The 141,654-nt window shown below is 52.3% G+C and overlaps 4 protein-coding genes and 1 pseudogene across 4 annotated transcripts in view; all 5 read left to right on the top strand.

The window, feature by feature from the left end:
• The window catches only part of LOC128826807 (sialic acid-binding Ig-like lectin 16), a 16,010-nt gene extending 11,600 nt beyond the window's left edge, over window positions 1-4,410 (top strand). The window contains exons 8-12 of the mRNA XM_054010294.1: window positions 1-63; window positions 578-883; window positions 1,132-1,225; window positions 2,137-2,260; window positions 3,409-4,410. The exon at window positions 1-63 is cut by the window's left edge and continues 204 nt beyond it. Of these exons, the coding sequence (XP_053866269.1) occupies window positions 1-63; window positions 578-883; window positions 1,132-1,225; window positions 2,137-2,260; window positions 3,409-3,600 (779 nt within the window). The 3' untranslated portion in view covers window positions 3,601-4,410. The remainder of the gene's footprint in view (window positions 64-577; window positions 884-1,131; window positions 1,226-2,136; window positions 2,261-3,408) is intronic.
• A 7,925-nt stretch (window positions 4,411-12,335) lies between these two features.
• LOC128826809 (sialic acid-binding Ig-like lectin 13) lies at window positions 12,336-25,611 on the top strand (annotated as a pseudogene).
• Window positions 25,612-64,180: 38,569 nt separating this feature from the next.
• LOC128827371 (sialic acid-binding Ig-like lectin 14) lies at window positions 64,181-65,402 on the top strand. The gene is made up of 3 exons (XM_054011225.1): window positions 64,181-64,250; window positions 64,534-64,935; window positions 65,074-65,402. The coding sequence occupies exons 1-3, from the start codon at window positions 64,214-64,216 to the stop codon at window positions 65,400-65,402; spliced, it is 768 nt and encodes a 255-aa protein (XP_053867200.1). The 5' UTR covers window positions 64,181-64,213.
• A 530-nt stretch (window positions 65,403-65,932) lies between these two features.
• On the top strand, window positions 65,933-96,334 carry LOC128827370 (sialic acid-binding Ig-like lectin 11). Its single transcript, XM_054011224.1, has 11 exons — window positions 65,933-66,179; window positions 87,841-87,990; window positions 88,325-88,729; window positions 90,710-90,763; window positions 92,587-92,850; window positions 93,124-93,189; window positions 93,318-93,584; window positions 94,107-94,412; window positions 94,666-94,759; window positions 95,007-95,130; window positions 96,143-96,334. The coding sequence occupies exons 1-11, from the start codon at window positions 65,933-65,935 to the stop codon at window positions 96,332-96,334; spliced, it is 2,169 nt and encodes a 722-aa protein (XP_053867199.1).
• Window positions 80,032-117,919, top strand: LOC128826808 (sialic acid-binding Ig-like lectin 16). Its single transcript, XM_054010295.1, has 12 exons — window positions 80,032-80,242; window positions 111,373-111,522; window positions 111,869-112,270; window positions 112,398-112,718; window positions 114,009-114,062; window positions 114,495-114,758; window positions 115,027-115,092; window positions 115,221-115,487; window positions 115,648-115,953; window positions 116,087-116,180; window positions 116,437-116,560; window positions 117,728-117,919. The coding sequence occupies exons 2-12, from the start codon at window positions 111,399-111,401 to the stop codon at window positions 117,917-117,919; spliced, it is 2,214 nt and encodes a 737-aa protein (XP_053866270.1). The 5' UTR covers window positions 80,032-80,242; window positions 111,373-111,398.
• The last annotated feature ends 23,735 nt before the right edge of the window (window positions 117,920-141,654 follow it).

The raw sequence follows: 141,654 nt of genomic DNA, 5'->3' as shown, positions 1-141,654 counted from the left end.
ATGGCTGCTGGGCCAAGAACAAGGAGAGCTCCGCCCAGGGGACGTTCCAGCTGCTCGTCGAGTGTGAGTGGGGTTAACCCCTGGGACGCTGACACTGGAGAGTAGCAGTGTTAATCCATGAGACTCCTCGCTGCTGAGTTCTAGCAGGTGTCACAGGTGCCTGGCCCCTTTAAACGGAGACAGTGCAACCCCACCCCTTGCCCCATGCCATAGTTAGCTCCAAGGGGGGCAGCTGAGGCTTGACTGTACTCCTGGGGCGTCTACAAGGGCCGTGAGCGCCCAGGCTGAGGGCGGAGAAGCAGGTGGGTTGGTGTGAAGCGCAGCTGGCTGAGGATGGGGCCAGATCAGCGCCCAGGGGCCGGCTGAAGATACACCCCAGGGCAGAAGGACCCCAGGACTCCCTGACACTGGATATTAGCAGGTTAATCTATGGCACTCGCTTCCCCTGGGTATTAGTAGGGTTAACCTGCAGGACTCCCGGCCACTGGATGTGAGTGGGGTTAAGCTGTGGGACTCCCTGCCCCAGGGTTTCTCTCTCTGACTATTAATTTGTCGCTGTGTCTCCTGCTCTCCCCAGACAGCCCCCGGCCGGGGACCAGGCTGAACTCGTCCTGCCAGCACCAGGGGCCCAGAATCAGCTGCAGCTGCTGCCTGCGCTCCCACCCCCCACCCCAGCTTCAGTGGCAAGTGGACGGGGAGTCCATGGCTGGGAATGGCTCATGGGGGGCCCTGCAGGTCAGCTCCTGGGCTCAGGGGGATGAGGCTGTCAGCACCCTAAGCTGGACGGGGAGCAGGAACAGAGGCCCCCAGATCTTCTGCCTCGGTTTCAACCCCCACGGGACCTATGGTGCCCTGCATTTTGACTTCAGCCCCCCATGGAGAGGTGAGATACTTGGACTCCTGGGTTCTGTCCCCAGGTCAGGGAGGGAGCCAGGACTCCTGGGTTCTCTCCCCAGCCCTGGAAGAAGAGTGGAGTCTGGGAGTTGAAGGCAGGGGAGTTTGGAGCCAGGATTCCTAGATTCTATTCCCAGTTCTGGGAGGGGAGTGGGTTCTAATGGTTAGAGCAGGGGGCTGGAAGCCGAGACTCCTGGGTTCTCTCCCAGCCATGCCCTGTGCTGTGTGTTTTTGCAGGTGCAGAGGAGCCTGGCAAGCTGCTGGGCGTTGGGGTGGCCTGTGGGCTGGGGATCGCCGTCGGCTTCTTCCTTCTCGGGCTCTGTGTGCACAAGTGAGTCTGATGCCTCCCGCCCTGACACCCAGCTGCCCCCACCCCCGATATCCCATTGAGATCCCCTTAGGGTTACCATATTTTAATATCACAAAAAGAGGACACTCCATGGGCCCCGGCCCCACCCCAACTCCACCCTTCCCCGCCCCCACCCCACTCCAATTCCGCCCCTTCCCCAAAGTCCCCGCCCCAACTCCATCCCCTCCTCTGAACACTCCGCCCCCCTGTTCTTCCCCCTCCCCTGCTTCCCGCGAATCAAATGTTCGTGGGAAGCCTGAAACAGGCAGGCAGCAGGTAAGCTGGGGCTGGGGTGGTGGCGGTGGTCGGGGGGCCCGAGGAGGCGCGGCCGAGTCTGGTCCCCCCGGCTCCCTCCGGTGGCCAGCCCCGGCCAAGAAGCTCTGGCCCTAGTGTCTCCGGCCCGGCTCGGCTCGGGCCCTGGGGCGCCGGTCCCGGTTCCGGCCAAGCACGCCGGCCCAGGTTCCAGCCGAGCAGCTCCGGCCCACCCCCGGTCCCAGCAGCTCCAACCGGAGCCCGAGCACCCCCAGCCCCGGTCCCAGCGGCTTCAGCTTTGGCCCCAGCGGCTCCAGCCTGGACCCAAGCCCCACGACCCCTCCCTATTTTCCCGGACGTGTCGGGCTTTTTGGAATTTCCTCCTGGATGGGGATTTGAGGACCAAAAAGCCAGACATGTCCAGGAAAATCCGGAAGTATGGTATCCCTAGATCCCCTGCCTTCTCCCCTGGGCTATTCCCGCTCCCGCCCCGAGATCCTCTCCAACCCCTCTCCCTGGCCTATCCTAGTCCCCTGCACTCTAGTCTCCCATAATAGTGTCCACCTTTTCTCTCTCCCCATGGGGCTATTCTACACCCCTGTCCCAGTCTCATGAGTCCATCCTGATCCGTCTCCACACAGGCTGCGAGGCCGGGAGCCGTCACCCCCCAGCAGTGAGCTCAGGGAGATGGCTAACGAGAGCCAGGCCGAGCACACAGCCGATGAGGCCAGCCTGATCTACAGTAACGTCCCCACAATCCCCATGGTATGTACCTAGTCCTCCTGGGGGACGAGGCCCACCTGCACTTCCAACCCCATCCCATCTCTGCCCCCCTCCATTTCTTCTCCTCCCTCTCCCCGCCCTGCTTTCCCACCCCCTTAATGAATGCAGGACTATAAGTCAGGCTTTCAGCAGGGCACCGAACCCCCCGCATGTGTGCCCGGTGCAAGAAATGCAGCCCTGTCACCAACCTGGGCTCTCTGAATGGCATGGGATCGGCTCCTGCATGCAGAAAATGCACCTCATCCCTCAGGTCTCACTCAGAGGGGAGGACATGCAGCGAATGCATTCATGTGCATTCACAAAGTGCACAGGACTAGATTGGAGCTGGAATGCTGCCAACCCCTGGGTGTCTCCCGAATGCACCAGCTGGGCAAGAAATGCATTTCTGCGGTTGCTGCTATGGTATTAGGTGCATATGCTCCAAAAATGCATGCAGAAGGCACGGTGTCTGTTGCAAATATATGCACCCTGCAGAAAATGCAATGAATGTATCAGCATAGTCTATGCAACCACAAGATCCATGGGATCAAATCATGCATGCACGGTGCATAAAATGCACACAGCCCCATTCATCTTGCTAATGCATTGCCGGCGCAGGTAATGCAGAGAATACATTAACTTAACTGGTGCTTTTGATGCATGAGATCAGTGCATGCATGCACAGTGTGTAAAATGCACACTACCCCATGTATCCTGCCAGTGCAGGCAATGCAATTAATGTATTAACTTCACCGGGGCTGCCCCAAGCTGCATGGGAGCTGTTCATGCATGCCCGGTGCATGAAATCCAGTCTATACATTTGCTGAACCTGTTCTGTGATGAGATGCATGAGATGAAATCCTGCATGCGTGGTGCATGAAATGCGCACACCCCCATGCATCTTGCTAATGCGTGGCCTGTGCAGCTGAGGCAGTGAATGCATTAACCGAGCTGGTGTTGACATGGGATCGGCTCATGCGTGCAGCGAATGTGAAACACCCAATCCCACCTCTCTTGCTAGTGCACGCCCGATGCAGGAAATACATTTGCATAGAGGGTGGGGGAAAGGAGGCCTGGGGCAGCCCATGCAATCAGCTCAGCAGGGTGGTTGCAAGTCTCTGCCTGGTGTCTCTGCCTTGCTTCTCGTTCAGGATCACAAGACTCCAGCCGCCCGCCGGACCAAAGACGTCCAGGATGGCGCTGCAGCAGCCCAGGCCCCGCTAGGCCCCGGGGAGCCAGATGAGCAGTATTACGCCTCCATCAACTTCTCCAAGCTGCAGCGCAAAGGGGCGGAGCCTCCAGAGCCCCCCACCACAGAATATTCTGAGGTCCGGCGGAAATAGCCCCTTAGCGCCATGGGCCCAGGCTGGGCATCTCCGGCCCATCCAGTGCTGTTGGGGGGTCACAGCGAGGGGAGAAGGGGGCAAAGGGTTGGCCCAGGACTGGACCCAGGACGTGGGAAACCTGGGTGCAACTCCCTGCTCCGCCCTGAACTCAGGGCGGAGTCAACTAGGCCTTGGAGATTCTGGAGCGCTGCATTGTGGGGAGGTATCCCAGAGTCCTCTGCAGCCAGGTCCCAAAGCCTGCCCCTTCCCAAACCCCACTGCCCCCGGGGGAAAGAGCCTCTGACCCCTCAGCCACAGAGAGTCTCTCTTCTACCCTGCCTGAGCCCTCACCCACTCGTTTCACAGATGGACAGGACTTTCAAGCTCAGGGGCAGCAGCTGGCAGGAGCGGAGGGATGGGCTTGTGTCTAAGGTGCTGGCCTGGCACTTAGGCTTCCTGGGTTTTAGTCCCGGCTCCACTCAAAACACTGTAGGGTGAGGTTGGGCCAGTTGCTGCATCTGTCTCAGCTCAGTTTGCTCACCTTCAAAATTAGGCTAATAATGGTCCCCTGGGCTGCTTATATTATAAAATCTTATGGGCAGGGACTGTCTCTCGCTGTGTGTCTGGGCAGCGCCCGGCACAATGGGGCCCTGGTCTCTGTTTAGGTCAATCAGTGCCACGTGATTCTAACTTCGTAATAACAATGTTATGTTCAAGGTACCATGTTCACTCCAAAGCCAAAAGCATCCGACTGTAAACTTCCCTGTTTTCAAGCTGTTACTTGAAATAGATTTTCATGTGTCATTTTTTGTCACTGCTGCTTTTGAAACAAAGGGCCAAAAACAACTATGATTTATTTGTGTCCAGTAAAGAATCACTTTTCATGTCTGCCGTTCCCCGGGAAGGCCCTGATTGCAGCTGGTTTCTGGGCAGGGCCGGGCATAACACAGCCCCGATCCCAGCTGGGGCAGTGCCTGTCCCTCGCTGTGTCTGTGCAGCACCCAGCTGACACGGACTCACAGGACTCATTCTCGCTCAGCTCCGGACTGCCCCTGGGAGTGACCCTCCTTCAGCGTGGCAGCCCCCGGGAAGGTTGCACTCTTTCTCCCGTGTTAGGCCCTCTGGCCCACCGCTTCCTGGGACCGCACCTCTGAGCTGGCCTGTCTCTGCCGTGGGCCCCCTCAGAGAGTCCCCTCGCTTAGGACCCCCGGGGCCTCCACCCCCAGAGGGAGCAATGCCCCCAATCTTTACCCTGCAGTGACTCTCAGCCAGCGAAACACAGGAGGTTTATTGAACGTCTGAACCCAGCACAGGCAGTTCTCAGGGCCCTCGGGCGTAACAACCCTCAGCACAGGACATCTGGGTCTCTCCTGCCTCCAGGTGGGCTCTGACTGCTCTCCCCCCAGTCCAGAAGCCCCCTCCTTCCAGCTGAGCCTCCTATATCACTGGCCCCAACAGCTCCTTTGGGTCCTTTGTTCTCCATCCCAGGTAAACAGGTCACTGGGGTCCTCTCTGCTCAGCCCATTGTCCTCCGCTGCCCGGAACTGGCTGCCTTTCAAGCTGGGGGGGGGGTGGGTTTCTGGTCATCAGGTGACCAGTTGCTAGGGTCCCCCATCCCCAGGCCATTGTCTGGGATCCCGGTTGCTAGGTGACATCACACCTGGCCTCTGCAACAATGAACCCTCTCCTTGCACCTCGTTACACACACAGCAAAACTGAGGCACACATGCAGCATTCATGTAAACCACTATGAAAATCCCCAACTTCTTCACACCAGCACACGGGGCCTCAATCTTATCTGGCGCAGGACCTGTCTCTGTCTGTATCTGTGCAGTGCCCGGCATGACGGGGCCCTGAGCTCAGCCAGGGTTTCAAAGGCACTATTGCTGTACAAATAACACACACACACACAGGGCCTTTGATTTTCACACTGTTGCTAAAGACCGGCCGGCCTGGGTGCATCAACAGTGGGCTCTGCAGTCAGAGCTGGGAGGTGATTTTCCCTCTGGATCTGGCCCTGGTGCGACCGCTGCTGGGATCCTGTGTCCAGTTCTGGTGCCTGCAGTTCCAGAAGGACATTGACCCATCAGGGAGGGCTCAGAGGGGAGGCAGGAGAATGATGAAAGGGTTAGAAAACCTGCCTCAGAGTGAGAGACTCTGGGAGCTCCAGCTGTTTAGCTTAACAAAGAGCAGGTTCAGGGGTGACTTGATCCCGGTCTATAAGTACCCACGTAGGGAACAAATATATAATAACGGGCTCTTCAGTCGAGCAGAGGAAGGTCTAACACCATCCAGTGGTTGGAAGTTGAAGCTGGACAGATTCCGACTGGAAAGAAGGTAGAAATATTTAACCATTGGGAAAACTTACAAAGGGCCATGGTGGATTCTCCATGGCTAGCAATTGCTAAACCAAGATGAGCTGGTTTTCTAAGGGCACGTCTACACTGGCAAAGTGCCAGCAGTTACAGCGCCACTCGGAGACCGCTGAAGGGAAACCGCTGTTGTGTGTTCACACTTGCGACACTTGCAGCGGTATTCAGAGCAGTGCACTCTGGGCAGTTATCCCACAGAGCACCTCTTTCTCTTCTGCCGCTAAGACTTGTGGGAAGGTGGATGGGGTCACGTGGCATCCTGGGTCTTGTCCCCATGCCCCATGATGCATTGCTTCACATCCCAGAAATCCCTGTGCATCCATCCACACTTAGTGCCCTTTATCAATGGTTTGTGTACTGCGTGCCCTGCCTCTTCGGGCTGCAGGCAGGGCCGGCTTTAGGCCGATTCAGCCGATTTGGCTGAATTGGGCCCCGCGCCAAGAGGGCCCCGCTCTGCAGCTCTCCACCCTGCACTCAGCTCACTTCCCCCTCCTCCCCTCCCCTGAACGCTCTGCCCCCTCCCCTGCTTCCCGTGAATCAGAGATTCACGGGAAGTCTGAAAAGAAGCAGGGGCGGGCCGGCAGCACCAGGTAAGCTGGGGTGGTGGGGGCGCGAGAAGGGCTCTGGGGAGGTGCGGCCCGTTCCCGCTGAGCAGGCAGGCCCCAGCAGCTCTGGCCCGGCTTGGCTCCAGCCCAGCCCCCGCAGCGTGGCGCGGCTCCGGCCTGGCACCCCGCGGTGTGGCTCGGGTCGGCTCCGGCCCGGCCCGGTCCCCGCGGCTCGGGTTGGTTGGCTCCAGCCTGGTCCCCACGGCGTGGCTCCGGCCCGGCCCGGTCCCCGCGGCGCTGCGCGGGTCGGCTCCGGCCCGGCCCGGTCCCCGTGGCGCGGGTCGGCTCCGGCCTGGCCCTTTCCCCGCGGCTTGGGTTGGTCGGCTCCAGCCTGGTCCCCACAGCACGGCTCCGGCCCGGCACAGCCCCCGCGGCGCGGCTCCGGGTCGGACCCAAACCCGGCAACCCCGGCCGAAGTGCAGCTCGATTCCTGGGGGCGGGGCTTGCAGCAAGCCCCGCCCCTAGGAATCGGGCCCTGCTCTTGCTAAAGCTGGCCCTGGCTGCAGGAATGGATCCCGAACTGTTGACCAGTATGTTGCTCACTCTGATTAACATGTCACGAGTGGCAGTGGAGTTATTACTTAAACTACAAAGGCAAGAGGAGTGCGACGTTGATCTCGCCACATGTACTAGCTATGACATGAGATTCCTTGTGGCATTCATGGAGTTGCTGACCACAGTGGAATGCCGCTTTTGAGCTCAGGAAACAAGCACTGAATGGTGGGATCATATCGTCATGTATGTCTGGGATGATGAGCAGTGGTTACAGAACTTTCACATGAGGAAAGCCACATTCATGGGACTGTGTGATGAGCTCGCCCAGCCGTCCGGTGCAAGGACACGAGAATGAGAGCTGCCCTGTCGCTGGAGAAGCACGTGACGATGGCACTGTGGAAGCTGGCTACTCCACACTGCTACTGATCTATCGCAATCCAGTTCGGAGTGGGAAAGTCGACCGTTGGACTCGTGTTGAGGGAAGTGTGCAGGGCCATTAATCACATCCTCCTCTGAAAGACCATGATTCTGGGCAACGTGCGTGACATTGTGGATGGCTTTGCACAAATGGGTTTCCATAACTGCGGAGGGGCGATCAATGGCAGGCACATTCCAATTCTGGCACCAGACCACCTAGCCACCGAGTACATTAATCGCAAGGGGTATTTCTCTATAGTTCTCCAGGCGCTTGTGGACCATCGTGGGCGTTTCACAGGCATTAATGCAGGCTGGTCCGGAAAGGTGCATGATGACACATGAATCTTTCGGAACACTGGCTTGTTCAAAAAGCTACAAGCTTTTTGTGATCCTGGGCATTTTGCCTACCCCTTAATGCCGTGGCTTATGAAACCATACATGGGGCAACCTGACAGCAGTAAGGAGCAGTTACTCCTGAGCAGTTGCTCAGCAAGTGCAGAATGACTGTTGATGTGCATTTGGCCGTTTTAAAGCCTGCTGGCGATGCCTGTATCGGAAGCTGGACATGGCCAATGACAATATTCCTAGGCTTATAGCCACGTGCGGTATGCGCCATAATATTTGTGAAGAGAAGTGGATGTTTTCAAAGAACTATCCACGATGACTCCAAGATCTCTTTCTTGAGTGGTAACAGCTCATTTTATATGTATAGTTAGGATTATGTTTTCCAATGTGCATTACGTTGCATTTATTAACATTGAATTTCATCTGCCATTTTGTTACCCAATCTGTTTATGCTCTGTACCTTGGGGAAACACCCTGCACCTCCATGTTCATCCTTTTAATATGATTGTGTGGTATCCAGTGGAAAGTTTGTCTTGTCGGGTGTCTTCGGAAGGCTGATGATGCACTGAGCATTGTTGTAATAGGTTTTAATTTCATGTATGTAGTTATGAGGCTGAAATGTGTCCTCATGGCTTAAAACAAGCTGTAGCAGGGTGCTGGTGCAAAAGCACCTAATTAGCCCCTGCCCAGTCAGCTCCAATCATGGGAAACAGATTGGGGCTGATGGAAAAGACCTGATGCCGGCCTGAGGATTGGCAAAACCTGCTGGCCTGACAAGCCAAGGGCTATAAAGGCTGGGAGGGAGCAAGAATGTAGGGATCAGCCAGGGAGAAATCAGTCAGGGAGGGAACTGGAGGCCTCCTAGCTGAAGGCTAGCTCTGTCTGTAAAGGAGATGACTAATCCTGTAAAGCTTGTATACAGATAGACACTGGTGGTGGGAGAATATTAAGTAAATAAAGACATGTGTGTTGTACAACCCTGAATGCTCTCTGAGCCTTATTGGGCGCAGCAAGCAGCCCCAGGAAGAGGGGCGGGTCATGGACCCTGTTACACAAGCCCATGCAAAAACTCTCCAGGAAGAGAGGCCCAGACAAAACTCTCCAGGATCAGAGAGGCAGTTCACACAACATCAGGGCATATATGGGACAAACCCAGCCCAGCCTCACAGGAACAAAGGACACTGGCCTAGGCAGCAACAAAGGGTCTGTTGTAATCTCCAGTGAGTCACCCCCTTTCCCTTGGTCAGTTTGGGACTGCGATGGGGTAATGTTCATCTGACTCTGAAGGGGGGGGGGAGCCAAGAGGGAAGAAAGAACATAATAAATGGGAGAGACATTTGCCATGCTCTCTCTCTTCCACCTTCATCTACAGACACCACCACCAAGCAACTGAAGTGCTGATCAAAGGGGAGAGCCTGGCTGAAGAACAACCAGCCAACCTGTGGTGAGAAGCATCTAAGTTTGTAAGAGCACTGAAAGTGTTAAGATCAGCTTATAAAGTGTTTTGCTTTTATCTCATTTGACCTAATCTGACTTGTGCTTTGACTTATAATTACTTAAAGTCTATCTTTTGTAGTTAATACATGGGTTTGTTTATTCTACCTGAAGCAGTGTGTTTGGTTTGAAACGTGTCAGAGGCTCCCATGGAGATATTGGCTAGTGTCATTCAGATGCACAATCCAAGCGGCCAAAAGTGCTCACTCACGTAACTGAGAGCATCTTACATCACAGAGGCTGTGTGTGAACAGCCCAGGAGTGGGGTTCTCACAGCAGAGCAAGGTAAGGCTGGTTCCCAGTGTCGAGGATTGGAGTAACCTAGCAGGTCACCGGTCCAGATAACACCTGGGGAACGTCACAGCCTCCCAGTGGTGAAAAGATGGAAGTGAAATAACCTTTCTTTTTCGGCCACACATAACTTATCCCTGTTTAGGTGGGGCCACTGTCAGGCACCTGCCAGAGGGTGAGAAACACAGCAGATTTCACACACAGGCCCCCCACGATGCACTGCCTCTTCCCCCCACCACGGGAGAGGGAAACAGAGTCACAGCAGCCTATTCTGTAAAAGATGGAGCCAGCTGCTGCCAAGGGTTCAGTTACTCTATGGGCCTCTGCACAGCTGGGAATGGGTCTCAGCCCCAGCCAAATCACTGCATGCGGGGGTCAGGCAGTGGCACGCAGGGGTCTGACATCCCAGCTCCCTCGGGTCCTGCCAGGCCAATGCTGGAGAAAGGAGCCGCTGGGAATTTCCCTTCGTCAGCTGAACAAACATCTGTGCTCAATGGACAAGTTCCACTCTGCTGACGTTTCCCCTGCTAAGAGACCCCAGAGGGGAAATACCCATGTCCCATTCCCCCTCCCCACAGCCAGTTCCCCCCATGGTGGGGTCAGAAGCCGGCTGTCCGTGGGAACTGGCCTGTATCTGTGACAATCTCTCTCCTTGCGTCGATGGCACCGAGATCTCCAGCCACTGGATCCAGGTTGAGCAAGACTTTCTGGGGCTGCGTTTCTCAAATGCAGCTTTTCTTGCGGCCAGAGCCTCCCGGGTGGAGACTGGGGGGGCAAAATAGAGGCCACTCCCCTAGGGCCACTAGCAGGGGTTTAGCCCTGCCCCCTGCGGATACACAAACACTGGCAGAACAGGGGGTCAGTGAGTTCCCCACCTTTTGAGGGGTGGTGGGGTCAGGGTTCAGCCCCGGGGTGGTGAACTCCAGCTGTAGGGTTTGGGGATCCACCTCTGGGCCTGGGGTCCGTCTCTGGGCTCTGTCTCCTGGCAGCCCAGTGGTGAGCTCTGGCATGCAGTAGTAGGCTTCAGCCCTCACTGCCTCCCCAAGCCCCGCATCCATGCCCCCTGTCACCCCTGGCCCCCACTGCTTCCCTACCCATCTCCCCATGCAGGGCTTAAATTATCCCCTGGATCACCGGAGTGAGTAAGTCTGCTGGGAAAAGGGATACGTGTATGTTTGTTAATATCCCTTTTCACAGCAGACTTAGGAGCTAGCTGGGAGGCTGTAAAAAGCACACGGGCCAATGCTGTGGGTGCTCCAGGGCTGGAACTCCCATGGAAAAAATATAGTGGGTGCCCTGCACCCACCAACCACAGCTGTTTGGCGGCGCCCCTGATCAGCTGTTTGGTGCCCCAGGGAGGGGTTTGGGGGATGGTGGAGAGCAGCAAGCGGTGGAGGAGGGGGCCTCAGGGGAAGGGGGTGGAGTAAGAGCAGGGTGAGGGCAGGGCCTTGGGGGCAGGAAGAGGTGGAGCGAGGGCGGGGCCTCAGGGGAAGGGGTGGAGCAAGGGGTGGAGTGGGGGCAGGGCGTTCGGTGGAGTCAGGGTGGAGCATTCCCCAGGGAAAAATAAAAGATTGCGCAAATGGTGGAAAGAGATATTGACATACAGGGATCACTTTTCACAGCAGCAGACTCAGCCAGCCAGACTAAACAAAAAAGCGAAAGAAACAATAACAACAAAAGACAGGAACGTTCAAAGCACCTTATTTGTGTTTCTATTCTGTGTAGGCCCAGGAAAGAATAGAGAGAACTGAACATTGTTTTTATTATTGAGTCTGCAAAACCCCACTACAAAAATGAATGACAATGATTTCCACATGGATCTGTGCATATTTCTTTGTTTTTTATAAAGTTAATTCAGTATTTTAGGAAGAATTCTCTGAGCGGCCGCCAGCCAAAGTTGGTGGCCACACTCTGAAGCCACTAGAAAATGTGTGGTGACAATCCCTGTTCTAGGGCCAGATTCAGGTGCTTACTTCCCCTTCCTGTCTTGAAATCTCACATCTTGCCCCAGCCCTTGCCTTAACACTCGCGCCCGCTCCCTGCCAGGCAGGTCTCCACACGCATCCGGCTCTTCCTTTTGCAGTCGGGATTCACTGGCTGTCCTAACTGGGCACCTACTGTTCCAGTGCGCTGTTCCCAGACACCCCACCCCAGAGGCAGACGCATCTCAGATCCGGGTAAGGGATTAGTGTCTGCAGCATGTACAATACGATAAGAGGTGTGAGCTCCTAGCATTCAAATATTATTGTGTGACTGGAAAAAGCAGCAATAAAGGGATAGAGCTGGGATGGGGGGCAGGTAGCCTGGACTTCTGGGTTCTATCCCCAGCTCTGGGAGGAGAGTGAGGTATAGAGGGTCTCAGAGTCAGGACTCCTGGGTTCTGTCCCTGGCTCTGGGAGGGGAGCAGGGTCTAGTGGGTTAGAGTGGGGGTTGGAGGCAGGGAGTCAGGACTCCTGGGCTCTATCCCAGCTCTGGGAGGAGAGTGAGGTGTAGAGGGGCTCAGAGCCCGGACGCCTAGGTTCTATTTCCAGCCCCACAAGCAATATGCCGCCTGCCCCTGTTGCATGGATGCCACAGGCAAGCCCAGCCACAGGGAGGGGAGGTTGTCAGGATGCTGGTGCTGGGGTTTCTAAGAAAGCATCTCCCCTCAGAGGCCCCTGCCAGTGCCCACTTCTGCTTTCCAGTTCCTGTGCATGCCGCTTCCTCAGGCTCCGAGTCACAAACCCTGGGGAACCCGGGCTGCAGGGTCGGAGAACCAGGCACTGAGCCCCCCTCTGCAGGTCTAGGGGTGAGTGGAAATGGGGGGAGGGATCTGGGATTGTCTGTGGAGACTGGGGTGCTCCTCAATCCCAACCCGCAGCCCCTTGCCATCCTAGCCCTCAGCTTCCCCCCCCCAGCTCTGCTGGTGCGCCTCAAGCCTGAGCAGGGTCCCGCCCCAGGGCTCCCCCACCATGGGGACCACACTGGAGGTGTCAGCTCAGGGGGCCACGTACAGCAGAGGGTTCCCCAGCTCTCATTTCTCAGCCTCCTTCCCGAGAGCATCTGAGGGCAGCAGAGGGATGGAAGAAATGGAACTGCCGGGGGGTTCTCCTTCCCCATGGGGGTGGGTTTGGAGGGCATGGAGGACAGGCATTGCAGAGGGGTTAGTTATAGATACCCCAGGGGGAGCACATACATGCAAACTTCTCCCCCATCCTCCAGTGTGGGGCAAAGACCCCCTGGGGTCCCAGACACTGCACGGGTGCAGGGCAGGGCCCCAAGGCTGGGGGTGGAGGTTGGGTCTCTCAGGGCCGGCCCCTTCCCCTCCAGGCCTGGGCAGCAGGGCCTATCCCACCCTGCTCTGGCAGGGGAAGGTGCATGGGCCGTGGAGATCCAAGCTGAGACCCGCCCAGCTCACTGCAGTGGATGGGGGAGGGGAGGGAGGAGTGAGAGGCCCAATTTACATGTGAGGAGGCGAAAGGAGGGAAATGCAGCTGGGAGGAGGATTAGTGCCCCGCCCTGTCTGGAGAGGGGGGAGCCGTGAGCTTTCTGCAGCCAATGGGCTGGAAAGAACAGGGTGTTTGGAAGCAAAGCACAAATCTGTTGATTTCAAAAGCCAATCTCAGGATGTTGAAACCTTTTTCAGCCAATCACATGATTCTTAGAGGAAATCTCAGGATTTATTAGCGATTTGTGTGTGGGGGGGTGTTCCTGATGTCATGACCTTCACATTAAATCTTGGGATTTTTTTTAGTGAATCCTGGAATCACAGACCCACAGGGTGAGACAGGACCGCAGGGGTCACCTAGTCCAACCGCTGCCAAGATGCAGGATTTCTTCGGTCTAACTCATCCCAGACAGATGCTGTCCAGCCTCCTCTTGAAACCCTTCCGTGTAGGAGCTTCCACCACCTCCCTGGGCGTCTGGTCCATTGTCCCACTGTTCTCACAGCTGGGGAGTTTTCCCTGAGGTTTAATCATAATTGTCTCTGCTGTAGTTTGAACCCGTTGTCCCTTATCCTGCCCTCTGGGGCGAGAGAGAACAACTTTTCTATGCATCTCTATGGCAGCCTTTCAAGTATTTGAAAACTGTGATGATGTCGCCCTCCCCCAATCTCTTTTCCAAACTAACCATGCCCAGTTCCTTCAGGCTGTGCCCTAGGGCTTGCATTCCATCCCTTTGATCATCTTTATCCCTCCCCTCTGGATCCTTTCCAGTTTCTCTGCATCCTTTCTATACATTGGTGACCAAAACTGGACACAGTCCTCCAGGTGAGTCCTAGCCAGCGCCGAGTAGAGCGGTACTGTCACCTCCCATGACTTGCATGCTCTGCCTCTGTTAATGCAACCTGAAATTGCATTTGCTTTTTTTGCACCAGCATCGCATTGCTGACTCCTGTTGAGGTTGTGATCCACCCCAAATCCCAGATTCTTCTCAGCAGTGCTGCTGCCAGGCCAGTTCTTCCCCATCCTGTATTTGTGCAATTAGTTTTTCTTCCGTAAATAGAGCACCTTCCATTTGTCCTTCATGAATTTCATTGTGTCGTCTACAGCCCAGTTCTCCAATTCCCTCTGAATTTTTGCTCCATCCTCCAAAAAGTTGGCAACTCCCTCCAGCTTTGTGTCATCTACAGATTTGACCAGTCTGCTCCCTAGTATACAGGTCATTGATAAAGATGTTAAACAACATGGGACCCAGAACAGATCCCTGTGGAGCCTCACTTGAGACCCCTCTCCATTCCCACATCATTCCATTAACAATTACTCGTTGTTTGCAGTTTTTTAACCAGTTATGTATCCACTTAATGGTAGTCCCACCAAGTCCTCATTTCTCCATAAGAATGGCCAGACTGGGTCAGATTAAAGGTCAATCTAGCCCAGTGTCCTGTCTTTCAACAGTGGCCAATGCCAGGTGCCCCAGAGAGAATGAACAGAACAGATAATCATCAAGTGATCCATCCCCTGGTGCCCATTCCCAGCTTCTGGCAAACAGAGGCTAAGGACACCATCCCTGTCCATCCTGGCTAATAGCTATTGATGGACCTATCCTCCATGAATTTATCCAGTTCTTTTTTGAATCATGTTATAGTTTTGGCCTGAGAACATCCTCTGGCAAAGAGTTCCACAGGTTGACTGTATGTTGAGTGAAAAAATACTTCCATTTGTTTGTTTTAAACCTCCAGCCTATTCATTTCATTTGGGGACACCTAGTTCTTGTGGTATGAGAAGGAGTAAATAACACTTCCTTATTTACTTTCTCCACAGCTGTCATGATTTTATAGACCTCAATCTTATGTTTCCTTTGTTGTCTCTTGTCCAAGCTGAACAGTTCCAGTCTTATTAATGTATCCTCATAAGGAAACTGTTTGTAATAGGGTCCATGACCCACCCCTCTTCCTGAGGCCCACTTGCTGCCCCCAGGAAGGCTCAGAGAGACTTCAGGGTTGTACAACACCCATCTTTATTCACTTAAGGTTCTCCCACCACCAGTGTCTATCTATATACAAGGTATACAGGATTAGTCATCTCCTTTACAGACAGAGCCAGCCTTCAGCTAGGAGGCCTCCAGTTCCCTCCCTGACTGCCCCCTGCCTCCTTGCTCCCTCCCAACCTTTATAGCCCTTGGCTTGTCAGGCCAGCAGATGTTGCTAATCCTCAGGCCTTTTCCATCAGCCCCAATCTGTTTTCCCTGATTGGAGCTGATTGGGCAGGGGCTAATTGGGTGCTTTTGCAACAGCACCCTGCTAAATATCTCCCCCCCTTAAGGTGATGCTGGGCCTGATTTTACTCGGCCCTGCCTTTCTTGACCTGGGGTTTTACTCCGGGGATGGTGTCCCTGCCCATCTGGGTGGTCCCCGGGCTCAACCCTGTGGGGTTTTGGCATGCCCCACCCACCAAAGTTGCATTGGGTAGGGGTGGGCCACCCCACAAGTCCACCTCCTCCCAGAGATCATCACACCAGTCGCAACCTTGGGCAGGTCGCCCCAGATGTTCTCTTTCTTTCCCTAGTGGGGAAGACAGATCGGCGCCAAGTGCCCCGAGGCTGCCCCATGTCTCCAGTTTGGGGACTCTGCCTATTGGAGTTTGGGTCTCCCCGTTTTGGGTTCCTACCCTCTGATCTTTCTTCAGCTTCTCTTCCTCTATCTGAGGGATTCCCTCCCCTGGGTGGTCCCATCCTGGGACTTAGGTTCCCTCATCAGTCACCTCCATATGGTCTCTATCTAGGCTGTGTTCCTCCCTCTCACTCTCTCTGTTGGTCTCCTCCCCGCGGCCTCTTTCCCTTTTGGAGCAGGATTCCAATCCACTCCCAGGACCATGGGGTAGGGCAACCCCTTCATTACCCCCACCTACTTCCAGGCAAACCTTCCCTGCACTTCCAGGGGTATCTGGGCCATGGTACAATACTCCCCATCCCCATGGATGAATTCCACCAGCATCCCCTCTCCAGGAATAAGCCAATGCAGCTTTTACCAAGTATATGAGGGAGCGGGCTGAGGCTGGTTAGCCAGTGGGGTGAGACCGAAATCCCCTCTCTTTGGCTGGTTTAGTAATAAAAGATACCCAGCCTTGGGCTGTAACTGCCCTCCTCTAAGCAATTTGTCCTGAATTGATACTCTCAGTTGTGTCCCGCCAGAGGCCACATCATTAAACATTGTGAAAGACTTTCTGAAAACCCTTGTCCACATGCTGTTGACTCCCGCAAAAAATTCTAATAGGTTGGTGAGGGATGATTTCCCTTTACAGAAACCATGTTGACTCTTCCCCAGCAAATCATGTTCATCTATGCATCTGATAAATCGGTTCTTTACTGTAGTTTCAACCAGTTTGCCCAGCACTGAAATTACACTCAGTGGTCTCTAATTGCTGGGATCACCTCTGGAGCCTTTTTTTAAAAAATGGTATCACATTAGCTATCCTCTGTCATCTGGTACAGAAGCTGATTTAAATGATAGCTTACATACCATTGTTAGTAGTTCTGCAATTTCACATTTTAGTTCCTTCAGAACTCTTCTTCACCTTACCTATGAGAATGTCATGTGGAACTCTGTCAAAAGCCTTGCTGAAGTCCTTGTATGTTATGTGCACTGATTTCCCCCTGGCATACCTTGTCAAAGGAATCAAGCTGGTTTGGAAGGATTTGTTCTTGGTAAATCCATGTTGGTGATCACCCCTTCGTCCTCACAAATTGAAAGTTTTATACATTGCTCTAATAGCTTTCCAGGTGTCGAGGTCAGGGTGACTGGTCTATAGTTCCCCGGCTCCTCCTTTCTCCCGTTTTTAAAAATGGCCCCTCTGTTAGCCCTTCTCCTGTCTTCTGAGACCTCTTCTGGCATCCAGGAGTTTGCAAATATTATTGCCAGTGGCTCCAAGATTTCTTCCACTAATTCCTTCAGCACCCTGGGTTGAACAGCTTCCCGCCCCACTGATCTGAATTCATTCAAATTGGTCAGAACATCTCTCACGTGTTCTTTACTTATCCCAATCTACAGCCCGTCCCCTTTGTTGTCTCTGGTAAATTCGCTGGTTGTCTGCTCACATGTTGTTTTTTTGTGGGAAGACTGAAGCAAGGCAGACACGGAGCAGTGCTGCCTTCCCACCATCTTCTGCCACCAGATCAGGATTTTCTGGCCGCTCTCATGATTCTTAGAGAAAATCTCAGTTTTTTTCGCCGATTTGGGGGCTACCAGAAGCCCCAGATGAGACCCCTGCAGAGCCCAGCAGTACTGATGATCCACAAGGCAGTACTGTCCCCTGCAAACAGCCTCTGTTCTCACACTTCTCACCCCCCGTCTGTTTCTAGGTCTGTCCCAGCCAGACGCCCCAGCCATGGACAGAGCCCTGCCACCACAGCAAGATGCCGGGGAATGGGAGCTCCCGGTTCAGGGCCCCCTCTGGAGAGCAGGGGGTCCTGCCACACTGAGGGTCCTGATCCTCGCCCTGCTCTGGAGGGGTAAGTAAGCAGCACCTGCAGCCCCAGGGCAGGGGGAAGGGCAGAAACCGCGCTAAGCGGTGCCAGGTCATTCCCAGAGCTTGGAAGGGAGAATGGCCAGAGGGGGAGGGGAGCCCAGTGCCCCAGTGTGGTGCTAGGGAGTGCCAAGTGACAGGGAGTGGTGGCAGGGGGGTCATTGTTGGGAGGGATGGAAACTAAATGGAGTGAGAATTGATCGAGGACCCAGGACTCGGCTCACAGGGGGCTGCAGGTTGGGAGTGAGGGGCAAGGGCAGAGCTGTGGGGGAGCTCAGGGTTGGTCTCTGCTCTCTGTGTCCCACTTTGATCCCTTTCCGTCCCCTGCAGTATCCCTTTCCCTGGAGTCAGGTTATTCCGTCACTGTGCCGCAGTCGGTGTCAGTGCAGAAGGGTCTCTGCATTCTCATCCCCTGCACCTTCACGTACCCAGCCCCGTACGACAATGACAAGCCCCAGGCCCATCTCTACATATACTGGTACAAGGATCAGACTGATTGTGGAACGATCCGCCCGTGGCCAGCAGTGACCCCAGCCAGGGGGTGTCTCAGGAGACCCAGGGCCGCTTCCGGCTGGTGGGGGATCCAGCATACGGGAACTGCTCCCTGCAAATCAGCAATGCCCGATGGACGGATGCGGGGAGATATTTTCTTAGAGTCGAGAAAGGAGATTTTAAATACACTTACCGCTCCAATTACTATCGCACTCACCCTACGTTAGAGATCTCCGTGCCAGGTAAGAGAAGCCGCACTCACCACTCAGCAGCCCCTTGAGTCAGCCAATCCCCGCCTTGGGACCGGATTGGAGCCGCGCCCCTACAGGGGAAAAGCCCCGTGTCCCCGAGTGATTCTCTCCCCTCTCCCCATGTCTCAGAGCTGATAGAGGAGCCAGAGATCAAGATCTCGCCGGCACGGGGGCTGCTAGGGACGCTGCTGGACGGGGAGCCAGTGACTATGACCTGCACGGCCCCTGGGCGCTGCTCCGGGCCCCCTCCCCAAGTCACCTGGATGGGGCCGTTCAGCGACACAGCCCGGAATGTCTCAGCCCAGCTGGCGAACGGCACCTGGGCCCACAGCTCCACGCTCAGCTTCACGCCCACCCTGGGGGAACACGGCAAAGAGCTTGTCTGCAACGTCACCTACAGCCCAGCACAGGGACCTTCCACCAGCAAAACTGTCCGGCTCCATGTCGTCTGTGAGTGACCCCCCCACAGCCCCTCCATGCCAGCCCCCAGCCCCCTCTGCTGGGATCCCACCCCTGGGCTCCCCAGCCCGGCCCTCCAGCCCCTCCCCCAACTCAGCCCTATGCTGGGATCCCCACCCCCATGGGATACCAAGCCCTGTCCTCCAGCCCCTCCCACAAGCCGTTAGTGCCTCTGCCAATTAGGCCAAATTTTGACCAACCAGTTTTGGTCCCTTGGGTTTCCATTCCCCACAGTTCTGGTTCCCTGGTGTGGCTCTAACCGGGCCCCTGGGTTCTGTCGGGCACCTCTTGGGTCGGGTTCAGTCGGGTCTGTCGCTTCCCTTCCCTGCCCATGGGTCTTGTGTCACTTCAGGGACTTTCCCATCCCCCAGCTGAGCTCACAGGGAGGGGCCATGTCTAGGCTCAGTGATCACTAGTGACCCCCTCTGTGCTGTCCAGCCTACCTGGTTCCCCCTGTCTGGTTTGTGTTACAGACCCACCCGGGCCCCCCAACATCACCGGGACCCTGACCAGGAATGGACACCCCGGTGAGAGGCCGCACTGTGAGCCCTGGGAATCAGCGAGCACCTCCTAGTCATTCTCTACTCGCACTTAGAGCCAGGCCAGGCTGGTCCATGCCCAGAGGGGAGCACCTGTGGAAGCCACAGGGCTGTGGGGAGGGTGGTGGGAGGAGCAGGCTCGGTTCCCTCTGTCTTCAGACCCTGGGGTGGCATTATGGGGGCACTGGGAAGCGGGTAAGAGATGGGTTAGGCACCAAGATTATGCACGCACCCCAGAGGGGGGCTGTGTCTCCACACCAGGTGAGGGGTCCCTGTATAAACAGCCCCTGTGCCCCACTGCTGAGGTGGCTGCATCTCAGTCTGGGAAGGGATTCCTGTTTAAACAGCCCCCACAGCCCACCCTGAAGGTGGCTGCATTTTGGCTCCTTAGTGGGGAATGTCTGGAAGGACCAAAGACCAAACCTGCCTGCTTGTCTCTTCCAGTTCCAGCCCATTGGTAGCTGAGGGTGACGTAGTGTCTCTGCTGACCAGGGCAACTCCCTGAGTCTGGGCTGTGAGGCTGGGAGCAGACCCAAGTGAAACCTGAGCTGGGCCAAGGCGAACGGGTTCCTGAGCCCTGGCCAGGGAGGGGCTAGGCGCCTGGAGCTGTCGAATCTCAGCAGAGGGGATGCTGGGGAGTATCGGTGCTGGGCAAAGAATTCCGATGGGTCAGCCAGCTGGGCCCTGTATGTGCACATGCAGTGTAATGCTATAGGGGGCCCCAAGAGGGAGGGATGGGCCTCTCTGGAGGGTGCTCATGGGCAGATGGTCAGTAGGGAGTGCTGTGCTGCAGGGAGGGTAAGGGGGTCAGTAGGAGGTGCTGGTCTGTGTCGGGGCAGTGGTGAGCACTCTCCATAGAATCATAGATATGAGGTATGACAGGTTGGATCACAGAAACCCCCTTGGGAACTGCCACCTGATGTGCAAAGACTACCTCTGCTCCTGTTTTCCCTGCCAGCTCAGGACTCCAGCACCCTGTCTTACTGAGCCAGACACTCCCGTCTGGCTCCAGACACAGACCCAGGGTCTGAATCACTTGTCCCAGAGCTGCAAGTTTACCTGAAAACAGCTCCCAGAAGTGTGCTTGTCTTTAGCACTCAGATGCCCAACTCCCAATGGGGTCTAAACCCAGATAAATCCATTTTACCCTGTATAAAGCTTATGCAGGGCAAACTCATAAATTGTTCGCCCTCTATAACACTGATAGAGAGATATGCACAGCTGTTTGCTCCCCCAGGTATTAATATATACTCTGAGTAAATTACTAAATAAAAAGTGATTTTATTAAATACAGAAAATAGGATTTAAGTGGTTCCAAGTGGTGACAGGCAGAACAAAGTAAGTCACCAAGTAAAATAAAATAAAATGCGCAAATCTATGTCTAATCAAACTGAATACAGATAATCTCACCCTCAGAGATGCTTCAGTAAGTTTTTTTCTCAGGCTGGACACCTGCCAGGCCTGGGCACAATTCTTTCCCCTGGTACAGCTCTTGTTACAGCTCAGGTGATAGCTAGGGGATTCTTCATGATGGCTTCTCTCCCCCTTTGTTCTCTTCCACCCCTCTAAATATCTTTTGCATAAGGCGGGAACTCTTTGTCCCTCTGGGTTTCCACTCCCCCTCACTGGAAAAGCACCAAGTTAATGATGGATTCCAGTTCAGGTGACATGATCAAATGTCACTGCAAGACTTCATTACCCACTTGCCAGCACACACATATACAGGAAGACTAACAGGTAAACACAGCCATCTGCAGACAATGGTCCTGGTTAATAGGAGTTATCAAGATTCCAAACCATCATTAATGGCCAACACTTTACATAATTACAATAGGCCCTCAGAGTTATATTTTATATTTCTAGTTTTAGATACAAGAGTGATACATTTATACAAATAGGATGATCACACTCAGTAGATTATGAGCTTTGTAAGGATACCTTACAAGAGACCTTTTGCACAAAGCATATCCCAGTTGCATTATATTCACTTATTATCGTGTTTTTATAAAACCATATAGACTGCACAACGTCACATGAGGGTTGGAAGGGACCTCAGGAGGTCATTTAGTCAACCCCCCTGCTCAAAGCAGGACCAACCCCAACTAAATCATCCCAGCCAGGGCTTTGTCAAGCCTGACCTTAGAAACCTCTAAGGAAGGCGATTCCAACACCTCCCTAGGTAACCCATTCCAGTGCTTCACCACCCTCCTAGTGAAAAAGGTTTTCCTAATATCCAACCTAAACCTCCCCCACTGCAACTTGAGACCATTACTCCTTGTTCTGTCATCTGCTACCACTGAGAACAGTCTAGATCCATCCTCTTTGGAGCCCCCTTTCAGGTAGTTGAAAGCAACTAACAAATCCCCCCTCATTCTTCTCTTCTGCAGACTAAACAATCCCAGTTCCCTCAGCCTCTCCTCATAAGTCATGTGCTCCAGCTCCCTAATCATTTTTGTTGCCCTCCGCTGGACTCTTTCCAATTTGTCCACATCCTTCTTGTAGTGTGGGGTCAAAAACTGGACACAGTACTCCAGATGAGGCCTCAAATCTAATACATTGCCATGGGTATTTCAGCTCTAGTGAGGACTCCGCAAATCACCGTCTCCAAAGCTAATAGGAGCGACCCCCAGCTATTCCAAGGTATCGCTGCATGTGGGGGAGAATCAGCTGCTGCTAGAGCTGCCCAATATGAGGGCCGAGGCTGGGGGCTGTACGGGTTCTGGGCCCAGAACAAGGAGAGCTCTGCCCACGGGACTTTCCAGCTGCTCATCGAGTATGAGTGGAGTTAAACCGAGGGACTCCCTGCCACTGGGTGTGAGTGAGGTTAACCTGCAGGACTCCCTGCCACTGGCTGCAAGTGGAGTTAACCTGTGGGACTCCCTGCCACTGGATATTAGTTAGGTTAATGTATTGGACTCTCTGCCCATGAGTATTAGTAGGGTTAACCCCTGGGTCTTCCTGCCACTGGGTTTGACTGACTATTGTAACTATCTCTCCTGCTCTCCCCAGACAGCCCCCAGCCAGGGACCGGGCTGAACTCATCCTGCCAGCACCAGGGGCTCAGCATCAGCTGCAGCTGCTCCCTGCGCTCCCACCCCCCACCCCAGCTCCAGTGGCAGGTGGACGGGGAGCCCCTGGCTGGGAACGGCTCATGGGGGGCCCTGCAGGTCAGCTCCTGGGTCCAGGGGGACGAGGCCGTCAGCACTCTGATCTGGATGGGGAGCGCGGACAGAGGTCACCATATCTTTTGCCTCGGTTCCAACCCCCATGGGTTCCATATTTTACTGCTGAGCTCACCGGGAACAGGTGAGAGTCCCTCCCCCCTAGGTAGTGCTGGCTTTGACCTGGCCCCAGGGCAGGGACTGGCTGGCACAGGGGGCTGGGAATTTCCCATCTAGGGGGCGCCAGCTCCAGCCCGGCCCTAGGAGAGAGACTGGCTGGATCAGGGGGCTGGGAATTTCCCCTCTGGGTGAGCTGGATTCGACCCAAACCCAGGGCGGGGGATGGCAGGATCGGGGCAGGGTTTGCAGGGATCCATCCCAGACTCTCGACTTCTTCTAGCTCCATCAGGTGGCCTCACTCCGGCATTTATCGAATTCAGCTGCAAACTCGTCTTCGTAGCGACTGGATTCTTCCTGGCCTATTACCTCACCCTGCTCTATTACAGAGGGTAATTCTGCTACTGACCCACCTACCGACCTACCCACCCACCTACCCATATACCTACCCACCGTTCTACCCACCTATGTATCCACCTAGCTACCAAACCACTGCCCCACCCATCTACCCACCTAACTAACAACACACTGACCCACGGATCTACCCACCTACCACCCCACCTAGTACCTACCTAGGAACTTACCAAGCTACTCACCCACCCACCTAGCATTCCACCCACTTACGTACCCACCTACCTACCTATTGAACCACCTATCTACCTACAACACCGCCTGGCTACCAACCCACTGACCTACCCGCCTACTGTACCCACCTGCTGATTTACCAACCTACTTCCTATCTCTCTACCCACTTACCCAACTAACTAACTACCCACCCACCTATGTGCCCATCTACTCACCTACCACCAGGCCTATCTACCTACTCACCTACCATCCCATCTATCTATCTATCTATCTATCTATCTATCTATCTATCTATCTATCTATCCCCATCCACCCCCTCTATCTATCTATCTATCTATCTATCTATCTATCTATCTATCTATCTATCTATCCCCACACCCCCCTCTATCTATCTATCTATCTATCTATCTATCTATCTATCTATCTATCTATCTATCCCCATCCACCCCCTCTATCTATCTATCTATCTATCTATCTATCTATCTATCCCCATCCACCCCTCTATCTATCTATCTATCTATCTATCTATCTATCTATCTATCTATCTATCTATCTATCCCCATCCACCCCTCTATCTATCTATCTATCTATCTATCTATCTATCTATCTATCCCCAGACACCCCTCTATCTATCTATCTATCTCCATCCACTCATCTATCTATCTATCTATCTATCTATCTATCTATCCCCATACACCCTGGGGCGGCTCTATGTGTTTTGCTGCCCCAAGCATGGCAGTCAGGTGGCTTTCGTTGGCACGCCTGCAGGAGGTCCGACGGTCCTGCGCCTTTGGCGTACTCGGCACCGAATTGCCTCTGAAACCACAGGACCGGTGGACCTCCCGCAGGTATGCCGCCAAAGGCAGCCCAACTGCCACCCTCACGGCGACCGTCAGCCGCCCCCTGTGGCTTGCCACCCCAGGCACCTGCTTGGTGCGCTGGGGCCTGGCGCTGCCCCTGCATACATCCAGGGCCGGCTTTAGGCCGATTCAGCCGATTCGGCTGAATCGGGCCCCGCGCCTAAGAGGGCCCCGCAGCTGTCCACCCCGCCCCCGCCCCCAGCTCACTTCCCCCTCCTTCCCTCCCCTGAACGCTTCGCCCCCTGCTCCTCCCCCTCCCCTGCTTCCCACGAATCAGATGTTTGCGGGAAGTCTGAAAAGAAGCAGGGGCAGGCGGGCAGCAGCAGGTAAGCTGGGGGGGGCGCGAGGACGGCTCCGGGGAGGCGTGGCCCAGTCTGGCCCTGGCGGCTCTGGCTCCAGCCGGGCTCGGGCCCCGGGGCACCGGCCCTGGTTCCAGCCCTGGCACCGGTCCTGGTTTTGGCCAAGTGCGCCGGCCCGGCCCCACGGCCCTGGCCCGAGCACCCCTGGCCCCGGCCTGAGCGGCTCCGGCCCCGGCCGAGCAGCTCCGGCTCCGGCCCCGGGACACTAGCCCCTGGACACTGGCCCCGGGGCACCAGCCCCGGTTCCGGCCGAGCACAACGGCCTGACCCCACGGCCCCAGCCCGAGCACCCCCAGCCTGAGCGGCTCTGCCTCCGGCCCAGCTCGGGCCCCGGGGCACTGACCCCGGTTCTGCCCAAGCACCCCTGGCCCAGCCCCGTGGCTCCGGCCCCAGCTCAAGCACCTCCGGACCTGGCCCCGGCGGCTATAGCTCGGGCCCCAGGGCGCCATCCCCGGCCGAGCACGCCGGCCTGGCCTCGGCCCCAGCCAAGCGACTCCGGCCAAGCACCCCCAGACCGGACCCCAGCGGCTCCAGCCCGCACCCAAACCCCGCGACCCCAGCCGGAGCACGGCCTGATTCCTTGCCGCCAGCAAGCCCCACCCTCAGGAATTGGGCCCCGCTCTTGCTAAGGCCGGCCCTGCATACCCCCCCTCTATATACCTATCTATCCTGACTTCCAGCCACTTACATACTTCAGAATCTCTCTCTCTCTCTCCCCCAGGACACCCTGCTGCTGTCATGGAAGCAGAAGGAAGGACAGGCCGGGGGCCAGAGATTCCACAATGCCCGAATCCCCCGTGTAGTTCAGGCCGTTCCTCAGCCACTGAAAAGCCAACAAAGAATTGGAATCTCACGGGACTGAGGAAATGGAAAACGAGACCCCAATTTCGAGACTGCTGCCCCAGGTGAGGCAAATGGGTGTGTTTAGCCCAGTGCCTGGCCTCCTCCCTACCCCTCTGTATTAGACCTATCATGGGCCCATCTAGCCCGGTATCCTGCCCCCTCCATATGCCTCCAGCTCAGACCCATGGGCCTGGACAGCCCATGGAAACTGCCTGTAATATTTGGATGACCGGTAGAAGATCTGTTTTTTTGCCCTGGTGATTATAACCAGGGCCGGATTTAGGGGAAATGGCACCCTGGGCGAACGTGTATTTTGGTGCCCCCCCTTCACTCCTGGCCCCCACGGGCTCCCTGGGTTCCCCCGATCACCTCTGGGTCCCGTTGTTTCCCACGGTGTTTAACTTGTATTGAAAGAGATGCCAGAGCTCAGCTTGTGGCATCTTAGAGACTAATCTTTAAGGTGCCACAAGTACTCCTGTTCTTCTTTTTGCGGATACAGACTAACACGGCTGTTACTCTGAAACAGAGCTCAGCTGTGGCTCAAATTAAGCCCTGGCAGGGGGGCCTGATACTGTTGGGTGCTGGCCGGGCGCCCAGCTCTGAAGGCAACTCCACCGCCAGCAGCAGCGCAGAAGTCAGGGGGGCCTGGCACATCGGGTTGTGCCACCCTCCTGTGATGCTGCTGGGGCTTGTGGTGCCTGATGCTCGGCATGTGGCTCAAGGCTTCGCGCTCTCACATGTGTGCTGCATCTCACCAGAGCCCATGGCCTCCTGCAGCCCTCTGGCCACTCCTGGCTCACCCGGGGCGGGGGAACCAGTTCAGATTTGAGGGGGGGGTGGGGGAAAGGAAACTTTAACCATGTTTCCAGGGACTACTTAGCAGGGCCAGCTCCAGGCACCAGCGCAGCAAGCAGGTGCTTGGGGCAGCCAACGGCAAGGGGCGGCATGTCCGGCTCTTCAGCGGCAAGTCCCACAGTCCTCGCCACCGAATTGCTGCAAAATAATGACATGGCGGTGGTAGAGCTGCTGCCGATCACAGCTTTTTTTTTTCACCGCTTGGGGCGGCAAAAACGCTGGAGCCGGCCCTCCTACTTAGGCACCTGAAAACTCTTCGGGCTTTGCAGATAATAACTTAGGGATTAGCTGACAGGAGCACTGTATCTAATTGTTATGGAAAGAAAGAAAAAATAGATACAAATGCCAATTAAAGCCATGTTTAAAGCTTATATGTCAATTTAGAACAATCAGGAGATAATACAGCAAGATATTCCCAATCCCAAGCCTTGAGGTGTCAGTTCTGGAGCTTTAACGCAGGTAGCAGAGACACACATTTGATACACTATCTTTAGTAGAGATAAATAAATATAAATAAAATCTGCTTACACAGACACACTGTGTTACTGCCATTATCTCCGCTACTTTAGTCAATTGTTTTTCACTTAAAACATAATTTCAACATATGTGATTAAGGTGTTTTTTTTCTCTTTTATTAAGAAAGGGAATTAATTTTTCTAATTATTTTGGCGTTTATGTTTACTGACCACCATCATGTATGTGACTCACTAACATTTGACTCCATCATTGCTATTGGTATCACAGTTCTAACTGCTTTAATTTTCATGCAAATTAAGTTAATTTACAGATATAACTAAAAATACAATCGTGTATGTTTCAGAGTGGTAGCCTTGTTAGTCTGTATCAGCAAAAAAAACAAAGAGTCCTTGTGGCACCTTATAGACTTACAAATGTATTGGGGCATAAACTTTCATGGGCTAAAACCCACTTCATTGGTCGGTGAATTGGAAGCTAGGTAGGTACATAGTAAAGGTAGAACGGTGGGTAGGTATATGGGTAGGTGGGTAGACAGGTGGGTGGGTAGGTCAGTAGGTGGGTTGGTACCATCTGCATGCATCCGTTGAAGTGGGTTTTAGCCCACTAAAGCTTATGCCAAAATACACTTGTTAGTCACTAGTCATGTATGTGACTCACTAACATTTGACTCCATCATTGCTATTGGTATCATAGTTGGAACTGCAGTTATTTTCATGCAAATTTTAAGTTAATTTACTAAAAATACAATTTGAAAAGAAGCAACTTTCATCTGTGCAGTGTCTCTAGTTCTGTGTTTAGCTAATGTTTTTGAAACTGGAATTACTAAAGTGAGTACAAGCTACAGTTCCATTCTAGGAGAATACTATTATTTGATTGTACCACTTTACATAATGAATGACAAAGCACAATATGATAATAACAGTAATAATGCTCATTACTCCAGCCAGGACAGGTTAGGCAGTATAGGACTCACTACGCAAAGAATTCAATAAAATTATGAAATGCAGAGACCAGTCAAAAAACTCAAATAACAGCACTTTGAAAGAATAAAATTACAGAGAATATCTGTGCATTGCAGGAAGTACCAACATGTACAACCAACAATATAAGTATGTGTTGGGGGGTGATGAGTGTGAAAGGGGCAGCATGTGTGAGCTGGAGGAGTGTGTGCGAGACAGTGCGCTGCCACTTTAAGAGAGCAGAACTCAGCAGTCTCAAGGAAAGCTCCTTCAGACATGGCAGCAGCCACCAACAGCTCCATCCCTCTCTTGGTGAGCCCTGTCCCGCCCCCCACTCTGCGGAGATGGGGTACATGGGGGGCAGGGGAGAGCCTGACATCAGAGCCCCTCCCCCCTGCTCCTTACAGCAGACAGGAAGCTCCCAGGAGCAGCTGGACAGGGGCAGCTCCAAGGCAGGGGGCAGGAGCCACAGGGCTGTAGAGGCCAGCAGGGGGAGGGGCACCCCTGCTCCGGAGGTGCCCCTGTGACGTTGCACTCCATCATGCTTTATAAAAATACGTGTATAAGTGTGAATATAATGTAACTGGAATATGCTTTATGCAAAAGGTTTCTTGTAAGGTATCATTACAAAGCTTATCATCTACTCAGTGTGTTCCTTCTATTTGTACAAATGCATCATTCTTGTACCGGAATCTCGGAACATGTAGCAGAACTCTGAGGTCCTATTGTAATTATGCAAAGTGTGGGCCATTAATGGTGGTTTGGAATCTTGATGGATCCCATTGACTAGGAAAATTGACTCTAGATGGCTCTGTTTACCTGCAAGTCTTCACTGCATACTTTCAGGCCAATCCTGGAGGAATGGAGGGGGGCTCAAAGGACATGTGATCATGTCACCTGAACTGGAATCCATCTTTCACCTGGTGCTTTTTCAGTTAAAAGGAGGGGTGGGGACAAAGGAGAGATAAAGGATTCGCGCCTTCTGCCAAAAATATAAAAGAGGGTGGAACAGAACAAAGTCATGAAGAAATCCCCTAGTTACCACCTGAGCTGGCACTAACAAGGATTGTATCGGGAAAAGGATTGGGCCCAGACTAGGAAGGAGTCTAGTCTGTGAAAGAAGCTTATTGGAACATCTCTGAGGGTGAAGATTACCTGTATTCAGTTTCTTGATGTACTAGGCTTAGACTTGTGTGTTTTGTTTTATTTTACTTGATAACTTGCTTTTTCTGTCTGTTATTACTTCAAACCACTTACATCCTACGTTTTTACTTAATAAAATCACTTTTGTTTATTAATTAAACCAGAGAAAATGATTAATACCTGGGGGAGCAAAAAGCTGTGCATATCTGTCTATCAGTGTTATAGAGGGCAGACAATTTGAGTTTACCCTGTCTAAGCTTTATACAGAGTAAAACTGACTTATTTGGAGTTTGGATCCCATTGGGAGCTGGGTGTCTGGATATCTGGGTGCTGGAGACAGGACTACTTGCTGAGCTCTTTTCAGTTAAGTCTGAAGCTTTGGGGGTGCGGTTCAGACCCTGGGTCTGTATTGCAGTAGGCTAGCATGTCTGGCTCAATAAGGCAGGGTTCTGAAGCCCCAAGCTGGCAGGGAAAATGGGCTCAGAGGTAGTCTCAGCACATCAGGTGACAGTCCCAAGGGGGCCTCTCTGACCGAACCCATCACAGCCCCATTCAGCTGTGGCTAAGGCCGGCCCTGGATTACTTTGTTTGCTCTATGATGACCGCAAGGTGCCCAGATACCCCGGTGACAAGTGTAATACTATGCCCTCTAGAACAGTCATTCTCAAACTGTTGATCAGGACACCAAAGTGGGTCATGACCCCATTTTAATGGGGTCACCAAGGCCGGCTTAGACTTGCTGGGGCCTGGGGCCAAAGCCCGAGACTCACTGCCTGGGATACGGTGGGCTCAGACTTCGATCCCCCCTCCTAGGGTTGTGTAGTAATGTTTCTTGCCAAAGGAGGTTATGGTGCAATGAAGTTTGAGAACCCCTGCGAGAACAGAGCAGACCAGCTGATGCTAGTTACTGATCCCTGCAAGACAACGCCCAACCCAGCAGTTCAGACGGCTGTTCCCAGCCAGCGCGGGGAAAGTGTTTCACAGACAAACTTTTATTTTTGGTGCAAAATGCAAATTCAAAATCAGGATGGAAGGTAATTTTACAGGGTAATAAAAAGATTTAAAACACAGAGGACTCCCCTCTGGACTCAGCTTCACAGTTACAAAACAGGAATAAAACTCCCTCTTAGCATAAGGAAAATTCACAAGTTAAAATGAAAGATAACCTAACGCATTTCCTTGCCCTTACTTACAATTTTGTAATTTTAGATGGAACATTTCAGGTATGTTATCAGGAGATGTTTTACCTGCCTGGTCTCTCTCTCCAACTGGAGAGGACACAAAGAAAGAGAGCACAAACAAAACCTCCCCACCCCCCAGATTTGAAAGTATCTTCTTTCTTTATTGGTCAGGTGCCTTTTGGTCAGGTGCCAACCAGGTTATTTCTTAACACCTTACAGGTAAAGTGATTTAGTACAGCTTCCCAGGGGGGATTTAATGTTACCCTTATCTCTATGTTTATGACAGACCCAAACAGTTTTCAGTTTGCTAAAAATTTTGATGAATTTTTCTTTGAAGCCACTATCCAGGTGGGGAACGGGCCACTGGGCCTTTCCCCTCTTGTGGGTGATGGCTTGGATCCAGCCCATTAGCGGGAGACTGGCTGGCTCGGGTGGCAGTGGTGGGATACCTGTGACAATGAACAGAGACCCACCCAGGCTCGCACCGATTCTGGGACCCTCAGGCCCAGGTCTGGGCTCTGGGCAAAGAATCCTGCATAGGAGAGATGGGATGGGAGGAACAGGCTATTCTGGAGGGAACCACCAGATGGCGCAGTTACACAATGCCATATAAGATCTTAGTATAAAAGTAAGTGTTCAGTCTTTGAGAAATGCGGGATCGATTGTGTTCAATATTTTTATGTAGATAAATACCTCTCTCTCTCTCTCTCTATATATATATATATATGGGTATATGTATGTATATCTATATCTACTATTATGTTATTATATACCTACACATATATACACACACAAGAAGTATATAGAGAGTATATATCTAATTATGCTCAGTTTTATGTTAATGTAAACGCACACACACACACACACACACACATACATACATACATAGAGAGAGAGAGAGAGAGAGAGAGAGAGTTCATATAGACAGTGCACACACACATACACTGGATATAAACATACTTTGACTATTAGTTTAGGATATATTTTATATAATGATGCTAATTACGTTTTGTTTCTTGTATTAAATCTATTGCACCAGATCTGGGTTGTGCCACAGACTCCCAGGTCCTGGGCTCTCTTGGCTTCCTACGGTCCCTGGGAGAACCCCCCTTCAGTGTGCCAGCCCTTCTCGGAGTCACACACACTCTGGGGGGATAAGACCTGGGCTCCAGCGCTTCCTGGAACTGCCCCTACCTGAGCCTTCAGCCTGTCTGTCTCTCACCGTCAGCCCCCTCAGGGAGTCCCCTCGCTCTGCACCTCTGTGGCCTCCCCACCCAGAGGGAGCAAATTCCCCCCGATCTCTAACCCACAGTGACTCTCGGCCAGGAGGTTTATTGAACATCTGAACCCAGCACAGGCAGTTGTCAGGGCCGTCGGGCCTGGTCAGCCTCAGCACCGTCCAGATGGGTCTGACCTTGTCCAGTTAGCTCAAGCCCCTCTTTGTATCCAGTCCAGAAGTGACCTCCTTCCAGCCAAGCCCTCTACATCTCCACCAGCCCCGCATCCATTCTTTGTCTTTGTTCCTGGGCAAACAGGTCCCCTGAGCCCCCTCTCTCCCATCCTTTGTTCCCCGACTGGCCAGAATCAGCTGCCTTCTGAGGCCCTCTCGACTCCGCCCTTTTTCCTCCCATGGGCCAGAACCGGCTGGCTCCCAAGATGGGCTGGGCCTCTGTCTCACGGGTCGCTAAGTTCCACAGTGTTCAAGCCAGTGTCCGGGGTCCAGGCTGCTAGGCGAGGTCACACTTGGCCCTCTGCAACCACAAACCCCCTATCCCACCACCTCATTACACATGCAACACACAGAGAAACTGAGGCACAGACAGTATTCATGCAAATCACTAACAAAATCCCCCAAATCATCACAGGTTGTTTTTAAAATAAAAGTTTTGTGCAAATGTTCCATTTCCTAAAAGCTAATCACAGAATTTTTGGTTTTTAGAAAAGTTTCAGAGATCTTGGCCATTTAAAACTAATGATGACTTGAAAAAATTCACTGACTAGGAATTTTTCACAAAATTAATTAACCCTTGCTCTCCCATATCAGTAAGAGATGGACCCCAGTCACCATGATCTCCATGTTATCAGCCATGTCAGGTTTCGATCTCGACATGGCAGTTCCAAGGTTTCCCAGTGAATCTCTTTTTTTCTTATGTCTCAACCTGGTAATTTCCAGGACCCAGGAAAAACACATGAGTCATATACAATGCACAAGGGCAGTGCTGAGATGTGGCCATGGGGTGGGATGCGGGGGCTATTTATATAAGGATCCCTTGCCCAGCTGGCGCTGAGATGCAGCCACCCCCAGGTAGGGCATCTGTTTAACAGCAATCAAGGGAAACACCCGGGCAGTTAATTAAAAGAGTCTGAAACCAAATGGGGATTAACCAGAGGCAGAATATACCACACCAAGCTAGGGGCCGGCCCGGACACTGGGGTTCCCGGATCTCACCCGAAGGACCAGGGGTCTGCCCTGATCCGCATGGATCCAGTGCAGTGAGTTCTAACCTACTGGACCTGGCAGCCACAGTCCCAGCAGGAATCTGCCCTGCGCTCTCCCCTTCCACCACGGACTGGGGACCTATGTCCAAGCAGCCATACCCCAGTGTTCAATGGGACCCTCTAACCTGCTCTCTGAGGCTCTCGCCCAGCCCCGAACTGGGGCCGACTGCCTGGATGTGGAGCAAACTTACCAACTGGAAACTTCCTTTTGTGCAAGATCCGCTCAGCAACCAGTTTCCCAGCACAGCCGCCAGTGCCCACATGCAGGGGGGCAGAGCTGATGTGCCACTGGCCTGGGGCAGAGCGGACCAGGGTCTGGCTGGGGTGGGAGACTTGGGAGGACCCGGCCATCAGGGCTGCTTCCAATGCCTGTAGGGGGGCGCTGTGTTTCTTTTAGTTCTAGGTTTCTCCCAAACCCTTGTATATCTCAACACTGGGCAAGGAGTCCTTGTATAAACAGCCCAGAGCCCCATCCCAGAGGCTGCCACATCTCAGCACTGGGGAGAGGTCCCTGTGTAAACAGCCCTCATGACCCAGGCCAGATTCAGCTGAATCACAGCTCTTAAGTCGAAGGATGGTGTTTGTGGCGGGCCGTGGAATCCAGGTGCCTCTCCTGATCCAGCCGATGACACGGGTCCCATCACAAGGGAATCCCCAGACTCAGTGACCTGGGACCTGGGAAGTGCTTGAGGAACCAAGACACAGAAAACAAACATCTGCGCTCAATGGACCAGCTCCGATCTGCTGGTGTCTTCCCTGCTGAGAGACCCTGGTTCCCATTTCCACCCCTGTCAGCCAGCCAATGCCCCACTGTGATATTCCCCGGGTGTTATATCTGGACAGTTATCTGCTAAGTCTTTTTCTGCAGAACTGCTGCCTAGCCATTTGGTTCCTAGTCTGTAGTGCATGGGATTCTTCCATCCTAAGTGCAGGACTCTGAACTTGTCCTTGTTGAACCTCATCAGATTTCTTTTGGCCCAATCCTCTAATTTGTCTAGGTCCCTCTGTACCCTATCCCTACCCTCCAGCATATCTACCACTCCTCCCAGCTTAGTGTCATCTGCAAACTTGCTGAGAGTGCAGTCCACGCCATCCTCCAGATCATTAATGAAGATATTGAACAAAAACGGCCCCAGGACTGACCCTTGGGGCACTCCAATTGAAACCAGCTGCCAACTAGACATGGAGCCATTGATCACTATCCATTGAGCCCGACAATCTAGCCAGCTTTCTATCCACCTTATAGTCCATTCATCCAGCCCAGACTTCTTTAACTTGCTGGCAAGAATACTGTGGGAGACCGTATCAAAAGCTTTGCTAAAGTCAAGGAATGACAAATCCACTGCTTTCCCCTCCAGAAGCTGGATATGAGTCAGCAGTGTGCCCTTATTGGGCTGTATTAGTAGGAGCATTGCCAGCAGATCGAGGGAAGTGATTATTCCCCTCTATTCAGCACTGGGGAGGCCACAACTGGAGTATTGCGTCCAGTTTTGGGCCCCCCATTACAGAAAGTATGTGGACAAATTGGAGAGAGTCCAGCAGAGGGCAACAAAAATTATCAGGGGGCTGGAGCACATGACTTCTGAGGCGAGGCTGAAAGAACTGGGCTTATTTAGTCTGCAGAAGAGAAGAATGAGGGGAGATTTGATAGCTGCTCTCAACTACCTGAAGGGGGGTCCAAAGAGGATGGATCTTGGCTGTTCTCAGTGGTAGCAGATGACAGAACAAGGAGCAATGGTCTCAAGTTGCAGTGTGGGAGGTCCAGGTTGGATATTAGGAAACACTGTTTCACTAGGAGGGTGGTGAAACACTGGAATGGGTTACCTAGGGAGGTGGTGGAATCTCCTTCCTTGGAGGTTTTTAAGGCCCGGCTTGACAAAGCCCTGGCTGGGATGATTTAGTTGGGAATTGGTCCTGCTTTGAGCAGGGGATTGGACTAGATGACCTCCTGAGGTCCCTTCCAACCCTGATATTCTATGAGTCTATGATTGCACATGGAATCCTTCTGGCTACCTGAAATTTCTAGCCAAAAAGCTAAAAAAAAAAACAACTATTAAACACCAAGGTTGTACCAAGTAAACTCCTCAAAAGTGGGTGTGCTTGTCCTGGTTTGTTGCTCCAAAACTCTGTAATAAAATTATTTTACTAAAAGGGTGTACATGGCATACATTAAATAATAAAACTAATGTACTGTATAATGGCAATATGTATGTGTTCATTGTTAACAAAATATATAAATAAAAAATAAAAAAAATCCTTTATAAATTAAAAAAAGCCAAAAAAAAAAAAAACCCTAAAAAAAAATTGCTTCAAGCTCAGTCCAAAAATAAGACCCTGGCCCTATCAAAAAACATTGCTACAGCTAAAACGTAGCTAAGAACCAAAAAAAAAGGGGGGGGGCTTAAATGTGCCCAAGCAGCTATAAAATAAGCAAAACACTGCCAGGCATTAATGAAATGTGTTAGGTTTCTTTCTCACAACTAAAAAAAGTGCTACCCAAAGACCCTAGCAGCCCTGCCATTCATTAAAACCAAAAAACTAAGTCTACGTAAAGTCCATCACCAAAGGACTGCTTTGGCTCCATGCTAAAAAGGCCCTTTCCAAGTCCCATTAACCACCAGCATCGCTGTGAAGTGCCCAGAACTGCCTACCTGGACCCATGCTTCTCACTGTAAAAAGACCCCTCCACCTCAAAAAAAACCTCTCCAACTAATAATTAGCCTATTTCTCCTGCTAGCTCTGCTGTGCTAAAAAGAACAAGGTAAAGTGCTAGTAACCTCTCCTTTGTCCACTGACAGACCTATTGTGCCTTTGGATTTTTCTAAAAAAAGCAAAACCATTACAGGGTGATGTGCTAGTAACCTCTCCCCTGTATGATGCTGAACCACAACTGTTTCAAAACAAAAAAATCAAAAAGCACTCGCTCCATTGAAACCACCAAAGTCCAGAAATGCCTAACTACAAAAACATTAAAAACTAACCCTAGTAAAAAAAACAAAAAAATTATACACTGGCAAAAAAAACTTGTAAAACCCATTCTTAAAAATGTAGTATTAATTAAATTTTGGGGTTTATTCTACAGGCTGCGCCCTGTGTTTGAAATAAGTCCTTCAGCATGTACTGCCCTCCCTAATTAAATTTTAAATAGCAAGTACCAAAGGCACCTTGTTGCCACTGCCCCTGCCATCTTCTACATTACACTATTACCCCTGTAACACATCCAAATACAGACAATGCCATAGATTTGATAAAACCAATGGCCAAGGCCTTCACACTTTAGTAATTTATTTAAATATTGTTTAAAAAAATATTTTAAGGTTCAGGATATCCCATATAAACAAACAATTAAATAAAAAACAAATAAATCAATAAAAATAAAAATATATAATATCACAACATGTAAACCCCAAAAATCTGTAATTGCAGTTAATAAGTTCTATAGCAAAGTAAATATAATGGGTGTTCCTAAAATTTGCACTGTGTTAAATAGAAAAGGCCGTTATTGTTATTTGTTCACCCAATTAATAAATAATCAAACAAATACCCCAAAAGTTTGTTCTGCCACTGGAAATTTTACCTGCATAAAAATTATTCCAGTGACTAATAATGTTACCTGTACCTTATTGCAATACACCCCCCTCTTATGCCATTAATATTAATGCCTCCCAAAAGTACATAAAGGTATTTAACCAACAAATGTGGTATAATACGACACCAAAAAAAAAATAATATTAAAATATCAATAAACTGTAATTAACACTACACTAAACACTGTTAAAATTTCATTGCCCTTATCCAGTTCCCAAATCACCTCTACAGACTCAAATTGTTCAAGAAGGTGTGGAAGCAGGGGCTGCCATTAAATTAGCACAACAAAGGGCTTAGGTTATTTCTTCTAAAAAAAAAACTTAACCAGATCCCTATGGGATGGGGCCAATAGTGCAGCAGCAGTTTAAAATATTTTTAAAAACCAAAAACATAATAAAAAATTGGGGCAACTAGAAAAGGCCACTAGCCTTATTTCTGGGGCACAGCTAACCCAGGTACAGGCTAAGGTTGGTAAGTTACATGTTATTTCCGCCCTTAGTTCTATAACCCAAAAATTGCTAACAAAAATAATATTAAATATCACTAAGGCTAAAAAGGCATTGCGGTAAAATCTAGCATGTTCAGAAATTCAAAATTTCCTAAATAATCAGCTAATGGCCATTCAAAATAATCTTAAGCATCAGGCTTGGCCCACTGCCCTTACAAACACACCGAAAGTACCATCTAATCTGTAGCCATAAAAACATACTTGGAGAATTTCTGGGTAAAAGTGTGGACGTTCTCAGTGCTCCTTCCAAGCATACGAACCGGTTAGGGGGGTGTGGGCTCCCACATACCAAATCCTGCTGGGTCCATAAAAAAATGCATGTGAAATTGGGTAATTCACCAAAACATGTAAAAAATTAGACCAATTTTAAATTTGTTGTTCGTGCTCCTGAAATTACACCTAACATTTAAATGGGGTTAGGTTACCTTTTGTTTCCTATCTTTTAACCTGTTACTGATCCAGAAAAGGATCTTCCCACTTACCCATGATTTGCTTACTTTGCTGGAGACCTTTTCAGGAGGGACCTTGTCAAAGACTTGCTGAAAAACTAAGGACATCAACTGAGTCACCTTTGTCCACATGCTTGTTGACTCCCTCAAAAAATTTCTAGTAGATTGGTGAGGCATGATTTCCCTTTACAAAAACCATGTTGACGCTTCCCCAACAAATCATGTTCATCTTTGCCTCTGACAATTCTGTTCTTTACTATAGTTTCAAACACTTTGTCCAGCACTGAAGTTAGGCTTAGTGGCCTCTAATTGCTGGGATCACCTCTGCAGCCTTTTTTAAAAATTGGTGTCACATTAGCTACCCTCCAGTCATCTGTTAGTAGATCTGAAATTTCACATTTGAGTTCCTTCAGAAGTCTTCTCCAGCTTACTTATGAGAATGTCATGTGGGACTGTGTCAAAAGCCTTGCTAAAGTCCACGTATATGTCCACCACTTCCCCCCAGCCACCAACCAATTACCTTGTCAAAGAAGGAAATCAAGCTGGTTTGGCAGGATTTGTTCTTGGTAAATCCATGCTGGTGATCACCCCTTTGTCCTCACAAATTGAAGGTTATATATATTGCTCTAGTAGCTTTCCAGGTGTCGAGGTCAGGGAGACTGGTCTATAGTTCCCGGCTCATCCTTTTCCCCTTTTAAAGATGGCCACTCTGTTAGCCCTTCTCACGTCTTCTGGGAACCACTCCTGGAATCCATGAGTTTGCAAATATTATTGCCAGTGGCTCCGAGATTTCTTCGACTAATTCCTTCAGCACCCTGGGTTGAACATCATCCCGCCCCACTGATTTGTATTCATTCAAATTCGTCAGAAGATCTCAGATATGTTCTTTACTTATCTCGATCTGCAGCCCTTCCCCTTTGTTGTCCGTGGTAACTTCGCTGGTCGCCCACTCACATGTTGTTTTTGGTGGGAAGACTGAAGCAAAGCAGGCACTGAGCAGAGCTGCCTTCCCACCATCTTCTGTCACCAGCTCGGGATTTTCTGGCCGCTCTCATGATTCTTAGGCCTGGTCTACACTACGAGTTTAGGTCAACTTTAGCAGCGTTAAATCGAATTAAGCCTGGACACGTTCACACGATGAAGCCCTTTCTTTCGACTTAAAGGGCCCTTTAAACCAGTTTCTTTACACCACCTTCGACGAGGGGATTAGCGATAAAATCGGCCTTTGTGGGTTGGAATTGGGGTAGTGTGGACGGAATTCGATGTTATTGGCCTCCGGGAGCTATCCCACAGTGCTTCATTGTGACCGCTCTGGACAGCACTCTCAACTCAGATGCACTGACCAGGTAGACAGGAAAAGACACACAAACGTTTGAATTTCATTTCCTGTTTGCCCAGCGTGGAGAGCACAGGTAACCACGCAGAGCTCATCAGCACAGGTAACCGTGATTGAGTCCCAGGATCGCAAAAGAGCTCCAGCATGGACTGAACGGGAGGTATGGGATCTGCTCGCCATATGGGGAGATGAATCAGTGCTAGCTGAACTCCGTAGCAGTAAAAGAAATGGCAAAGTATTAGAAAAGGTCTCCAAGGCCATGAAGGACCGAGGCCGTAACAGGGACACACAGCAGTGCTGCGTGAAAATTAAGGAGCTACGGCAAGCCTACCACAAAGCCAGAGAAGCAAATGGAAGGTCCGGGGCAGAGCCGCAAACTTGCCGCTTCTACACGGAGCTGCATGCCATTCTAGGGGGTGCAGCCACCACTACCCCAACCGTGTGCTATGACTCCCTCACTGGAGAAACACACAGGGAAGAGGGTTCGGGGAACGAGGAAGCTGAGGATGGAGGTAATGTAGGTAGCTCACAGCAGCAAGGAAGCGGAGAAACCGGTTTCCCCAACAGCCAGGATATGTTTGTCACCCTGGACCTGGAACCAGTAACCCCCGAACTCACCCAAGACCCTGAGGGCACACAGGGGACCTCTGGTGAGTGTACCTTTGTAAATATTACACATGGTTTGAAAGCAAGTGTGTTTAATGATTAATGATTAATTTGCCCTGGCAATCACGACCAGTACAGCTACTGGAAAAGACTGTTAACGTGTATGGGGATGGAGCGGAAATCCTCCAGGGACATCTCCAGAAAGCTCTCCTTCATGTACTCCCAAAGCCTTTGCAAAAGGTTTCTGGGGAGGGCTGCCTTATCCCGTCCGCCATGATAGGACACTTTACCACGCCAGGCCAGTAGCACGTAGTCTGGAATCATTGCATAACAAAGCATGGCAGCGTATGGACCCGGTGTTTTCTGGCATGCAAACAACATCCATTCCTTATCTCTCTTTGTTATCCTCAGGAGAGTGATATCATTCACAGTCACCTGGTTGAAATGGGGTGATTTTATTAAGGGGACATTCAGAGGTGCTCGTTCCTGCTCTTCTGAACAGAAATGTTCCCCGCTGTTAACCACGTGGTGGGGGGAGGGGTGAAGTGATCATCCCAGAGAATTGGGTGTGTGTGTGGGGGGGCAGGTGGTTTAGTTGGGTTTGTGCTGCATGTTAACCCGGAAACCGCAGCCCCTCCTTTTACATTGAAAACCCATTTTAAATGGCCAACCCAATTCATCCCTGATATGGGAAATGAGGGCGCTGCTGTTTGAAACCATTTCCACATGTTAAGAAGGTTAAAAAAGCCAAAAGACTGTGGCTTACCATGGCCGCCTGCAAGCCGAAATCTGTTGCCTGGCACTGCGTGAGTGATCTCTCATACCAAACCGGCAGGCCCTCACTATAAGAGGAAAAATGCGACCTTGTAACGAAAGAGTGTACCCATTGTTCTCTAAAATGTGTCTTTTTTAACCAATTCTCCCTTCTCCTCCACCAGCTGCAAATGTTTCTCCTTCGCAGAGGCTAGTGAACATTAGAAAGAGAAAACGGAGGACGCGGGACAATATGTTCATGGAGCTCCAGATGTCCTCCCACGCTGATAGAGCACAGCAGAATGCGTGGAGGCAGTCAATGTCAGACATGAGAAAAGCACAATATGAATGAGAGGAGAGGTGGTGGGCTGAATGGCGGGATGAAAAGAGCAAGTGGCGGGCTGAAGATGATAGGTGGTGTCAGCTTGCAGACAGATGGCAAGAGTCAATGCTCCGTCTGCTGGAGCATCAAACTGATATGCTCCAGCGTATGGTTGAGCTGCAGGAAAGGCAGCAGGAGCAGAGACCGCTGCTACAGCCCCTGTGTAACCAACAGCCCTCCTCCCCAAGTTCCATAGCCTCCTAACCCAGACGCCCAAGAACACGGTGGGGGGGCCTCCAGCCACCCAGTCACTCCACCCCAGATGATTGCCCAAGCATCAGAAGGCTGGCCTTCAATAAGAGTTAAAGTTTTAAACTGCAGTGTGTCCTTTTCCTTCCTTCCTCCCCCACCCATCCCGGGCTACCTTTGCAATTATCCCCCTAGTTGTGTGATGAATTAGTAAAGAATGCACGAATGTGAAGTAACAATGACTTTATTGCCTCTGCAAGCGGTGCTCGAAGGGATCTTCACCCCTTCTTCTCCCCATTGGTTATGGCTTCCCTGTATACCCCTGACCTGCCCTGCCTCCAGAATCCACCTGTGCTGTGATCCACCCCCCTCATTGCAATCTCCCCTTGTTGGGATTTCCCCTCACAACAGCCACCCCAGTTCTCCCTGACATCCCACCAGGCTGTCCCACCGCGTCTCCTCCATCCCCTCCCCTTTCTGCCAGGATCGGTGGCTGCTTTATATGGGGAAGAGTGTTAATGGGACCGAGTCACCATCCGGCACTAAACAAGCTCCGGGCTCGGTGCCCAGAGACCTCGGCCTGCCCTGCCTCGGAGCAAAACCCCATTAAATGGCCTGTGACCCTAGCGCTGCAGATCCAGGGCAGAGGGAAAATCAGCGGCCGCCTTTGCGACGTGAAGGATCAAATCAGGCTTCACTGTAAGGATGGCCCTTGTTCTCTTCAGCCGGAGGGAGATTTAGCAGGAAACTCCCCCCACCCCCGTGTCTGAGCCCAGGCCCTAGCCCCACCCCGAACGTCTACACAGACCTCGGAGGAAACGTCCGCGCTGCAATCAAAGACCCGCAGCCCGAGCCCCATGAGCCCGACCCAATGGACCCAGGCTCTGAGCCTCGGCGCAGTGGGGCTTTGAGGGCAGCGTGGATGGACCCTGCCAGGCCTGCCCAGCCAGTACCAGCATCTGGCTTTTCTGGGTGTTGCTTTTAGCTGCCCTTCTGGGCGCAGCAGGGCAGCCTGGCTTCAAAGTACCCAGGTTTTGCTGGCCAAGCCTGGGGGCAAAAGGAGAGGGTTGGGGAGAGATGAACCAAGGGGAGAAGGCAAAGGACCCACGGGGTGTGTGTTTCTGGTGTCCCTGGTGGTGGCTGGGACTGGGGTTGGGGCGGGAGTGGGGTATTTTAGACCCCTGGCTCTGGCCCGCCCTGGGGAGGATACATTTGGGGACCGGGAGGCCATCATAGTTAATTTGCTGCATCAAGGGCAGCCTCAATGGGGGCAGCTGAGGCTTGATTGGACTCCTGGGCTGTCTAGGAGGGCCATGAGTGCCCAGACTGAGCGTAAAGAAGCAGGTGGGTTGGTGTGACTATTAATTTGTGGCTGTGTCTCCTGCATTCCCCAGACAGCCCCCAGCTGGGGATTGGGCTGAACACATCCTGCCAGCACCAGGGGACCAGCCTAAGCTGCAGCTGCTCCCTGCGCTCCCAACCCCCACCACGGCTCCAGTGGCAGGTGGATGGGGAGTCCGTGACAGGGAACAGCTCACGGGGGGCCCTGCAGGTCAACTCCTGGGCCCAGGGGGATGAGGCCATCAGCACCCTGAGCTGGACAGGAAACAGTCACTGGGACCCCAGGATCTTCTGCCTTGGCTCCAACACTGACAGGATGTATGCTGTACTGCTGAGCCCAGTGGAAACAGGTGAGACCCCATCCCCGCTAGGGGGTGCAAGCTCCAATCTGGCCCAGGGGTGGGGATTTGCTGGCTTGCAGGGGGCAGGGATTGGACCATGGGACCTTTCCTCTCAAGCAGGCGCTGGCTCCGACCCAGCACCAGGGGGGGGTTGGCTGGCATAGGAGCTGGGGAATTTCCCCTCTAGGGGGCGCTGGCTCTCACCTGGCTAAAGGCAGGGATCGCTGGCTCAGGGTGCTGGGAATTTCCCCTCTAGGAGGCACCAGCTCTGACCCAGCCCCAGGGCAGGGGCTGGCTGCCTTGGGACAAGGGTTGCAGGGATCTACCCCAGACTCTCGGCTTGTTCCATCTCCCACAGGTGGCCTTAGTCCGGCATTTATCGAAATCAGCTGCAAACTCGTCTTCATGGTGACTGGATTCTTCCTGGCCTATTACCTCACCCCGCTCTATTATGGATGGTAACTCAGCTACTGACCCACCTATCAATCTGCCCACCTATGTACCCACCTAACTACCAAACTACTGACCCACCCATCTACCCACCTACCACCCCGGCTAGCTACCTTCCTACAAAATTACCATCCTACTCACCCACCCACCTAACATCCCACCCACCTACGTACCCACCTACCTACCTATGTACCCATTGACCCACCCATCTACCTACTACCCCATCTAGCTACCAACCCACTTACCTAACCACCCACTGACCTACCCACCTACTAATCTACCCACCTACGTATCTCTCTACCCACTTACCCAAATAACTACCTACCCACCCACCTATGTACCCATCTACCCACCTACCACCTGGCCTAACTACCTATTCACGCACCCATCTACCTACTCACCTACCATCCCATCCACCCACCCATACATCTATCTATCTCTCTATCTATTCTGACTGCCAGACACTTATATACCCCAGAATATCTCTCTCTCTCCCCCAGGACATGCTGTCATTCCTCAGACACCGAAGAGCCAACAAGGAATTGGAATCTCACAGGACTGAGGAAATGGAGAATGAGACCTCAGCTGGGGGCGCTGCCACCCTGGGTGAGGCCAACAGGACAGTTTAGCCCAGTACCTGGCCTCCTCCCTACCGCTCCGAATCAGACCCATCATGGGTCCATCTAGCCCGGTATCGCGCCGCCTCCCTACCCCTCCAGCTCAGACCCATGGGACTGGGAAGCATGTGGAAGCTGCCTGTAATATTTGTATGACCAGTAGATGATCTGTTTGTTGCCCTGATGGTGATGACCAGGGCTGGCCTTAGGAAAATGGCACCCTGGGCAAACTTATATTTTGGTGCCCCCCATCACTCCTGGCCCCCATGGGCTCCTTGGGCTTCTCCCCCCCATCACCTCTGGGCTCCATTCCCTCCCACAGTTTAATTTGTATTGAAAGAGATGCCAGAGCTCAAATTAAGTCCTGGCAGGGTGGCCTGATAATGGCGGGTGCTGGCCGGGCACCCAGCTCTGAAGGCAACGCCACCACAAGCAGCACCACAGAAGTCAGGGGGGCCTGGCACATGGGGTATGGCCACCTTCCTGCACTGCTGCTGGGGCTTGTGGTGCCTGGTGCTCGGCATGTGGGTCAAGGCTACGTGCTGTCACACGCGGGCTGCATCTCACCAGAGCCCACGGCCTCCTGCAGCCCCCTGGCCACTCCTGGCTCACCCGCTGTGGGGGCACCAGTTCAGATTTGGGGTGGGGGGGGTGGCAGGAAACTTTAACCATGATTCCAGGGACTACTTAGGCACCTGAAAACTCTCAGGTTTTTTTCAGATATTAACTTGTAAGCAGAGTCAGGATAAGCTCTACCCTGACATCTGGTGGTGAATTATGGCGAGGGTTGAAAAGAACTTCAGGGGCTGATCTTGTTTGCATAGGCACAGCCACCCTTCTAGCCTGGGACAACAGCAACTGAAACTGGTTACTTTGGCTGGTGTGGGATCCCCAGTTTCTCTATTATTGGGGCAGGAAGAATAAAGTTTTGTTACCCTGATTCGGTGAATCAAGGCCAGTGGAACTGTTGTATGACAGAGAGACTCACCAGTAACTAAGTAGCACTTGCTAGACAAGGGCCATGGGTTCCACAACCCAATGAATTGAAAGAGGATGGGGACAAGTATTTGTACCTGATGTTTGGGTTCTTGAAACACCAATTGCATGGTGTCAGAACTAACTTTGATTCCATTTGGAGTCTAGTTACAGACTACTGAGCTAAATTTGCTTTAGGCCAATGGTGCATGAGTACTGGGGCTCCCCTACTACAAGCTAAAATCACAAAAGAGATGAAGTAGTTGAGATCACTGAGTGCTGTGTTAATTAGTGGGGGAGCCTGAAGCTATATTGCTAAGCGGCTGGTGGAGCAAGTTTGTGGGGATGGCTGGAGCGGCTCACTGGTCTGTGAGTGGAGCCATTTGCGGAGATGGCTGGAGCGGCTCCTAGAGCAGAGCAGTTTGTGGGATGGCAGGAAGTGGACTGGCTCGTGGTGAAGGCTGCGGAGAGATGGCTGGCTGGTCTCAGATCATGTAAGGTTCCCCTTAACACCCTGTTGGCCCCCCTTTTACTCTGGGGCTGCACTGACCAGGGACAGAGACTTTAGGGGTTGCTGGACTTTTGGAACTTTGGGTGGTTTTGGGGTTGCTGGATTCAAGAACCAAAGAGAAAGGACACGGCCCAATTTGCTGGGGTGGGTCTTTTGCTCCTGGTTTGTGTTACGAATCCTGTTTGTGGTGTTTTTCCAATTTAATGCTGATGTCGTTTACCTCATGTTATTAAACATTTTCTGTTACACTCAGACTCTGTGCTTGCGAGAGGGGAAGTATTGCCTCTTAGAGGCTCCCAGGGGGTGGTATGTAATTGTCCCAGGTCACTGGGTGGGGGCTGGAGCCGGTTTTGCATTGTGTTATTGAAATGGAACCCCTAGATACAGAACCAGGCCCTTGTTGCTGCCAACTTAGATGGGCAGAAGGGTTACAAACTTAAGGATTAGCTGAAAGGAGCACTGTATCTAGCTATTATATAAAGGTAGAAAAAATATATACAAAAGCCAATTAAAGCCACGTTTACAGCTTATATGTAAATTTAGAACAATCAGGAGATAATACAGCAAGATATTCCCAATCCCAAGCCTTTAGGTATCAGTTCTAGATCTCTAACGCAGATATCAGAAACACATGTCTGATACTTTGTACACTATCTTTAGTAGAGATAAATAAAATCTGCTTACACAGACACACTGTGTTACTGCCATTAGCTCCTCTACTTTAGTCAATTGTTTTTCACTTAATTTCAACATATGTGATTAAGGGTTTTTTTCTCTTTTATTAAGAAAGGGAATTAATTTTTTAAATTATTTTGGCATTTCTGTTTACCGACCACAATCATGTATTTGTATGTGACTCACTCACGTTTGACTCCATCATTGCTATTGATATCATCGTTGGAACTGCAGTTATTTTCATGCAAATGTTGTTAGTTTACAGATATAACTAAAAATACAATTTAAAAATAAAGGACTTTCATCTGCACAATGTCTCTAGTTCTGTGGTTAGCTAATGTTTTTTAAACTGGAATGACTAAAGTGAGTACAAGCTACAGTTCCATTCTAGGAGAATACTATTATTTGATTGTACCACTTTACATAATGAATGACAAAGCACAATATGATGATAACAGTAATAATGCTCATTACTCCGGCCAGGACAGGTTAGGCAGTTTAGAACTCACCACTCAAAGAATTCAATGTAAGCGTAAGCGAAAAATAAAATTATGAAATGCAGAAACTCAAAGAACAGCACTTTGAAAGAATAAAATTACAGCGAATATATGTGCATTGCAGTAACAAGAGCACTATAGGTATGTGTAGGGGGGTGAGTGTGAAAGAGACAGTGTGTGAGCTGGGGGGGGTGAGCTGGGGGAGTGTGTGCGGTACCGTTCATTGCCCCTTTAGGAGAGCGGCACTTAGCAGTCTGAGGAAAGCTCCTTCAGACATAGCAGCAGCCGCCAGCAGCATTGTTCCACTCTCGGTGAGCCATGTGCCCCCACCCCACCTGCTCTGCGGAGACGGGGTACATGGGGGGCAGGGGACAGCGTGACATCCGAGCCCCTCCCCCCCGCTCCTTACAGCAGACAGGAAGCTCCCAGGAACAGCTGACCAGGGGCGGCTCCAAGGCAGGGGGCAGGAGCCACAGGGCTGCAGAGGCCAGCAGGGGGAGGGGCACCCCTGCTCTGGAGGTTTCATTCCATCATGCTTTATAAAAATATGTGTATAAGTGTGAATATAATGTAACTGGAATGTGCTTTATGCAAAAGGTCTCTTGTAAGGTATCATAACAAAGCTTATCATCTCCTGAGTGTGTTCCCCCTATTTATATGAATCCATCATTCATGTTCCTGAATCTAGGAATATGTAGCTTAACTCTGAGGTCCTATTGTAATTATGCAAAGTGTGGGCCATTAATGGTGGTTTGGAATCTCCAAGGCAGGGGGCAGGAGCCGTGGGGCTGCAGACACCAGCAAGGGGAGGGGCACCCCGCTCTGGAGGCCCCCCCATTTGCCCATGCCTGAGGCTGGCCCTGGATTACTTTGTTTGCTCTGTGATGTCTGCAAGGTGCCCATATACCCCGTGACGACTGCAGTATGACACCCTTTAGTTTAGAGCAGTGGTTCTCAAACTGTGGATCAGGGACCCCAAAGTGGGTCATGAACCCATTTTCATGGGGTCACCAGGGTTGGCTTTGACTTGCTGCGGCCTGGGACCAAATCCCGAGAGCTTCAGTCCTGGGCTTTGGGTCTCAGGTTACAGGCCCCCAAACCCGGGGTTGAAGCCCTTTGGCTTTGGCCCCCCTACCCACCCGTGGCAACGCGCCTCAGGCGGGCTCAAACTTTGGTCACCCTCATGAGGTTGTGTAGTAATTTTTGTATTCAGAAGGTGGTTGTGGTGGGATGACGTTTGAGAACTGCTGCTCTAGAGAATGGAGCAGACCAGCTGATGCTAGTTACTGATCCCTGCAGGACAACGCCCAACCCGGCGGCTCTGATGGATGATCCCAGCCAGCGCGGGGAGAAAGTTTCACGGACAAACTATTTTTGGGTGCAAAATGCAAAACTGGCAACACCAAAACTTTGTGTGAATCCGGGTCGATTTTGCCAATTTGTTTGTTTGGGGGAAAAAAACTCCCAAAATTGAATGATTTCATTTAGGCATTTTCAAAAAGAAACGTTTCACTTTCTCAATTCAAAAACACAGTGTGGTTTGAAATTTCCTGTAATTTTACTTTAGTAGTTAAAAAACATCTAAAATGCTTGAAATTGAAACAAAATGTTTCATTCTCAAACCAAATCAATTTCTGACCTTCTGGTTCATTGAAAATGTGGACCAATTTCCATTTTTGGTTTTACATGAAAAGATTTTTTCCCCTGACTTTGGGTTCCCTCAAAATTTATCATATTATGCTAGGACCTAAACCAACACTCCTGGTTTGTAAAACTCTGTTTTGTGGGTTTAAGATTAACTTGTTTTTGTTTTGTTTTTAAATAATACCACTAAAAATCTATTTGAACCTTTCATTCAAAGTTGCAAAACTGACAGACACTGTTTGCCAGACACAGGTAATGGTGCTGTTTGGCTTTGGTATTGAGCATTTAACCATTAAGGTATCCCAGTGCTTTATAAAGTTCAATATCTTTTTAAAGACCAAAGTGGTGGCTACAGCAGGGCAGTGAAACCCAGGAGAATGGGGAAAGAGTCTAGATTCGTTTTCTGGTAACAAAATAGCAGATAAGAGCTGTAGTAAGAGAATAAGAAATAAATTTAAAAAAAAGACGGTGTCCCTCTGGAGCAACAGCAGGGGTGAGGTGCACAAAAAAAGCAACATTCGGAACACTGAGCCTTAAGGTGGCTCTGAGTAATCAGACTGTCACTTTGATAAGGGTACATGAAAACTCTGTGAGCACAAAAGAAACAGTTCCACAGTAAGTAAAAAATGATATGACTAATATAATGTTCTAGAAGTTAAACTATGGAAGGAATGTGCATTTTTCCCAAGACATGTGAAGTGTATATTATAGAAGGGATAAAAGAAATGCAAACAAAACATGCTACTTAATTAAATCTTGTGGAAGTTGATTGTGTCCCTTTTCAGACAGAGTCTCTGAGCTGCTGATGGCTTTGGATCCAAAAACAAGCCAGAAAGCCTCTGTGTTAATGCAAATTACCTAAACCATAGAGGAAGGAGAGAACTGTAGCTGGACACAGTCCCCATACGCCCTGCTGTATGTGCCCCCCTTTTCTTCCCCATCTACTCCCTCCCTTTTTGCTCTTCTGAATGCAGTCTGTGTCTGTGTAGGTTTCCTATTTTACCAGTTACCTTTCTCTTAAAGTGCGGTTTGCACAGTTTCCTATCTTAACCACAAACAGCAGAAGTCCTCGCTGATGTGAGGTGATTGCTTAAAGCTATATAACCAATTGTATTCGTGCTTATGAATAAGTAATCAATATGTAAGGAGTGACTGAGACAGTATGAGTGTAAGAAACCAGTCGCAAGGGTTGAACCAAAATATTACTGTGTAAGGGTAATCAAGGTGTATATGGGACTATATATAAACCTCCGACAGTAGCGGCCAACAGAGAGATGTCACCTATGACAGCAAGAACTCAGGACCGGACCGGAAGCAGTAGAGCCCTCCCGCAGATCCGAAGGGACTCCAGGGATTCTCGTCACCTAGTGGTTAGATCTCTGGACAGCTGGAGCCTGATCACCCACAGTCACCTAAGATTGAAAACAATATCCATGCCTGCAGTCAGCCAGTAGAACGAATGCAACGTGTGTGTGAGTATAATTGTTCAGATAAGGGAAGCAAGTAATAAATCAAGTGCCGATACTACTCTAGTTCGTCCTTGGTTTGTGGTTATTTCTTGGCTGGTTCCAAGAACAGGTAACCAGAACTGCCCATAAATGGCAGCACAAAGGAGCTGCAGATAAAGGACAGACCTGGTTAGCAAACAAACTACCTGAAACCAAAAGGCTCAAATTTTGACCCTTGAGAGGAAGGAGAAAAAAGGAGTCAAACCTAAGAATAAGAAAGGGACAGATTAACCCTAAGTAGAAAAAATATTTTGTGTGTGTGTGCAGTGCTGAAATCTGAAGACAGGTAAAAAGGGGTCTGCTTATATGCATGACACCCCTACCTTTTAACTCACCAAAATTCCAGGGAATAATACATGGTATAACAAGATACCTTGAATAGATTTTATGCTGATGTTAGTAGTATACTGCTTGATAGCATTCGTCACCATGCATTTTTGACAGGTTTCCACGCCTCATTTAGGGCTTATGTCCCGCCTTCCCACCCCTTTTCTGTTGGCGCCGAAGTTTGGCGCCGTCGGCCATTTTGAAAATTTGTGTTAGTGTGTGTGTGTGTGTTTAACTAGGGGAAGTGTTGTGTGCTTGGGTACATGGAGAGAAAATGGTTGAAAGAAGAGAGTGAGAGAGTGTAAAGATGAAAAAAAGAGTGTGGGTAAGGTTTAGAGAAAAAAGGAAAGAAAGGTTGTTGGATGTGATTGAGTAAGGAGAGAGGTTGGTAAAGGCATTAGGACTTAATCCTAGCCCCTCTGATTTCAACAATGTCTCAGGTCTCTTGTCTACTGTTTCATATTATTTAATGCTGTACATCATCTAAGGTTACAGTTTGCATAAAAGTGTTTTATAAAAACAAAACAAAATATATTCTGTGGGGGCTTAGACAAGAGAATGGTCAACAAAATTGTAATTATTGCTTTACAGACCTTGCTACAAAGTATCTTTTAGCTTGTTTTCATGAATATTTCTGATAGGCCGTAAGATGGGGGAGATAATACCTCATAAAATGGGAAGGTGCTTTCAAATAATAAATGCTTGCCCATGCTAAAGCATAACAACTAACACAGACAGGCTGCCTACAAAACCGTTTCACTATCAACATGCCCCCTAAAACTCAGGACAGCTTTCTTACCCCCATGGCCTGATCTCTGTGGCTCTGGCTTTTTTTAAAAAAAAATTGTTTGTCCTTGGTTTAGATTTTAAAAAACATTAAAAAAAGGAAAAAAGTGGCAGAGGAAGGGGGGGGAAGTCTGTGTGTGTGTGTGGAGAGCGGGGGTGAGGAAGGGTCCATATCTCTAGTAAAAAAAACAGCTGTGTTTTTTTGTATAAATCCAAACTTTAAAAAGCAATCTTAGTTTTTTTTTATTGAAACACATATGTAAACTCCCCTCAATTGCCAGTTTTCATATTCTTACCCAGTTGTTGTTCTGGTACTTTAAAAACACTATTTTTTAAAAGAACAGGCTAGTATCTTAAGCCTTTTTAGTTCACTAAACTTCTACGAAATATCCCTAAGAGGGTCCTTGTTTTGTTACAGCTCAGGCAATACTGCAAATAGGCCTCACTGCATACAGAATATCCTTTAAAAAGGTCATATTATGTTACAGCTCAGTCAATTCTGTATTTTCGTGTTAAAAACCTTTATATAATGAAACACGGCATGTTTAGCAAGTGTTAAAAGTATGGGGGGAAAGTCAAGGGGTGAGGGTATTCTTCAGATAGGCTATCTCTGAGCTTCATGCAGTCACAAAGCGGTGTTTTTTGTCTTTTACAATCAGTAAATGGAATAAAATACTTCTTATAACTTTCATAAAGTATCTTTCAATGCAATCTCGCCATTTTTTAAAACTTTAACAGCGTTTAAAAACTTAGGAAAGAAGTCTGTAAAAAAACAAATAAACTGAAGGGGTGACCCCTAGAGCCTTGCTAAGGCTATAGGGCAGGGGTCGGCAATGTTCGGCACGCGGCTCCCCAGGGTAAGCACCCTGGTAGGCCGGGCCAGTTTATTTACCTGCTGACGCAGCAGGTTCGGCCGATTGCAGCCCCCACTGGCCATGGTTCACCGTCCCAGGTGAACTAAAAAGAAGGGGGGTTTAGACATTACTTTAAAAAACGCATTTTAAAATGGTTTATAGTATGTGTTGTTCAGCTTTTGTTACAGGGCCCTGGTTGTTTAGATAAGAGCAGAGCAGGGCTTTGCTGCAGCGTCACAGTTTTTACTAAAAAAAATAACCCATGTTAGTCTAAAACCTGGGGGGAAACTTTTTATCACAATACGTCACATTTATAAACAGGTTTTCTGTGTTTTTAAACCCTGAACTGTTTCTGCATACTTACATTTTATTAAAACACTTATGCCTAAGTGGCTAAATAAAAAAATGTGTCTTCATATAGGCCTGTCTTTTCAAGTGTTTATACCTTTACAAGACTTTCACCTCTCTCTTTTTTTAAAAAGTGGGGAAAGAAACAAACTTCTTCTCTCTAATCCATTGGTTTACAGAATAAGGGGAATATAAATTGGCTGTTACTAAGGACCTGGGGTTTGAAACCTGGCGTGTTTCTGCCTGCTCTATTTTATTACAATACACCTGTAAATAAAGGGATGTGTCTTCATATAGGTTTGTCTTTTCAAGTAATTATACCTTTGCAAAACTTAATGTAACTTTTACCTGCCTGTGTTAAAAAGATGGGGGAAGAAGCAGCCTTCTTATCTCTGATCCACTAACTCACAGAGGGGCCTTTGCTGCAGCCTCATTGAAACACTTATGCCAAGGGGGCTAAATAAAAAAATGCGTCTTCATTTAGGTATGTCTTTTCAAGTGTTTATTTCCTGAAAAGCCTTAATATAACTTTCACCTCTATTTGTTAAAAATTGGGGGAAGAAGCAATCTTCTTCTTTCTAATCCAATGGTTTACAAAATAAGGGATTTATAAACTGTCTGTTACTAAAAACCTGCGGTGGTTGTGCATAACTTTTTATTACAACACATGCAAAAGGAATGTGTCTTAGTTTTGTCTTTTTAATGTAACTTTATCATGTATTTGTTAAAAAGCAGGGAAAGAAGGAAACTCCTTCTTTGCAATCCACTGACTCACAGAGGCTATTTTGCTAACAGGTGCTTTGCTGCAGCTCCACATTGTTCTTACTAAAAAAATAACACGTTAGTCTAAAACCTAGGGGGAACTTTTAAAATTTGCTTGTTACTAAAAGCTTATGGTTTTAACTTTTATAAAAACCCCTATTTAAAAGGGCTACATGGTGGGGAAAAATTCTGAAGGTCTGTTTCTTTAGATAAGAATAAGACAGTTAAAGGGGGGTAGGAGAGGGGGGAGGGAAAAGAGGAGGGAGATGGTTCTTGTTTAAAACCTTGAGACTCTAGAATTGGTTCAGGAAAATGAATTCTATGATGCTGTTGTAGAACAAACTCTGATTGGGCCGATCCAAAGGTGGTGATAACAAGTCTGAGAGGGTCTGAACCAGGGAAGTTGCCTCATTCTACAGAAAGACTTAAAGTTGAGAATTCTCTCTCTCTGACTCAATCATGTGCTGTCTATCTTTGCCCTTTGCAAAGGGGTTCTCTTTTCCCTTTTCTTGCCCTATTCTTTCTTTTAACCTCTCTTTTTTCTTAACCTACCCTCTTACTAAATGCTTTTCTACCATGTGCTTACTAAACAGACTCTGCCTGCTTCTCTCTTTCTTATTCTCTCTCATTCTGATTCCACCATGTGCTGTCTATCTTTTTTGTCCTGTTCTTTCTTTTACCCTCTTTTTTTTCTTAACCTACACTGGTATTGAATAGTTTAAATGCATTTTTATTCACTTTTTTATCCTGTGCTTACCAAACAGGCTCGGCCTTTGTAAATTCCCTTTTTAAACCTAGTTTTTAATCATTTTCAATGCTTTTTTCTTAGTACCCCATTATAGTTTTTGGCCATGTGCTTACTAAACAGGCTCTACCTTAATAAATTCCCTTTTTAAACTGATTTGTATTGTTTTTAATATTATTTAATAAGTTTAAAGGCTCTTTTCTTAACCAACCCTGATAGTGAGTAGTTTAAATGCTTTTTTATTTACTTTTTTCACCCTGTGCTCACTAAACAGGCTCTGCCTTAGTAAATTCCTTTTTTAAACCTAGTTTTTAATATTATTTAATGTTTTTAAAGGCTTTTTTCTTAACCTACCCTGATAGTAAGTAGTTTACTTGTGTTTTTCGTAGCCACCCTTTATAGTTTTTGGCCATGGGCTTACTAAACAGGCTGGCCTTAGTAAATTCCCTTTTTTGGCTATATGGGTTCTTTTTAAACCTAGTTTTTAATATTATTTAACTTTTTTCTTAAACTAACCTTTTAAAAACAAATATTTCCTTTTTTCTTTAAGTTCTATCTTTCTATTCTTGAATAACCTGCCTTTACCAACCTCTCTCCTTACTCAATCACATCCAATAACCTTTCTTTCCTTTTTTTCTCTAAACCTTACCCACACTTTTTTTTCATCTTTACACTCTCTCACTCTCTTCTTTCAACCATTTTCTCTCTATGTACCCAAGCACAAACACACACAACACTTCCCCTAGTCAAACACACACACACACATTTTCAAAATGGCCAATGGTGCCAAACTTCTGCGCCAACAGAAACAGGATAGGAAGGCAGGACATAAGCCCTAAATGGGATGTGGAAACCTGTCAAAAAATGCATAGTGATGAATGCTATCGAGCAGTATACTACTGATGTTATTGTTAATATTAAACATTGGGATAAACTTGCTGTTAATAAGTACCCCTGTAACAATGTATAGTGTCTAAGATTTTTGGAAAAAAACCTTTAAGGTCATATGGCAATGATGCTTCTCAGCTATTACCTCTGAATAAACTTAAAGCTTAGCACAGCAGAAAAAACATTACATACCTGGTCTTCTGTATAGAAAGGGAAACGGAGTTACACCACCTCATGAATGTAATGACTGAACAGTGGGATAATTTCCCCTAAACCCTTAAAGGGTAAAAGCCAATAAACCTGGCCTGCCTATAGAACAAAAAACATGAAAGTATGGAGGTAATTGCTCGGTTTTGCCTGCGATCAGCAAGGGTATTTGTAAAAGGAAGGGATATTTTAAGCAATAGTCTGCCACCCCAAAGGGTTTAGAAACATGTTCTTTTTGTCTTTCAGAAAATCAGGAAAATGCTGCCAGTATGGCAAGAGAAAGGTGAAAAGAATTTGTTATTGTTAGCAGGGACTATGGAATCAATACAAGAAAATGTGTCCCTTGCATTAGCCTGTACACTGGCCCAGGAAATAAGTCAGCAATTTTGGTCATTCAAATAATCTGGGAAGGCACGCAAGGAAATTTGCCTTTGGAAATGAAAAAGTTGTTGGAAAATGTTACAGAAGGGGAGAGACAAGTAATGGTGTGGTGGAAATTGGTAAATTTTCCCTAAATAAAGATCAAAGAGTTCTACAAGCAGATGTAGTAACTGTACACCACAGTCTAACTATTGATGTATATCCAGTGGTACCTGTGGGAATCCAATTAACCAAAAAATTGGTTGTGTATTACACTGATCATCATTCCTCGGCATATAAAGAAAAACAACAATGGAAAACCATTGACATGTTTCATTGTGTAGCCTATGAAAAATTGGGATATGTGTGTGAGGATCAAAATTTACAAGAAAGAGATAAATGTTTCTATGTTAAAGACAAAGGAACTCAAAGATCTATAAATATATTCGCTGAACAAAAGTCAGCTGTTGTATATGCAGGAAGGGGATGTGTTTGTGTTAGAAGTCATTGTCCAATGGTGGTAGTAGACGATAAGGAATTGTATTTTATGACTTATTTAGTTAATTGATGTTTTTGCAACATTAGAAGTTGTGATTTTGAATACTGTCTACCTGTATGGAATGTGAACTACTTAAAGTTTAAACCACAGTTGTATCACAATGTAACACCTGTAACCTTAGGCAGGGCCGCTCAGAGGACTCAGAGGACCTGGGGCAAAGCAATTTCGGGGGCCCCTTCCATAAAATAAAGTTGCAATACTATAGAATATTATATTCTCGTGGGGGCCCCTGCGGGGCCTGGGGCAAATTGCCCCACTTGCCCCCACCCACCCCCGGGCGGCCCTGACCTTAGGTATTATTATGACCATGATCAGAAAATTGTTAATCCATTCTCTATTACATTCGCATTTACAAAATATTGCAAAGACAGAAAAACAAATACATATTGAAGTACAACATGATAATACAGACATCACTCATGTACTAAAAACTATTGCAAATTCAGGACAACACTCCTGGTAGGAAACACTATTAAGGTGGTCACCTGCAACTGGTATGCTAAATATCATGATTAACCCCATTGTGGTGATCATTGGAATCCAGTTGACTTTATTAGTGAGCATAATAGCCTTGGCTTGCTGGATGAAGACAACTGTTTGTAGATTACAGGAAGCTGGCATGCAAAGTCAAATAAGGCCCTTGTTAATTATACCCAGGAGGAAAGCCCAAGGGGACTGTAAGGAAAAAGCCTTGAGCCCTAGGAACTGGGTAAAGGTGGGTGCCCTTAGAGTGTGTGAGTAACAGACAATTTTGTGTGGGTAACACTCCCACTGGACAGAACCCGCTGGCTCCCAAGATGACTTGCCCTCAGGGCCACTGGTTCCTAAGTTCCATAATGTCCAGGCCATTGTCCGGGGTCCCGGCTGCCAGGTGAGGTCACACCTGACCCTCTGCAACCGGAATCCCCCTCTTCCACCACCTCGTTACACATACAAGACACAGGGAAACTGAGGCACATACAGTTTTCATGCAGAACACTCACGAAATCCCCCACTTTGTCATAGGTTGTGTTTGAAATAAAAATTTTGTGCAAATGTTCCATTTTCTAAAAACTAATAATGAGATTTTTTGGTTTTTAGAAAGGTTTCACAGAGATCTTGGCCGTTTAAAACTAATGATCACTAGAAAAAATTCACAGGCTAGGAAGTTGTCACAAAAAATATCCCACATTTTTCAATTCCCACCCCCTTTCCTCCACCTGCCATATTTTAAAATATACTATTAATTAACCCTTGCCCTCCCATATCAGTAAGAAATGGACCCCAGTCCCCATGATCTCCATGTTATCAGCCATGTCAGGTTTCGATCTTGACCTGGCGGTTCCAAGATTTCCCAGTGAATCTCTTTTTTTCCTGCATCTGAACCTGGTAATTCCCAAGACCCAGGAAAAACACACAAATCAAATACTGAGCTCAATACAATGCACAAAGATCCCTTGCTCAGCACTGAGATGCGGCCGCATCTGGAGTGGGGTGTGGGGGCTGTTTATAGAAGGATCTCTTGCCCGGCTGGCGCAGAAATGCAGCCACCTCCAGGTAGGGCATCTATTTAACAGCCACTGAGGGAAACCTCCTGGGCAGCTAATTAAAAAGAGTCTGAAACCAAATGGGGATTAACCAGAGGCAGAACGTAACAAACCAAACTAGGGGCCAGCCCGGACACCAGGGTTCCTGCCCTGGCTCTCAGCCAAAGGACCAGGGGTCTGCCCTGATCCGCATGGATCCAGCGCAGCGAGTTCTAACCCACTAGACCCGGCAGCCACAGTCCCAGCAGGAATCTGCCCCAGGCTCGCCCCTTCCGCCACTGGCTGGGGACCTATGTCCATGCGGCCGCACCCCGGTGTTCAATGGGACCCTCTCCCCTGCTCTCCGCGGCTCTTGCCCAGCCCCAAACAGGGGCCGACCGGCCGGAGGTGGAGCAAACTCACCGACTGGAAACTTCCTCTTGTGGAAGTTCCGCTCAGCAACCAGCTTCCCAGCACAGCCGCCGGTGCCCACACATGGGGGGCAGAGCTGACGTGCCACTGGCCTGGGGCAGAGCGGGCCAGGGTCTGGCTGGGGTGGGAGACTTAGGAGGACACGGACATCGGGGCTGGTCCCAAAGCCCCTAGGGGGCGCTGTGTTTCTTTTAGTTCTAGGTTTCCCCCAAGCCCTTGTGTATCTCAACACCGGGCAAGGAGTCCTTGTATAAACAGCCTGTGCACACCACCTTAGAGGCAGCCACATCTCAGCACTGGGGAGAGGTCCCTGTGTAAACAGCCCCTCAGGACCCAGGCCAGATTCAGCTGCATCTCAGCTCTTAAGCCGAAGGACGGAGTCTGTGGTGGACCGTGGGATCCAGTTGCCTCTCCTGAGCCAGCCGATGACCCGGTCCCATCACAAGGGAATCCCCAGACTCAGTGACCCAGGATCTGGGAGACATTTGAGGAACTGAGAGACAGAAAACAAACGTCTGTGCTCAGTGGTGCCTACTGGCATCTGCCCTGCTGAGAGACCCTAGAGGGGAAGGCCCCAGGTTCCATTCCTACGCCCCAGACCCAGCCAGTGCCCCACCCTAGGGCGGATCAGAGCCAGTGCCCCCTAGAGTGAAAAAGCCCTATGCCCCATTCCCCCACCCCCGGCCAGCTCCCCGCGGGGGTCCAGAAGCCGACTGTCTGTGGATGCTGCCTGTGTCTGTGACAATCTCCCTCTTGCGTCAAAGGCACCGAGATCTCCAGCCACTTGAACCGGCTTCAGCAAGACATCCTAGGGCCAGATTCACAAGCTGACTTCCCCTTCCTGTCTTGAAATCTCACATCTCACCGCAGCCCTCGCTCTGACACTTGCACCCGCTCCATCCCAGGCAGATCTCCACACGCACCTGACTCTTCCCATTGGAGTCGGGATTCACTAGCCGTCGTAACCAGGCATCTGCTGTTCCAGTGCGCTGTTCCTGGCCCCCCCACCCAAGAGGTGGATGCATCTCAGCTCCCAGTGTGCAACCTCTGGGCAGAGTCGCTGTGTGGCTGTTCCCCAGCTGCCCCGCCTGGAGGTGGCTGCATCTCAGCTCAGGGTGAGTGATTAGTGTTTGCAGCATGTACAATATGATAAGAGGTGTGAGCTGCTAGCATTCAAATATTATTGTGTGACTTGAAAAAGCAGTAATAAAGGGATAGAGCTGGGATGGGGGGCAGGGAGCCCAAACTCCTGGGTTCTATCCCTGGCTCTGGGAGGGGAGTGGGGTCTAGTGGTCAGAGCAGTGGATCTGGGAGCCAGGACTCCTGGGTTCTATCCCTGGCTCTGGGAGGGGAGTGGGGTCTAGTGGGTTACAATGGGGAGTAGAGGCAGGGACTCACGACTCCTGAGCTCTATCCCAGCTCTGGGAGCAGAGTGAGGTGTAGAAGGGCTCAAAGCCCAGACTCCTGGGTTCTATTCCAGCCCCACAAGCAATATGCAGCCTCCCCCGTTGCAGGGAAATCGCAGGCAGCCCCAGCCACAGGGAGGGGAAGTCCGCAGGATGCTGGTGCTGTGGTTTCTGAGAGAGCATCTTCCTCCAACCCCCTCCTGTCCACACCCACTTCTACTTTCACATTCCCGTGCATGCCGCTTCCCCAGGCTCCGAGTCACAAACCCTGGGGAACCCGGGCTGCAGGGTCGGAGAACCAGGTGCCAGGCCCCCCTCTGCAGGTCTAGGGGTAAGTGGAACTAGGGTGGGGGAGGGAGCTGGACGGTCTATGGAGACTGGGGTGCCCGTCAATCCCGACGCACAGTCCCTTCCCATCCCAGCCCTCGGCTCCCTGCCCCCACAGCTCTGCCGGTGCCCCTCAAGCCCGAGCAGGGTCCCGCCCCAGGGCTCCACCACCATGGGGACTACACTGGAGGTGTCGGCTCAGGGGGCCACGTACAACCTCATATCTCAGCCTCCTTCCCGAGAATGCCTGAAGGCAGCAGAGGGGTGGTGGGAAATTGAACTGCTGGGCATTTCCCCCTTCCTGATGGGGATGGTTTTGGGGGGCAGGGAGTGCAGGCATTGCAGAGGGCAGCCCCGCAGGGATGGGGATGGAGGCTGGATCTCTCATGGCCGGCCCCAGGACAGCAGGGCCCGTCCCACCCTGCTCTGTTAGGGGATGGTGCATGGGCCACAGGGCATCCAAGCTGAGACCCACCCAGCTCACTGCATTAGTGACCGGCCCCAAGGCTGCAGAACTCCATCCTTGAACCCCCCCTCTGATTGGCTGCCCTGACCACTTGCCCCACCTCCTGGAGAAGGGCAGCCAATTAGGGTGCTGCAGGAGGGGGGCAGCTCCCCCCTCAGGAGCTGAGAAGAGTTTTTAGGTATGGGAGGGAAAGGGGGGAGCGGCCTGTACCATTTTCATGGGGGTGCGAGGAGCCATTGCCCTGTACCATTTGTACAGAAAAGGAATTGGGAGGTGGGGAGTGGCTCATACCATCTTAAAAGGAAAGGAGGTGTGAGGAGTGAGTAGTCCACACCATTTTCATAGGGGAGGAGGGGAGACCAGTGAGTCGCCCATACCATTCTGACAGTAGTGGACGGGGGACCGGGGAAGGAGTGAGTGGCCCATACCATTCTCATGGGTAAGGAAGGGGTAAGAGGGAACGGCCCAAATCATATTAACAGGTTAGAAGGGGGGAAGGTGTGAGGAGAGTCCCAGCAGCAGGAGGAGCAGCGTGGAGTGGGGGTGGGGCAGACAGCTGTGGGGCAGGGAGGGCAGGATTATTGCCCCGCCCTGGCTGCAGAGGGGGGAGCCATCAGCTCTCTGCATTCCCCCTCCCACTCCCGGGACGCTTTACTCACATCCAGGCCATCTGTCTCAACTGGATCCCTGCAGAACCGAGCCACTCACCGTGGGGGGGGCGACACCAGCACCGGTGGGGGGGGGGGTGGTGAGCCAACGGGCCGCAAACAAAAGGGCTTGCAAAGACACAAATCTGTGTATTTTAAAAGCCAATCTCAGGATTCTTATACCAAACCTTGGGATTTATTAGTGAATATTGGGAGGAAGAGGAGAGTTGTCATCACATTAAATCTCAAGATTTTTTAGTGAATCCTAGAATCACAGACCCTAAGTGGAGCACCTTCCATTTGTCCTTGATGAATTTCATTGTGTCGTCTACAGCCCAGTTCTGCAATTTATCAAGATTCCTCTGAATTTTAGCTCCATCCTCCAAAGTGTTGGCAACTCCCCCCAGCTTTCTGTCATCTGCAGATCTGATCAGTCTGCTCCCTAGTCCTACATCCAGGTCATTGATAAAGATGTTAAACCACACAGGACCCAGAACACATCCCTGTGGAGCCCCACTTGGGACCTCCCTCCAATCCAACATCATTTTATTAACAGTTACTCATTGTTTGCGGTTGTTTAACCAGTTATGTATCCACTTAATGGTAATGGACCCACATTTCTCCATAAGAACGGCCATTCTGGGTTAGAACAAAGGTCCATCTAGCTCAGTATCTTGTCTTTCAACAGTAGCCAATGCCACATGCCTCAGAGGGAATGAACAGACCAGGTAATCATCAAGTGATCCGTCCCCTGTCTCCCATTCCCCGCTTCTGGCAAACAGAGGCTAAGGACACCATCCCTCTCCATCATGGCTAATAGCCATTGATGGATTTTGTTACCAGCTTTGCCTCTGACTTTTGGGTACTTTGCGGTACACTCATTTATTAGGGTTACTCTTCTGGGTCGGAGGGTCTGTATTTCTATGGAGCTCTAATTCTCCCTGCTGCAAGTCCCCTCCCAATGGAGCTGTCCTGCAGGACCTAGGCTCCCCAGGGCTGGGTTCTTCCAGCCCCAGAATCAGATGAACACCCACACACACACACACACACTTTAACAGAGCGTGTCTGAGAGGAACGGGTTAATCAGAACTCCCAAGCTGACCCCTTATATGTCCCTGGAATCAGCTGATTGGATCGAGCAGCATCTCCAAGCTGTCACCCTCGTATGTCCCATGTTCAGCATGTGCCAATCCCCACTGTAATGTTACAATTGTTCTGGTAGTAACCCACGTGATGAGCAAATCCCACAGGATTTTTGGGTGATGAAGGGATCTTTTAGCTTAGGTATGAGGAGCGTTGCTACAGAACGAATGAGGAAACGAAAAAACTCCCACGGGGGGGGGGAGAGAGAGAGAGAGAAGCAACCAGTTTAATCATGAAAGTTATTTATTGGCAGGAAATAACCATTGGGGAGCCAAACCAAAAAAACAGATTTAATATTAAATCTAACTTAAATTTGATTGTAAAAGTCAGGTTTACAAAACTATAACTGATCACACAAGTCAGGGTCAGAAGGCTACACCTAGAGAGAGAGAGAGAGATGGGTTCTCACCGCTCCATGAAGGTTGACTCAATCAGGGGTCCCAGGTGATGGTGGTAGCTCAGGGTCCTGAGTTCTGGGGTCAGGCAGAGCCCCCAGCATGATCAGTCAGGAGAAGATGGAACTGATGCAGCTGTTGGATCCAGGCATCAGAACACTGACTGGAGTGTGGGTCCGGGTTTTTGTAAAGAAAGAATAATGGTTCAAGGAAAAACACTAGATTTGTTTGTGTGTAAACACGCGAGAATACCAAAGTTGTTTTGTTCAAGCTAGACATGGGAGCTGATCATTCCTGGCTTTGGCCGGTGTTCCTTGGAGGGAGCTCATAATGTATTTCACTATTTTCGATACCAATAAAGGATTCATTACTAGAATTGGTCTGATAACTGCTGAGCTGGGTGTGTGCAAGTGTGAGCTCATTAACGTCTGGAGCAGAGATCCCCCATCATGCATTGCTTCCCTGCTTTTCTGGTCCCAGAGTTCAGTGTGGTTCTTGCCTGGCAATCTCTGTTCTCCATTCTGTAAGCTAATGGAGATACCTCCCTGTCCCATCTTCAATGCAAATGAGGCTAGAGGAGTTTCCTTAATTCCGTCATTCTTGTTGCAGGGGTTGAGGTGTGTCTCCCACTGGCTTTCCATTGCTTTTTGTAAGTCTTTCTTCTGATGCAGGTTTGGTTCAAGCAGAGGCTGGGGGGCCTTCTGTCTTTCATGAGTCAGACAGACTGGGTACTGCACCCTGGTTCCCCAAGAACACAGAGCTGCTAAGTAAAAACCTGTACTGCATGAATTTATCCAGTTCTTTTTCAACCCTGTTATAGTTTTGGCCTTCACAACATCCTCTGGCAAAGAGTTCCACCGGTTGACTGTGTGTTGTGTGAAGAAATACTTCCTTTTGTTTGTTTTAAACCTGCTGCCTATTAATTTCATTTGGGGACTCCTAGTTCTTGTGTTATGGGAAGAAGTAAATAACACTTCCTTATTTTCTCCACTCCTGTCATGATCTTATAGATCTTTATCATATCCCCGCTTAGTCATCTCTTTTCCAAGCTGAACAGTCCCAGTCTTATTAATCTCTCCTCGTATGGAAGCTGTTCCATACCCCTCATCATTTTTGTTGCCCTTTTCTGAACCTTTTCCAATTCCAATTTGAGATAGGGCCACGAGAACTGCATGCAGTATTGAAGATGGGGGTGTACCATGGATTTATATAAAGGCAATATGATATTTTCTGTCTTATGAACTATCCCTTTCTTAATGATTCCCAACATTGTGTTCACTTTTTGATGGCCGCTGCACATTGAATGGGCGTTTTCAGCGAACTATCCACAATGACTCCAAGATAACATAAGAACATAAAAAGATAAGGATGGCCAGACTGGGTCAGACCAATGGTCCATCTAGCCCAGTATCCTGTCTTCCGACAGTGGCCAGTGCCAGGTGCCCCAGATGGAGTGAACCTAACAGGTAATGATCAAGTGATCTCTCTCCTGCCATCCATCTCCACCCTCTGACAAACAGAGGCTAGGGACACCATTCCTTACCCATCGTGGCTAATAGCCATTAATGGACTTAACCTCCATGAATATATCTAGTACTCCTTTAAACCCTGTTATAGTCTTCCTTGAGTGGTAGTACCTCATTTTATAGATATAGTTGGGATTATGTTTTCCAATGTGCATTACTTTGCATTTATTAACATTGAATTTATCTGCCATTTTGTTGCCCAGTCACCCAGTTTTGTGAGATCCTTTGTAGCTCTTTGCTGTCAGCTTTCAACTTAACTATCTTGAGGATGTTTGTATCATCTGCAAATTTTGCCACCTTACTGTTGACCCCCTTTTCCAGATCGTTTACGAATATGTTGAACAACACTGGTCCCAATACAGACCCCTGGGGGACACCACTATTTACCTCTCTCCACTGTCAAAATTGACCATTTATTCCTATCCTTTAACTATCTTTAACCAGTTACTGATCCAGGAAAGGACCTTCCCACTTATCCCATGAAAGCTTACTTTGCTTAAGAGCCTTTTGGGAGGGATGTTTGCAAAGGCTTTCTGAAAATTTAAGTACATAGACCGGGTCACCCTTGCCCACATGCTGTTGACTCCCTCAAAAAATTCTAATAGATTGGTGAGGCATGATTTCCCTTTACAGAAACCATGCTGACTCTTCTCCAACAAATTGTATTCATTATGCATCTGATAATTCTGTTATTTACTGTAGTTTCAAACAGTTTGCCCAGCTCTGAAGTAGGCTTAGTGGCCTCTAATTGCTGGAATCACCTCCAAAGCCTTCTTTAAAAATTGGTGTCACATTAGCTATCCTCCAGTCATCTCGCACAGAAGCTGATTTAAATGATAGGTTACATACGACAGTAAGTAGTTCTGCAATCTTACATTTGAGTTCCTTCAGATGTCTTATGCAGCTTATGTAGGAGAAAGTCATGTTGGACTCTGTCAAAAGCCTTGCTGAAGTCCAGTTTTATTATTTCCACTTCTTTCCCCCTGCCAGCAACCAGTTACCTCGTCAAAGAAGGAAATCAAGCTGGTTCGGAAAGATTTGTTCTTGGTGAATCCATGCTGGTGATCACCCTTTCGTCCTCACAAATTGAAGGTTTTATACATTGCTCTAGTAGCTTTCCATTTGTCGAGGTCAGGCTGACTGTTCTATAGTTCCCCGGCTCCTCCTTTTCCCCCTTTTAAAGATGGCCACTCTGTTCACCCTTCTCCCGTCTTCTGGGACCTCTCCTGGCATCCATCAGTTTGCAAATATTATTGCCAGTGGCTCCAAGATTTCTTGAACAGTGTCATGCCCCACTGATTTGAATTCATTTAAATTGGTCGGAACATCTCTGACGTGTTATTTACTTATCCCGATCTGCAGCCCGTCCCCTTTATTGTCTGTGGTAACTTCAGTGGTCACCCGCTCACATGTTAATTTTTGTGGGAAGACTGAAACAAAGCAGGCCTTCCGATGATCTTCTGATACCAGCTCGGGATTTTCTGGCCTATCTTCTGATTCTTAGAGAAAATCTCTCTTTTTTGGTGTGTGCCAATTTAAGGATTCTTTTAGCCCACGGTCTCTCAGGACTGTCTGGTGATTTGGGGATGGGGGAGGTCACTGCGCTGCCAGAAGTCCCAGATCAGCCCCCCACAGAGCCCAGCAGTACTGATGGTCCCCCAGGCAGATCTGTCCTCCCCAAATAACCTCTGCTCTTACACTTCTCACCCCCCGTCTGTCTCTAGGTCTGTCCCAGCCCAAACCCCAGCCATGGGCAGAGCCCTGCTGCCACAGCAGGATGCAAGAGAGTGGGAGCTCCGGGCTCAGAGCCCCCCATGGAGAGCAGGGGGTCCTGCCATGCTGAGGGTCCTGATCCTCACCCTGCTCTGGAGGGGTAAGTAAGCAGAACCTGCAACCCCAGTGCAGGGGGAAGGGCAGAACCTGCGCTAAGTGGGGCCAGGTCTGTCCCAGAACTTGGAAGGGAGACTGGCCAGAGGGGGAGGGGAGCCCAGTGCCCCAGTGTGGTGCTAGGGGGCGCTGAGCGACAGGGAGCGGATGGAGCTCAATGGATGGGCTGTGGGTCGGGAGTGAGGGGCATCGGCAGAGCTGTGAGGGGAGCTCAGGGTTGGTCTCTGCTCTCTATGGGTCCCACATCAATCCCTCTTCGTCCCCTGCAGAGTCCCTGTCCCAGCTGCCCGGATTTACCCTGACGGTGCCACCATCAGTGTCAGTGCAGGAAGGTCTCTGCGTTCTGGTCCCCTGCACGTTCATGTACCCAGCCTCCTATGACACTAAGAATTCCCAGTCCCGGCTCTACAGATACTGGTACAAGGATCAGGCCACTGGGGGCTATGATCCGCTCGTGGCCAGCAATGACCCCAGCCGGGGGGTGTCGCAGGAGACCCAGGGCCGATTCCGGCTGGCGGAAAATCCCGTGCGCGGCGACTGCTCCCTGCAAATCAGCGACGCCCGATGGACGGATGCGCGGAGATATTTCCTTAGAGTCGAGGGAGACTTTAGCTACAATTACCGCTACAGTACAGATGGCACTGACCTTGCGCTCACGATCTCCGTGACACGTAAGAGCAGCCACAGTCACCGCTCATCAGCCCAATGAGCCCGCCAGTCCCCGTCCTGGGGTCCGATCCAGGCTGAGCCCCTAGAGGGGAAAAGCCCCGTGTCCCCGACTGATTCTCTCCCCTCTCCCCATGTCTCAGAGCTGACGGAGGAGCCAGAGATCCAGATCTCACTGCCGCGGGGGCTGCCAGGGATGCTGCTGGCTGGGGAGTTGGTGACTGTGATCTGCACGGCCCCTGGGCGCTGCTCCGGGCCCCCTCCCCGAGTCACCTGGACGGGGCCGTTCAGCGACACAGCCCAGAACATCTCAACCCAGCTGGCAAATGGCACCTGGGCCCACAGCTCCGCGCTCCGTTTCACGCCCGGCCTGGGGGACCACGGCAAAGAGCTCGTCTGCAACGTCACCTACAGCTCAGCACAGGGACCTTCCACCCGCAGAACCATCCAGCTCCGCGTGGGCTGTGAGTGACCTGCCCAGCCCCTCCATGCTGCTCCCAGCCCTCTCTGCTGGGATCCCGACCCCTGGGCTCCCTAGCCCTGCACTCCAACCCCTCCCCGAACTCAGCCCTGTGCTGGGATCCCCTCCCCCCACCATGCACCCTCAGCCAATTCTACTCCAGGCCCCTTCTCTCCACACCCTGCAGCCCCTTCTCCCTTGGGATCGTCACCCCTTCCTGCCCCCTTGGCTATGGCTCCCCTCTCTACCCCTGACCTGCCCTGCCCCCAAAATCCTCCTGTGCTGCGATCCACACCCCCATTGCAGTCCCCCCTTGTCAGGATTTCCCCTCACACCAGCCACGCCGCTTCCCCCTGAGATCCCCCCAGGCTGTCCCGCTGCGTCTCCTCCACCCCCTCCCCTTTCTGCCAGGATAGGTGGATGCTCTATATGGGGCAGAGTATTAATGGGACCCAGTCACTGTCCGGCACTAAACATGCTCCGGGCTCGGTGCCCAGAGACCTCGGCCAGCCCTGCCCCAGGGAAACCCCATTAAATGGCCTATGACCTTTGAGCTGCAGATCCAGGCCAGAGGGAAAATCAGCAGCCACTTTTGCAACATGAAGGATCAAATCAGGCCTCAGTGTAAGGACGGCCCTTGTTCCCTTCAGCCGGAGGGAGATTTAGAAGGAACCCGCCCCCCAGTTCCCAGCCCGTGTCTGAGCCCAGGCCCCAGCCCCACCCCGAACGTGTACATAGACCTCGGAGGAAACGTCCGCGCTGCAATCAGAGACTCGCAGTCTGAGCCCTGTGAGCCCGACCCAACGGAGCCAGGCTCTGAGACTCGGTGACGCGGGGCTTTGAGGGCAGCGTGGACAGACCCTGCCAGGCCTGGCCAGCCAGTATCGCGTCCAGCTGTTCTGGGTGTTGATTTCAGATCCCGCCCTCTAGGTGGAGCCGGGAAGCCCAGCTGCAAAGTACCCAGGCCAGGCTGGCTAAGCCAGAGAGTGAAAGGAGAGGGCTGGGGAGAGACGAACCGAGGGGGGAATGCAAAGGACCCATGAGGGGGGTGTGTGACTTGTCTGATGGTGGCTGGGGTTCATCTGGGGCTGGGAGCGGGGTTATTTAGTCCCCTGGCTCTGGCCCGGCCTGGAGAGGACACGTCTAGGGAGTGGGAGGCTGCCATAGTTAATTAGCCGCTTTGAGGCCAGCCCCACGGGGGCCAGCTGAGGCTTGAGTGGACTCCTGGGACATCTACACGGGTCAGGAGTGCCCAGGCTGAAGGTGGAGAAGCAGGTGGGTTGATGTGAAGCAGAACTGACCAAGGATGGGGCCGGATCAGTGTCTGGAGGCCAGCTGAAGAGACACCCCAGGGCAGAAGAACCTGTGGGAATCCCCTACTGGATACTAGCTGGTTAATCTATGGGACAACCTTCCCCTGGGCATTAGTATGGTTAACCCGTGGGACACCCTGTCCCTGAGTTTCTCTCTCTATTAATTTGTTGCTGTGTGTCCTGCACTCCCCAGACATCCCCCAGCTGGGGACCGCGCTGAACTCGTCCTGCCAGTGCCAGGGGCCCAGCATCAGCTGCAGTTGTTCCCTGTGCTCCCACCCCCCACCCCAGCTCCAATGGCAGGTGGACGGGGAGTCCATGGCTGGGAACGGCTCTCGAGGGGCCCTGCAGGTCAACTCATGCACCCAGGGGGATGAGGCTGTCAGCGCCCTGAGTTGGACGGGGAGTGGGGATAGGGACCAGGATCTTCTGCCTCCGCTCCAACATCCACAGGATGTACACTGTACTGCTGAGCCCACCGGAAACATGTGAGAGAGCTTCCCCACTAGGGGGCGCTAGCTCTGATCTTGCCCCAGGGAGGGGATTGACTGGCTTTTAGCGGGAGGTGGGCGGACATTGGGCCACAGGACCTTTCCCCCTCAAGGAATCACTGGCTCCTACCCGGCCCAGGGCGGGGGCTGGCTGGCTTGGGACTGGGGTTGCAGGGATCTATCCCAGACTCTCGGCTTCTTCCAGCTCCCACAGGTGGCCTCACTTGGGCATTTATCGAAATCAGCTGCAAACTCGTCTTCGTGGCAACTGGATTCATCCTGGCCTATTACCTCACCCTGCTCTATTACAGACGGTAACTCAGCTACCAACCCACCTACTGATCTGCCCACCTACGTACCTACCTATGCATATACCTACCCACCGTTCTACCCACCTATGTACCCACCTAGCTACCAACCCACTGACCAACCCATCTACCCACCTGCCACCCTGCCTAGCTGCCTACCTACGACTTAGCATCCTACGCACCCACCCACCTACCATCCAACCCACCTACCTACCTATGTACCCATTGATGCACCCATCTTCCTACCACCTGACGTAGCTCCCAACCCATTGACCCAACCACCCACTGACCTACTCAGCCACCCATCTACCCACCTACACATAAACTTACACACTGATCTGCCCACCTACCTCCCCACCAACTTACTGTCTACTCACCTACCCAACTATGTACCTACCCACCCATCTATCTATCTATCTATCCAGACTGCCAGCCACTTATATACCCTATTATCTCTCTCTCCCAGGACACCCTGCTGCTGTCGTGGAAGGGAATCGGGGGCCAGGGAATCCACTGTGCCCGAGTCCGGTGTGTAGATCGGGACGTTCCTCAGCCATCGAAGAGCTGACAAGGAATTAGAATCTCAGAGAACTTAGGAAAGAGAGAATGAGACCTCAGCTGAGGGAACTGCCACCCTGGGAGAAGCCAACAGGCCCATTTACTCTGATATCCTGCCCTCTCAGACCCATGCATGTGGGAAGCACATGGAAGCTGCTTGTAATGTTTATATGACCGGTAGATGATCTGTTTGTTGCCTTGATGATTATGACTTTGTTTGCTCTGTGATGACCGCCAGGCACCCAGATACCCCAGTGACAATCACAGTATGAGACCCTCTAGAGAACAGAGCAGACCAGCTGATGCTAGTTACCTGTCCCTGCAAGACAACGCCCAACCCAGCGACTCTAACGGCCGCTCCCAGGCAGTGCGGGGAGAAAGTTTCACCGACAAACTTTTTTTTGGGTGCAAAATGCAAAGTCGGCAACACCAAACTTTGTGTAAATCTGGGACAATTTTGCCAATTTGTTTGTTTGGGGGCGGGACCTCCCAAAATTCCCCGAAATTGAAAGATTTCATTTAGGCATTTTCAAAAAGAAACGTTTCACTTTCTCAATTCAAACACACTGTATGGTTTGAAATTTCCTGTAATTTTACTTTGTAGTTAAAAAACGTCTAAAATGCTTGAAATCGAAACAAAATGTTTCATCCTCAAACCAAATCTATTTCTGACCTTCTGATTCGCAGAAAATTTTGACCAATTTCCATTTTTGGTTTTACATGAAAAGATTTTTTCCTGCTGACTTTGGGTTCCCTCAAAATTTATCAGATTATGCTTTCAGATTGACTCCAAAGTATTTTTTTTCAAATGTTTGGTTCACCAAAAAATTCAACAATTTTTCTTTTTGTTTCTACCTAAACAGTTTTTGGTTTGCTAAAAATTGTGACCATTTTTTTTCAAGCCACGAGCCAGGCAGGAAATGGGCCACTGGGCCTTTCCCCTCGTGTGGGTGATGACTTGGATCCAGCCCCAGGGTGGGGGACTGGCTGGCTCAGGCAGGGCCGGCTCCAGGCAGCAGCCGACCAAGCACGTGCTTGGGGCGGCACCTGGTAAGGGGCGGCCAATCTTGGGTTGGCGGGGGGGCGCTCGGGTTTTGTTTGTTTTTTATGGTTCGGTCGGGCGGCATTGGGGGTGGGGTGGGTTGCTTTTGTTTCAGTGGCGGGGCAGTCGGCAGCGCGGTGCTGCGCGGGGGGGTGTGTCGAGGCGGGGCGCTCCACGGGGGGTGTTCGGCGGTGGGGGGTGTTCGGTAGCGCAGCGCACGACAGGGGGGTTGGGCAGCGCGGTGCTTGGTGGGCGGGTATAGCAGCAGGGGGGTTCAGCAGCGCACCGCTCGGAGGGGGGGTATGGCAGAGCGGCGCGGCGCGGCGCTCCACGGGGGGCATTCGGCGGTGGGGGGATTCAGCAGCACGCCGCTCGGCGGGGGGGATACGGCAGCACGGCGCTCTGAGTGGGTGGGGTTTGGCGGTGCTCGGTGGGGGTTTTAGGCGTCGTGGCACTTGGCGAGGGGGGTGTTCGGTGGCGGAGGGGTTCAGATGTGCAGATAATAGCAGCTCCTGTCCCTGTATCTCATGTTCTCGTTGCCCAAGTAGCAGCACCCGTTCTCCAGGTACCCCAGCATCCAGAAGTGGCCCTGTGCCTCCCCCAACACCTCTCTGAGGATGTTGGCAGCGACGGGTTTCCCCCAGAAGATGTCCACTTCCTCCATGAACTAAGACCCACAGGTCCCCCCGTCTAATCCAGGCCCCATTGGTGGCCTGAATGTACAGGGGATGATGAAGCAGAGACCCACCCAGGCCCGCACTGATTCTGGGACCCTCAGGCCCAGGTCTGGTCTCTGGGCAAAGAATCCTGCATAGGAGAGATGGGATGGGAGGAACACGCTGTTCTGGACGGAGCCACCAGATGGCGCAGTTACACAAAGCCAGACATAGTCTTAGTGTGTGAGCAAGTGTTAAGTCTTTGGAGAAATGCTGGATTGATTGTGTTCAATATTTTTATGTAGATATATACCTCTCTCTCTACATATATACATATATATGTGTGTGTGTATCTAATATTATGTTATTATATATCTTCTGACACACATATATACATACAAAACAGAGAAGTATATGTAGACAATATATCTAATTATGCTCAGTTTTATGTTAAGATAATATATATGTGTGTATGTGTATACACACACACATATATACAGAGAGAGAGGGAGTACATACAGACAGTGCACATACACATATACTGGATATATACATATGTTGACTTTTATTTTAGGATATATTTTATATAATGATGCTAATTATGTTTTGTTTCTTGTATTAAACCTATTACACCAGATCTGGGTTGTGTCACAGACTCCCAGCCACGGGCTCTCTCAGCTCCCTACGGTTCCTGGGAGGACCCCCCTTCAGTGTGACAGCTCTTCTTGGGGTCACACACACTCTGGTGGGTTAAGACCTGGGCTCCAGCGCCTCCTGGAACCACACCTCCCGAACCTTCAGCTGGCTGTCTCTCACCATCAGCCCCCTCAGGGAATCCCCTCCCTCTGCACCACAGGGACATCCCCACCCAGAGAGAGTATCGCCCCCTGATCTCTACCCTGCAGTGACTCTCAGCCAGTGTAACACAGGAACCAGAACAGGCAGTTCTCAGGGCCCGCGGGCCTGGCCAGTCTCAGCACTGTCCAGCTGGGTCTGTCCCCATTCAGGTAGCTCAGGCCCCTCTTTGTCCCCAGTCCAGAAGCGACCTCCTTCCAGATGAACCCCCCATATTCCCTCCCCCACCAGCCCCTCCTCCACCCTTTGTCTTTGTTCCTGGCCAAATAGGTCATCTGGGCTCCATCTCTTCCATCCTTTGTTTCCCAACTGACCAGAACCAGCTGCCTTATGGGGCCCTCTCTCCTCCACTCTCTTTATCCTCCTACGGGCCTGTCAGGGTTCCCTCCCTACTCTGAACTCTGGGGTACAGATGTGGGAACCAGCATGAAACACCCCTTAAGCTTATTTTTACCAGCTTAGGTTAAGAACTTCCCCAAGGCACAAATTCCTTCCCTTGTCCTTGGAAGGTATTGCTGCCACCACCAAGGGATTTAGACAAAAGATTCTGGAAAAGCGTCACTTGGAGTCCCTTGTTCCCCAAAATATTCCCCCCAAACCCCTTCACCCCCTTTCCTGGGGAGGCTTGAGAATAATATATTAACCAATTAGTTACAATGTGAGCACAGACCAAACCCCTTGGTTTTTAGGACACTGAAAATCAATCAGGTTCTTAAAAAAATAATTTTATTTAAAGGAAAAGAATCACACCTGCAAAAATCAGGATGGAAAGTAACTTTACAGGGTAATAGAAAGATTTAAAACACAGAGAATTCCGCTCTAGGCTCAGCTTCAAAGTTACTAAAAACAGGAATAAAACTCCCTCTTAGCCTAGGGAAAATTCACAAGCTAAAACAAAAGATAATCTAACGCATTTCCATGCCCTTACTTACAATTTTTGTAATCTTAGGTGCTCATTTCAGGTATGTTTTCAGGAGATGTTTTTCCTGTCTGGTCTCTCTCCGTCCAGAAAGAGAACAACAAACAGAGCACAAACAAAACCTCCCCCCCCAGATTTGAAAGTACACCACTACCCCAATATAACACGACCTGATATAACATGAATTTGGATATAACGCGGTAAAGCAGCGCTCCGGGGGTGCAGGGCTGCGCACTCCAGTGGATCAAAGCAAGTTTGATATAATGTGGTTTCACCTATAACGCAGTACGATTTTTTGGCTCCCAAGGACAGCGTTATATCGGGGTAGAGGTGTATCTTCTTTCCTTATTGGTCCTTTTGGTGAGGTGCAAACCAGGTTATTTGAGCTTCTTAACCCCTTACAGGTAAGGATTCAGTACAGCTGCTCAGGTGGGATTTTATGCTACCTTTAGCTGTATGTTTATGACAGGGCCAGAACCGGCTGGCTCCCAAGATGGCCTGGGCCTCTGGGTCACTGGTTGCTAAGATCCACAATGTCCAGGCCGGTGTCCAGAGTCCAGGCTGCCAGGCGAGGTCACACCTGGCCTTCTGCAACCACAAACCCCCTCTTCCACCATCTTGTTACACATGCAGCACACAGGGAAAGTGAGGTACGCACCATATTCATATAAAACACTAACAAAATCCCCCACTTCGTCACATCTCTCCCCACTTCAAGTCTGAACTGAATGGGGTTACTTAAGCCAGTGACCCAGGGAGGTTCAGGTTCCCCTCTCTGGGACAAAGCCTCGGCTATAACATTCATACTCCCATTCCCACGTCCCACCTCCATCTCGTAATCCTGGAGGTTCAGACTCCATTTCAGGAGCTTGGCATTAGCCCCTTTCATTTTATGCATCCCGTCGGCATGAGTGGTCAGTGTACACAGTAAAGTACCACCCAAATATTTATACCTGCAGCTTCTTAAGGGCCCACCCCCCAGCCAGGTATTGCTTCTCTATGACTGCATAGTTCTGCTCCGTGGCAGCAAGTGCTGGGAGGGAGGGGGGAGGGAGGGGAACAAGGCACGCTCGGGGAAGAGGCGGGGTCGGGGCAGGGATTTAGTTTGATAGCATCCTGTCTGTCAAGAAATCTCTTATCAATAGCTGTGGTTGTGAAATCCTCATTTCTTCATTGTTTTGTCATTCTGTTCCCCACTTCCCTATTGTTTAACTGTCTGGTCCATGGGTCAGCAACGTTCGGCACGCGGCTCGCCAGGGTAAGCACCCTAGTGGGCTGGGACAGTTTATTTTCCTGCTGACATGGCAGGTTTGGCCGATCGTGGCCCCCACTCGCTGCGATTCGCCGTCCTGGGCCAATGGGGGTGGCGGGAAGCCGGGGCAGCACATCCCTCAGCCCACACTGCTTCCCGCCACCCCCACTGGACCACGCTACGGTGCTTACCCTGGTGAGCCGCATGCTAAACGTTGCCGACCCTTGGTCTGGTCTCTGTCTGGTTCTTTAATTGTTTCTCTCTGTTACATAATTAATTTTGCTAGGTGTAAATTAATTAAGGTGGTGGGGTGGGATTGGTTAGAGAATTTTTTACACTATGTTAGGATTGGTTAGTAAAATTTTAGTATCATGATTGGTTAAGGTACAGCTTAAAAGGGCTCAAATTTCCCTATATAAACTGGGGTCCAAAAGGAAGTTCTTTGGGTACCAACTCCAGGACACAGCCCCCAAGAACAGAGCTGCCAGACCTCAGCACTCTGCCAATGATGCCGTGCAGAAACTGGAGTCCCCCAGATGGACCTGATCCTGACTGGCCATCAAGAAAAGTTCATCTGTCTTATTGGGAGTAGTGAGCACTGTATGTGGGGAGAGGGCTAGCTCAGTGGTTTGAGCATTGGCCTGCTAAACCCAGCATTGTGAGCCCAATCCTTGGGGGCAGCATCTAGGAATCTGAGGCAAAAATCTGTCTGGGGATTGGTCCTGCTTTGAGCAGGGGGTGGGACTAGATACCTCCTGAGGTCCCTTCCAACCCTGGTATTCTATGTGCAGTCTGGTTTGGGTGATTGGTAATAAATAGCGGGTAAGGATATTACTGTGTAAGGCTCTTTCACTGGTAAAAGGTCCCGCACACCTGCAGGGCTCTGCCTGAGGCCTAGGACCAGGGTAAGGTGGGGGCCCTACATTGTAAGGTGACACCTTGAGCCCTAGGAACACAGTATGAGCAGGTGCCCTTGAGTGTGTGAGTAACAGAGAATTTTGTGCGGGTAACAATTTGGTGCCAAATCCCTGGGCAGTCTAAGGTCTTTTGAACTGAACTGATAGAGTCTAACACCATAAATAATAGCAGAGTACCTGTGTGTGCTGTCAGAATGGGTCACTACCTATCTGGCAAAATGACAACCCCCCCCCCCCCACCCAGAGCAACAAGAGAGAAAGGGAACAAAGAAAAGGGACCAGGAGGGATGGGGGCTAGTTGAGGAGCCCACCCTCCTGTCTAAATGACTAGTGGGACAAAGCCTGTGCCCATGAGAAGGGGCGGTTCAACGAGGAAAGCAGGATCAGGCCCAGATGAGCAGGCAGGCAACAGAGAAGGAGATTGGAAAACAGGTTGGGAGCCCTGAGGGCAGAGTGGCAGGAGTAAGGAAAGCAGTAATTGCAGACATGGGGAATTCAGATCCCTGGGAGAATACTTGGAAGGGTGATATCTGGGCTGAAGGAGGTGTCAGTCTGGGAGATAAGCAAGTGATTTAAAGAAAGAGAGTGAGACGTTAACTCTGCAGAGGCTGGAGGGAATTAAGCAGCTGAACTTTGTAAAAATGTTAAACAGGAAAAGTGTTATAGACAGAGAATTGTTGGTTTCTTTGCAGCCATTCCGAAGGGGAAATGGGCCCTTTTCCCAAGGCAAAGAGACAATCTGATTTAAATCATTTGACTAGGAACAATTTAGTCAAATTCGCTAAACGAACAGAAGGGGTTTCTATTGGAACGTAACTGCCCCCAAATGTATACAAACGTAATCTATGTACAGCTGTGTAAAAATTAAAGCAGTGTAAGGGGATGTTAAGCAAAAGAGTATGTATGTATCTGTGTGTGTGTGTGTGTGTGTGTGTGTGTGTGTGTGTGTGTGTGTGTGTGTGTGTAAATATATTGTGTAAATATGTGAAGTGTTTAGGACCTAAACCAACACTCCTGGTTTATAAAATTCTGTTTTGTGGGTTTAAGATAAATTGGTTTGTTTTTGTTTTTCAATAATACCACTAAAAATCCATTTGACTCTTTCATTCAAAGTTGCAAAACTGACAGACACTGTTTGCCAGACACAGGTAATGGTGCTGTTTGGCTTTGGTATTGAGCATTTAACCATTAAGGTATGCCAGTGCTTTATAAAGTTCAATATCTTTTTAAAGACCAAAGCGGTGGCTACAGCAGGGCAGTGAAACCCAGGAGAATGGGGAAAGAGTCTAGATTCGTTTTCTGGTAAGAAAATAGCAGATAAGAGCTGTAGTAAAAGAATAAGAAATAAATTGTAAAAAAAGACGGTGTCCCTCTGGAGCAACAGCAGGGGTGAGGTGCACAAAAAAAGCAACATTCGGAACACTGAGCCTTAAGGTGGCTCTGAGTAATCAGACTGTCACTTTGATAAGGGTACATGAAAACTCTGTGAGCACAAAAGAAACAGTTCCACGGTATGTAACAATTCATATGGCTCATATAATGTTCTAAAAGTTAAACTACCAACTCTAAGGACAACTCCCACCTTTTCATGTTCTGTGTGTATATAGATCTCCTCACTATATGTTCCATTCTATGCATCCAATGAAGTGGGCTGTAGTCCACGAAAGCTTATGCTCTAATAAATTCGTTAGTCTCTAAGGTGGCACAAGTACTCCTGTTCTTTTTATGGAAGGAATGTGCATTTTCCCCAGGACGTGTGCAGTGTATATTGTAGAATAAAAGAAATGCAAACAAAACATGCTACTTAGATAGACTCCTATTAGGGCTCTAAAGGGAGCCACAATAGGTTGTTTTTTTCTTTTTCAGATCGCTGGGTGTTTTGGAAGCAGGAGTTGAAAGTGGAAAGAAATCAAAACTCTGGGGGAAGTTGACTGTGTCCCTTTTCAGACAAAAAGAACAGGAGTACTTGTGGCACCTTAGAGACTAACAAATTTATTAGAGCATAAGCTTTCGTGGACTACAGCCCACTCCTTCGGATGCATATAGAGTGGAATAAATATTGAGGAGATATATATACACACATACAGAGAGCATAAACAGGCTTATGCTCTAATAAATTTGTTAGTCTCTAAGGTGCCACAAGTACTCCTGTTCTTTTTGCGGATACAGACTAACACGGCTGCTACTCTGAAACCTTTTAAGACAGAGTCTCGGAGCTGCTGATGGCTTTGGATCCAAAAGCAAGCCAGAAATCCCGTGTGTTAATGCAAATTACCTAACTCATAGAGGAAGGAGAGAACTGTAACCGGACACGGTCCCCACACGCCCTGCTGCACGCGCCCCCCTTTTCATCCACTCCCCCCTTTTTGCTCTTCCGAATGCAGTCTGTGTCTGTGTAGGTTTCCTCTTTTGCCAGTTACCTTTCTCTTAAAGTGCGGTTTGCACAGTTTCCTGTCTGAACCACAAACAGCAGAAGTCCTCGTTGATGTGAGGTGATTGCTTAAAGCTATATCACCAATTGTATTCGTGCTTATGAATAAGTAATCAATGTGTAAGGAGTGACTGAGACAGTATGAGTGTAAGAAACCAGTCGCAAGGCTTGAACCGAAATATTACTGGGTAAAGATAATCAAGGTGTATATGGGACTATATACAAACCTCCGGCAGTAGCGGCCAACAGAGAGATGTCACCCATGACCGCAAGAACTCGGGACCGGACCGGAAGCAGTAGAGCCCTCCCGCAGATCCGAAGGGACTCCAGGGACTCTCATCGCCTAGTGCTCCGATCTCTGGTCAGCTGGATTGAAAACAACATCCGCGGCTGCAGTCTGCCAGTAGAACGAATGCAACATGCGTGTGAGTATAATTGTGCAAATAAGGGAAGCAAGTAATAAATCAAGGGCCAATACTACTCGAGTTCGACCTTGGTTTGTGGTTATTTCTTGGCCAGTTCCAAGAACGGGTAACCAGAACTGCCCATAAGTGGCAGGACAAAGGAGCCGCAGATAAAGAACAGACCTGGTTAGCAAACAAACTACCTGAAACTTAAAGGCTCAAATTCTGACCCTCCAGAGGAAGGTGGAAAAGGGAGTCAAACCTAAGAATAAGAGAATTGGTCATTTGTCCAAGCTTCCACTGCTCGTAAGCTTCTTTTTTGTGTTTAAGATCAGCAAGGATTTCACTGTTAAGCCAAGCTGGTTGCCGGCCATATTTACTGTTCATTCTGCACATCAGTGCACAGACCTGTCCCAGCCTCTTTCCATTCACTGGGCTTTGTAACCCATGTCCCTTGCCAAGTTCAGGGGCCTTCCCCCTGGTCATGCAGCCCCTCAGCATCTGGGGAGGGTCACCCCACCCCGACAAGGGTCTATCGCTCCCAGAATCTCTCCACCACTGGAATGTCTCCCCATTGACCACCCCTGTCTGCTCCCACTGGGGGCTAGAGGGACCTGAGCCCAGGGGTACAAGCAGACATATCCCCAGGGCTCAGAGGGGACCCATCTGCCATCCTCCCTTCCCTGGCCAGCTCTGCCCCTGGGGTGGTTGGTGGCTGCTTCCTCCCCAGGGCTAGTCACAGCTCGCTCTCCCCTCCGCCATGTTAACCCTTTGAGTTTCTCCTGGGCCAAGATTTCCTGTGTCTCTGGGCCCTGCACCCCTGCCCTCTCTGCCTGCAGCGATCACATCTCCGGTGTCTGACGTCCCCTGGAGACATCCAGCCCCTCGGCCTCTCCTCTACCTCCAGGTTTCCCTGAGTCCCGCCCCTGGGATGCCTTGGTGGGTTACAGCTCCTTCGCTTTGAGCCCCAATTCCAACCCACCAGGGCAGGGACCCCAAGCTGTCCCGGACTCCCACGCCAGGGCTCTCTTCGCTCCGTACTGCCCCAGGAGGAACCCCCTGCAGGGTGACAGCCCGTCTCAGGGGTGAACACCCCTGTGGGGTTAGACCCTTGGCCCCGCCACCTCCTGAAACCGCACCTCTGAGGATTCAGCAGCCTGGCTCTGCCTAGGCCCCCTCAGCGAGTCCCCTTGCTTTGCACCCCCGCAGCCTCCACCCCCAGAGGGAGCAACACCCCCCGATCTCTACCCTGCAGTGACTCTCGGCCAGCGGAACACAGGAGGTTTATTGAACGTCTGAACCCAGCACAGACAGTTCTCAGGGTCCTCGGGCCTGGCCAGTCTAAGCACCGTCCAGCTGGGTCTGACCCCGTCCAGGTGGCTCAGGCCCCTCTTTGTCCCCAGTCCAGAAGTGACCCCCTTCCAGCCGAGCCCCCTATATCCCCTCCCCCACAGCCCCTCTTCCACCCTTTGTCTTCAGTCCCAGGTGAACAGCTCACCTGGGCCCTCTCTCTTCCATCCTTTGTCCCCAGTGGTCAGAATCAGCTTGTCAGGTCACCGGGGCCCTCTCTTCTCCACCCTTTGTCCTCCCATTGGCCAGAACCGTCTGGCTCCCACAATGGGCTGGGCCTCTGGGCCACTGGTTGCTAAATCCCATAATGTCCAGGCCGGTGTCTGGGGTCCCTGCTGCCAGGTGAGGTCACACCTGGACCTCTGCAACCACAATATTGCTCTCCTACTACCTCATTACACACGCAGCACACAGGGAAACTGAGGCTCACACAGTATTCATGCAAAACACTCACGAAATCCCCCACTTCATCACAGGTTGTGTTTAAAATAAAAGTTTTGTGCAAATGTTCCATTTCCTAAATACCAATCACAGGATGTTTTGGTTTTTAGAAAGATTTCGCAGAGATCTTGGCCACTTAAAACTACTGATCACTGGAAACAATTCACTGGCTAGGAATTTTTCACAAAAAATATCCCACATTTTTCAATTCCCCCCCTCCACCTCCCATGTTTTAAAATCTCTTCAGGACATAGAAAGAAACAGACAATTAAATTATTAAGATAACAGACAGATAGATAGATAGATAATGAATGACTGGTAATTAACCCTTGCCCTCCCATATCCGTAAGAGACAGACCCCAGTCCCCATGATCTCCATGTTAACAGCCATGTCAGGTTTCGATCTCGACCTGGCGGTTCCAAGGTTTCTCAGTGAATCTCTTTTTTTCCTGAATCTGAACCTGGTAATTCCCAAGACCCAGGAAAAACACACGAGACAAACACTGAGCTCAATACAATGCACAAAGATCCCTCGCCGAGCGCTGAGATGAGGCTACCTCTGGGGTGGAGCACGGGGGCTATTTATACAGGGACTCCTCGCTCAGTGTTGAGATGCAGTGACCTCTGGGGTGGGGTGCGCGGGTGTTTATATGAGGATCCCTTGCCTGGCTGGTGCTGAGATGCTGCCACCTCCATGTGGGGCATCTGTTTAACAGCAACTGAGGGAAACCTCCCGGGCAGCTAATTAAAAAGAGTCTGAAACCAGAAACTCATGACTGGAACTTCCTGTTGTGCAAGATCCACTCAGCAACCAGCTTCCCAGCACAGCCGCCGGGGCCCACACAGAGGGGGGCAGAGCTGACGTGCCACTGCCCTGGGGCAGAGCAGGCCAGGGTCTGGCTGGGCTGTGATATGCGGGAGAGACCGGCCCACAGGGCTGGTCCCAATGCCCCTAGGGGGTGCTGTGTTCCTTTTAGTTCTAGGTTTCTCCCAAACACTTGTGTATCCCAACACCGGGCAAGGAGTCCTTCTATAAACAGTCCCCGCGCCCCACTCCAGAGGCAGCCACATCTCAGCACTGGGGAGAGGTCCCTGTGTAAACAGCCCCCAAGACCCAGGCCAGATTCAGCTGCGTCTCAGCTCTTAAGTTGAAGGACGGAGTCTGGGGGGGGCCGTGGAATCCAGCTGCTTCTCCTGATCCAGCCGATGACCCGGGTCCCATCACAAGGGAATCCCCAGACTCAGTGACCCGGGAGGTGTTTGAGGAACCAAAAGACAGAAAACCAACATCTGCGCTCAATGAACCGGCTCCGATCTGCTGGCATCTCCCCTGCTGAGAGACCCTAGAGGGGAAGGACCCCGGGTCCCACTCCCACCCCCGAGAGCCAGCCAGTGCCCCACCCTGGGGCAGATCATAGCCGGTGCCCCCTAGACGGAAAAGGCCCCATGCCCCATTCCCCCCACTGATAGCCAGTTCCCCCTGCTCCCTGCCCGCGGTGGGGCCAGAAGCCGGATGTCTGTGGAAACTGCCTGTATCTGTGCCAATCTCCCTCTTGCATCAGTGGCACCGAGATCTCCAGTCACTGGAACTGGCTTGTGCAAGACGTTCTAGGGCCAGATTCAGGCGCTGACTTCCCCTTCCTGTCTTGAAATCTCACATCTCGCCACAGCCCTCGCCCTGACCCTCGGGCTCGCTCTGTCCCAGGCAGGTCTCCACACACACCCGGCTCTTCCCATTGGAGCTGGGATTCGCTAGCTGTCCGAACCAGGCATCTGCTGTTCCAGTGCGCTGTTCCCAGCCACGCCACCCCAGAGGCAGACGCATCTCAGCTCTGGGTGAACAACCCCTGGGCAGTGTCGCTGTGTGGCTGTTCCCCAGCTTCCCTGCCTGGAGGTGGCTGCATCTCAGCTCGGGGTGAGTGATTAGCGTCTGCAGCATGTACAATATTATAAGAGATGTGAGCTCCTAGCATTCGAATAGTATTGTGTGACTGGAAAAAGCAGCAATAAAGGGATAGAGCTGGGACGGGGGCAGGTAGCCTGGACTTCTGGGTTCTATCCCCAGCTCTGGGAGGAGAGTGAGGTATAGAGGGTCTCAGAGTCAGGACTCCTGGGTTCTGTCCCTGGCTCTGGGTGGGGAGCAGGGCCTAGTGGGTTACAGTGGGGTTTGGAGACAGGGAGTCAGGACTCTATCCCAGCTCTGGGAGGAGAATGAGGTGTAGAGGGGCTCAGAGCCAGGACGGCTGGGATCTATTTCCAGCCCCACAAGCAATATGCAGCCTGCCCCTGTAGCAGGGAAGCCACGGGCAGGGCCAGAGGGAGGGGAAGTCGGCAGGATGCTGGTGCTGGGGTTTCTGAGAGAGCATCTTCCCCCAACCCCCTCCTGTCTGCACCCACTTCTACTTTCACATGCTGTGCATGCTGCTTCCCCAGCCTCCGAGTCACAAACCCTGGAGAACCTGGGCTCAGGGTCGGAGAACCGGGTGCCAGGCCCCCCTCTGCAGTCTAGGGGTGAGTGGAACTAAGGGGGAGGGGGCTGGATGGTTTGTGGTGACTGGGGTGCCCCTCAATCCCAACCTGCAGCCCCTTGCTATCCCAGCCCTGGGCTCCGCGTCCCCATAGCTCTGCCGGTGCCCCTCGAGCCCGAGCAGGGTCCCGTCCCAGGGCTCCCCCACCATGGGGACCGCACTGGAGGTGTCGGCTCCGGGGGCCACGTACAGCAGGGGGTTTCCCAGCTCTCATCTCTCAGCCTCCTTCCCGAGAACACCTGAGGGCAGCAGAGGGATGGTGGGAAATGGAACTGCTCGGGGGGGGGGGTTGGGGGATAGGGAGGACAGACATTGCAGAGGGAGCAGTTATAGATCCCCCAGGGGGAACACATACATGCAAACTTCTCCCCATCCTCCAGCTGTGCTCACCCCATTGCCCCCTATGGAGCTGTGTGAGGCACAGACCCCCTGGGGCTCCCAGACACTGCACAGGGTCAGGGCAGCCCCCCCCAGAGATGGGGATGGAGGCTGGATCTCTCGAGGCTGGTCCATGCCCCTCCTACCCTGCCCATTTATCCCGCCTCCTGGAGAAGGGCAGCCAATCAGGGGTGCTGCAGGACGGAAGCAGCTCCCCCCTCAGGAACTGAGAGGAGTTTTTAGATAGGGGAGGGAAAAGGGGGAGTGGCCTGTACCATTTTCATGTCGGTGCGAGGAGCCATTGCCCCATAACATTTGCCCAGAAAGGGAATGAGGAATAGGGGAGTGGCTCATACCATTTTAAATGGAAAGGAGGCGTCAGGAGTAAGTAGACCACACTATTTTCATACGGGAGGAGGGGAGAGTCCTATACCATTCTCATAGGTGAGGAAGGGGTAATAGGGAGCAGCCCAAACCATATTAACAGGTGAGAAGGGGGGCAGGTGTGAGTGACCAATACCATTTTCACATGTGTCACGGTTCCCTCCCCACTCTGAACTCTGGATTACAGATCTGGGGATCTGCATGAAAGACCCTCTAAGCTTATTTTTACCAGCTTAGGTTAAAGACTTCCCCAAGGCACAAATCCTTTCCTTGTCCTTGGACGGTATTGCAGCTACCACCTAGTGATTTAGATAAAAATTCAGGAAAATGGCCACTTGGAGTCCCTTGTTCCCCAAATATTCCCCCAAGACCCTTCACCCCCTTTCTTGGGAGGCTTGAGAATAATGTGAGTACCGACCCAGACCCTTTGTCCCTAGGACACTGAAAATCAAACAGGTTCTTAAAGGAAGAACTTTATTTAAAGAAAAAATAAAAGCATCACACCTGCAAAATAAGGATGGAAGGTAACTTTACAGGGTAATAAAAAGATTTAAACACAGAGGATTCACCTCCATGCTCATCTTCAAAGATACAAAAACAGGACTAAAACTCCCTCTTAGCATAGGAAAAATTTACAAGCTAAAACAAAAGATAATCCAACGCATTTCCTTGCCCTTACTTACAATTTCTGTAATTTTAGATGTATCATTTCAGGTATGTTTTAAGGAGATGTTTTTCCTGCTTGGTCTCTCTCTCCGTCCGGAGAGGGAACAAACAAAAAGAGCACAAACAGAACCTCTCCCTGCCCCTCCAGATTTGAAAGTATCTTCTTTCCTTATTGGTCCTTTTGGTCAGGTACCAACCAGGTTATTTGAGCTTCTTAACCCCTTACAGGTAAAGTGATTCTGTGCCTCTGGCCAGGAGGAATTTTATATTACTGCATACATAAAGGTTGTTACCCTTCCCTTTATATTTATGACAACATGTGAGTAGTGGGGAGGAGGGAGTGGCCCCTTCCATTCTCAGAACAGTGGGGAGGAGGGAGTGACCAGTACTATTTTCATGGGGGGAGGAGAGTCCCAGCTGCAGGAGAAGCAGTGTGCAGTGGGGGCAGGGGAAACAGCTGTGGGGCAGGGATGACAGCATTAGCGCCCCGCCCTGGCTGCAGAGGGGGGAGCCGTCAGCTCTCTGCACTCTGCCCCCACCCTCCGGGGACACTTTACCCACCTCCAGGCCATCCACCTCCACTGGGTCTCTGCAGAACGAAGACAATCAACATGCAGGGGTGACACCAGCACCCGTGGGGTGGGAGCGGGAGGAGGGATAAGGCAACGGGCCACAAACAACAGGGTGTGCAGAGACAAAGCACAGATCTGTGGATTTTAAAAGCCAATTTGAGGATTCTTAGAGCAAATCTCACAATTTTTAACTAATTTCAGGACTTTTAAAGCAAGCCTCGGGATTTATTACCGAATTTCAGGGTGGGGGGCTTGTCATGACATTCACATTAAATCTCGGGATTTTCAGTGAATCCTAGAATCACAGACCCAAAGGGGAAGAAGGGACCACAGGGGTTACTTAGTCCAACCCGTGCCAAGATGCAGGATTTGTTAGGTCTAAAGCACCCCAGACAGATGCAGTCCAGCCTCCTATTGAAACCCTCCAGTGAAGGAGCTTCCACCACCTCCCTGGGTATCTGGTCCATTTTCCGACTGCTCTCACAGCTGGGGAGTTTTCCCTGAGGTTTAATCACAATTGTCTCTGCTGTAGTTTGAACCCGTTGCCCCTTGTCCTGCCCTCTGGGACGAGAGAGAACAACTTTTCTCCAGCTTCTCTAGGGCAGCCTTTCAAGGATTTGAAAACCACGATCATGTCCCCCTCCCCGAATCTCTTTTCCACACTAACCATGCCCAGTTCCTTCAGGCTGTGCCCCTAGGGCTTCCATTCCATCCCTTTGATCATCTTTATACCAACATAACTTCATAGAATATAAGGGTTGGAAGGGACCTCAGGAGGTCATGTAGGCCCACCCCCTGCTCAAAGCAGGACCAATCCCCAGACAGATTTTTGCCCCAGATCTCTAAATGGCCCCTTCAAGGATTGAATTCGCAACCCTGGGTTTAGCAGGCCAATTCTCAAACCACTGAGCTATCCCTTTATCCCTCACCTCTGGATCCTTTCCAGTTTTTCTGCATCCTTTCTATATATTGATGACCAAAACTGGACATAGTCCTCCAGCTGAGGCCTAGCCAGCGCCGAGTAGAGCGGTAGTGTCACCTCTTCTGACTTGCATGCTCTGCCTCTGTTCATGCAACCTGAAATTGCATTCCCTTTTTTTTGCAACAGCATTGCATTGCTGACTCATGTCATGTTTGTGATCCACCACAACTCCCAGCTCCTTCTCAGCAGTGCAACTACCAGGCCAGTTCTTCCCCACCCTGTATTTGTGTATTTGTTTTTTCTTCCCTAAGTGGAGCACCTTCCATTTGTCCTTCATGAATTTCATTCTGTCGTCTACAGCCCAGTTCTCGAATTTATCAAGGTCCCTCTGAATTTTAGCTTCATCCTCCAAAGTGTTGGCAACCCCCACTAGCTTTGTCATCTGCAAATTTGATCCGTCTGCTCCCTAATGCTACACCCAGGTTATTGATAAAGATGTTAAACAACACATGACATAGAACAGATCCCTGTGGGACTTCAGTTGAGACCCCTCTCCAATCGCACATCGTTCCGTTAACAGTTACTCATTGTTTGCAGTTGTTTCACCAGTTCTGTATCCACTTAATGGTAGTTCCATTGAGCCCACATTTCTCCATAAGAACAGCCAGACTGGGTCAGACCAAAGGTCCATCTAGCCCAGTATCCTGTCTTCCGACAGTGCCCAATGCCAGGTTCCCCAGGGGAAATGAACAGAACGGGGGATCATCAAGTGATCCATCCCCTGTCGCCCATTCCCAGCTGCTGGCAAACAGAGCTAGGGACACTATCCCTGTCCATCATGGCTAATAGCAATTGATGGACCTTCTTACCAGCTTTGCCTGTTACTTTGGGGCATGCTCATTTATTAGGGTTACTCTTCTGAGGCAGGAGGCGGGGGTTCTGTACTTCTATCCATGTACTGCTTGTGTCACTTGTGTTCTCATACGGAGATCTACTTCTCCCTTCTGCAAGTTCCCTCTGTCACGGAGTTAGGGGGAGACAAGGTTTCCTGCGATTCACCATGACTCTCAGCCAGCCAGTAAAACAGAAGATTTATTTAGATGACAGGAACACAGTCCAAGACAGGTCTTGCAGGTACAGACAACAGGACCCCTTCCGTTAGGTCCATCTTGGGGGGCCCCAGGGAGGCCAGAGCCCCATCTGAGTTCCCTTCCATTTTCCCAGACAGCTCCAAACTGACACTCTCCACCCCCTCCTCTCTGGCCTTTGTCTCTTTCCCAGGCCAGGTGGTCACCTGATCTCTTTGTTCTCCAACATCTTCAGCTGGCACCTTGCAGGGGAGGGGCCCAGGCCATTAGTTGCCAGGAGACAGAGTGCTGGCTATTCTCTGTGCAGACAGTATCACAGGGGCCTTCTTGAGCTCTGCAACAATCACACACCCTGATCCCCCCACCTAGATACCTAAGAAATGCATAGGGGAAACTGAGGCACTCACACAGTATTCAGAGAAAACATTAAGAACAGTCCCACTTTGTCACACGCTCCCAATGGAGCGATCCTGCAGGACCTAGGTTCCCCGGGGCTGGGTTCTTCCAGCCCCAGAATCAGACGAACACAAACACACGCACACATTAGCAGCGCGTGTCTGAGAGGACCGGGTTAATCAGGACTCCCAAGCTGACCCCTTATATGCCCCTGGACTCAGTAGTCTGCGTCGAGCAGCATGTCCAAGCTGCCACCCTCGTATGTCCCAGGTTCAGCACGTCCCTATCCCCACTGTCACGTTACAGTTGTTCTGGTCGTAACCCACTTGATGAGCAAACCCCACCAGACTTTTGGGTGCTGCAGGGATCTTTTAGCTTAGGCATAGGCGCCAACTTTCTCAGCACCGGTGGGTGCCTGCGCCCCCCGCCCGTTTCCCGACCCCTGGCCCCGCCCTGAATCCACCCCATCCCCGCCCCTGGCCCCGCCCCCATTCCAACCCCATCCCCAAAGTCCCGCCCCGGCCCCGCCTCTTCCCCCAGGGCGCCGTGTTCCCCCTCCTCCCCCCTCCCTCCCTGCCCCATGAATCAGCTGTTTCGTGGCGCAAGTGCTGGGATAGATGGGGGAGAAGCAGGACGCTGCGGAGCGCTCGCAGAGGAGGCGGAGGTGAGCTGGAGCCGGGGGGTGGGGCGGGGCCACGGGGAGCTGCCGGAGCGAATGAGGAAACCAAGAAACATCCACGGGCGTGTGGGAGAGAGAAGTAACCACCTTAACCATTTTCCAGAGTAACAGCCGTGTTAGTCTGTATCCGCAAAAAGAAGAACAGGAGTACTTGTGGCACCTTAGAGACTAACAAATTTATTAGAGCATAAGCTTTCGTGGACTACAGCCCACTTCTTCGGATGCATCCGAAGAAGTGGGCTGTAGTCCACGAAAGCTTATGCTCTAATAAATTTGTTAGTCTCTAAGGTGCCACAAGTACTCCTGTTCTTCTTTTTGCACCTTAACCATGAAAGTTATTTATTGCCAGGTAATAATCATAGGGGAGCCAAACAAACAAAACAGCTATAATATTAAATCTAACAAGTTTGATTATAGAAGTCAGGTTTACAAAAGTAACTGATCACACAAGTCAGGGTCAGAAGGCTATACCGAGAGAAAGACAGAGAGAGAACTGCATTCTCACCACTCCGTGAAGTTTGAATCGATCGGGGGTCCCAGGTGGTGCTGGTAGCTGAGGGTCTGGAGTGCTGGTGACAGGCAGAGCCCCCAACATGGTCAGTCAGGAGAAGATGAAGTCCCAGTGGAACGGATGCAGATTTTGATCCAGGCATCAAAACACTTACTTGAGCGTGGGTCAGGGGTTTTGTAGAGAAACAACAATGGTCCAAGGGAGAACACTAGATTTGTTTATGTGTAAACAAGGGAGAATACCAAAGTTGTTTTGTTCAGGCTAGACATGGGAGCTGATCATTCCTGGCTTTGGGCAGTGTTCCTTGGAGGGAGTTCACAATGAAATTCACTATTTTGGATACCAATAAAAGATTTATTACTAGAATTGGTCTGATAACTGCTGAGCTGGGTGTGTGTGGGTGTGGGTTCATTAACATCTGGAGCAGAGATCTCCCATGATGCATTGCTTCCCTGCTTTTCTGGTCCCAGAGTTCAGTGCAGTTCTTGCCTTGGAATCTCTGTTCTCCATTCTGTGTGCTAATGGAGATACCTCCTTGTCCCACCTTCAATGCAAATTGAGGCTAGGGGATTTTCCTTAATTCTGTCATCCTTATCCCAGGGCTTTAGGTGTGTTGCCCACGACCTTTTCATTGCTTTTTGTAAGTCTTTCTTCTGATGCAGGTTTGGTTCAAGCGGACGTGGGGGGGCTGGTGTCTTTCATGAGTCAGATGGGCTGGGTACTGCGCCCTGGTTCCCCAAGAACACAGAGCTGCTAGGTAATAACCTATCCTCCATGAATTTATCCAGTTCTTTTTTGAACCATGTTATTATTTTGGCCTTCACAACATCCTCTGGCAAAGAGTTCCACAGGTTGACTGTGCGTTGTGTGAAGAAATATTTCCTTTTGTTTGTTTTAAACCTGCTGTCTATTAATTTAATTTGTGTTATGGGAAGGAGTAAATAACACTTCATTATTTACTTTCTCCACACCAATCATGACCTCAATCATATCCCCCCTTAGTCGTCTCTTTTCCAAGCTGAATAGTCCCAGTCTTAGTAATCTCTCCAGAGCTGGTCGCCTGCTCACATGTTGTTTTTTTGTGGGAAGACTGAAGCAAAGCAGGCACTGAGCAGTGCTGCCTTCCCACCATCTTCTGTCACCAGCTCGGGATTTTCTGGCCAATCTCATGACTGTTGAAGAAAATCTCAGTTTTTTTTTCCACCAATTTAAGGATTTTTTTAGCCCACGACCTCTCAGGACAGTCTGGTGATTTCGGGGGGTCACTGAACTGCCAGCAGCCCCAGATCAGCCCCCTGCAGAGCCCAGCAGTACTGATGGTCCCCCAGGCAGATCTGTCCCCCAAACAGCCTCTGCTCTCACACTTCTCACCCTCCCGTCTGTCTCTAGGTCTGTCCCAGCCGGACGCCCCAGCCATGGGCAGAGCCCTGCCACCACAGCATGACGTTGGGGAAAAGGAGCTCTGGGCTCGGGCCCCCCCTTGGAGAGCAGGGGGTCCTGCCACGCTGAGGGTCCTGATCCTCGCCCTGCTCTGGAGGGGTAAGTAAGCAGCACCTGCAGCCCCAGTGCAGGGGGAAGGGCAAAACCTGCACTGAGTGGGGCCAGGTCTGTCACAGAACTTGGAGGGGAGACTGGCCAGAGGGGGAGGGGAGCCCAGTGGCCCAGTGTGGTGCTAGGGGGTGCTGAGTGACAGGGGGCTCAATGTAGGGAGGAATGGAAACTAAATGGAGTGTGATTTGGTTGAGGACCCAGGGCTGTGCTCACAGGGGGCTGCAGGTCGGGAGTGATGGGCCGGGGCAGAGCTGTGGGGGGAGCTCAGGGTTGGTCTCTTCTCTCTATGGGTCCCACTTCAATCCCTGTCTGTCCCCTGCAGAGTCCCTGTCCCAGTGGCCCGGATTTACCCTGGCGGTGCCGCAGTCGGTGTCGGTGCAGGAAGGTCTCTGTGTTCTCATCCCCTGCACCTTCACGTACCCAGCCTCGTACGACACCTACAATTCCCGGACCCGGCTCTACAGATACTGGTACAAGGATCCGGCCGATGTGGACCAGAATCCGCCCGTGGCCAGCAGTGACCCTAACTGGAGGGTATCGCAGGAGACCCAGGGCCGGTTCCGGCTGGCGGAGAATCCGGCGCCCGGTGACTGCTCCCTGCAAATCAGCGACGCCCGACGGACGGATGAGGGGAGATATTTCTTTAGAGTCGAGAAAGGAAGATTGAAATACAATTACCGCTATGGTACCGATGGCACTGACTTTACGCTCACGATCTCCGTGCCAGGTAAGAGCAGCCGCAGTCACCGCTTATCAGCCCCCCTGAGTCAGCCAGTCCCCGCCCTCGGGCCGGATCGAGGCCACGCTCCTAGAGGGGAAAGGCCCCATGTCCCTGAGTGATTCTCTCCCCTCTCCCCATGTCTCAGGGCTGACGGAGGAGCCAGAGATCCAGATCTCGCCAGTGCAGAGGGTGCCAGGAACACTGCTGGCCCAGGAGCCGGTGAATGTGACCTGCACAGCCCCTGGGCGCTGCTCCGGGTCCCCTCCCCAAGTCACCTGGACGGGGCCGTTCAATGACACAGCTCGGAATGTCTCAGCCCAGCTGGCGAATGGCACCTGGGCCCACAGCTCGGAGCTCAGCTTCACACCCGGCCTGGAAGACCATGGCAAAGAGCTCGTCTGCAGCATCACCTACAGCTCAGCACAGGGACCTTCCACCCACAGAACCGTCCAGCTCCACATCGGCTGTGAGTGTCCCCCCGGCAACTCCTCTATGTCGGCCCAAGCTCCCTATGCTGGGATCCCACCCCTGGGCTTCCGAGCCCTGCCCTCTAGCCCTGTGCTGGGATCCCCACCTCCCACCATGCACCCTCAGCCAATTCTACTTCAGGCCCCTTCCCTCCAAACCGTGCAGCCCCTTCTCCCTTGGGATCCTCATCCCTTCCTGCCCACCTTGGCTATGGCTCCCCTCTCTACCCACAACCTGACCTGCCCCCAGAATCCTCCTGTGCTGTGATCCACACCCCCCATTCCAATCCCCCCTTGTTGCGATTTCTCCTCACACCAGCCAGCCCAGTTCCCCCTGAGATCCCCCCAGGCTGTCACTCCACGTCTCCTCCCCCCTCCCCTTTCTGGGATCGGTGGATGCTCTATATGGGGCAGAGTGTTAATGGGACCCAGTCACTGTCCGGCACTAAACACGCTCCAGGCTCGGTGTCCAGAGACCTCGGCCCGCCCTGCCCCAGGGCAAATCCCCGTTAAATGTCCTGTGACCCTCACGCTGCAGATCCAGGCCAGAGGGGAAATCAGCGGCCGCCTTTGCGAGGTGAAGGATCAAATCAGGCATCAGTGTAAGGACGGCCCTTGTTCCCTTCAGCCGGAGGGAGAGTTAGAAGGAACCCGCCCCCAGTCGCCCGCCCATGTCTGAGCCCAGGCCCCAGCCCGACCCTGAACGTCTACACAGACCTCGGAGGAAATGTCCGCACTGCAATGAAAGACCCACAGCTCGAGCCCCGCGAGCCCGACCCAACGGACCCAGTCTCTGAGGCTCAGCGCCGCGGGGCTTTGAGGGCAGCGTGGACGGACCCTGCCAGGCCTGGCCAGCCAGTATCAGCGTCCGGCTGTTCCACGTGTTGATTTCAGACACCTCTCTGAGCGCAGCGACGCTGCAAAATATCCAGGCCTGGCCAGCTAAGCCAGAGGGTGAAAGGAGAAGGCTGGGGAGAGAGGAACCGAGGGGGAAGGCAAAGGACCCATGATGGGGGTGTCTGATGTCCCTGGTGGTGGCTGGGTCTGAGGTGGGGGTGGGAGCGGGGTTATTTAGACCCCTGGCTCTGTCCCGCCCTGGGGAGGAGACGTTTGGGGAGCAGGACGCTAAACGCCCGGGTGCCTGGCAGTCAGTAGTACCAAGATGGTGATGCTCGCTCCAGTACCCAGGCCTGAGCAGCCCGGGCCCTCGTTAGTGCCTCTGCCAATTAGGCCGAATTTAGACCCACTGGTTTTGGTCCCTTGGGTTTCCATTTCCCACGGTTCTGGTTTCCTGGAGCAGCCCTAACCCGGCCCCTGGGTTCCGTTGGGCGCCTCTTGGGTGGGGCTCAGTCGGGTCTGTCGCTTCCCTTCCCCGCCCATGGATCTTCTGTCACTTCAGGGACTTTCCCGTCCCCCAGCTGAGCTCACAGCGAGGGTCCATGTCTAGGCTCAGTGATCACTAGCGACCCCCCGGTGCTGTCCAGCCCCCCTGATCCCCTCTGTCTGGTTTGTGTTACAGACTCGCCCAGACCCCCCAACATCACCGGGACCCTGACCAGGAATGGACGCCCTGGTGAGAGGCCGCGCTGCGAGCCCCGGGAATCAGCGAGCACCTCCTAGTCATGCTCTGCCAGGCCAGGCTGCTCCGTGCCTCGGGGGGAGAGCCCGAGGCAGCCACAGGACTGTAGGGAGGTGGTGCGGGGAGCAGGCCCAGTTCTCTCTGTCTCCAGCCTGCGGGCAGCACTAGGGGGCGCTGGGCAGCAGGGAGGAGATGGGTTAGGGACCGATCTGTGCAACGGAGACCTGCTGCCATGGAAAGGCACCAAGATTGTGCGCCCACCCCAGAGCTGGCTATGTCTCCACACCAGGTGAGGGGTCCCTGTATGTAACCCTTCTGCCCCTCTGAGTTGGCAGCAACAAGGCCCAGGTTCAGTATCTAGGGGTTCCGTTTCAATAACGCAATGCAAAACCATCTCGATCCCCCACCCAGTGACCAGGGACAATTACATACCACCCCGTGGGCGCCTCTAAGAAGTAATACTTCCCCTCTCGCAAGCACGGAGTCTGAGTGTAGCAAAAGTCTTTTAATAAAGGAGAGAAACAATGCGGCATTATGTTGGGGAAACACCACAAACAGGATTCATAGCACAAACCATGAGCAAAAGACCCACCTCAATGTAAGTTTGGCAGTGTCCTTTTCCCCTCAGGGTCTTAAGGCCAATTACCCCAAAGTCCAACAACCCCAAAGTCTCTGTCCCTGGTCAGTGTCACCCCAGAGTTCAAAAGTTTATCTGCAGAGTTTTACCCTCCCCCCCAGCCTGGGCGGAAATGGGGGGGGGGCACACGGGATGTTAAAGGGCACCTTACGTTGTGCGACGCCAACTGCCCCATCTCTCCGTGGAGTTCTGCTGCAGCCTTTACCAGGAATGGCTCTGCTCTACCAGCTCTACCCGTGCCGTGCCGCTCTGCTCCTCCAGCCATCCCCGCAAACTGCTTCACTCTGCTCCCCATTCCGTGGGCCGCTCCAACCGTCCCACAAACTGCTCAGCTCTGCCAGCCACTCCACTCCACCAGCCGTCCCATGAACTGCTCCAGCTGCCCCCACAAATAGCTTAGCTCCGCTCTGCACCGCTCCGCTCACTGTTCCATGGACCGCTCCAACCATCCCACAAACTGCTCCGCTCTGCCAGCTTCTTAGCAATATATCTTCAGGCTCCCCCAGTGGTTAACACAGCACTCAGTGATCTCAGCTCAGCAATTTTAGCTCTTTGCGCTTTCAGCTTGTAGGAGGAGAACCCCAGTGCTGGTACACCATTGGCCCAAAGTGAATTCAGTTCAGCAACTGCTAGCTAGACTCCTAACAGAAGCAAACTTAGCTCTGCTATTCAACAGTGGAGACAGAGAAATAAATTGGTGTTCCAAGCCCTCAAAAGGGTCCCAGAACACCAGCTACACATATCTATTCCCCAGCCTCTCTCAATTGATTGGGTTTTGTAACCCATACCCCTTGTCTAGCGAGTGCTACTTAGTTACTGGTGAGTCCCTCTGTCATACAACAGTTCCACTGGCCTTGATTCACAGAATCAGGGTTACAACACTTTATTCCTCCTGCCCCAATAACAGAGAAACTGGGGATCCCACACCAGCCAAAGTAACCACTTTCAGTTGCTGTTGTCCCAGGCTAGGCGGGTGGGTGTGCCTATGCAAACAAGATCAGCCCCTGGAGGTCTTTTCCACCCTCACCATAATTCACCACCAGATGTCAGGGTGGAGCTTATCCTGACTCTGCTTACATCTATAACCAGCTCCCGCACTCCACCCCAGAGGTGGCTGCATCGTGGTGCCTTGGTGGAGGATCTCTGGAGGGGGCCTAACCTGCCTGCTTATGTCTTTCAGTGCTGGATGTGTCAGGAGCTGAGGGCGACGTCGTGTCTCTGGAGACCCAGGAGGGCGACTCCCTGAGCCTGGGCTGTGAGGCTGTGAGCAGACCCGAGGCCACCCTGAGCTGGGCCAAGGGGAATGAGTCCCTCAGCCCTGGCCAGGGAGGGGCCGGGCGCCTGGAGCTGCGGAAACTCAGCAGAGGGGATGCTGGGGAGTATCAGTGCTGTGCGAAGAATTCCTATGGGTCGGCCAGCCAGGCCCTGCGTGTGCACGTGCAGTGTAAGGCACTAGGGGGCGCTGTGCTGCACAAAGGGGCCTTAGTGGAGGGTACTAGGCTGCAGGGGGAGGTGGTCAGTAGGGGGTGCTGTGCTGCAGGGGGTGGGCTGGGGTTCAGTAGGGGACGCTGGAGACAGGCAGGGGACCCATGGGGGGTGCTGGGCTGCGGGCAGGGCTGCGGGGAGGGGCGGGGGGTTATTGGAGGGTGCTGGGGTGCGGATCAGGGGTTCTGTGTGGGGCTCTCTCCAATCTAATACGTTGCTGTGGGTATTTCAGCTCCAGTGAGGACTCTGCAAATCACCATCTCCAGAGCTAACAGGAGCGACCCCCAGCTATTCCAAGGTATCGCTAGGGGGTGGGGAGTGGGGCATGGGGCCTTTCCCCTCTAGGGGGGCCAGCCCTGATCCGGCCTCCAGGCAGGGACTGGTTGGCTCAGGCTGCGAGTGGCTCTGTGTTATTTCTATTCCCAGATCCCGGCACCCCGGTGGGGAACGGGTCACAGATCACGGCCCAGGAGGGCGACTCTCTGCGGTTCCTCTGCTCCGTCGCCAGCAGCCCCCCCGCTGTGCTGGGCTGGGTGAGGGGGGGCCGAGCCGTCGAGGGCGCCTGCCCCATGGGGGAGAATCAGCTGCGGCTGGAGCTGCCCAACGTGACGGCCGAGGACGGGGGGCTGTACGGGTGCTGGGCCCAGAGAAAGGAGAGCTCTGCCCAGGGAACGTTCCAGCTGCTCGTCGAGTGTGAGTGGGGTTAACCCCTGGGACACTGACACTAGAGAGTAGCAGTGTTAATCCATGGGACTCCTTGCCACTGAATACTAGCAGGTGTCACAGGGTACCTGGCCCCTTTAAACAGAGACAGTGTAACCCCCTCCTGTGCCATAGTTAATTAGCTGCTTCGAGGGCAGCCCCAAGGCGGGCAGCTGAGGCTTGAACGGACTCCTGGGCCGTCTACAAGGGCCGTGAGCACCCAGACTGAGGGTGGAAAAGCAGGTGAGTTGGTGTGAAGTGCAGCTGGCTGAGGATGGGGCCAGATCAGCGCCCAGGGGACGACCGAAGAGATGTCCCAGGGCAGAAGAACCCACAGGAGTCCCTGACATTGGATATTAGCAGGTTAATCTATGGGACTCCCTGCCCCTGGGTATTAGTAGGATTAACCCACGGAACTCCTGCCACTGGATGTGAGTGGGGTTAACCTGTGGGACTCCCTGCCACTGGGTTTCTCTCTCTGACTATTGTCACTGTGTCTCCTGCTCTCCCCAGACAGCCCCCGGCCGGGGACTGGGCTGAACTCATCTTGCCAGCGCCAGGGGCACAGCGTCAGCTGCAGTTGCTCCCTGCGCTCCCACCCCCCACCCCGGGTCCAGTGGCAGGTGGACGGGGAGCCCGTGGCTGAGAACGGCTCGCGGGGGGCCCTGCAGGTCAGCTCCTGGGCCCAGGGGGACGAGGCCGTCAGCACCCTGAGCTGGACGGGGAACGGGGACAGTGGCTCCCAGATCTTCTGCCTCGGCTCCAACCCCCATGGGACCTACGCTGCCCTGCACTTTGACTTCAGCCCCCCACGGAGAGGTGAGACACTCAGACTCCTGGGTTCTGTCCCCAGCTCAGGGAGGGAGCCAGGACTCCTGGGTTCTCTCTCCAGCCCTGGAAGAAGAGTGGGGTCTGGGAGCTGGAAGCAGGGGAGTTGGGAACCAGGACTCCTAGATACTATCCACAGACCTGGGAGCAGAGTGGGGTCTAGTGATAAGAGCAGGGGGCTGGGAGCCAGGACTCCTGGGTTCTCTCCCAGGCCAGCCGTGCCCTGTGCTGTGTGTTTTCGCAGGTGCGGAGGAGCCTGGCAAGCTGCTGGGCGTGGGGGTGGCCTGTGGGCTGGGGATCGCCATCGGCTTCTTCCTTCTCGGGCTCTGTGTGATCAAGTGAGTCTTATGCCTCCTGCCCTGACCTGCACCTGCCCCCCCGAGATCCTACTGAGATCCCTGCCCTCTCCCCTGGGTATCCCAGCCCTCCCCCCCCCAGTGAGATCCCCCCCAACCCCTCTCCCTGGCCTATCCCAGTCCCCTGCGATCTAGCCTCTCATACTGGTGTGCCACCTTCCTCCCTCCCATGGGGCTAGTCTACACCCGCCCCCGTCTCATGAGTCCATCCTGATCCGTCTCCCCACAGGCTGCGGGGCCGGGAGCCAGCGCCCCCCAGCACTGAGGCCGGGGAGATGGCTAACGGGAGCCAGGCCGAGCACACGGCCGACGACGCCAGTCTGATCTACAGTAACGTCCCCACCATGCCCATGGTATGTACCTGGGGGGAAGCGGGGGACCAAGGCCACATGCCCTTCCCACCCTGTCTCTGTCCCCCTCCATTTCTCCTCCTCCCTCCCCCCGCTTTCCCACCCCCTTAATGAATGTATGAATATAAGCCAGGTTTTCACCGGGGCACCCAACCCCCGCATGTATGCCCGGTGCAAGAAATGCACCCCTGCCACCAGCCTGGGCTCCCCGAACTGCATGGGATCAGCTCCTGCATGCAGAAAATGCACCTCATCCCTCGGGTCTTGCTCAGAGGGGACGACATGCAGCAAATGCATTCACGTGCATTCACAATGTGCACGGGACTAGATTGGGGCTGGAATGCTGCTAAACCGCAGGCTCTCCTGGATGCACCAACCGGACAAGAAATGCATTTCTGCTGCTGCCTGCTATGGTATCAGGTGCTTGTCATCAGACAGTGCATGTCGGGTGCTCTGTGTCTGTTGCACCCTTCAGAAAATGCAATGAATGCATCAGCAGGGGCTGTGCAACCACAACATGCTAGGGATCAAATCATGCATGCACAGTGCATAAAATGCACACAACCCCATGTGTCTTGCTAATGCATGGCCAGTACAGGTAATGCAGAGAATGCATTAACTTAACTGGTGCTGCCCCAAGACGCATGAGATCAGTTCACGCATCCTCGGAGCATGAAATCCAGTCAATACATTTCCTAAACCTGTTCTGTGATGAGATGCATGAGATGAAATCCTGCATGCGTGGTGCATGAAATGCGCACAACCCCATGAATCTTGCTAATGCATGGCCTGTGCAGGTGAGGCAGTGAATGCATTAACCGAGCTGGTGCTGGCGTGGGATCGGCTCACGTGTGCAGCGAGTGTGAAACACACCCAATCCCCCGTCTCTTCCTAGATGCAGGAAATGCATTTGCATGGAGGGTGGGGGAAACGAGACCTGGGGCAGCCCATGCAATCAGCTCAGCAGGGTGGATGCAAGTCTCTGCCTGGTGTCTCTGCCTTGCTTCTCGCTCAGGATCACAAGACTCCAGCCGCCCATCAGACCGAAGGTGCCCAGGACGGGGCTGCCACAGCCCAGACCCCACTAGGCCCCGGGGAGCCGGAGGAGCTGCACTACGCCACCATCGACTTCTCCAAGCTGCAGCGCAAAGGGGTGGAGCCTCTGGAGGCCCCAGCCACGGAATATTCTGAGGTCCGGCGGAAATAGCCCCCTCGCGCCATGGGCCCAGGCTTGGCATCTCTGGCCTGTCCAGTGCGAGGGGGGTCACAGTCAAGGGGAAAGGGGGCAAGGGGTCAACCCAGAGCTGGAAACCTGGGTGCAAATCCCTGCTTGGCCCCAGACTCAGGGCGGAGTTAACTAGGCCTTGGAGATGCTGGAGCGCTGCATCATGGGCAGGTATCCCAGAGTCCTCTGCAGCCGGGTCCCAAAGCCTGCCCCCTCCCAAACCCCACTGTCCCTAGGGGGAAGAGCCTCTCACCCCTCAGCCATAGATCATCTCTCTTCTACCCTGCCTGAGCCCTCACCCACTCGCTTCACAGATGGACAGGATTTCACGCTCAGTGGCAGCTGCTGGCAGGAGCTAGGGTGACCAGACAGTAAATGTGAAAAATCGGGACAGGGGATGGGGGGTAATAGGAGCCTATACACAGCGGTGAGCTGAAGCCGGTAAGCACCAGTTCGCGGGAACCAGTTGACACGCCGGACAACTGGTTCTAAAAGGGCTTTTAAATTTAACAACTGGTAAAGCTCCGGCAGCTCCCCACCCACCTCCGGCCCCAGCTCACCTCCGCTCCACCTCCTCCCCTGAATGCTCTGCCCCGCTTCTCCTCCCCCCCCCCTGCTTCCCGCGAATCAGCTCTTCATGCGGGAAGCCTGGGAGGGCTGAGAAGCAAGCGTGGCCCGGCTCCAGGCGCCGCGCGGCCCAGCTCCAGCTGAGCGGTGCGGCTCGTGCACCACCAGCCACCTCCAGCCAGCTCGGTAAGGGAGCAGGGAGGGGGTGTTGGATAGAGGGCAGGGGAGTTCAGGGAGGTGGGGGGGTGGATAGGGGTCGGGGCAGTCTGAGGGCAGGGAACGGGGGGTTGAATAGGGGCAGGGGTCCTGGGGGAGCAGTCAGGAAGGAGCAGGGATTGGATGGGGCGGTGGGAAGCAGTCAGGGGCAGGGGTCCCGGGGGGCAGTCAGAAAGGAGAGGGGGTTGGATAGGGCAGCGGCGGGCAGTCAGGGGCAGGAGTTCCGGGGGCAGTAAGGGGACAGGGAGAAGGGGTGGTTGGATGGGGCAGGGGTCCCTGGGGACCATCAGGAATGAGAGGAGAGGTTGGATGGGGCAGCTGGCGGCAGTCAGGGGACAGGGAAGGGGGGTGGATGGGGCAGGAGTCCCAGGGGGGCGTCAAGGAACATGGGGGGTTATATGGGGCAGGAGTCCCGGGAGTTGGGGGCGGGCCACGACACCATCGTGGGGTGAGGAGGGAACCGGTTGTTAAGTTTTTGGCAGTTCATCACTGCCTATACAGCAACTCCTCACTTAATGTCCTCCCGCTTAACGTTTCCAAGTTGCGTCGCTGCTCCATTAGGGAACATGCTCCTTTAAAGTTGTGCAATGCTCCTTTCTAACGTGGTTTGGCTGACTTTACAAGGGACTTTACAAGGGAGCATTGCACAAGTTCCTCTTCTCCGCCTCCTCTCCCTCCCAGCACTTCCCCTTCAAAGCCAACTGGAGAGAAGCGGCGCTTTGAAGGGGAAAGCGCCGCTTCTCTCCGGCCGCTGGCTGCGCGGCTGCCCCTGCTCCTCCTGAGTCCTCCGGCCCGTGCTCACACCCTGATCCCCCCTCCCGCACCCTCACTCCCTCCCAGACCCCGCACCCCACCCTGAGCTTCCTCCTGCACCCCCACCCTGAGCGCCCTCCTGCACCCTAACTCCCTCCCAGACCCTCATCCCACCCTGAGCCCCAGGAGGAGAATGAAGAAAAAAGAATGTAAAATGGGGGGGGAGATAAGAGAGAATGCTCCCCCCATGGGGGGGCCCAAAAATGAAGCTGAGCACAGGGCCCCACTAACTCTAAATCCGCCACTGGTGGGAGGGGGAGGAGCGGGGAAGCGCCGCGTCTCCGTTCCTCCCCCTCCCTCCCCGAAAGTCTTACGTGCTGCCAAACAGCTGTTTGGTGGCAGGGAAGTGCTGGGAGGAAGGGGGAGGAGCGGGGACGTGGCATGCTCTGGGGAGGAGGTGGAGTGGGGACAGGAAGAGACAGGCCTGGAGTGGAGTGGGGACGGGAAGAGGCAGGGCTGGAGCATCTCCCGGCAAAGTCAGCACCTGTTCTTCTGGGGGAAAGCTGCTGCTGCACAAGGTGCTTCCTAGCGTCCTTGCTTGCCTCATTGCCTGCAGCGGGCTGTGCCTGTGTGGGGTAAGCCAGGGGCACCTCCCCACCACAGTACAGTATATAATGCCTTTTGTCTGCCCCCAAAACATTTCCTTGGAAACTAACCCCCACCCATTTACATTAAATTGTATGTGAAAATTGGATTCGCTTAACATCGTTTCACTTAAAGTTGCATTTTTCAGGAACAGAACTACAACGTTAAGTGAGGAGTTACTGTACAAGAAAAAGTCCCCAAAATCAGGACATCTCATCACTCTAGTAGGACTAAAGAGATGGGTTTGTGGCTAAGGGGCTGGTCGGGTATTCAGGCTTTCTGGGTTCTAATCCTTGCTCCACTAAGAACACTGTAGGTGAGCTTGGCCAAGTTGCTGCATCTGTTCAGTCTCAGTTAGGATACTCCTGGTCCCCTGGGTTGTTTATCTTATAAACTCTTAGGGGCAGGGAGTGTCTCTCGCTGTGTCTGGGCAGCGCCTGGCACAACGGGGCCCTGGTCTCTGCCTAGGTCAAGCAGTGCCCCGTGATTATAACTTCGTAATAACAATGTTCTATTGAAGGTAACTTGTTCACTCCAAATCTAAAAACATCCGACTGTAAAATTCCCTGTTTACAAGCTGTTACTTGAAATAGATTTTCATGTGTCATTTTTTGTCACTGCTACTTTTTAAACAAAGGGCCACTAACAACTCTGACTTATTTGTGTCCAGTAAAGAATCAGTTTTCACGTCTGCCTTTCCCCTGGAAGGCCCTGATTGCAGCTGGTTTCTGGGCAGGGCCGGACATAACACGGCCCCGATCCCAGCTGGGGCAGGGCCTGTCTCTCGCTGTGTCTGAGCAGCACCTGGCACAATAGGGCCCTTGTCATAAACATACAGCTAAGGGGAGCATAAAATCCCTCCTTTACCTCTAAAGGGTTAAGAAGCTCAAATAACCTGGTTGGCACCTGACCAGAAGGACCAATGGGGAAGGAAGATACTTTCAAATGTGGGGGGGGAGGGGGAGGTTTTGTTTGTGCACTTTGTGTGTGCTCCCTCGGGACGGAGAGGGGCCAGGGCAAGAAAAAAACCTCTCCTAAAACCCTACCTGAAATAAGCATCTAAGGTTACAAAAATTGTAAGTATAGCAAGGAAATACGTTAGATTATCTTTTGTTGTAGCTTGTGAATTTTCCTCATGCTAAGAGGAAGGTTTATTCCTGTTTTTTGTAACTTTGCAGTTTTGCCTGCAGGGGAATCCTCTGTGTTTTCAATCTTATTACCCTGTAAAATTCCCTTCCATCCTGATTTTACAGAGGTGCTTCTTTTACTTTTTTCTTTATAATAAAGTTCTGCTTTTAAGAACCTGATTGATTTTTAGTGTCCAAAAACCCAACGGTCTGGTCTGTGCTCACCTTGTTTACCTATTTGGTTGGTATATTATTCTCAAGCCTCCCCAGGAAAGGGGGTGAAGGGGATTGGGGGGATATTTTGGGGGAACAGGAACTCCAAGTGGTCCTTTTCCTGAATCTTTGTCTAACTCCCTTGGTGGTGGCAGTGATACTGTCCAGGGACAAGGAAGGATTTGTGCCTTGGGGAAGTTTTTAACCCAAGCTGGTAGAAATAAGCTTAGGGGGTATTTCATGCGGGTCCCCACATCTGTACCCCAGAGTTCAGAGTGGGGAGGGAACCCTGACAGCCCTGATCCCAGCTGGGGCAAGGCCTGTCTCTTATGTGTCTGGGCCGCCCCCAGCTGTCACGGACTCCCAGGACACATTCTCACTGGGCTCTGTACAGCCCCTGGGAGTGACCCTCCTTTGGCATGACACACACACACCCCTCCCCGGGACGGTTGCACTCTGTCTCCGGGGTTAGGCCCTCTAGCCCCACTGCCTCCTTCGATCGCACCTCAGAGCTGGCCTGTCTCTGCCGTGGTCCCCTCGCCCTGGACCCCCAGGGCCTCCACGCCCAGAGGGAGCAATGCCCCCGATCTCTACCCTGCAATGACTCTCCGCCAGCATAACACAGGAGGTTTATTGAACGTCTGAACCCAGCCCAGGCAGTTCTCAGGACCCTTGGGCCTAGCAACCCTCAGCACGGGAGATCTGGGTCTCTTCTGCATCCAGGTGGGCTCTGACTGCTCTCCCCCCAGCCCAGAAGCCCCCTCCTTCCAGCTGAGCATCCGATATCACTGGTCCCAACAGCTCCTCCCCTGTCCTTTGTGTCCTTTGTCCTCCATCCCAGGTAAACAGGTCACTGGGTCCTCTCTGCTAAGCCCACTGTCCTCTGCTGCCTGGAACTGGCTGCCTTCCAAGATGGGGGGAGCTCCTGGTCACCAGTTACTAGGGTTCCCCATCTCCAGGCCATTGTCCGGGGTCCCGGCTGTTAGGCAAGGTCACACCGGTCCTCTGCAACAACGAACCCTCTTCCACCACCTCATTTCACACACAGCACACAGGGAAACTGAGGCACACACACAGCATTCATGTAAACCACTGTGAAAATCCCCAACTTCTTCACACCAGCACACGGGGCCCCAGTCTTATTTGGCACAGGGCCTGTCTCTGTCTGTATCTGTGCAGTGCCCGGCACGACGGGGCCCTGAGCTCAGCCAGGGTTTCAAAAGCACTATTGCAGTACAAATAACACACACACACAGGGCCTTTGATTTTCACATTGTTGCTAAAGGCAACAGTGATGATGTAATATCCATTGCCATCCATAAGGAGTTTCACTTGGCTCCGCACGATATTTTGATTCAAAATCTAGAAGGATACGAAATTACTGTGACCCAGATTCAAAACTGGCTAACTGCTAGATCTCCAGAGGTAATTGACACCGGGGAATCAGCAGCAAACGCGTGTTTCCAGAGGGATCCCACAGGGAACTGTTCTTGGCCCAACGCTCGTTAACACCTTTTTTCTATGACCTGTAAGACAACATAAAATCAGCCCTGATCCAGTTTGCAGATGACACACAGATGGGGGAGTGTTAAATAATGACAAGGTCAGGTTACTGCTACAGAGCACTCCGGGTCGCTTGGTAAACTGGGCACAAGCAAACAGTGTGTGTTTTAATAGGGCTAAATGTCAACATGTTCACCTAGGAACACAAGGTATCAGCCGGACTCACAGGATGGGGGACGCTCTCCTGGGCAGCAGGGACTCTGACAACAATTCGGGGGTGATGCTGGATAAGTAGCTGAACATGAGCTCCCGGTGCGATGCTGCGGCCAAAACAGCTGCGGCCGGCCTGGGTGTATCAACAGTGGGCTCTGGAGTCAGAGCTGGGAGGTGATTTTCCCTCTGGATCTGGCCCTGGTGTGACCGCTGCTGGGATCCTGTGTCCAGTTCTGGTGCCCGCAGTTCCAGAAGGACGTTGACCCATCAGGGAGGGCTCAGAGGGGAGGCAGGAGACTGATGAAACAGTTAGAAAACCTGCCTCAGAGTGAGAGACTCCAGGAGCTCCAGCTGTTTAGCTTAACAAAGAGCAGGTTCAGGGGTGACTTGATCCCGGTCTATAAGAACCCACAGGGGGAACAAATATATAATAACGGGCTCTTCAGTCGAGCAGAGGAAGGTCTAGCACCATCCAGCGGCTGGAAGTTGAAGCTCGACAGATTCGGACTGGAAAGGAGGTAGACATTTTTAACCACTGGGCCAACTTACCAAGGGCCATGGTGGATTCTCCGTCACTAGCAATTGCTAAACCAAGATGAGCTGGTTTTCTAAGGGCACGTCTACACTGGCAAAGTGCCAGCAGTTACAGCGCCGCTCAGAGAGCACTGAAGGGAAACCGCTGTTGTGTGTTCACACTGACAGCTGCCTGCGCAATAGTGTTCACACTTGCAGCACTTGCGGCGCTATTCGGAGCGGTGCACTCTGGGCAGTTATCCCATAGAGCTCCTCTTTCTCTTCTGCCGCTAAGACTTGTGGAAAGGCAGATGGGGTCACACGGCATCCTGGATCCTGTCCCAATGCCCCATGATGCATTGCTTCACAACCCAGCAATCCCTGTGCTTCTGTCCGCATTTGGCGCCATCTTTCAACGGTTTGTGTCCTGCACGCCCAGCCCTGCCTCTTCGGGCTGCAGGAATGGATCCTGAATGGTTGATCAGTTTGCTGCTCGCTCTGACCAACACGTCATGGGTGGCAGTGGAGTTATTCCTTAAACTACAAAGGCAAAAGGAGTGTGACATTGATCTGACCACGCATAGTAGCTACGACATGAGATTGTTTGTGGCATTCATGGAGGTGCTGACCACAGTGGAACGCCGCTCTTGGGCTCGGGAAACAAGCACTGAGAGGTGGGATCACTTAGTCATGCACGTCTGGGATGATGAGCAGTGGCTGCAGAACTTTCACATGAGGAAAGCCACATTCATGGGACTGTGTGATGAGCTCACCCAGCCCTGCAGCACAAGGACATGAGAATGAGAGCTGCCCTGCCATTGGAGAAGCACGTGACAATCACACTGTGGAAGCTGGCTACTCCAGACTGCTACCAATCGGTTGCTAACCAGTTCAGAGTGGGAAAGTCGACCATTTGACTCCTGTTGAGGGAAGTGTGCAGGGCCATTAATCGCATCCTGCTCCGAAAGATCGTGACTCTGGGCAACGTGTGTGACATTGTAGATGGCTTTGCACAAATGGGCTTCCCTAACTGCGGAGGGGCGATCAATGGCAGGCACATTCCAATTCTGGCACCAGACCACCTAGCCACTGAGTACATTAATCACAAGGGGTATTTCTCTATGGTTCTCCAGGCGCTTGTGGATCACCGTGGGCGTTTCACAGACATTAACGCAGGTTGGCCCGGGAAGGTGTATGACACACACATCTTTCGGAACACTGGCCTGCTTAAGAAGCTGCAAGAAGGGACTTTCGTCCCGGACCAGAAGATCACTGGAGGGGAAGTGGAAATGCCCATTGTGATCCTGGGAGACCCCGCCTACCCCTTAATGCCGTGGCTTATGAAGCCGTACACGGGGCAACTTGACAGCCGCAAGAAGCAGTTCAACCAGGCATCCAATCAACCCTTAAAAAGGGGGCAGGGCTACTCAGGCAGAGCAGGGCTTTAAAAAACCCGCTCCTAAGCGACCAGAGGAGCTAGCAAACAGGAGCGGCTAACCGGGGAGTCTGGCGAGGGAGTTTACAGGGGGAGTGTGAGCAGGGCCTAGACACACCTAACATTCTTTGCACTTAAAGGTCAAGACACCGCTTGATAAAAACAAAGCACCAACAAGGGAACAAGCTTCAGGAGTAAAAAGACAATGCAGGCAGAAATCCAGCAACAGAGTGGGAACTACCCAGTTTATTGCACCCAATGCAGCATGTCTGATTACCCACCCTAGGGGCATTCAGTACAAGGAGCTCCTGGCCCTCAGAGACCGTGTACTGACTTTAGAGACCAGAGTGGCTGAGCTGAGGGACACAGAGAGATACATAGATGAGACACAGTAGAACGGTCCCACCCCCGGTCTGACAGCCTCTGTGCTGTTGAGGAGGATAAAAGCCTCAGGGGAGGAGAACATCCAACTGGAGCAGAGGGAAACAATCCCATAGTTGGGACCCTCCTCCCAGATGATGTGGTATCCTTAGGATGACCAGACAGAAAATGTGAAAAATCAGGATGGGGGTGAGGGGTAATAGGACCCTATATAAGAAAAAGACCCAAAAATCAGGACTGTCCCTATCAAAATCAGGACATCTGGTCACCCTAGGTATCCTCTCACACTGAGAATACTTCTCTGCGGGAGGGAACTCCAGTTATTAGGAAGAGACCGGTATTAGTAATGGGTGATTCAAATATTAGAAACATAGATAGCTGGGTTTGCGATGATCGGGAGAACCATGCGGTGACCTGCCTGCCTGTGGTGAATGTTTCGGATCTCTTGAGACATCTAGATAGGCTTATGTGTAGTGCTAGGGAGAAGCTGGTGGTCGTGGTACATGTAGGTACCAGTGACATAGGGAAGAACAGGAGAGAGGTCCTGAAGGCCAAATTTAGGCTGCTAGGTAAGAGATTGAAGTCCAGGACCTCCATGGGAGCATTCTCTGAAATGCTCCCAGTTCCACATGCAGGGCCAGTTGGACAGGCAGAACTGCAGGGTCTCAGTGCGTGGATGAGGTGATGGTGTAGAGAGGAGGGGTTTAGATTTATCAGGAACTGGGGAAGCTTTTGGGAGTCGGGGAGCCGATACAGGAAGGATGGGCTCCACCTAAACCAAAATGGAACCAGATTGCTGGTGCTTAAAATTAAAAAGGTCGTAGAACAGTTTTAAACTAAGGGCTGGGGGAAAGCCAACAGGTGCAGAGGAGCATGTGGTTTGGACAGAGACATCCCTTAGGGGAGGATCTATAAATGGAGAGTCCCTATGTCCTAATAAGGAGGAGAGGATGGAAAATGATGAAATACAGGAAGGATCTGATGAGAAACAGTCAAATGAAAAAAAAGTCCCATTCAATTACATCATGCAATAGGGGACAGCCAAAAAATGACAAGTTTATCAAACGCTTATATACCAGTACTAGAAGTCTAAATAATAAGGTGGGTGAAGTAGAGTGCCTCGTACTAAATGAGGATATTGATATAATAGGTGTGATGTTGCACTCTATAAGATTTTATGAAAATATGCTAATGAGTTTGAATATAATGTAACTGGAATATGCTTCATGCAAAACGTCTCTTGTAAGGTATCATTACAAAGCTTATAATCTACTGAGTGTGATCATCCTATTTGTATAAATGTATCACTCTTGTATCTGCAACTAGAAATATGAAATATAACTGTGAGGGCCTATTGTAATTATGCAAAGTGTGGGCCGTTAATGGTGGTTTGGAATCTTGATGGCTCCCATTAACCAGGAGCATTGTCTGCAGATGGCTGTGTTTACCTGTTAGTCTACCTGTATATGTGTGTGTTGGCAAGTGGGCAATGAAGTCTTGCAGTGACATGTGATCATGTCACCTGAACTGGAATCCATCTTTAACCTGGTGCTTTTCCAGTGGGGGAGGGAGGGGCAGAGAGGGACAAAGGATTCCTGCCTTATGCAAAAGATATATAAGTGGGTAGAACAGAGAAAAGAGGGCGGCCATCATGAGAAATCCCCTAGTTACCACCTGAGCTGGAACAAGGGCTGTACCAGGGGATAGGATTATGCCAGACTAGGAAGGCCTCCAATCTGTGATAGAAGCTTATTGGAACATTTCTGAGGATGAGATAGTATCTGTATTCAGTTTTATTACTGTATTAGGTTTAGATTTGCATGTTTTATTTTATTTTGCTTGGTAATTCACTTTGTTCTGTCTGTTACTACTTGGAACCACTTAAATCCTACTTTCTGTATTTAATAAAATCACTTTTTACTTATTAATTAACCCAGAGTATGTATTAATATGGGGGGGGCAAACAGCTGTGTATACCTCTCTATCAGTGTTATAGAGGGCGAACAATTTAAAACAGGGTAAAACGGATTTATTTAGGGTTTTGACCCCATTGGGAGTTGGGCATCTGAGTGTTATAGACAGGAACACTTCTGTGAGCTGCTTTCAGTGAAGTCTGCAGCTGTTAGGGGACATGGTTCAGACCCTGAGTCTGAGTTGGAGCAGATGGGTGTGTCTGGCTGAAGAAGACAGGGTGCTGGAGTCCCAGGCTGGCAGGGAAAGCAGGGGCAGAAGTAGTCTTGGAACATCAGTTGGCAGTTCCCAAGGGGGTTTCTGAGATCCAACCGGTCACACCTACTTCCTATCTACCCACTTACCCACCTAACTACCTACCCACCCATCTATGTATCCATCTACCCACCTACCAACTGGCCCAGCTACCTACTCACCTACCATCCCATCCTCCCACCCATCTATCTATCTATCTATCTATCCAGATTGCCAGCCACATACATACCCCAGAATCTCTCTCTCAGGACACTCTGCTGCTCTCATGGAAGCAGAAGGAAGGACAGCCCGGGAGCCAGGGAATCCACCCTGCCCAAGTCCAGCGTGTAGATCAGGCTGTTCCTCAGCCACCGAAGAGCCGACAAGAAATTGGAATCTCACAGGACTCAGGAAATGGAGAATGAGACCTCAGCTGGGGGAACTGTCACCCCGGGTGAGGCCAACAGGCCCATCTAGCCTGATACCCTGCCCCCTCCCTAACCCTCTGGATAAATCCCATCATGGGCCAATCTAGCCTGGTATCCCGCCCCCTCCCTGCCCTTCTGAATCAGACCCATGGGCCTGGGAAACACGAGGAAGCTGTCTGTACTATTTATATGACCAGTAGATGATCTGTTTGTTGCCCTGATGGTTATGACTTTGTTTTCTCTGTGATGACCGCCAGGCACCCAAGACCCTCTAGAGAACAGAGCAGACCAGCTGATGCTAGTTACTGATCCCTGCCCCAAGAGAGGGCTGACTTGCATGCTCTGCCTCTGTTAATGCATTTGCTTTTTTTGCACCAGCATTGCATTGCTGACTCATATTGAGGTTAAGTATCAGAGGGGTAGCCGTGTTAGTCTGGATCTGTAAAAAATGACAGAGTCCTGTGGCACTTTATAGACTAACAGATGTATTGGAGCATAAGCTTTCATCAGTGAATACCCACTTAGTCAGATGCATGCGCTTCATACTGAGGTTGTGATCCACCCAGATCCTTCCCAGCAGTGCTGCTGCCAAACCAGTTCTTTCCTATCCTGTATTTGTGCATTTGGTTTTTCTTCCCTCAGGGGAGCACCTTCCATTTGTCCTTCATGAATTTCATTGTGTCGTCTACAGCCCAGTTCTGCAATTTATCGAGATCCCTCTGAATTTTAGCTCCATCTTCCAAAGTGTTGGCAACTCCCCGCATCTTTGTGTCTTCTGCAGATTTGATCAGTCTGCTCCCTAGTCCTACATCCAGGTCATTGATAATAATGTTAAACAACATGGGACCACTTGAGACCTCCCTCCAATCCCACATTGTCCATTAAGAGTTAGTCATTGTTTGTGGTTGTTTACCCAGTTATGTATCCACTTAATGGTAGTTCCACCGAACCCACATTTCTCCATAAGAAGGGCCATACTGGGTCAGACCAAAGGTCCATCTAGATCAGGGGTCTCAAACACATGGCCCGCGGGTTTCTTTCATGCGGCCTGCCAAGCTCCCCACGCCCCCCCGCCTACCCCGTGGTGCCGCGAGCCCCGCACCGCTCCCCGAAGCAGCTGGAACTATGTCCCTCAAGCCCCGGGCGGGTGGGGGGGGGGAGTAGAGGGCTCCATGCTCTCGCTTCCAGGCACTGCCCCCCACAGCTCCAATTGGCCGGGAACGGGGAACTGCGGCCAATGGGAGCTTTGGGGGAGGTACCTGGAGGAGCAAGAGCAGCACATGGCACCGTTCCCCCCTGGGGACTCCAGCTGCTTCCTGAAGTGGAGCACAGTTGAGCAGGGCCAGGGCAGGCAGGCAGGGAGCCTGCCCTGGCCACGGTGCACGGTGCTGCCACCCCGGAGCCGCTCTAGGTAAGCGGTGCCGGGCTGGAGCCTGCACCCCAACCCCCTGTCCGGAGCCCCCTGCCACATCCCACACCCTCCCGCACCCCAACTCCCTGCCGAGCTCCCTGCCACAACCTGCACCCCAACCCCCTGCTGCACCCCTCACCCCTCCTGCACCCCATACCCCAATTCCCTGCCCTGAGCCCCCTGCCATACCCTGAACACCTCCTGCACCTCAACTCCCTGCCCTGAGCCCCCATCACACCCCTATTGCACCCCCTGGGGGCAGGGAGGGGGCAGAGTTGGGGTGAGGACTTCGGGGAAGGGGTTAGAATGGGGGCAGGGAAGGGGCAGGAAGAGGCGGGGCAGGGGCGGGGCCTCAGGGAAGGGGTGCAGTGGGGGCGGGGCTGGGGGCAGCAAGGGATGGGTGTCAGTGATGCGGCCCTCGGGCCAATGCACTAGTCCTCATGTGGCCCTCCTGGTCATTTGAGTTTGAGACCCCTGGACTAAATCATCCCACCCAGGGCTTTGTCAAGCCTGGCCTTAAAAGCCTCTAAGGAAGGAGATTCTACCACCTCCCTAGGTAACCCATTCCAGTGCTTCACCACCCTCCTAGTGACATAGCGTTTCCTAATATCCAACCTAGACCTGGGGATAGCTACCCACAGTGCACTGCTCTCACTGTTGATGCTAAAGCCCCAAGTGCGGATGCGCTCTGTCAGCACATGACGTGTAGTGTGAACATGCACCACCGATGTTATTATAATGCTTTTTGGTTGTCGATAATATTTTTGTCAGCAAATCTCTAGTGTACACAAGGCCTGCGTTTGCAAGGTGCAAGCAATGGAGAATCTTAACTTGCTCAGATAGCCCCATCTGATTTATAGGGAGTTTGTGACATTCCCAAGAGCCAGTTTGGAGCCTGCATTTTCATCTGCCTCTGATGGAAACCAAAAGCAACAGGCTGAAAGAAAGCCAGGAAGCGGGGTCAGCAAACAAAACCCTGGCAGCCTTCTCTTGCAAGGAAACACAGGCGAGGGAACACCATGTGGGGCTGCTTACCGTTCTTCAAACAGCACCTCCAAAGCTTGTCTCCCTCCCCAGCAGAAGTTGGTCCAATGAAAGAGAATACCTCACCCACCTTGGCTCGCTCATAAGCTCTAGCATCATTTTCTTTTGTCACATTTTCCCAGGTGAAAAAACAAAATCAAAAGCAGGGAAACCCCCTTTCTCACAATATTCTACCTCTGCCTGCCACCCCCGTGGGTTGAATCGCTCAGACAATTCAACAAAAGGGGTTTCCAGAAAAGCCTACCCCTAAAATCAAGGGGTTGGAATGGGGGCAGGGAAGGGGTGGGAAGAGGCAGGGCCTCATGGAAGGGGTGGAGTGGGAGTGGGGCCGGGAGCAGCAAGGGGTGGGTGTCAGTGATGCAGCCCTCGGGCCAATGCACTAGTCCTCATGCAGCCCTCTTGGTCATTTGAGTTTGAGACCCCTGATCTAGATCAGTATCCTGTCTTCCGACAGTGGCCAATGTCAGGTGTCCCAGAGGGAATGAACAGAACAGGGAATCATCAAGTGATCCACCCCCTGTCGCTCATTCCCAGCTTCTGACAAACAGAAGCTAAGGACACCATCCCTGTCCATCATGGCTAATAGCCATTCATGGACCTATCCTCCACAAATGTATCCAGTTCTTTTTGAACCCTGTTATAGTTTTGGCCTTCACAACATCCTCTGGCAAAGGTTGACTGTGCGTTGTGTGAAGAAATAGTTGCCTTTGTTTGTTTTAAACCTTCTGCCTATTCATTTCATTGGGTAACACCTAGTTCTTGTGTTATGTAAATAACACTTCCTTATTTACTTTCTCCACACCAGTCAGGATTGTATAGACCTCAATCATATCCCCCCTTAGTCGTCTCTTTTCCAAGCTGAAAAGTCCCAGTCTTATTAATCTCTCCCCATATGGAGACGTTCCACACCCTTAATCATTTTTGTTGCCCTTTTCTGAACCTTTTCCAATTCCAATTTGCGATAGGGCCACCAGACTTACACGCAGTATCCAAGACGTGGGTGCACCACGGATTTATATAGGGGAAATATGACATTTTCTGCCTTATTATCTATCCCTTTCTTAATGATTCCCAACATTCCGTTCGCTTTTTTGACGGCCCCAGCACATCAAGTGGATGTTTTCAGAGAACTATCCACAGTGACTCCCAGATCTCTTTCCGAAGTGGTCACAGCTAATTTAGACCCCATCATTTTATATGCTTGTTGATTCCTTCCAAAAATTCTAGTAGATTGGTGAGGGATGATTTCCCTTTACAAAAAGCATGTTGACTCTTCCCCAACAAATCATGTTCATCTATGCATCTGATAATTCCCTTCTTTACTATAGTTTCAACCATTTGCTGGGCACTGAAGTTAGTCTTAGTGGACTCTAACTGCAGGGATCATCTCTGGAGCCTTTTTTAAAAAATTGGTGTCACATTCGCTATCCTCCAGTCATCTGGTACAGAAGCTGATTTAAATGATAGGTTACATACCACAATTAATAGTTCTGCAATTTCACATTTGAGTTCCTTCAGAAGTCTTCTCCAGCTTACTTATGAGAATGTCATGTGGGACTGTGTCAAAAGCCTTGCTGAAGTCCAGGTATGTTATGTCCACCTCTTTCCCCCTGCCCCCAACCAGTTACCTCATCAAAGAAAGAAATCAAGCTGGTTTGGCAGAATTTTCTCTTGGTGAATCCATGCTGGTGATCACCCTTTCGTCCTCACAAATTGAAGGTGTTATACATTGCTCTAGTAGCTTTCCAGGTGTCAAGGTCAGGCTGACTGGTCTATAGTTCCCCGGCTCCTCTTTTTTCCCTTTTAAAGATGTCCCCTCTGTTAGCCCTTCCCCCGTCTTCTGGGACCTCTCCTGGCATCCAGGAGTTTGCAAATATTATTGCCAGTAGCTCCAACTAATTCCTTCAGCCCCCTGGATTGAACAGCGTCCCACCCCACTGATTTGAATTTATTCAAATTGGTCGGAAAATCTCTGACGTGTTCTTCACTTATCCCGATCTGCAGCCTTCCCCCTTTGTTGTCTGTGGTAACTTCACTGGTCGCTCGCTCACATGTTGTTTTTGTGGGAAGACTGAAGCAAACAGACACTGAGCAGTGCTGCCTTCCCACCATCTTCTGACACCAGCTTGGGATTTTCTGGCCGATCTCATGATTTTTAGAGAAAATCTCAGGTTTTTTCACCAATTTAAGGATTTTTTTAGCCCACGATCTCTCAGGACAGCCTGGTGATTTCGGGGGGTCACTGAACTGCCAGCAGCTCCAGATCAGCCCCCTGCAGAACCCAGCAATACTGACAGTCCCCCAGGCAGATCTGTCCCCGCAAACAGCCTCTGCTCTCACACTTCCCACCCCCCGTCTGTCTCTAGGTCTGTCCCAGCCGGACGCCCCAGCCATGGGCAGAGCCCTGCTGCCACAGCAGGATGCCGGGGAAAGGGAGCTCCCGCCTCAGGGCCCCCTCTGGAGAGCAGGGGGTCCTGCCACGCTGAGGGTCCTGATCCTCGCCCTGCTCTGGAGGGGTAAGTAAGCAGCACCTACAGCCCCAGTGCGGGGGGAAGGGCAGAACCTGCACTAAGCAGTGCCAGATCTGTCCCAGAACTTGAAAGGGAGACTGGCCAGAGAGGGAGGGGAGCCCAGTGCCCCACTGTGGTGCTAGGGGGGCACTGAGTGACAGGGAGCGGGCAGGGCGCTCGATGGAGGGAGGAATGGAAATTAAATGGGGTGAGAATTGGTCGGGGACCCAGGGCTGGGCTCACAAGGGGCTGCAGATCGGGAGTGAGGGGCACCGGCAGAGCAGAGGGGTGCAGCTCAGGGTTGGTCTCTGCTCTCTATGGGTCCCACTTCAATCCCTCTCCATCCATGCAGGGTCCCTATCCCAGCTGCTCGGATTTACCCTGACGGTGCCGCAGTCGGTGTCGGTGCAGGAGGGTCTCTGCGTTCTCGTCCCCTGCAACTTCAAGTACCCAGCCTCGTATGACACTAAGAATTCCCCGGCCCGGCTCTACAGATACTGGTACAAGGATCTGGCCGTTGTGGGCCTGAATCCGCCCGTGGCCAGCAGTGACCCCAGCCGGTGGGTGTCGCAGGAGACCCAGGGCCGGTTCCGGCTGGCGGAGAATCCAGCGCGCGGCGACTGCTCCGTGCAAATCAGCGACGCCCGACAGACGGATGCAGGGAGATATTTCCTTCGAGTCGAGGGAGACTTTAAATACACTTACCGCACCAGTGCCGATGGCACTGACCTTACGCTCACGATCTCCGTGCCAGGTAAGAGCAGCCCCAGTCACCACTGATCAGCCCCCCTGAGCCAACCAGTCCCCGCCCTGGGGCCCTTTCCTAGAGGGGAAAGGCCCCATGTCCCCGAGTGATTCTCTCCCCTCTCCCGGTGTCTCAGGGCTGACGGAGAAGCCAGAGATCCAGATCTCGCCAGCGCGGGGGCTGCCAGGGACACTGCTCGCCGGAGAGCCGGTGACTGTGACCTGCACGGCCCCTGGGCGCTGCTCCGGGACCCCTCCCCAAGTCACCTGGATGGGGCCGTTCATCAACACAGCCCAGGACGTCTCAACCCGGCTGGCAAACGGCACCTGGGCCCACAGCTCCGCACTCAGCTTCATGCCTACCCCGGGGAAACACGGCAAAGAGCTCGTCTGCAGCGTCACCTACAGGCCTCCATGGGGACCTTCCACCAGCAAAACCGTCCAGCTCCATGTCGTCTGTGAGTGACCCATCAGCCCCTCCATGCTGCCCCCAGACCCCTCTGCTGGGATCCCCACCCTTGGGCTCCCCAGCCCTGCCATCCAGCCCCTCCCCCAACTCTGCCCTGTGCTGGGATCCCCACCCCCCACCATGCACCCTCAGCCAATTCTACTCCAGGCCCCTTCCCTCCACACCTTGCACCCCTTCTCCCTTGGGATCTTCACCCCTTCCTGCCCCCCTTGGCTATGGTTTCCCCCCCTCCCACCTGCACCCCCAGGTCTCCAGGCCCTTCTCTTCTGGGATCCTCTCTACCCCCAACGTCCCCTGCCCCCAGAATCCTCCTGTGCTGGGATCCACCCCCCATTCCCATCCCCCCTTGCTTAGATTCCCTCCCTCACACCAGCCACCCCAGTTCCCCCTGAGATCCCACCGCATCTCCTCCACCCCTCCGACGTGAAGGATCAAATCAGGCTTCGCTATAAGGACGCCCCTTGTTCCCTTCAGCCGGAGGGAGATTTAGCAGGAAACTCCCCCACCCCCGTGTCTGAGCCCAGGCCCCAGCCCGACCCCGAACGTTTACACAGACATCAGAGGAAACGTCCGCGCTGCAATCAAAGACCCGCATCCCGAGCCCCTGAGCCCGACCCAACAGACCCAAGTCCGGCTGTTCCGCGTGTTACTTTTAGCCGCCACTCTGGGCGCAGCTGGATTGCAAAATATCCAGCCCTGAACGGCCAAGCCGGGGGCAAAAGGAGAGGGCTGGGGAGAGAGGAACCAAGGGGGGAAGGCAAAGGACCCATTATGGGGGTGTCTGATGTCCCTGGTGATGGCTGGGTCTGGGGTGGGGGCAAGATCAGGGTTATTTAGACCCCTGGCTCTGTCCCACCTGGGGAGGACACATTTGGGGAGCAGGACGCTGAATGCCCAGGTGCCTGGCAGACAGTGGCGCTGGTGACAGTCGCTCGAGTGCCCAGGCCGGAGCAGCCCGGCTCCTCATTAGTGACTCCACCAATTAGGCCCAATTTTGACCCACCAGTTTTGGTCCCTTGGGTTTCCATTTCCCACGGTTCTGGTTTCCTGGCGCAGCCCTAACCCAGCCCCTGGGTTCCGTTGGGCGCCTCTTGGGTGGTGCTCAGTCGGGTCTGTCGCTTCACTTCCATGCCCACGTGTCTTGTGTCACTTCAGGGACTTTCCCGTCCCCCAGCTGAGCTCACAGCGAGGGGCCATGTCTAGGCTCAGTGATCACTAGCAACTCCCCCCCCGGTGCTGTCCAGCCCCCCTGATCTCCCCTGTCTGGTTTGTGTTACAGACCCACCCGGGCCCCCCAACATCACCGGGACCCTGACCAGGAACAGACGCCCCGGTGAGAGGCCGCGCTGCGAGCCCCGGGAATCAGTGACCACCTCGTAGTCATGCTCTGCCCGCGCTCAAGGCCAGGCGCCAGGCTCAGCCAGGCCAGGCTGGTCCGTGCCCGGAGGGGAGAGCCCAAGGAAGCTGCATGGCTGTGGGGAGGGTGGTGGGGGGAGCGGGCCCGGTTCCCTCAGTCTCCAGACCCCCAGACAGAATTAAGGGTGTGCTGGGCAGTGGGGAGGAGATGGGTCAGGGACTGATCTCTGCAACGGAGACCTGCTGCCATGGAAAGGCACCGAGATTGTGCGCCCACCACAGAGCTGGCTACGTCTCCACGCTGGGTGAGGGGCCCTTGTATAAACAGCCCCTGCACCCCACCCCAGAGCTGGCTGCATCTCAGCTCTCGGGGGGGGGGGGGGCTAACCTGCCTGATCGTCTCTTCCAGGGCCAGCCCCATTGGGAACTGAGGGCGACATTGTGTCTCTGGAGACCCAGGAGGGCGACTCCCTGAGCCTGAGCTGTGAGGCTTCGAGCAGACCCGAGGCCACCCTGAGCTGGGCCAAGGGGAACGAGTCCCTGAGCCCCGGCCAGGGAGGGGCCGGGCACCTGGAGCTGCCGAATCTCAGCAGAGGGGACGCTGGGGAGTATCGGTGCTGGGCAAAGAATTCCTACGGGTTGGCCAGCCGGGCCCTGCGTGTGCACGTGCAGTGTAAGGTGCTAGGGGGCGCTGTGCCACACAGAGGGGCCTTAGTGGCGGGTACTGGGCTGCAGGGGGCAGGTGGTCAGTAGGGGGCGCTGTGCTGCAGGGGGTGGACTGGGGGTCAGTAGGGGGCACTAGGCTGCCGGGGGAGGGCAGGGGATCCATGGGGGGTGCTGGGCTGCAGGGGGGGCGGGGGTTCATTGGGGGTGCTGGGCTGTGGAGCAGGGGGTCAGTGGGGGTCACTCTCCAATCTAATACGTTGCCGTGGGTATTTCAGCTCCAATGAGGACTCCGGAAATCACCGTCTCCAGAGCTAACAGGAGCGACCCCCCGCTATTCCAAGGTATCACTAGGGGGTGGGGAGTGGGGCACGAGGCCTTTCCCCTCCAGGGGCGTTGGCCCCGATCCGGCCCCTGGGCAGGGACTGGCTGGCTCAGGGTGCAAGTGGCTCTGTGTTATTCTTGTTCCCAGATCCCAGCACCATGGTGAGGAACGGGTCACAGCTCACGGCCCGGGAGGGCGACTCCCTGCGGTTCCTCTGCTCCATCGCCAGCAGCCCCCCCGCTGCACTGGGCTGGGTGAGGGGGGGCCGAGCCATTGAGGGCGCCCACCCCGCGGGGGAGAATCAGCTGCGGCTGGAGCTGCCCAACGTGACGGCCAAGGATGGGGGGCTGTATGGCTGCTGGGCCAAGAACAAGGAGAGCTCTGCCCAGGGGACGTTCCAGCTGCTCATCGAGTGTGAGTGGGATTAACCCAGGGAACTCCCTGCACCTGGATATTAATGGGGTTAACCCACACGACTCCCTGCCACTCGGTGTGAGTGGGGTTAACCTGTGGGACTCTCTGCCACTGGGTTTCTCTCTCTGACTATTGTCGCTGTGTTTCCTGCTCTCCCCAGACAGCCCCCGGCTGGGGACCGGGCTGAACTCGTCCTGCCAGCACCAGGGGTCCAGCATCAGCTGCAGCTGCTCCCTGCGCTCCCACCCCCGACCCCGGCTCCAGTGGCAGGTGGACGGGGAGTCCCTGGCTGGGAACGGCTCACGGGGGGCCCTGCAGGTCAGCTCGTGGGACCAGGGGGACGAGGCCGTCAGCACCCTGAGCTGGACGGGGAACTGGGACAGGGGCCCCCAGATCTTCTGCCTCGGCTCCAACCCCCATGGGACCTACGCCGCCCTGCACTTTGACTTCAGTCCCCCACGGAGAGGTGAGACACTCGGACTCCTGGGTTCTGTTCCCAGTTCTGGGAGAGGAGTGGGGTCTGGAGGGGGTGGAGGGGGCTGGGAACCAGGACTCCTGGGTTCTCTCCCAGCCATGCCCTGTGCTGTGTGTTTTCGCAGGTGCGGAGGAGCCTGGCAAGCTACTGGGCGTCGGGGTGGCCTGTGGACTGGGGGTCGCCGTTGTCTTCTTCCTTCTCAGGCTCGGTGTGATCAAGTGAGTCTGAGGCCTCCCGCCCTGACCCCCAGCAGCCCCCACCGCCGAGATCCCGCTGAGATCCTCTGCCCTCTCCCCTGGGCTTTTCTTGCCCCCCCAGCCCCCTCCCCCAAGCCGCTCTCTCTGGCCTATCCCAGTCCCCTGCACTCTACCCTCCCATACTGGTGTGCCTCCCTTTCTCCCTCCCCACGGGGCTATTCTACCACCACCCCCCACCCCGTGTGTCATGCCTCTGTCCTGATCTGTTTCCCTGCAGGCTGTGGGCCCAGGAGCTGGCGCCTCCCAGCGCTGAGGCTGGGGAGATGGCTAACGGGAGCCAGGCCAAGCACACGGCCGATGAGGCCAGCGTGATCTACAGTAACGTCCCCACCATCCCCATGGTATGTACCTGCGGGGAGCCGGGGACCAAGCCCACCTGCCCTTCCCACCCCATCTCTTCTCTTCCCCCCCCCCACACTTCTTCTCCTTCCCACCCCCTTAACGAAAGCATGAATATAAGCCAGGCTTTCACCAGGGCACCCGATCCCCCCACGCGGTGCAAGAAATACACCCCTGCCACCAGCCTGGGCTCCCCGAACTGCATGGGATTGGCTCCTGCATGCAGAAAATGCACCTCATCCCTCCGGTCTCACTCAGAGGGAAGGACATGCAGCGAATGCATTCACGTGCATTCACAAAGTGCACGGAACTAGATTGGGGCTGCAATGCTGCCAATCCCTGGGCATCTCCCGAATTCACCAGCTGGGCAAGAAATGTATTTCTGCGGCTGCCTGCTATGGTATTAGGGGCATATGCTCAGACAGTGCATGCAGGGTTCACCTTGTCTGTTGCGAATATATGCACCCTGCAGAAAATGCAATGAATGCATCAGCATAGTCCAGGGATCGGCAACCTTTGGCACGCGGCTCTCCAGGGTAAGCACCCTGGCCGGCCGGGCCAGTTTGTTTACCTGCCGCGTCCGCAGGTTCGGCCGATCACGGCTCCCACTGGCTGCAGTTCGCTGCTCCAGGCCAATGGGGGCAGCAGGAAGCGGTGGCCAGCACATCCCTCGGCCCGCACCATGCACAGAGCATAAAATGCACACAGCCCCATGCATCTTGCTAATGCATGGCTGGTGCAGGCAATGCAGAGAATGCATTAATTTAACCGGCGCTGCCCCAAGCTGCATGGGAGCAGTTCATGCATGTTCGGTGCATGAAATCCAGTCAATACATTCACTGAACCTGTTCTGTGATGAGATGCATGAGATGAAATCCTGCATGCGCAGTGCATGAAATGCACACACTCCCATGCATCTTGCTAATGCGTGGCCTGTACAGCTACGGCAGTGAATGCATTAACCGAGCTGGTGCTGGCGTGGGATTGGTTCATGTGTGCAGCGAGTGTGAAACACACCCAATCCCCCGTCTCTTGCTAGTGCACGCCCGATGCAGGAAATGCATTTGCACGGAGGGTGGGGGAAATGAGGCCTGGGGCAGCCCATGCAATCAGCTCAGCAGGGTGGATGCAAGTCTCTGCCTGGTGTCTCTGCCTTGCTTCTCACTCAGCATCACAAGACTCCAGCCGCCCACCGGACCAAAGGCATCCAGGACGGGGCTGCCACAGCACAGGCCCCGCTAGGCCCCGGGGAGCCGGAGGAGCTGCACTACGCCGCCATCGACTTCTCCAAGCTGCAGCACAAAGGGGGGGAGCCTCCAGAGGCCCCCGCCACAGAGTATTCGGCGGTCCGGTGGAAATAGCCCTTAGCGCCATGGGCCCAGGCTGGGCATCTCCGCCTCCTGGGACCACACCTCTGAGCTGGCCTGTCTCTGCCATGGACCCCCTCAGGAAGTCCCCTTGTTTTGTACCCCCGGAGCCTCCACCCCCCGAGGGAGCAACGCCCCCCGATCTCTACCCTGCCGTGACTCTCCGCCAGCATCACACAGGTTTATTGAACGTCTGAACCCAGCACAGGAGGCTCTCAGGGCCCTTGGGCCTGGCCTCCCTCAGCACGGGACATCTGGGTCTCTCTTGCATCCAGGTGGGCTCTGACTGCTCTCCCCCCAGTCCAGAAGCCCCCTCCTTCCACCTGGGCATCCGATATCACTGGCCCCAACGCTCCTCCCCTGTCCTTTGTGTCCTTTGTCCTCCATCCCAGGTAAACAGGTCACCGGGGTCCTCTCTGCTCAGCCCATTGTCCTCCGCTGCCCAGAACTGGCTGCCTTCCAAGCTGGGGGGAGGGGGTTCTGGTCACCAGGTCACCAGTTGTTTGGGTTCCCCATCTCCAGGCCGTTGTGCGGGGTCCCGGCTGCCAGGCGAGATCACACCTGGCCCTCTCCAACAATAAACCCTCTCCTTCCACCTCATTACACATGCAGCACACAGGGAAACTGAGGCACATACGCACCTTTCTGGCCTTGGCATCTAGCAATGCCACTTCTCCCTGCATAATCTTCCCTCCCCGGCCGGTTGTGGGTGATACATCCACCAGGCCCGGAAATAAGGCAAAACTGCTTTATTTCTTTGGCCGTTTATTTCAGAGCAACTTTCCCGACTGTGCTGGGACTGGGTGCCCCGGGCCACAGAGATTCCACTCGCTCCACCTGGAGGTAGGTGAGCAAGGAGCTGGAGGGCGGAGGGCTGATTGTGGTTTGGGGGTGTGGCATGACAACGACCTGGGAAAGAGGCAGTGGGTTGCAGGGGGAGGATACCTAGGGGAAATGAAGAGACTAGAAAACAAACAGACACAATCCGATGAGTGTGTAACGCATGGAGAAATTAGACCCAACAATAGGGTTACCATACGTCCGGATTTTCCCGGACATGTCTGGCTTTTTGGGCCTCAAATCCCCATCCGGGGGGAAATCCCAAAAAGCTGGACATGTCCGGGAAAATAGGGAGGGCCCGGTGGTGCTCGGCCGGGGGCCGGGGCTGGCGGTGCTCGGCCGGGGGCTGGCCTGGGACCTGGCCCGGGGCCGCTTGGCCGGGAGCTGGGGGCCGGACCGGGGCCGGGGGGCCGGCGGTGCTCGGCTGGGGGTGTTGGGCCGGCGTTGGCCCGGGGCCGGGGGTGTTGGGCCGAGGGCCGGCGCTGGCCCGGGGCCAGGGGTGCTCGGCCAGGAGCCGGGAGCCGGGGCCGGCGGTGCTCAGCCAGGGGTGTTGGGCCGGGGGTTGGCCCGGGGCTGGGGCCGGGAGCCAGGGCCAGGGGTGCTCGGCTGGGGGCTGGGAGCTGGGGACGGGAGTGCTCGGCCAGGGGCCGTGGCCGCGGGTGTTGGGCCAGTGGTGGTTGGCCGGGGGTGTTGGGCCGGGGGCCGGCGCCCCAGGGCCCGAGCCGAGCTGGGCGGGAGACGCCGGGGCCAGAGCCTCTTGGCCAGGGCCGCTCAGCCGCGCCCTGCCCCGCCTCAGCCCCATCTTACCTGCTGCCTCCCTGTTGCCCCCCTGTTTCAGGCTTCCCGCGAACATTTGATTCGCGGGAAGCAGGGGAGGGGGAGGAGCAGGGGGCGGAGCATTCAGGGGAGGGGGCAGAGTTGGGGCGGGGACTTTGGGGAAGGGGCGGAGCCGGGGCGGAGTTGGGCCAGGGCCAGGGCCCCGTGGAGTGTCCTCCTTTTTTAAAATGAAAATATGGTAACCCTATCCAACAATCTAGTGCAGGCAGATACACAATCTGATGAGGATAAAATGCAAGGGAAAATTAGACACAACAATCCCTTCTAAAACTGCAGAATGGTTGTCATTGTGGTGCTGGGGGGTGTTGATCATTCCCAGGAAGCTTGTCTTTGATCTGGGAACAAACACAGAACCTCGCTGAAGCTAAGGGGTGTTAGCAGCCTTCCGTGCAGCATAAATGAGGCAGCAATTAAATACCCCTTTGCTTAGTGGTAAATGAAACAGGGGCATTGATTGGACTGTACCTATGTGCGTCTGAAGTAGAAAGCCGCCCCCAAAAAGGCTACAGCAAGCCAGAGGAGCCCTGAGAAGAAGCCATGGGAAATCTTTTTGGGCAGAGTACTGTCTGCAAGCAGGCTTGGATGTAGGAGCAGGATTTTATAATTGTACTATGAGAATTACTGTATGATTTGATTTTATCCTGCCAGCCGCCCTTTTTGAATAGCAGAAAGGAATGATCCTCTGGGACTATGGGATTCCGTTTCCCATATGCATTACAAATTGGGCCCTTTTAGTTCTTTGTTTTAAGGTTTAGTTAGTAAGAGACAGGATCCTGTATTGTGTCTATGTTAAGTAGACTAGAGGAACGTTGAAGGCCTGGGCCTCAATGTGAATTGTTTTGATTATAAAACTTAGCAAGGTTTAATTTACAATGTCTTTTTGCTCGATATGAAATACTGCTGTTTGTATTCTCTGTAAAAAAATCTGTTTGTGTGAATGAGGAATGCATGCATCAGGAAAAGATAAGGTGTGAAGGCCATTGTTAACCAGATTGTCAAGAAAAGAGGAGCGAAGACACTTATCGCCATATTTGGGGTAGGGAAGGAATTTTCCTCCCGGGCAGATTGGCAGAGGCCCTGGGGGGGGTTCGCCTTCCTCTGCAGCATGGGGCACGGGTCACTTGCTGGAGGATTCTCTGCACTTTGAGGTCTTTAAACCACGAGTTGAGGACTTCAATAACTCAGACATAGGTTAGGGGTTTATTACAGGAGTGGGTGGGTGAGATTCTGTGGCCGGCGTTGTGCAGGAGGTCAGACTAGAGAATCATAATGGTCCCTTCTGACCTTAAAGTCTATGAATCTATGAGTCTTATCGAGACTTATTGATGCCAGAGAACCATCAACGCGCATCCATGATTGAGGAAGGGCAGATTGATGACCCTGAGGTGGAGGCTGACACCTCTAAGGACAATTGATTAAATCAAATCCGGGATAGGATGACCCTCTCAGAATGTTTACATCAAAAGATAACACCAGTTAAGGAGTAACCAGTCATAAACGGACACAGCAAAATCCATAGACTTCAACAGCGAAAAAAGACTATAAGAACAGGGTGCTTGGCCATGAGACTTTGGGTTCGTCTTGCCACAACTCCAGGAGCATCGGATCGCGACCGATAGAACCCCGCTCCCCTCTGCAACCAATCTGGCTGGCCACTAGATTGATCCAGACTCTGGACTGGTGACTATAAACATGGACTGGCGGGACTCTGTGTGTGTGTGTGTGTGTGAAACTGAAAAGCATATGCTAACTGCTGTATTCTCAATAAATGCGCCGTGTTGCCTTCTCCCCTATAAAAGATATCGTGTGCTTTGTTTAAGCATCACATGGATTGCTGAGGAAGGAAACGTCCCCCCGTAGTTTGTTACCTGCTGTGTTGAGGGAAAGACGGCTGTGCCTCCATTCTTGGGAGATAAACAGGATTGTACCAAAAAAACACCTGACCCAGATCTACAATTTCTCCTGCATGAAAATGATCTGTGAGGCTCTGAACACTGGCTAAACCGCTCCGGTGGAAAAGAGCGACACTGAGACACAGCCAGCATTTTGAAGTGGTTTCAGCATCTGGGCTGTGTGGCTGGAAGTGTATTAATTAGTCACAATAACTTTATAACTAGAGAGACCAGGTGGGGGAGGGAATAGCTTTGATTGGGCCAACTTTTGCTGGTGAAAGAGACGCTTTTGAGCTACACAGAGCGGCGCTTCTGGTCCTGAATAAGAGCTCAGGACAGCTCAAAATCTTGTCTCTTTCGCCATTTCCTCACCTCCCTTGTCTCTCCGATATCCTGAGACCAGACCAGCTACAACAAGCTGTCATAAATATAAAGAGAAGGGTAGCATAAAATCCCTCCTTGGCAGCTGTACTAAATCCCTTTACCTGTAAGGGGTTAAGAAGCTCAAATAACCTAGTTGGCACCTGACCAGAAGGACCAATGAGGAAAGAAAATACTTTCAAATCTATGTGGGGAGGGAGGATTTGTTTGTGGCTTTCTTTGTTGTTCCAGACAGAGGGAAGAGACCAAGCAGGTACAACATCTCCTGCAAATATACCTGGAATAATAGATCTAAAACAACAGAAATTGTAAGTAGGCAAAGCAATGCATTAGGTTCTCTTTTGTTTTGGCTTGTGAATTTTCCTATGCTACGGAGGGAGTTTTATTCCTGTTTTTATAACTGTGAAGCTGAGCCTAGAGGGGAATCCTCTGAGTTTTACATCTTTTTATTTACCCTGTAAAGTTACCTTCCAAACTGATTTTGCAGCTGTGATTCTTTATATATAAAAATAAAGTTCTTATTTTAAGAACCTGATTGATTTTCAGTGCCCTAAAGACAAAGGGTCTGGTCTATGCTCACATTGCTAAGGCAATTGGTTGATATATTATTCTCAAGCCATCCCCAGGAAAGGGGGTAAAGAGGCTTGGGGGGGTATTTTGGGGGGATAGGGATTCCAAGTGACCCTCCCCTGAAATTTTGTGTAAAACACTTGGTGGTGGCAGCAATACCGTCCAAGGACAAGGAAAGGAATTTGTGCCTTGGGAAGTTTTAACCTAAGCTGGTAAAATATATGCTTAGGGGATCTTTCATGCAGGTCCCCACATCTGTACCCTAGAGTTCAGAGTGGAGGGGAGAACCCTGACACAAGCATTATTACTAATAATTCCCTTCATGATGTGAGCAATGGACTAGTGCTACTAATGAATAGTATTGGAATGTAATGGATATTCCTGTTAATTATTATAGAAATGTGCTATGCATCAAAATTAATAACTGTAGTTTGATTATTAATAATTAATTTAGTGGTTTGAGCAATGGAATATTAATGAATATTTTTAGAATGTAGTGTACATTTTTATTAATTATCATAGCAATTTGTTATCAATGATAATTTTCTTACTAATAATTTAGTAATTTTACTAACAGAATATGAATTAATATCAGAATATAGTGATTACTGTTAATTTACATTATTATAATAATCAGCATATAATTGTGGCACCTTAGAGACTAACAAATTTATTAGAGCATAAGCTTTCGTGGACTACAGCCCACTTCTTCGGATGCATATAGAATGGAACATATAATGAGGAGATATATATACACACATACAGAGAGCATAAACTGGTGGGAGCTGTCTTACCAACTCTGAGAGGCCAATTAATTAAGAGAAAAAAAAAAAAAAAAAAAAAACTTTTGAAGTGATAATCAAGCTAGCCGAGTACAGACAGTGTGATAAGAAGTGTGAGAGTACTTACAAGGGGAGATAGTCAACGTTTGTAATGGCTCAGCCATTCCCAGTCCTTATTCAAACCGGAGTTGATTGTGTCTAGTTTGCATATCAATTCTAGCTCTGCAGTCTCTCTTTGGAGTCTGTTTTTGAAGTTTTTCTGTTGTAATATAGCCACCCGCAGGTCTGTCACTGAATGACCAGACAGGTTAAAGTGTTCTCCCACTGTTTTTTGAGTATTTTGATTCCTGATGTCAGATTTGTGTCCATTAATTCTTTTGCGTAGAGACTGTCCGGTTTGGCCAATGTACATGGCAGAGGGGCATTGCTGGCACATGATGGCATAGATCACATTGGTAGATGTGCAGGTGAACGAGCCCCTGATGGTATGGCTGATGTGATTAGGTCCTATGATGATGTCACTTGAATAGATATGTGGACAGAGTTGGCATCGGGGTTTGTTACAAGGATAGGTTCCTGGGTTAGTGGTTTTGTTCAGTGATGTGTGGTTGCTGGTGAGTATTTGCTTTAGGTTGGGGGGTTGTCTGTAAGCGAGGACAGGTCTGTCTCCCAAACAGAGCCAGACGAGTACCCAGAAGTCACCTCCTACAAGACAGGCCCAACAAAGAAAATAACAGAACACCACTAGCTGTCACCTTCAGCCCCCAACTAAAACCTCTCCAGCGCATCATCAGAGATCTACAACCTATCCTGAAAGATGATCCTTTACTCTCACAGATCTTTGGAGACAGACCTGTATGCTCTCTGTATGTGTGTATATATTTCTCCTCATTATATGTTACATTCTATATGCATCCGAAGAAGTGGGCTGTAGTCCACGAAAGCTTATGCTCTAATAAATTTGTTAGTCTCTAAGGTGCCACAAGTACTCCTGTTCTTCTTTTTGCGGATACAGACTAACACGGCTGTTACTCTGAAACGCAGCATATAATTGTTGTTTAATTTCACAACAGATTGTTCTTAGTAATTAATATTATAATTTAGTGATAGATCATTATTAATTATAGCACATTCGCAGTCGATTACTGATATTAATTAACATAATTAGCAATATAAAATTGGTAACAAATTTCACAACAGATTGTTCTTAGTATTTAACATAATTTAGAGATAGATCATTGCTAATTATAGAACTTTAGTAATAGATTACTGTTAAGTTACATGATTATAAAGATAGGTATATAATTTTAGTGAATAATATAGAAACAAAATATTCATATTAATAAATTATAATTTACTAATAGGTCATTGTAATTAATTAATAACATAATATTCATATTCATATACTAGAATTTAGCAATAAATCATCATAATTAATTAGCAAAATAATGTTCTTATTAATATACTATAATTTAGCAATAAGTCATTGTTATTAATTAGCATCACAATGTTATTAATTAATATATTATAATTTACTGATAGATAATTGATATTAATATCATCATATTAATTATTACATTATAATTTAGCAATAGATCATTAATTATGGTAGCAATTCCGCAATAGATTACTGACACTGTTATTATCTGAGTGACAGATTATTAGAGTTATTAATTTCTATTAGTTCACTCGCTGTGGGGATTGCACAGACATAACTAACCATCCATTAACTATGTCAGAAATGCAAAGAGGTCTCACTACAGATCCACTTCATGGAGACAAAGCAATTGATTGGGATTATTACTGACATAATTCCCAGCACCGCCAGCAGGGGGCAGTGCTGTGCAGGGAGTCACCACTGCACATTGCCCTCATCATGGGTCTCCAAAAGTAAGTCCCTCCCTCTGAACAGTCGGGGGCGCCGTGCTGCAGTGAGCAGGGTGGGGCTCTCCCCTGGCAGTCAGGTCTGGCCCCGATGCCCCAGGCAGCTCTACGGGGTGCTATGCTGCAGGGGGCAGGGTGGGGGACTCTGCCTTGATGGTCAGGACTGGCCCCGATGCTCCACAGTGGCGCTAGGGTGTGCTATGCTGCAGGCAGAGGGGCAGGTGACTCGGTTTACCCAACAGTTGGGCTGATTTCTGTGTGGGTAGGAGGATAAGTCTGTGGCTGATGTGGCACCTGGATGTGACCATCACAACTTTCAGCGGTGAGACAGTTCCTGGCCGCAAAGCACGTCTCATCCGCCCTCCCAGCCCTGCTGGCTACGGGCCTCATCTCAGGGTCAGAGGCACAGGGCTCACCCCCCCGGGTTAGAACCCATGGACCCTGGGCTGGTTTTGTTCAATATTTTCATTAATGATCTGGAGGATGGCGTGGATTGCACCCTCAGCAAGTTTGCAGATGACACTAAACTGGGAGGAGTGGTAGATATGCTGGAGGGTAGGGATAGGATACAGAGGGACCTAGACAAATTGGGCCAAAAGTAATCTGGTTCAACAAGGGCAAGTGCAGAGTCCTGCACTTAGGACAGAAGAATCCCATGCACTGCTACAGACTAGGGACCGAGTGGCTAGGCAGCAGTTCTGCAGAAAAAGACCTAGGGGTTACAGTGGACGTGACGCTGGCTATGAGTTGACAGTGTGCCCTTGTTGCCAAGAAGGCTAACGGTATTTTGGGCTGTATGAGTAGGGGCATTGCCAGCAGATTGAGGGACATGATCATTCCCCTCTGTTCGGCATTGGTGAGGCTTCATCTGGAATACTGTGTCCAGCTTTGGGCCCCACACTACAAGAAGGATGTGGAAAAATTGGAAAGAGTCCAGTGGAGGGCAACAAAAATGATTAGGAGGCTGGAGCACATGACTTATGAGGAGAGGCTGAGGGAACTGGGATTGTTTAGTCTGCAGAAGAGAAGAGTGAGGGGGGATTTGATAGCTGCTCTCAACTACCTGAAGGGGGGTTCCAAAGAGGATGGAGCTCGGCTGTTCTCAGTGGTAACCAGATGACAAAACAAGGAGCAATGGTCTCAAGTTGCAGTGGGGGAGGTCCAGGTTGGATATTAGGAAACACTATTTCACTAGGAGGGTGGTGAAGCACTGGAATGGGTTACCTAGGGAAGTAGTGGAATCTCCTTCCTTGGAGGTTTTTAAGGTCAGGCTTGACAAAGCCCTGGCAGGGATGATTTAGTTGGGAATTGGTCCTGCTTTGTTCAGGGGGTTGGACTAGATACCCCCTGAGGTCCCTTCCCACTCTGATAGTCTATGATTCTATGACTCGAGGGCCGGGGTGGGTGCCAACTATTGGCTCTCGGGTACGCCGGGGATGGGTCAGAACAGAAGCATCCAAGGGCTGGTGGCTGGGCCTGGCTAGGTAACGAATTAGATTCGTGAGCCGGGGTGCGGGGTGGGGATGAATGTGATGGATTGATGCCTGGGCATGTATCGGGGTGGCTAGATAGAGGGGGATGGATGAGGGTGGCTGGAGTGGGTCTTGGGACAGATGGAGTGGGATGCGGAGCTGGATGAATGGATGGAGGGGAGTGTAGGGGGATGGATGGATGGAGGGGAGTGTAGGGGGATGGATGGATGGATGGATGGAGGGGAGTGTAGGGGGATGGATGGATGGAGGGGAGTGTAGGGGGATGGATGGATGGACCTGAGGGTGGACAGTTATCCAGGGACAATTAATCTCTAATTAAGTCTGGGGGTTATTTGATCGCGCCACTGGGAATCCCCAATAACCTTGGAGTCAGCAGCTCTGGGGTCATTTGAGGACGGCATGCCGGGAAATCTGTGGTTGAGGCTGAAATGCAGTAGACAGTGGAGTGCAAGGAGGAACAAGGACCCGGGTTCAGCAGGGGGTGGGAGTTGGCGATGGGCGAGCATGGGACGGTGGTGAGAAAACAGCTTCCCCAGCACCGGGGCTGCATCACGTCCCTGTTGGCAAGCAAGGCGTCCGTGCAACCAGGGAGGGGCAGGTGTGCAGAGCATGAAATACAGGCCTCCAGGAGGTGCGTGGGATGGATAGCGGCCTTGCAATGCATGGGGTGTGTTTCTAGCTCTTGCCTCCCCTGCCTGAGGGTTGGCATTGGAGTTTGGAGTCGATGCTCTTGCAATGGTAGGGAAGCTAATCCCTGCAACTGGAAGTGCAAGATCTGCCGTGCACACGAGGCGTTTGCCTACGGCAACGCACACCCTGCATTTCCCTGTAGAATGCACGCAGCAGGCTGTTAAATGCATGCAAAAGCATTTGCCTATAGAATGCATGCCTGGCACCGGAAGTGCAAATGATGCATCTGGACATAGAAAGCAGACACCAGCAATGCACAAGATATATTTGTATATAGAAAGCATGTGCTGGGCTCTGTAATGCACTGCCTGCATTTGCACATAGAATGCATGCAGCGGGCTCTGAAGTGCACCCCATGCATTTGTCTATAACAATCATGCATCAGGCTCTGAAATGCACTCCATCCATTTTGTGACGCTCTGTACCTTGGGGGAACACCCTGCACCCCCATGTTCATCCTTATAATATGATTGTGTGGTATCTAATGCAAAGTTTGTCATGTCGGGTGTCTTCGGAAGGCTCATGATGCACTGGGCATTGTTGTTATAGTGATGTTATAGGTTGTAATTTCATGTATATAGTTATGAGACTGAAAATGTGTCCTTGTGGCTTAAAACAAGCCCAGGCAAAAACTCTCCAGGAACAGAGGTCCAGCAAAACCCTCCAGGAGCAGAGGGGTAGTTCACACCTCATCAGGGCATGTCTGGGACAAACCCAGCCCAGCCTCACAGGAACAAAGGACACTGGCCTAGGCAGCAACAAAGGATCTGTTGGACTCTCCAGTGAGTCACCCCCCTTCCCTTGGTTAGTTTGGGACTGCGATGAGGTAATGCTCACCTGACTCTGAAGAGGGGGGGCTCAAAGCCAAGAGGGAGGAAAGAACATCATAAAAGGGAGAGACGTTTGCCGTGCTCCTCCTCTCTCTTCCACCTCCATCTACAGAGATCACCACCAAGTGACTGAAGCGCTGATCAAAGGGGAGAGCCTGGCTGAAGGGCAACCAGCCAGCCTGAGGTGAGAAGCATCTAAGTTTGTAAGGGTATTGAAAGTGTTAAGATCAGCTTAGAATGCGTTTTGCTTTTATTTCATTTGACCAAATCTGACTTGTTCTGCTTTGACTTAAAATCACTTAAAATCTATCATTTGTGGTTAATACGTGTGTTTGTTTGTTCTACCTGAAGCAGTGTGTTTGGCTTGAAGTGTGTCAGAGACTGCCCTTGGGATAACAAGCCTGGGACATATCCATTTCTTTGTTAAATTGATGAACTCATATAAGCTTGCAGCGTCCAGTGGGCATAACTGGACACTGCGAGACGGAGGTTCCTAGGGTTGTGTCTGGGACCGGAGATACTGGCTAGCGTCATTCGGTTGCACAATCCAAGCAGCGGCTGGCCAAAGGTGCTCACTCACACAGCTGGGAGCTGCTTACATGCTAGGGGCTGTGCGTGAACATCCCGGAAGTGGGGTTCTCACAGCAGAGCAGGGTAAGGCTGGTTCCCAGAGTCGAAGATTGGAGTGACCTAGCAGATCACCAGGGGAACCTCACACGTTGGCCTACAGAATGCGAGCTTGGTGCCTAAATGCAAATGACACATCTGCCTCTAGAAAGTAGACACCTGGCTCAGTGGTTTGAGCAGTGGCCTGCTAAAACCAGGGTTGTGAGTTCAATCCTTGAGGGGGCCATTTAGGGAGCTGGGGCAAAAATCTGTCTGGGGATTAGTCCTGCTTTGAGCAGGGGGTTGGACTAGATGACCTCCTGAGGTCCCTTCCAACCCTGATATTCTATATGCCAGGCTCTGTAATACACACTCTGCATTTGCCTATAGAACGTGTGCCCAGGGCCTGAAATGCAAATGAGGCATTTGCATGTGGAACGAATGCACCAGGCCGATGGTTTTGCATGTACAAGGGACTGGCAAGTCTGCAAACGCATGCCCTGCAGGCATTGGGAGCTGGACTGCGTGCTATGTATGGGCGTGTTACAAGATGCACCCAGCACCTACCGGCCAAGCCTTGTCAAGCTCTGTAGATGTTGCTACGCTTCTTGTGAGGCCTGACTGACTGAGATACCTACAGCTCTAGTTTTCAAAAGGGATTTAGGAGCTGAAAACCCATCAACCGTCAGTGGGGTTTGGCTTCTAAATGCCTAACGCGCTTTAGAAAATACACGTCGGACTTTGTTCACACTTCAAAGGATCTCTCAGCTTCATCTGTCACTTGGGCTGGGAACCAGGATTCCTGGATTCCAGCTAGGGTTGCCAAGTCTCCAGGATTGGCCTGGAGTCTCCAGGAATGAAAGATGCATCTTTAATTAGAGGTTATGTCATGTGATGAAACCTCCAGGAATACGTCCAACCAAAACTGGAAAACCTAGTTCCAGCCCCAGCTCTGGGAGGGGAGTGGGGTCTAGTGGTTAGAGCCAGGGGGGCTGGGAATTTCAGGACTCCTGGGTTCTATTTCTGTCCCTGACCTGTGGCTTTGGGCCAGTCATTTCACCTCTCTGTGACTCAGTTTCCCCATCGGTAAAATGGGGGGTCGGACGAAGAAAAGGAAGCCTTGTCTTGTTAGATTGTGATCTCTTTGGGCCAGGAACTGTCTGTTGCTGTGTGTCTGGGCAGCACCTGGCACAACGGGGCCCCAATCTCAGCTGGGGCAGGGACTGTCTCTCACTGTGTCTGGGCAGCGCCCAGCGCGACGGGGCCCTGATCTCAGCTGGGGCAGGGACTGTCTCTCGCTGTGTCTGGGCAGCGCCCGGCACGACGGGGCACTGATCTCAGCTTGAGTCCTCCAGGCACCCCCATCATTTAATCAGATTCTCAGTTTCATTTTAAAAATAAAGTCAATTCCTAACATTCATGGGGGAAGAAAAGGGCTCATCCCTTCCAGCAGGGGGCAGCAGCGACACTACCTGAGTCTGCCGAGAGCCAGAGCCCATCACTGGGAGCAGGGGGGAGCTGCCTCGAGTGTATCTGAACGTGATGCCCCCAGCTGCTGGGGCAAATAATGTGGAATCCCACCGCTCCCACCAATGCCTCTCCGCGGACAGGAAAGAGGGGCCCAGCCATAGGGAAGGCAGAGCCATAGAATGGGGCACAGTCCTGCAGCCCAGGGTGAATGAAAGTCCCTCAGATCTCTGTTCCAGCCATTGTCCTAGCTCCTCCATGATCTGGTTGGACGGGCTCAGAGATGGAGCAAGGTGTGTGTGTGTGTTGGGGGGGGGTGTTGGGGAGGGCAGACGCATTTCACAACAGCTGGTGCTGTGCTCTGTCAGCTTCCCAACATGATCTGCAGAGAAGCGTCCTCAAAGCACCAGGCATATGAGTCGGGGCGAAAACCGCGGGCTGCTGGGTCCCCTGTCTGAGATCAGAGTCTGATCATCAGACAGAGCAGAAAATGTCCCAGGGAATTTGCAATGCAAACTACCCAAGCCAGCCAATCAGAGACTCGTCTGCGTGCAGGCTTGGGTGGGGGCTCCCCACAGACAGTCAGAGCTGGCAGTGATGCCCCAGGGCGGTGCTAGGAGGCGCTGTGCTGCACGGGGCAGGGTGGGGGCTGTCTCCTGGCAGCCAGGGCTGGCCCCGATGCCCCAGGGCTGCGCTAGGGGACGCTGTGCTGCGGGGAACTGAGGTTGCCACAGACTCCTCCAACACACACACACACACACAATGACACACTCACTCACCGAGACACATGCACAAACACAGAGAGAGACACACAAATACTCATACACCACCAGAGCCATAAAAACACGGACGCAATCAGTTGCAGACATAAACATACACACATAGACACGAACACACACACCAGGGCTCATTCCCTCCAGCAGGGGGCGGCAGGGACACACACACACACACACACTGCACCACCACAGCCCTGAGCCCCGTGGAATTGTGACTTGTGCACACCAGAGCTCGCCACCAGGTGGCGCCCGGCGCAAAGCCAAGCTGCTGCCTGGAGCCCAGCTGGCGTGTGCAAGCAGCGTGTGATTTGCCGCACGTGTGCTCGGCACACGCGTGTGGCTCCGGGCCATGGGGCTCCGCGGAGGGGGGGCCTGTGGATCGGGGGCTCCGGGGCTGCAGGGGGTGGGGGGCTTGAATAGCCCTGGGGCTAAAGTCACTCGCTGCAGCCAGGGCCGGTGCAAGGAAGTTTCGCACCCTAGGCACCCACCTTGCGCCCGCCCCCCCCCGCGCAGCTCCCCGCCCCCCCTCTGCCCTGAGGTGCTCCCCCCCACAGCTCCCAACCCCAGCTCACCTCTGCTCCGCCTCCTTCCCGAGCACGCCGCCCCCGCTCGAATTCAAACAGCTGATTGGCGCTGCAAGCCTGGGAGGCGGGAGAAGTGGAGCAGCGACCTCGTGCTTGGGGAGGGGGCGTAGGAACGCTGTAAAAAAAACTGGGGGCACCACTTTTTGGTGCCCCCAAATCTTGGCGCCCAAGGCAACCGCCTAGTTTGCCTAAACGGTAGCACCGGCCCTGGCTGCAGCCCAGCCTGGTGGGGGGAGCAAATCCCCCCACTCCACAGTTCCCAGCCCCCCACTCAGAGCATCCTGGCGTGGGGGAGACAGACCCCCAGAACCTCCCAATCCATACAGCCACCCCAGTGCCCCCAATGCACCACTGCTGGGGGGGTCCCCGGGGCCTGTCCAGCCTCATGGGGAGGGGACTGAGACCAGCCTAACTCGATTTGCACATAGGGGCCAGTGAACTGCTGACCTAGAGGGGCTAGAGCCGGCACCCCCTAAAGGGGACAGGCCCCCTGCCCCATTGCCTGTCCCCGCTGAGCCAGCCAGTGCTGTGCTCTGGAGTGAATGAAATTTGCTCTGTGTTTGTCTCTGTGTGTCTCTCGCCCCCTGCTGGCCGGGATGCACCCTGGTGTGGGTGGGTCACTGTGTGTGTCTCATAGAATATCAGGGTTGGAAGGGACCTCAGGAGATCATCTAGTCCAACCCCCTGCTCAAAGCAGGACCAATCCCCAGACAGATTTTTACCCCAGTTCCCTAAATGGCCCCCTCAAGGGCTGAACTCACAACCCTGGGTTTAGCAGCCCAATGCTCAAACCACTGAGCTATCCCTTTATCCCTCACCTCTGGATCCTTTGAGTCATTGGAGCTCGACAGCTCGACTCTGTCCCCAGCAGACGTTGGTCCAATAAGAGCTGTTCCCGCCCCCAGTGCATCTCAAATCCTGGGACCGCCACGGCTGCAACAACACTGCAAATATCTATCCCCAGACACTACCCCCTTATCTATCCGTCCATCCCTGACACTACTCCCCATCTATCCGGCCATCCATCCTATCCCCATCCACCCCCATCTATCCGGCCATCCAGCCATCCCTCCTCACATACCCCAGCTGTCTATCCTCGACACTACCCCCCATCTATCCGGCCATCCATCCTCACACACACCCCAGCTGTCTATCTCCGACACTACCCCCCCATCTAGCCGTCCATCTGTCCATCTATCTTCACACACCCCAGTTTTCTATCCCCAGACACTACTTCCATATTTATCCATCCATTCATCCCTCCATCCATCCTCATACACCCCCATATCTATCCATCCATCCCCAGACATTACCTCCCTATCTATCCCTCTATCCATCCATCTATCCTCATACACCCCTCTATCTATCTATTCATCCCTATATGCCCCCTCTTTATCTATCTATCTATCTATCTATCTATCTATCTATCTATCTATCTATCTATCTATCCCCATACACCCATCTATCTATCTAGGACACCAGTGACATTGCTTCTACCATCTCCTTGCCTTCACCCACTAAATGACCCTGCAAATCTCCCCCTCCACCTCCCAGCCTTTAATGCGCCCACACCCCGTCACCTCCCTCTGATTCGTGCCTCATTTGAATGCCATTTGCATAATCAGCGCTGCGGCGATTAGAGAGCAGATTACCAGGCAATTTCCAAAGGAAAATAAAATCTAAATAAAGTCATTTGCACCACAGTGGGGTTAGTATTAATTGGCTGAGAGCAGCGGGGTCTAATGGGTTAGAGAGGGGGGCGGGGGGGCTGGGAGCCAGCACTCCTGGGTTCTGTCCCAGGCTCTGGGAGAGGAGTGTGATCTAGTGTAGGACCACCCAGAGGATTCAGGGGGCCTGGGGCAAAGCAATTTTGGGGGCCCCTTCCATAAAAAAAAGTTGCAATACTATAGAATACTGTATTCTCGTGGGGGCTGCTGTGGGGCCTGGGGCAAATTGCCCCACTTGCCCCCCCCGGGCAGCCCTGATCTAGTGGTTTGAGCCGGGGGCTGGGTGCCAGGACTCCTGGTTTCTCTCCCCAGCTCTGGGAGGAAAGTGGGGTCTAGTGCATGGAAAGATGCCAAAGCTGGGACAGGGGGATTATGGGGCCTGTTCATCCCTCGGCCTGTCCCTTGAGATGGGGCAATTGGGGTTCATCCAGGCCCCCCACCCCCATCCCCAGATCAAGCCTCCCAGGTGTACTGGGAGCGAAGGACCTACCCAGGGACCTCAAACTGATGACTTCTCTGACCTGTCCCCACAGGATCTTTTACCCCTGCTTCGCTTGCCCTGTGTGACCTTTGACCCCAGGCTTTGTCTGTCCTTGTATGACTTTTGATCTCTGATCCCAATGTTTAGCCTGTTCCTGTATGACCTTTGATCTTTGACCCACATGCTTGATCTCCCCCTATAGGCCCCTTTTCCCCTGTGCTTGACCTGCATCTCCATAAACTTCACCCTTTGACCCCTAGCTCTAATGCTCTTGGTCATATGGCCTAGGCCAGTGATACCCGGCCTCGGGATGACCCTTGACCTATGACCCAAGACATTGACCTGGTTGACGCCACTCCTGTCATGTGACCCTTTGATGCAATTGTATGACCTTTGCCACATGAGCCAAGGCAAATGGGCCTTGACACATGACCATATGACCTTGGCCGGGTGCTAGGATGGTGGGATTGTGTGTGTGTGCACCACCACAAGTAACACCAAATATCAGAAGTGACCCTTGACCCTTTTGACCTTTGGTGTGGCTTGTGGTGGTGGGCACACAGGGGGCAGCTCCAGGCCCCAGCGCACCAAGCGCGTGCCTGGAGCGGCAAGCTGCGGGGGGAGGCTGCCGGTCGCCGTGAGGGTGGCAGACAGGCTGCCTTTGGCAGCATGCCTGTGGGAGGTCTGCCGGTCCCGCGGTAGGCTGAAGGCGCGGGACCGGTGGACCTCCCGCAGGCACGCCGCCAAAAGCCACCTGACTGCCACCCCTGTGGGCACACACCCGCACACAGACAACTCGGACACCAGAAGCCAGGGAGCTCACACACACACACACACACACACACACACACGCATACCCCTCTTCTCTGCTCTCACCCCCTTTCCCAGCTCCAGGTACCTGGGAAAAGCCAATTAATTAGTTGACAAACAACTTCCTAATCGTATTAAAAACCATTTTCCAGGCTTCTAATGAAAAGCGTTTGGAGGGAGGAAAACGCGGCTCCGGAGCTAGTTCTGTCCAAGGGCCAGAGGGGAACTAGTTGAAACAGCTTTAAAGTGTTTACACGGGGATTGTTCAGGTGGTGCTGAGACGCAGCACAGCGCCCCCTAGCGCCGCCTTGGGGCATCGGGACCAGCCCTGACTGCCAGGGGAAACACCCCCCTCTTCCCCCCACACACACACCCTGCAGCACAGCGCCCCCTAGTGCCACCCAGGGCATCGGGACCAGCCCTGACTGCCAGGGGAGACCCTCCACACACATCCTGCAGCACAGCGCCCCCTAGTGCTGCTCTGGGGCATTGGGGCCCACTCTGACTCTGAGAGTACAGCACCCCCTAGTGACCTGCATTAACATTTCCGCCCCGTGGCCTCCCATCCAAATCTCAGCCCTGACCGTCCCTGCTTAGTGCAGAGTTGCCCTCACTTTGCAGCCCGGGCACCAGCCAAACACATGTCCCGGCAGGGCTCTCTGACCGCCCCGTTTCCCTCCTGTGCCCGACCCCCCCCATCTCTTCCCGCCTGCACTCAAAGTTCCCCAGACTCCCAGCTCAGTCCCCCGCCCCCTTCCCTGATCTCCATTTGCTTTTACCTAGCCCGGGGGGTTTCCAAATTTCACTGCACCACGACCCCCTTCTGACAACAAAAATTACTGCACGGCCCCAGGAGGGGGGACCGAGGCCTGAGCCCACCCCGGCCCCACCATCAAGGGCTTCATCCCCGGGTGGGGGACCGGTAACCTGAGCGCCACTGCGCCAGGCTGGAGCCAAAGCCTGAACCCTCGGTGGTGGGGCTCGGGCTTCAGCTCCGGGCCCCGGCCAGTCGAACGCCAGCCCTGGCGACCCCATTCAAACAAGATTGCGACTGATTCTGGGGTCCCGCCCCACGGTTTGAGAACTGCTGACCTAGATCATGATACGGTGTGATCCCAGGACCGGCCTCCTAACTCCACGTGCCAGAGGAGCGCTGCACAGCGGTGGAGCCGGGCTGAGGGGCGTCATAAACTCTCGTGCGTCAGACCGTCCGCCAGCCAGAGGACGTCCAAGTTTCATTCCTTAGCAGCGTTCACAAGGGCCAGGAGTCCAGGCCTCTGTTCACTACAGCGCTGACTCCAAGGAACGACGGCTGATTGACCCCAGCTGGGGGTCCGGCCCCATTGACGCCAATGGAATTCAGTCCAATCAGCACCCGCCGGGAGGTGGGCTGTGTGGGGAGGGCAATCTGGGGGTGTGGGGGGGGGATTGGGGAGAGATCCCTACCCAGGGCCAGCCAGTGTCCTGCCCTGAGGCTGGATCAGAGCCGGTGCCCCTAGAGGGGAAAGGCCCCATGTCCCATTCCCACCCCCCTGAGCCAGCCAGTCCCGTGCCCTGGGGCTGGATCAGAACCAGCGCCCCCTAGAGGGGAAAGGCCCTATTCCTCATCCCCCCCAAGCCAGCTGGGTGCAGGTTAATGGCGCCCCCTAGAGGCGACCTGCCACCTGCCTCCCGATGAGCAGAATTACCAGTTTGCAGATGGGGGCAGTATTTTGATTCAAAGAAAAGGGGCAGAGACCTGGCTCGCTGCCCCCAGAGCAGGGCGACAGGCGAGCATGGTGGGGGGGGACGGTAGTAAATGAAGTTAAATACCCTGGTGTCACTGGGAAATTAAGAACTTATAAATCACCCGGACAGGAGCTGGTTAGGGACAATTTTCTTGCTGTCAGGTCCCTGGGCACATGATGTATTGGACAATATTTCCCCTGCCGCGTGGGGAGGAGGCGGCCCGGAGAGGTTGCCATAACAACATAATTTTTTTAAGTTTTATCTATATTCTCCCTCCTCCCCCCCACAGATAATATATATATATATGGGGTGACATTTCAGAGCAAGGAATCTGATTGCAGCTCATTTCCTTAGTACAGAAGAAATCTGACAAGCAGGTCAAGGAGAGAAACTCGGCGGGTTGGGGTGAGTGGAGTTTGATACAGAGTGTGTGTGTGTGTGTGTGTGTGTGTGTGTGTGTGTGTGTGTCCCTGCTGCCCCCTGCTGGAGGGGACGAGCCCTGCAGGGCAGCAGGGACACACACACACACACACACACACACACACACACGGGATCCGTGCCCTTTCTCGCCAGCGCTCGGATCCGGTGCGCTGGAGTCGGATGGGAAATGACTGGGTAGCCCAGGAAGATGCCAGGGGGTTGCAGGGCATGGCAGAGAGACTGGAGTGGGGCGACCGAGGGAGCGAGAGAGAGAAACCACATAAGTGAGCCGGAAGGAATTAATGAATGAATGAAAAAAGTGACTGGAAGAGAGAACGACTGGATGAAAAAGTGAGGGACAGAGTTTCCTCCCTCAGTATATGAGCAAAAAAGGCTTTTTCTCTCCATTCTTCCATTGTCTCATTCTGTTCTTTTTGGCAGGGCGGGGCGGGGCGGGAGGTCCAGTGACCAGAGCAGAGGGGCTGGGAGCCAGGACTCCTGGGTTCTATACCCAGCTCTGGGACAGGAGTGGGGTTGAGTGGTTAAAGAAGGAGGTTCTGAGAGACAGGATTCTTGCGTTCTGCCCTGACTCAGTTTCTCCATTTATAGCTAGCGACATTTTCCCCTCGAGGCAGCAGTTTATGACTGTTGTGTGCAGTGCTGGCAAGGGGCTGGAGGGACGTCAAAGGTTTATTGTTATCATTTTACTAGCAGTCACAGCGTTGAATATTAGCTAAACTAATTTGCTTTTAATAGACAGAACTATTAGATGGGAAACTGTCCACGACAGAGTAGGGAGAGACACACAAAACAATGGGACAGGTAGTGAATAACGGGAATTGGGATCGATGGATCTATCCATCCCTATACACCCCCTCTATCTATCTATCTATCCCCACACACACCCTCTATCGATCTATCCCCATCCACCCCTTTTATCTATCTACCTATCTATGTATCTCCAAACACCCCCTCTATCTATCTATCTAGCTATCTATCTATCCCCATCCACCCCATCTATCTACCTATCTATCCCCACACACCCCCTCTATCTATCCATCTATCGTTCTATCCCCATCCACCCCCTCTATCTATCTATCTATCTATCTATCTATCTATCTATCTATCTATCTATCCCCACACCCCCCTCTATCTATCTATCTATCTATCTATCTATCTATCTATCTATCTATCTATCCCCACACCCCCATCTATCTATCTATCTATCTATCTATCTATCTATCTAGTTTGTGGCAGGGCTGAGCTGTGGCACCTCTGGACTCGCTGTGTCAGTTATGAAAGTAAAAGAATTGCTTGAGCGCTGGAGGCTCTCTCAGTACAAATGAAGCCTGCATCTGTCTGTCTATTTCTCTACATCCCCCCACCATCTCATTTCGTTATGTGCGCGACCCTCAATGCTCTAAGATCTGACTGACAGCCGGGTGAGCCGTTCCTGTCAGGGCCGGCTCCAGTGTTTTTGCCACCCCAAGCAGCCAAAAAAAAGAAAAAAGTCATGATCAGCAGCAACTCTACCACCGCCACTTCGATCTTCGGCGGCAATTCGACGGCAGGTCCTTCCCCGAGAGGGACTGAGGGACCCGCCGCCGAATCGCCGCCAAACAGCCGGACATGCCGCCCCTCTCCGTTGGCTGTCCCAAGCACCTGCTTGCTGCACTGGTGCCTGGAGCCGGCCCTGAGCCCTTTGCAGTGTTGTTGTGTGGCTGCTCCTCAGCTGCCCCACCCCAGAGGTGGCTGCATCTCAGTGCCAGAGGAGCTGCCCCCTGTGGTGTGGTGGTGGGGCTGTTCCTCAGCGACCCTGCCCCATCTCTGCTCTAGGGAACCCCCACATGAGCTTGGGAAGGAAAGGAGACTGTCTGCCAGGCCCCCGTACTCGTTAGACTCCGACAAGGAGAATCTGGTCAGGTTGGGGTGATCGATGCGCGAACCTGTTTGCTAAATGTCTGTTAATTAGAATTTAGCCTGTCAATAAAATTACAGCTTTGAATAAACACCCAGCCCAAATCTATGGCTTCCCCACAGCCAGCAGGACAGTTATTACACGTTCGATACGGATTAATAATTAAGTATTTAAATTATTGTTCTTCTCGAGGTTTAAGCAAAGTTCCCACCAGCCCAGCAGGTGGCTGGCAGGCCAGAGTAGATACGTGCTCCAAGCCGAGACAGACTCTTTGGGAAGAATTATCCCCACTATGGGGAGGGGAGTGGGGTCTAGTGGTTAGAGAAGGGGGTGCTGGGAGCCAGGACTCCTGGGTTCTATCCTAAGTTCCCTGTAAGCTGTGCGGCCGTGCAGCAGGCTATCAAGGGCCGTGCAGGTGGGGAGAGATGTCCCTCCCCCGGCCCAGCCCTGCCGGGGCTGGCTGCCGTGCCTCTCACCTGGCCCCGAGCTGCTGCGGGGAGAGAGGGCTGGGAGAAGAGCTCTCTCCCGGCTGCAGCCCTGGGGCAGCCTGCACCCCAGAGCCATCGCCCCAGCCCTGAGCCCCCTCCCACACTCCAAACCCCTCGGCCCCACCCCCACCACACATCACCTCAATGTTGGTTCACATAACAAAATTCATTCCGCACATGGATATAAAAAATTAGAGAGAACAATTCTATTCCTGGCTCAGGGAAGGGAGTGGGGCCTAGTGGTTAGAGTGGGGGGCTGGGGGCCAGGACTCCTGGGTTCTATCCCTGGCTCAGGGAGGGGACTGGGGCCTAGTGGTTAGAGGAGGAAAGGATATCTCTTATTTCTGCATTGTCCCCTCCCGGCTTGCTAACTGCACCTGAAACACGTCCAGGATGATGCATGTCAGGGCTGTCGCCTCCATCTGTCTCTCTCCCTGCGGACGCTGCAGCCTCATTGATTTTTGCCTTCACCTCCCTCCTCCCCTCCCAGTGCTGGCAGGCGGAATCCTTCACTGGGTCCGTCAGCACCAGGAGCTGCTCCTGCAATGCCCAACCCGGAGGGGATCTAGCTGCACGAGTGTTCTTAGCATTACGGTAGCGCCCAGGAGTCCAGCTGAGACCTGTACCCTATTGTGCATCAGAGCCAGCCCTCACTGCCAGGGGAGAGCCCCCACCCCGCCCCCTGCAGCACAGCGCCCCCTAGTGCCACCTGGGGCATCAGAGCAGCCCTGACTGCCGGGGAGAGCACCCCATCCTGCTCCCTTCTAACCACTAGACCCCACTCCCCTCTCAGAGCCAGGGACAGAACCCAGGAGTCCTGGCTCCCAGGCCCCCTGCTCTAACCACTAGACCCCACTCCCCTCCCAGAGCCAGGGACAGAACCCAGGAGTCCTGGCTCCCAGTCCCCCTGCTCTAACCACTAGGCCCCACTCCCCTCCCAGAGCCAGGGACAGAACCCAGGAGTCCTGGCTCCCAGGCCCCCTGCTCTAACCACTAGACCCCACTCCCCTCTCAGAGCCAGGGACAGAACCCAGGAGTCCTGGCTCCCAGTCCCCCTGCTCTAACCACTAGGCCCCACTCCCCTCCCAGAGCCAGGGACAGAACCCAGGAGTCCTGGCTCCCAGTCCCTGCTGCTCTAACCACTAGGCCCCACTCCCCTCCCAGAGCCAGGGACAGAACCCAGATGGCTCCCAGTCCCATCTGTTCAATGCAACCCTCCCAAACGGACCCAGGAATGGGGGCGCTCCCCCTGCTGCGGTCCCAGGGCAGGGTGTAGAGGTCGGGGCCTGGGATCACGCGGCTTTGACTGACCCCGGCTCTCAGCCGCCCCGATCAATAGGCTCAGAGAAGCTCATAAACCACCAGGGAATGGACCAGGTTGTAAATTGGCCCATTGATTTCTTATTGCAACCGGCCACGAGGCAGCGAGACCGAGGGGGAGCCGTGGAGATTCCTGCTAGTGGTTAGAGCAGGGGGGGCTGGGAGCCAGAACTCCTGGGTTCTAACCGCGGCTCTAGGAGGGGAGTGAGGTCTGGTGGTCAGAGCAGGCGGGGGCTGGGATTATAGATAACAGCTGCAGTACAGTGCTAGGTACACCCAGCCTATGTCCGGGGAGCGTGTGCGAATGGGAGACTCCATCCACCCCTGTACACTCCCCACACACACCCCTGTACATCCACTCCTGTACACCCCCCTCCATCCATCCCCACACAGACCCCTCTATCCACCCCTGTACATCCACCCCTGTACACCCCCCTCCATCGATCCCCCCACACACCCCTCTATCCACCCCTGTACACCCCCCTCCATCCATCCCCACACAGACCCCTCTATCCACCCCTGTACATCCACTCCTGTACACCCCCCTCCATCCATCCCCCCACACACCCCTCTATCCACCCCTGTACACCCCCCTCCATCCATCCCCACACAGACCCCTCCATCCACCCCTGTACACCCCCCTCCATCCATCCCCCCACACACCCCTCTATCCATCCCTGTACACCCCCCTCCATCCATCCCCACACACCCCTCTATCCACCCCTGTACACCCCCCTCCATCCATCCCCACACAGACCCCTCCATCCACCCCTGTACACCCCCCTCCATCCATCCCCCCACACACCCCTCTATCCACCCCTGTACACCCCCCTCCATCCATCCCCACACAGACCCCTCTATCCATCCCTGTACACCCCCCTCTATCCATCCCCACACACACCCCTCCATCCATCCCTGTACACCCCCCTCCATCCATCCCCACACACACCCCTCCATCCATCCCTGTACACCCCCCTCCATCCATCCCCACACACACCCCTCTATCCACCCCTGTACACCCCCCTCCATCCATCCCCACACACACCCCTCTATCCATCCCTGTACACCCCCCTCCATCCATCCCCACACAGACCCCTCTATCCATCCCTGTACACCCCCCTCCATCCATCCCCACACACACCCCTCTATCCATCCCTGTACACCCCCCTCCATCCATCCCCCCACACACCCCTCTATCCACCCCT

This window comes from Malaclemys terrapin, chromosome 21 (genome assembly GCF_027887155.1).
Source record: "Malaclemys terrapin pileata isolate rMalTer1 chromosome 21, rMalTer1.hap1, whole genome shotgun sequence".
Classification (NCBI taxonomy): domain Eukaryota; kingdom Metazoa; phylum Chordata; order Testudines; family Emydidae; genus Malaclemys; species Malaclemys terrapin.
Note: the sequence above shows the minus strand (reverse complement) of the source record. Positions and strands in the feature narration are given on the sequence as shown.

Coding starts and splice junctions, on each gene's coding strand:
- LOC128826808 (XM_054010295.1), top strand. CDS start 111,399: ATGGGCAGAGCCCTGCTGCCACAGCAGGATGCCGGGGAAAGGGAGCTC. Junction 111,523..111,868: donor CCTCGCCCTGCTCTGGAGGG/GTAAGTAAGCAG, acceptor CCATCCATGCAG/GGTCCCTATCCCAGCTGCTC. Junction 115,488..115,647: donor GTTCCAGCTGCTCATCGAGT/GTGAGTGGGATT, acceptor TGCTCTCCCCAG/ACAGCCCCCGGCTGGGGACC.
- LOC128827370 (XM_054011224.1), top strand. CDS start 65,933: ATGACCTTTGAGCTGCAGATCCAGGCCAGAGGGAAAATCAGCAGCCAC. Junction 88,730..90,709: donor GCTCACGATCTCCGTGCCAG/GTAAGAGCAGCC, acceptor TTTGTGTTACAG/ACTCGCCCAGACCCCCCAAC. Junction 94,413..94,665: donor CTTCAGCCCCCCACGGAGAG/GTGAGACACTCA, acceptor GTGTTTTCGCAG/GTGCGGAGGAGCCTGGCAAG.
- LOC128827371 (XM_054011225.1), top strand. CDS start 64,214: ATGCTGAGGGTCCTGATCCTCACCCTGCTCTGGAGGG. Junction 64,251..64,533: donor CCTCACCCTGCTCTGGAGGG/GTAAGTAAGCAG, acceptor CGTCCCCTGCAG/AGTCCCTGTCCCAGCTGCCC. Junction 64,936..65,073: donor GCTCACGATCTCCGTGACAC/GTAAGAGCAGCC, acceptor CCCATGTCTCAG/AGCTGACGGAGGAGCCAGAG.